Source organism: Hemicordylus capensis, chromosome 12, assembly GCF_027244095.1.
Source record: "Hemicordylus capensis ecotype Gifberg chromosome 12, rHemCap1.1.pri, whole genome shotgun sequence".
Taxonomy (NCBI): domain Eukaryota; kingdom Metazoa; phylum Chordata; class Lepidosauria; order Squamata; family Cordylidae; genus Hemicordylus; species Hemicordylus capensis.
The window spans coordinates 1,074,461-1,196,314 of NC_069668.1; the positions used below are offsets into that span (position 1 = coordinate 1,074,461).

At 51.9% G+C, this 121,854-nt stretch overlaps 3 protein-coding genes, 1 long non-coding RNA gene, 1 other non-coding gene and 1 pseudogene across 16 annotated transcripts; 2 read left to right on the plus strand and 4 right to left on the minus strand.

Moving 5' to 3' along the window:
- Positions 1-3,106: 3,106 nt before the first annotated feature.
- Positions 3,107-32,201, minus strand: LOC128336222 (ras-like protein family member 10B). Of its 9 annotated transcripts, none has more exons than XR_008311856.1 (9): positions 31,670-32,201; positions 30,313-30,480; positions 24,766-25,140; positions 20,688-20,812; positions 19,045-19,311; positions 16,283-16,400; positions 14,951-15,073; positions 13,853-13,967; positions 3,107-4,107 (listed from the first exon to the last, which is right to left on the minus strand). XR_008311856.1 is itself a non-coding variant. In XM_053275562.1 (5 exons), the coding sequence occupies exons 3-5, from the start codon at positions 24,979-24,981 to the stop codon at positions 19,041-19,043; spliced, it is 612 nt and encodes a 203-aa protein (XP_053131537.1). In that variant the 5' UTR covers positions 24,982-25,140; positions 30,313-30,480; positions 31,670-32,198; the 3' UTR covers positions 16,259-19,040. The 9 variants fall into 9 exon arrangements, 1 of the variants encoding a protein (XP_053131537.1); XR_008311854.1 differs by having other exon boundaries at positions 13,853-14,013; XR_008311851.1 differs by having other exon boundaries at positions 13,853-14,041.
- On the plus strand, positions 4,508-13,101 carry LOC128336100 (GAS2-like protein 2B). Its single transcript, XM_053275270.1, is given in 6 exon segments — positions 4,508-4,865; positions 6,704-6,942; positions 8,021-8,128; positions 9,224-9,320; positions 10,567-10,873; positions 11,316-13,101. Coding segments are annotated over 6 exon segments (2,895 nt in total).
- Positions 32,202-35,445: 3,244 nt separating the features above from the next.
- On the minus strand, positions 35,446-85,933 carry LOC128336024 (AP-1 complex subunit beta-1-like). Of its 3 annotated transcripts, XM_053275112.1 has the most exons (24): positions 85,878-85,933; positions 81,478-81,626; positions 78,184-78,361; positions 71,072-71,129; positions 69,220-69,325; positions 68,643-68,778; positions 67,185-67,430; positions 61,005-61,195; positions 60,697-60,918; positions 59,728-59,848; positions 58,683-58,778; positions 58,424-58,539; positions 57,338-57,503; positions 56,712-56,810; positions 54,029-54,288; positions 53,266-53,458; positions 46,228-46,269; positions 45,381-45,527; positions 44,423-44,568; positions 43,656-43,785; positions 42,005-42,089; positions 41,376-41,462; positions 38,558-38,712; positions 35,446-37,231 (listed from the first exon to the last, which is right to left on the minus strand). In XM_053275112.1, the coding sequence occupies exons 4-24, from the start codon at positions 71,106-71,108 to the stop codon at positions 37,157-37,159; spliced, it is 2,856 nt and encodes a 951-aa protein (XP_053131087.1). In that variant the 5' UTR covers positions 71,109-71,129; positions 78,184-78,361; positions 81,478-81,626; positions 85,878-85,933; the 3' UTR covers positions 35,446-37,156. The 3 variants fall into 3 exon arrangements, with proteins under 3 accessions (XP_053131087.1, XP_053131086.1, XP_053131085.1); XM_053275111.1 differs by lacking the exons at positions 78,184-78,361; positions 85,878-85,933; XM_053275110.1 differs by lacking the exons at positions 78,184-78,361; positions 81,478-81,626; positions 85,878-85,933 and adding an exon at positions 74,175-74,324.
- Positions 74,246-79,250, plus strand: LOC128336025 (peroxisome assembly protein 12-like; annotated as a pseudogene).
- LOC128336268 (Z30 small nucleolar RNA) lies at positions 82,661-82,757 on the minus strand. Its single transcript, XR_008311880.1, has one exon. It is a non-coding gene; the product is annotated as a Z30 small nucleolar RNA (small nucleolar RNA).
- A 6,297-nt stretch (positions 85,934-92,230) lies between the features above and the next one.
- On the minus strand, positions 92,231-109,062 carry LOC128336026 (uncharacterized). 2 transcript variants are annotated; one of them, XR_008311815.1, is made up of 7 exons: positions 108,766-109,062; positions 107,093-107,297; positions 106,851-106,962; positions 105,029-105,211; positions 104,451-104,588; positions 103,742-104,005; positions 92,231-101,276 (listed from the first exon to the last, which is right to left on the minus strand). It is a non-coding gene; the product is annotated as an uncharacterized LOC128336026 (long non-coding RNA). The 2 variants fall into 2 exon arrangements; XR_008311814.1 differs by having other exon boundaries at positions 92,231-104,005.
- Positions 109,063-121,854: the final 12,792 nt, after the last annotated feature.

The window sequence follows — 121,854 nt, forward strand, 5'->3', positions numbered from 1 at the left end:
GAAGAGATTCCCCTTAGGGGATGGAGCCCCTCTGGAAAGGGCATCTAGGTTCCTGCTTTCCAACCCTGGCAGCATCTCCAACGAGATAGGGCTGAGAGAGACTCCTGCCTGCGACCTTGGAGAAGCCTCTGCCAATCTGGGTAGACAGTCCTGAGCTGGATGGACCCATCGTCTGACTCAGTATATGGCAGCTTCCTATGTTCCTATCAGGAGAGCTGGTCTTGTGGTAGCAAGCATGACTTTTCCTCTTTGCTAAGCAGGGCGGGCCCTGGTATGTATTTGAATGGGAGATTACCTGAGTGAGCACGGGAAGAGATAAACCATAGGGGATGGAGCCCCTCTGGAAAGAGCATCTAGGTTCCTGCTTTCCCTCCCTGGCAGCATCTCCAACGAGATAGGGCTGAGAGAGACTCCTGCCTGCGACCTTGGAGAAGCCTCTGCCAATCTGGGTAGACAGTCCTGAGCTGGATGGACCCATCGTCTGACTCAGTATATGGCAGCTTCCTATGTTCCTATCAGGAGAGCTGGTCTTGTGGTAGCAAGCATGACTTGTCCTCTTTGCTAAGCAGGGTGGGCCCTGGTATGTATTTGAATGAGAGACGACCTGTGTGAGCACGGGAAGAGATTCCCCTTAGGGGATGGAGCCCCTCTGGAAAGAGCATCTAGGTTCCTGCTTTCCCTCCCTGGCAGCATCTCCAACGAGATAGGGCTGAGAGAGACTCCTGCCTGCAACCTTGGAGAAGCCGCTGCCAGTCTGGGTAGACAGCCCTGAGCTGGATGGACCCAGGGTCTGACTCAGTATATGGCAGCTTCCTGTGTTGCTATCAGGAGAGCTTGTGGTAGCAAGCATGACTTGTCCTCTTTGCTAAGCAGGGTCTGCCCTGGTATGTATTTGAATGGGAGATTACCTGAGTGAGCATGGGAAGAGATTCCCCTTAGGGGATAGAGCCCCTCTGGAAAGAGCATCTAGGTTCCTGCTTTCCCTGCCTGGCAGCATCTCCAATGAGATAGGGCTGAGAGAGACTCCTGCCTGCAACCTTGGAGAAGCTTCTGCTGCCAGTCTGGGTAGACAGCCCTGAGTTGGATGTACCCAGGGTCTGACTCAGTATTCATTGATTCAATTTTTGTATAGGCAGCTTCGTATGTACTTTGTGAAGATGTGGTGTCTGCGCTTTGGACTGAGGCTTTGCACCTGGGTTTTCTGAGAGCTTACTGCTCATCTAATACTAGGGTGTTTGTGTGTGTAAGAGGTCATTCATCCAAAGGCACCCAGAGTTTGAACTGCCTGAACAGGGGTTGGAAAGTGGCTGTATGCTGGGGCCACAACTCCTAATAGCTAAAGGAGGCAGCAAAATGTCCCAAGCGAGTGGCTGTCCCAGGGGTTTCGTGTGTGTGCTGTCTTCCTAGCCGGCCTGTGTGGCAATTTCAGCAGAAATATAATTGAATCATCAGAACAGCCCTGCCCTGGATTAGGCCCAAGATGGCCCTTCCAGTCCAGCCTCCTGTTTTGCACAGTGGCCCACCAGATGCCTCTGGGGAGCCCACAGGCAGGAGGTGAGGGCAGGCCCTCTCTCCTGCTGTGGCTCCCCTGCAACTGGGATTCAGAGGCATAGTGCCTCCGAAGCTTTTTATCCCTGGACTCGGGTGGTGATCCGGAACCATTTCACCTTTCCAACAGCCCTGTGAGGCAGGCTATGCTCAGATGGACAGGACCCGGGTCAAGAAGTGAACAGAAAGAAAGCTTTGAGGGTGGGGGAGAGAATGCAGGAGAGAGAAAATAACTGGCTCTCCTGTGTCTGCTGAGGGAGCTCTTCATCAGATGACTGAAAAAATATATGCACAATGCATATACTGAGGGGTATGGTCACGTGAGAATGGAGTGCCTCTGAAAAGCATAACCCGAGAACTGTAAACTTTATCGGATCTCCAATATTCTAATATAAAACTGCTGTATTGTAAACATTTCAGAATGGCTAACGTCACTTGTTCTGAACCCGCCATGTGAAAGGGCCGGCAAGGAGGCAGCGGCAGAGAAGCCTCGGTCCATCTCCAGCGGATCTTCTAGTGGCAACACAGGGGTGCACCTTCTCGGTTGCTACCCCCAGACGGTGGAATGTGGCCTCCCCATCTCTGACCGCCTTTCCAAAGCACATGGCACCTTCTCTCTTCACTCAAGCCTTGCAATCTGATGGTGGGTCTAAATTGGTCGAAGGCTTTTGTTTTCCGTGTGGATTTGTTTTATGCTGTTCACTGCTCAGAGACAAAAGCTTGGGGCAGTTTACAAATTGGATCCATTGATTTTTAAAAAAATAAATGCTTTTTTTTTAACCCAAGCCTTCTCAGGTTTTTAATTTAAAAATACTGTTTGTTCATTATATTATATGGTTTTTAAATTATTGTATTGTATTTAGACTTTTATATGTGTAAAATGTTTAACTGTTTTAACTTTTTATGTGTTTTAATTGTTGTTAGCTGCTCAGAGCCATAAGTTTGGGCAGGGTATAAATTTAACAAATATATGAATAAACAAACAAATAAACAAATAAACATTGGATTACTAATATGCTTGAGGTTTTTAGTCGACTGTTTATTTGTTCGAGTATACACTGTTGACGTAGACACTAAGTATGCAGACACAATGCTAGCATTCAGACAGAGTCTAATAGTGTGTTTGTGTATATAGACACATTTTATTCTTAGTGTCTACATATGTATGTGAGTATCTATATCTGAACACTAAGAATAAGGTACCTCTATACATGTAAACACTACAACAAAGTGGAGGTAGACTAGAGTTGTCTAGTGTCTAATCTCACCCAATGTGTTTGACTGGTCATGCTTTTACCTTGACTGGTCACGCCGGAGAACCCAGTGGGTTTGACAGGTCAGGTTTTTGCCTTGACCGGTGGAGCTGGAGAACCCAGTGTGTTTGACCAGTCAGGCTCCTGCTGTGACTGGTCAGAAATGGGCCCTGACCGAAAGGTACAAGAAAGATCGAGGGGTCAATGGGTCAAAGGAACAATGGGTCAATGGGTCAAAGGAACAATGTAGTCCAAAAACTGCCCTGAGCCATTTTAGGCAGGAATGGAAATAAAATAAACAAACAAGTAAATAAATATTTACTTCGCCTATTTTTACACCACTCCAAAAAACTCACATCTCTGGTAGTTTTACAATAAAAACAACACAGATTAAAAGAAAGATTAAAACCATTTTAAAAATAAATGATGTCTAATTAAAAGCCTAGATGAATAAATGCATCTTAATAGTCCTTTCCAAACAAACCAACAACAACACACACAAAAACCCACCACCACAAACTTTCAGAGATGGAGAGGCTCTTATTTTGGCTGGGAGTGCATTCCCACAGAGAAGGCCCGTCCCTCCCCTATCTCCAGGTAAGCCTGGGGGAAATTCCTGCCTAAAGCCCTGAAGAGTTGCTGCCAGTCAGAGTAGACGAACCAAGGGTCTGACTCAGCAGACAGCAGCTTTTTATGTTCCTTCACTGTTGACAAAATAATATATGCCAGTCATCGTTCTCCCGTGTTTCCAAAGAACAGGGCAGTTCTGCATAGGCGGGATCTCATTCTGATCAATGCTGATCAACATTGCGGAAAGAAGTGAAGCGACATCCGATCCAGCAGGGTGAAAAGGGAGTGTTTTGTAGTGTGCGCCTGTCTCCAAGGAGAAGGGAGCCAAAGTTAGAAGAGGAAACACAACAAAACATTTGCCAGATCTTGTTTGGAGATCCCCTGTTTTTCTAGATCTTTTATCAGAAGCCTTGAGACTTCCTTGAGGTGTGCGTAAAATGGGAAGAGGTCTGAAGCTCATCTCATGGTCCAAGGGCTTCTGATGAAGCATCCAGAAGTTCATGGATGAGAGCAAGGGTGGATTCTCGGCAGTCGTCCCAGAAGCAACGGAGTTGGAGGGACCCATTCTTGCAAAGCGGTCCAGAACAAAAGAGGTTCTTGAGAAGATCTCTTGGGCTCAGCTCCTGTCTCCCTATTAGATTCTCCGATTGCACCTTTTGAGAGTTCAAACACACAAGTTGTGCAGGAGCCGATGGCGAATAAGACGACGAAGGAAGACCAATGCACCCGCATTTACCTGAAAAGAAGACAACCCCGAGTTTAGGACGACCCCCTTTAAAAGATGGGTTAAATATAGGTTATACTATCTACCCAAAAGGAAGAGGGACATGAATTTCAGAACACCTCCCAAATTCTAGCACCAAATAACCTGGGAAAAGACAGAAGTAAGTAATATGTTTATTGTTGTAACCAACATTTAAAAAAGAAAAAGGGAAACCCTTCTCTGATGTGATTAGGGGGGAAACATTGAGACAGATCACAGACAAATCCCAGGGCTCAGATGTGGAGTTTCTGGTTTAGCTTCTTGCAGATGCGACCTGGTAGCTACCACGATGCCCCGTTAGCCTTGCTTCCTTTGAAACCTAGAGATAAATATACATCTGTTATGTTTTGTTCCAAACTTCCCTTCCAGGGCCATGTCTGGGATTCCGGAGGCTCCCATGAAGAGCATCCGCCCCTACAAGTCGAGCGAGCAGTACCTCTACGCCATGAAGGAAGATCTGGCTGAGTGGCTCAAAGACCACTACGCGTGGGACGTGGACGTGGGCTCCTTCTTGGAGGCCCTGCAGACGGGCGTCTCGCTTTGCCACCATGCCAACCACATCACCCAGGTGGCCAGAGATTTCGGACAGGCGTACCCCAGTCGGGCCCACAGGGTCCAGCTCCCCGCGCGGGCCGAGGCCTGCAACGAGCTGGCCCAGGCGGGGACGTTCCAAGCCAGGGACAACGTCTCCAACTTCATCCAGTGGTGCCGGAAGGAAATGGACATTAAAGGTATGTCAAAGGGCGGGGCGCTGGTCTCGCGGCAGTGAGCCTGAAGTGTCCCCTTGGCTAAGAAGGGCCTGTCCTGGCTCGCATTTGGGTGGTGGGGAGGCTTACATGTGAGTAAGATATTGCCTTCCTTAAAGCATCTGCTTGGCATGCAGAAGGTCCCAGACTCACTCCTTGGGGGGAAGGAGCCCGGGCAAAGAATCCTGCCTGACACCTCGGGGAGCTGCTGCCAGTCAGTGTTGGCCATGCTGAGCTAGAGGGACCAAGGGCCTGACTCAGTATGAGGCAGCTCCCTGTGTCCCCGCGCTCTTGGGAGTGGGGCCAGGAGGTCCCAGGTTCAATCTTGGGCAGCATCTCCTCAGCTTCAACCCTCTGCAGATGTTGGCCTACAATTCCCATAACCCCTGGCTATTGGCCACTGTGGCTGGGGATGATGGGAGTTGTAGTCCAAAAACAGCTGGGGGGAGGGCTAGGTTAAGCAGGCCTGCTTACACACACACAAATACACACATACACATATATCACGACACTGGTCTTGTGGTCACAAGCATGACGTGTCCCCTTAGTTAAGCAGGGTCTGCCATGGTTTGCATTTGAAGGGGAGACAACAGGTGTGAGCCCTGTAAGAGATTCCCCTCAGGGGATAATGGGGCCTCTCTGGGAAGAGCATCTAGGTCCCAAGTTCCCTCCCTGGCAGCATCTCCAAGAAAGGGGTGAGAGAGAGACTCCTGCCTGCATCCTTGGAGAAGCTGCTGCCAGTCTGGGTAGACAATACTGAGCAAGATGGACCAAGGGTCTGACTCAGTATATGGCAGCATCCCATGTTCCTATGACACACACCGCATTTTTAACCCCTGGGCTCTGGAGGGCACAAACAGCAACTGAACCCACATGAAGGTAAGAATATAAAACAGGTCGATTTATGCAGACAGGCATTTGCAGAAACAGGTCAACACGCACCTGAACCTATTCCCACCTCACACACACCCCTCTCTCTAAAGCACCCGGCACAGGTCACAGTCCCACCCGGCCGCCTGGCGGAGTTGCGGGCCGCCAGCGACCACACCACCCAGGGCAGACTAAAGAGGATTTGGGGGGCCCAGGGGGTGTGGAGGCCCTGGGCTTGGGCCCCCCGGGGGTAAGTGCGCCACTGGCCTAGAGTCGCCATGTCCACCGAAATTCCGGATTCCACCTGGATCTTAAGCATCTTGCCCCAATTTCTTAATTTTGCCCCAGTTTCAGCTTATATTAAAAAAAAGAAGAAAGCTAAGCTCCAGCCCTCGTAGAAGGGGAGTGACGGAGCAAACCGTGCCGTCACTCTTCGGCCCAGAAATGATTTCCCAGCCCATGGACATCATCTGCAAATTCGGCAGCTGGATTTGGAAAGCCAAGAGATGGCAACCCTACTGTCCCTGGAGATGGCGGGAAGGCCATGTTGGGGTCCGGGGGGCCTGTGGACACACCCCTGGTCTTGACTGGGCCTGGAGGACTGGAGGAGGGGAACCTGGAGAGCAAAGGGTTTCTTCAGAGGGGCTGGTTGGTACTGGGAGGTCACTTGGGGGGGTCTCCTGGAAGAGGGTCTTCTTCTGGGGGTTGCTCTGAGGGGGGTTCCGGGGCCTTTGCAGGTGCTAGTGTCCCTCCAATCCTCCCCCCGCCCCGTGACTCTTGGGCACCCTCCTCGTCGGGCTCGGAGGAACCCCAAAGGTGGGCTCTGACGGTAGGGCTGGGAGAGACCCCGGCCTGTAACCTTGGAGGGCTGCTGCCAGTCAGGGTTGACAATCCTGAGCTGGGCGGACCAAGGTCAGACTCGGGAGGTGGCAGCTGCCTGTGTTCCTCTCAAGAAGTCCTGATGTTCGAGACGGAAGACCTGGTCCTGCGGAAGAACGAGAAGAACTTTGTCCTGTGCCTCCTGGAGGTGGCTCGCCGGGCCTCCCGCTTCGGCATGAGCGCCCCCACCCTAATCCAGATGGAGGAGGAGATTGAGGAGGAGATCCGGGCGGAGCTGGACTTGCCGCGGAAGGAGACGCCTCTCCCCAAGCACCAGAGGAAAGCCGGCGGATTCAAGAACCTGGACCAGATAGTAAGGCGGGCCGGGGGTGGGTGGGTGGGCAGTGAGGCTGCATCTTTCAGGGTGGGGCTACAGCTTACACCACAGAGCCAGGATGCCCAAAGGATCCTTGCTGTCAGTGTTGGTCCACTAAACAGTTAGGGGGAGCTGGTCTTGTGGTAGCCAGCATGACTTGTCCCCTCTGCTAAGCAGGGTCTGCCCTGGTTTACATTTGAATGGCAGGCTACATGCGTGAGCACTGTCAGATATTCCCCTGAGGGGATGGGGAATCTGCTCCGGGAAAAGCACCTGACTGCTTGCACGCAGAAGGTCCCAAGTTCCCTCCCTGGCAGCATCTCCAGGTAGCGCTGAGAGAGACTCCTGCCTGCAGCCTTGAAGAAGCCGCTGCCTGTCTGGGTAGACAATACTGAGCTAGATGGACCAAAGGTCTGACTCGGTGGAAGGCAGCTTCCTATGCTACTATGATGTAGTCCTAAAAAAGAAGAAGTTTGTTTCATTTTCAGATGATATGCCCTTGTGTGGTAGCAAGATCTTAGAAAAGAGGCATTCCATTTTCTTTCCCACACAAGTGGGAATGCCTCTCCTAAGAAGTGTGCCCATCTTAAAAGATCCATGTACCTTCTCTTTCATCCAGGGGAATACCTCTCCCCCGTATGAAAGACAATACCATTGTCATACACTCGTGCATCCTTGCTCTTAAAAGAGGCATTCTCTTTTCATACAGAGGGGATGCCTCTCCCAAGGCAGTGCCTGCCTTGTCTCCTTCCACTTATAAGTGCATCCTTCCACTTATAAGAGGCATTCCCCTTCCATACATTGGAATGCCTCTTTGGGGAATGCCCAAAGTGTCAATAATCTGGGATTATGGGAATTGTCGTCCAACAGCAGCTGCAGCTGTGCTATGGAGGGCATGCCTCTCCTGCAGCAATGACTCCTACCATACAAAGGAAGGGCATGGTTTGTATTCCAACTGCATCTTGATTAATATGCAAATGCAATCAATTGAATTAACTAAGATGAGCAAGTCAGCAAACATCTCTCTGAGTGACAGCTCCCACTTTTTCATTTCTTTTTCTCTTCCGGGATCTAGGTCCAGCATTTGGTAAGCTGCTGCACCTGCCCGGTCCAGTTCTCCATGATGAAAGTTTCGGAGGGGAAGTACCGCGTGGGCGATTCCAACACCCTTATATTTGTCAGGGTGAGTCTATAAATTGGGAGCCTTTTCTTGACCCCCCCTATTAGGAGCTGCCTGCTCTGTTCCATCTCATCTTGAGGGTCAAGCCAGGCCCACATCACAGGGCCCCACCCTGATGTGGGTCTCTCTTGGTCACACAACTTGCGACCAAGAGATTGACATCAGGAAGTAGGGAAAGAATATTCTCCAAAGCATTTATAATGCAATGCTGAAAATCTGTAGAGCAGCGACATCAACATCCAAGATACCCTAGAAGATATCCCCAACTTGCAAGAACCTCTAGTACGGGAAGATGGAGTTAGATCAGCATTCCGGTTGTTACCGAGTCGGAAGGCTACAGGAATGGATGGAATCGCTGCAGAAATATGGCAGGCAACAGAAGAAGAATCAGTCAAAGCTCTAACCAAACTATGCCAGCAAATTTGGAGAACGAGACAGTGGCCAACAGATTGGAAGAGTTCAGTCTACATACCCATACCAAAGAGAAGAGACTTAACAGATTGCGCAAACCAGCACACAATATCTTTAATTTCATTTGCTAGCAAAATACTGCTCAGGATCATCCAACGGAGATTAGAGCCCTACGTGGAAAGGGAAATGCCGGATGTTCAAGCTGGTTTCAGAAAAGGCCAGGGAACAACCTCGAGAAGTCCATAATGCTGGGGAAAGTGGAAAGAAAGAGAAGAAGAGGACGACCATGAATGCACCACTGAGAGACCTTCAAGGCCAAGCGGAAGACCGATCAGCCTGGAGAGAACCGATCGATGGGGTCACTAAGGGTCGACACTGACTTGATGGCACTTAATTTAATGGAATGGGCGGAATCATTCCCCCAATGATTCTCTCCTTCCCTAAGTAACGCAGGAGAATGTCATTTGTCTTCTCAGGGTGCTTTTCACTGCAGAGTTTTTGAGCAGGAGGTCAAGTCCTCAGAGGGAAAGCTTGAGGCCTAGGTCAAACCAGGTCAGGGTCTCCGTCCAGCCAGAGTGAGTTCCACAGAGACGGCAGCTTCCCCCCCCCTCCGTTTTCTCCGAGGCCCGTGGTTTGGAGAAGGGGGACTTCCGCTCACACATGTGCTTTCTCCCCCCCTCACTCCAGATCCTGCGAACCCACGTGATGGTGCGTGTTGGCGGCAGCTGGGACACGCTGGAGCACTACCTCAACAAGCACGACCCCTGCCGCTGCACCTCACTGTGTAGGTCATCTTCTCCCTCCCGCTGTCGTGGAAGGCTGCGTCTCCATCCGCCCCCTTACCTGTCCCCCAAAGGACGGACACGGATTCTCGTCCCATTTTTGCAGCCATCTCCTCCCACAAAACCCTTTCATCCTTCCGGGCGGCGATCCCGAAATCCTGGAGTTGCTCTCACAGCCTGAGAGATCTCCAGCTCCCTTCCAGTGACTGATCCCCTCTCCCTTGCTGCCCCTCCAGCCTGGGAGGGCCTTCTAGCACCTTTTAGGTTGCCTAGCTCCTCTAAAATTTCTCCACCCTTGCTGCCCCCAAGGCCTGGGACTGCTTCCTAGACTCAACAGACCTCCTCTGGACCGGAAGAACTTCACCCTTTCTCCCTTTGGAACATAAGCAGCTGCCATATACTGAGTCAGACCATTGGTCCATCTAGCTCAGGATTGTCTTCACAGACTGGCAGCAGCTTCTCCAAGGTTGCAGGCAGGAATCTCTCTCAGCCCTATCTTGGAGATCCCAGGGAGGGAACTTGGGACCTTTTGCTCTTCCCAGAATGACCCCATTATCCCCTGAGGGGAATCTCTTGCAGTGCTCACACTTATAGTCTCCCTTTCATAAGCAAACAGAGTGGACCCTGCTTAGCTAAGGGGATCAGTCATGCTTGCGAAGAGGGAGAAGAGGTGATCAAAATATATGGTAGAAACGCAGTTGCAAGATAAAAGGATGCCGATCTGCGGTAGTGCCCCTGATGTCCACAAGAGGGCAGGCCTGGTCCACATATGAGAAATATACAACGGAAATTCAGGGAAATGAATTGTGCAAATGCAGCATCTGCTTGGCACGCAGAAGGCCCCAGGTTCGAATCCCTGGCAGCATCTCCGGGCACGGCTGGGAAAGACCCCTGCCTGAAACCTGGGAGAGCTGCTGCCAGTCAGTGTAGACAACCCTGAGCTAGATGGGCCAAGGTCGGACTCAGTAGAAGGCAGCTGAACGGAAGAACATCTGTTCTGCATATAGAAAGCCCCACGTTCTATCTCTGGCAGCACCCTGGGGGGAAGACCTCTGCCTGAAATCCTGGAAGGCTGCTGCCAGCCAGAGCAGACACTCCAAACCAAGGGTCTGACTCAGGATAAGGCCGCTTCCCATGTCCCTGGCCATTTCCCCTCCGGACCCTTGGCCTCCCTTGCAGCTGTCCCTGTCCCCCCCCATTGTGCAAACTGCTGACCCCCTCGGCCAAGAACCTCCCTCTTTCCTGCAGCTCACAAGCAAGCCCTGACGTCAGCCAGTCCGCAGAGGACTCAAGCCGCGCCCGTCCAGCACAAGATCACCGCCCGCTTGACCCCCAGGACGGACAACCCCAACCAGCCGCAGCCAGCCTTAATCGTCAGCAGGTCCCAAAGTCCTCTGCCCCCGGTGGAGTGAAGGACCTACACGCCCCACCGTCTGGGCACCTGTCAGAAGGCTCTGGCCTCCTGCCCGGCGGAAAGCAGCGGAGGTGGCCATGGCCGCAAGAGCCTGGAAGGTCCCCAGGAACATCCCGGGCTCAGGAGGGACCCTTCAGGCAGGTAACGGAAGATAATCCGGGTAGCGGATTGGTCCTAGCGTAACAGGGATCCCCAGATGAAGCTGACAACAACTCCCAGCATCCCCAGCTGCAGGGCCTTGGACTGGAGATGATGGGAGTTGTAGTCCACAACGTCTGGGGATTCCAGGTTCAATATCTGGCAGCATCTCCAGGTAGGGCAGGGGGAAACTCTGGAGCTGCTGCCAGTCAGTGCAGGCAATCCTGAGCTAGATGGGCCAAGGGTTTGACTCAGTAGACAGCCGCTTCCTATGTTCCTAAGAAACACAAGGAAGATGCTAGCAATAGATACTGGGTGGTAGGAGGCTCGGCTGGGCTGAACAGGGACAGCTTCCAAGGTGCCTAATTTTGAGTCTCTTCGCTTTCTACGTACATCACGTGCCGTCCCGCTGGGATGCTTGTTTGGGCTCCTTTTCCTCTTGCAGGGTAAGAGCGCGGTCAGTCACGCCTTCCCGGAGGTTGCTGGCCATGGAAGACGGGCCTGAATCCCAGCCAACCATCCCCGTACGAAGTGGGAGGCCATGGACGCCATGTGTCCTGCTCAACGCCCAGCAGAACGCCCACATAGATCATGGCGTGCATTTGAAAGTCCTCCCCGAGCTGCCGCGTGGAAGGACGCCCGCTCGGACCCCAACAACGGCTTTCCCGAGAGAGAGAACAGAGAGGCCTGGGACGCCGGGGATACCCGCCCGCAGGGAGGCAGTCCATCAAGAAAGGAAGGGGGCGCTGCCCAGCCATTCTCCCAGTCCCACCAAATATTTCCGGCCCTCCATTTCCCAAGAGGCTCCTAGGACTCCAACAGACAGCTCAGAAATGCCGCCAGAAAGGGTGACCCCGCACAGCTGCGTGCAAAACCCCGCCATCAAGCGAGCGCCTTCCCCAGTAACAAACACACGCCAGGTTTACAAAGACGACACTGACACCAAGACCTCAGACAAAGCTGCGACAACTTCCTACAGGCCCCCCACCCCGAGCAAAAGCTCCCGAGGAGAGCTCTGTTTCAGAAACGGGGGTCTGACTTTGGCCAAAGGCCCAGCAGTACTCCGATACGACACTGCCTCTCATAGAAACAGGACGGTCAGTTTGGAAGCAGCGAGTGGCAGGTGTGCCGAGACCTCAGGTCTGAAGAGAGGCTGTTTGGATTTGGTACATAAAAGGAAGGACACCCCAGGACGATACGACCTCCCAGGAAGCAAAGTGACTCCCGGAGAACTTGGTGCAGAGAAGGAGCGTGTCTATACGCCTTTACCAATTAATGCAGCAGAGGAGCAGGCTCTGTACAGAAGGCTGGAGGACGAGATTTTGTCCAACATTAAAGAACTGGAGGCCGATTCGGAGGACGGCAGCTTTTCCAGGGAGAAGCTGTGGGGAGGTTTTAGGACACACTGTAGTCTAGAGAAGGACCCCAGTTGTAATGGCCCACAGCTGTTGACATCCAGTCTGACCTCTCTTCAGGGTGCCCAAAAGGGCTTGGTTTATGGCAAAGGGGTTCCCCGGAGTGGCGTCTATGTGCCCGCCAGAGAAGCAAGATGGCACCCCGCAGGGCTGGGTTATGACAGTGTCATCCAAGAACTTTCTAGAACCCTCCATCAGGAACGTTGGGAGGCCGAGACGCATTCGCCTCAGTTGGATTCGAATCTGGCTAACGGAGACCCGGTGGAAAAGAAGGTTCCAGAAAAAGAAGAGGCACCTGAGCAGGAATTCACAGCTACTGAAGATAACAAAGCCCCTAATGTGACCAACAAAAGGCCCACGGAACCCGACAAAAATGGCGAGGCCTCTCAGGAAACACCGAGTGAAACGACAAATTCTCTCGAAAGTACCCGCACGCTAGAAGAGACACAGATGCCTCTGAGGAAGCCGAGGAGGTCTCTGAAGAAACCCGAGCGCGTGCCGTCCATTTACAAGCTCAAGCTGCGTCCCAAGATCCGGCCGCGCAGAGATAACCGGCCGGAGAAGAGGCCTTCAAAGATCCCCACGCCGGTGGCGTACAGACACACCCAGTGGGCCAAAGGTCAGGCGAAGGCCCACGGCTCCAAACGCCTGGCTCAGACCCACGTGGTGAGTCCGGAACCCATCAGCACAGGGAATGTTGGGTCGGAAGAAGAGGTTACGCTTCCGGAGTATAGTCCTTCCTCCACGCAAGAAGGGGATTCTGGGAAGAAAACGGCCACGTCCGAGCGTTCCGACAATGAGGAATCTTGGCTGTGAGGGGTGCGGATACTGTTCGTTTAACCACTCAACAAACGAAGACACAATAATATTTAGAGCCCGGTCGTAGGTTGGATATATTGTGCCCTGACTGACCCTTTCCTCTGTGCAAAAATGACGGCAATTCCCCCCGAATTGTTTGGGGGCAGGGATAAAGATGGGGTGAGAGCACAGAGAAGGCGGAAAGTGTAACTGTGCAATCACCTCTTTTCAAGCTCTTTGGGGGCGGCTGTGTGTGAAGATGCTGCTAGAAATCTGAGCATCTATCTCAAGATGACACCGATAGCCAAAATTTGTGGGGCTCAATCTCGGACTTAACGCCATCCCCAGAGGGGCTGATGCTTGTTTGATCCTTCTCTTTGCTGGTGAAAGCAAACTTCCTAGGAAGAAATCCCGCCATAGGTAAATTACAGGTAAAAGGGGACGTGGGGTTTAGTGGTGTGGGTCTGTAGCCGTGGGTCGGTGTGAGTTCACCAAATCAATAAGGTGCCATTCAGGGGCATCAAAATCAAAGCTGGAAATTAATCTGAACCCCCAAACAGAGGGGGTGTCTCCCCCCCGGCCCCCCCAATGAACTGGAACTGAAACCCTAAGCACCCCAAAGGGTTAAATCCGCTCCAGAAAAGGGGTTCTGCAGTCGGGCCCCTGGCATACAATTGTACGACGCGTGTTTTGTTTCCCTTTGCTTTTAATACTGTCATATGTATTTTGTCTGTTTTTAAAAGAGAAGGCAAAATTAAAAACCACACACCTGTATGGAGAGCCATGTGGCGTGCAGTTCTGCCCACTGTGGGTCCTGGCATCTGCTCGCTTCTGACTCCGCCGGTGTCCTCCTTCTTCCGTCACCATCCAGAGCGGCTTCTTCCCTTTGCACCAGGGAACAATCGCTGAATTGTCTCTTGAAAGCATGCCCTGCCAAGCGGGGACTGTTTGACTCTTTCTGGGGGAGGAGGGGAGAGGCTTTGCACAGAAGGAAAACAGCAGATGACTCAGGGGAGAGAATTGCTCCTTTCAAACGGGCCCCGCTTTCGAGACACATCCCAGCAGAGATGTGAGACAAGCACCGTGAAATCACAGCCGCTCTTTGAAACGGTGGGTGCCCGGAGGGGTTTGCCCCGAGCTAACATGTTTAGGCCCACATCTGGAGAAGGGGAAGCCCTTGAATTTGAAACGTCAGGGTAGCCTTTGCTAGAAACGGAGGGACCCCAAGGCTGCCAATAAGGCCTGGGGTTTCTGTCCCTTTCAACCCTCAAATTCTATAACGTGAGAGTTGGAGGTCTTCTAGTAGGGGTGTGCACAAAATTCGCACGAACCAATCTGAATTTGAATCGAATTTGAATCGAATTCGTATCGATTCAATTTGGAACCAGTGGACAGAGTGGATATCCATCTGAATTGATTTGAATTTGCCCAACTTTAATCAAAAAGCCAGAAAGATTTCAGTAGGACTGCCAGTAGACAAAGAGTGCATTACACAGTCAGGCTTCATTTCGGATCCACCAATCTGATCCACCATTCCAGTTCAGACACTAACTTTAAAGTGTGATGTGGTGATATTTGGGATCCTTGGTGCAAAATACCTTAGCTCTTTGGCTTGCTATGCAACTCTATAAGAGGAGTGCAATAACCATATATACTTTAGACCGATAAAATAAAATGGCGATTAAAACTGTCTTTCTGGAACTGGACATGAATACTAGCCGGAAAGGATACGATTCATAACGGCATAGGAAGGGCGACTCCAGAGCAACTAGTTTGGGTGGCAAAGAACGTTATTAGGGGAGTGAGGATCTTGCTCTGCATGAAATACTTAGACAGGGAAAGGGATTAAAGTTGTTAGCTTAGTTACCTTCCTCATGAAACTTCCTTGGCGTTTCCAAACTTATTCAGACAATGGGCTGGATTTCTCTTGGAAAACGACTATCTTTTTGGATTCAGCCAAACCTCTCTGTTTGCTTTGCTTTTTCTCCTCCTGTCCACGATGATATGTCAGGAAAAAGTGGGGTGGTTGGGAGAGGGGTCAAGACCAGGCCAGCTGAAGTCTGCAGGGGAGATGACCCTGCGTCTCCTCCACTCCACAAACATGTTCTCACTCAGCCAAGCACCTGGCCAAGAAGGAAGCGAAGAAGTTGGCTTGGCTCCCAGGGGGCTGGAGGGGGTCTCCTCACTACCTGGCTCCCAGGGGGCTGGAGGGGGTCTCCTCACTACCTGGCTCCCAGGGGGGGGCTGGAGGGGTCTCCTCGCTACCTGGCTCCCAGGGGGCTGGAGGGGGTCTCCCTGCTATCTGGCTCCCAGGGGGCTGGAGGGGGTCTCCTCGCTACCTGGCTCCTGGGGGTGTGTGCTAGAGGGGGTCTCCTTGCTACCTGGCTCCCAGAGGGGGCTGGAGGGGGTCTCCTCGCTACCTGGCTCCCGGGGTGGGGCTGGAGGGGGTCTCCCTGCTATCTGGCTCCCAGGGGGCTGGAGGGGGTCTCCTCGCTACCTGGCTCCCGGGGTGGGGCTGGAGGGGGTCTCCCTGCTATCTGGCTCCCAGGGGGCTGGAGGGGGTCTCCTCACTACCTGGCTTCCGGAGGGGGCCTGGAGGGGGTCTCCTCGCTACCTGGCTCCCATGGGGGGCTGGAGGGGGTCTCCTCACTACCTGGCTCCTGGGGGGCTGGAGGGGGTCTCCTCGCTACCTGGCTCCCGGGGGGCTGGAGGGGGTCTCCTCGCTACCTGGCTCCCATGGGGCTGGAGGGGGTCTCCCCACTACCTGGCTCCCGGGGGGCTGGAGGGGGTCTCCCCGCTACCTGGCTCCCAGGGGGCTGGAGGGGGTCTCCCCGCTACCTGGCTCCTGGGGGGCTGGAGGGGGTCTCCTCCCTCCCAGCTTCTGCTGCTTTTCCTGGGGGAGAGGAGGGAATGAATTAAGCTTCTTTAAACAACGGAGCCCTTTTCAAACAATTAATTCAAGCTATAGGTCTACAATATACTAGGACCATATTGTCTGAAACTTTGCTGTCAAGTTCCAGTCGGGTGGAGGTTGGGGTGGGAAATGCTTTGCAGGGGGCACATGTCCCCCTGCCTCAGAATCTCCCCTGCCATCTGGACATAGGCTTCCCCGCACCTGGACTGCTCACCTGACGGCGCTTCCAAGATAGGAGAAACAAAGACAACGGAGACCGGGTTACAGAACAAGGGGGAAACAGACCTGATATTTCCTTTTAATTGACTCTTCATTCCATAACACCTTGTGCATTTTTTCAAGTGGTTTGATAGCAGCCTTAGAATGCCTCCCCCGAGAAATCCAGGAGGAAACAGCAAAAAATCTAGAAAAGCAAAACTCTTTCCCAGTTAGCAGGTTCTTTGGGAACAGGAAGAACTCCCCAACTTCTGAATCTTCTACCGAGACATCAGCCCCCCCCCCCGCTGAAATGCGAATAGCCAGTTCTGAGCCACATTTCCCATCCATCTATCCTCTCCAAAGGACAGGTACAGCACAGAGGTGTGGACTTGGCTTGGAATGAGGAATGAGAACCAGGTTGTATTGACGGCAGAAAAGAAAGCTTCGTTCACGCTCTGGGGTCTGACTTCTCTGGCGTGGAAATGCAGAATTTGGAGAGAGGAATTTCGTGTGCCCACTTTCCTATCTCCCCTTCTGACGAAATGCCAGATGGGTGGGATGAAATACCAGATGGCCCGTAACTCAGTGGAAGAGCCTCTGCTTTGCACGCAGAAGCTCCTGGATTCAATCCCTGGCAGCCTCCCCAGGTAGGGCTGGGAAAGACTCCTGCCTGAAACTTTGGAGAGATGCTGCCAGTCAGAGCTGACAAGCCTGAGCTAGATGGACCAAGGGTCTGACTCAGTGTAAGGCAGCTTCCTGTGATCATCACTAGGGAAGGACTGGCAGAGCATCCGCCTTGTAGGCAGAAGGTCTGAGGTCTGATTCCGGGCAGCCTCTCCAGGTAGGGGTGGGAAAGACCCCTGCCTGGATCTTTGGATCAATGACCCTGGGAAAGGAGTTCCCAGAAGTTGTTAACTACACCCGCCCCCTTCATCCCCAGCCAATGGCTGTTGCAGCTAGGGATGATAGGAGTCGTAGTCAACAACATCTGGGAAACCCTGTCCCAGAGATCGCTGTCAATGAGCCCAGACCCAGAGGGAAAGTTCAGTTCTCCCACTGTGAATCCCCAGGATACGATAAGCCAAGAATTGGCAAACTTTCCTAAAAAATTTTTTTAATTGCTGCAAATGGTTTTAATGTTGTAACTGGGGTTTTTTAAGGGTTTTTTGTTTTCTTTTTAAACTGTTCTGATTGTTTAATTGTTGTTGTTTTATGGGTGTCTTATAATCTCTGTTTTAACTGTTAATTGATTTTGATTGTTTTGTTTTAATTGTAAACTGCCCTGAGCCATTTTGAAAGGGCGGTATAGAAACTGAATAAACAAACAAACTTTGGTGGTCCAGCCCTGCTGACTGAGCAGAGGGGCCCCTTTTCAAAGTGGTGATTCTCTTCATTGAGCAGGGGGAGAGCAACTGGCCCTATCCAGCCCCAGCACAGCATTCCTCCAGTGGCTGCGGCCGGTGTCTCTCTTAGGTTTCTTTCCTTTCTTTTTTTTAAGATTGTGAGCCCTTTGGGGACAGGCAGCCATTTCATTCATTTATATAAATGTAAATGGCTTTGAGAACTTTGGCTGGAAAACGGGATACAAATATCCATTGAACTACAACTCCCAGGAGTTGTAGTTCAACAACAGCTGGACAGCCAAAATTGCTTAGCTCTGCTATACACGAATAAGGAATATGGGGAGAGATTTTCAAAAGAGAGAGACCACCACCGAAGAACGTGGACTGACCATCTATATAGCCAGCTTAGATTCCTTGGATTCCCAAGCACCAAGGTCGCTTTACAGAGGACAATTCTGAGCAACACGGCATAGATATTTTGCATGAACTTGAAAGAATCATCAGGGTATGCTACCTAAACGCCTCGTACACACATCCTGAAGGGGCCAGGACCGGCCCTGCTTCCTGGCTCCATTCTTGGACCAGGGACAGGGCCTAGTCAGGAGTGCCCCCCCCCCAATCTTCGGAATGCCCTCTGGCCAACCTGGATTTGTTGTACGTCCTGTGTGAATGGGGTTGGGATCTCTGTCCCTGCATATTGGAAAGTACAGGAAATGGACGAACGGTTGCCATCCAGACCTCTGCGCACACGTAACCTGCACAACTCTGGTCCTCCAGCTGGACTACAACTCCCACCATCCCCAGCCACAGTGGCCAATAGTCAGGGAGTACGGGAGCCGTAGTCCAACAACAGTAGAGGGTTGAGGTTTTGCAGCCCTGATTCAGATCGTACTGGTCCCGCCCAGCAACATCCGACCTCTCCCAAGGTCACCTCCACATCTCCGAGGATCCCCACCCTTGAAAAATCCACCCACTTCCTTATCCTCAACCCCTCTTCAGATGACACTGAACCAGGAAGCAAGCCGCTGTGAACCACAGAGAGAGTCCCGTCAGGCAGGATTTTCCTCCTAAATGTTGAGACATCCCTTCCCCACCCTTGACTGCATCCCACCCCTTCGCAATCCCACGATCGGCAAATGCACAACCCCGCCATGGGCGAGGCAGCTCCCATCCCAGACAACTCCCAGAAGCCTTTCCTCTACCAGCCAAACCAGCATGGCGTCCAGTTCCCAAATGTATGTTGGAAAATGACTAGAGTCTACGGTTCCAAGGATGTAGCCAGGAACTCTAAAAGACCAAACCTTGGGTGGGGTGGGCTGGGGGGTGGGAGAAACCCAAACAAAGAGAGAATCTCCACGGGATTGCAGGCAGCCATATTGGAAAAGAAAGTTGCTGGCCAGCTCGGTCTCCCGCCCACCCCCTCTGCATCGAAAGAAGGTTCCAGGACACGTCGGGAGCAGTGGCCAAGGGAGTCCCCAGAGCCGCTGCCGGAAGGGGGTTTCTTACATAATGGTGCATCGGTTCCTGCTCAAGGCCCCCTGGAAGCAGATCGTGGTGTGGATGTGCTTGCAGCGGGCGCAGCCCACGCTCTTGAGGAGTTCGCTGAAGAGCAGGAGGATGTGCCAGTTGTACTTGGCCGAGCACTCGATGTAGCCACACTTCCAGGTCTTCTTCACCAGGTTGGAGACGTTCCAGCGGGGGATGACCCGGCCTTTCTGGAGGTCCCGCTTGTTCCCCACAATGATGATGGGTGTGTCGGAGGTGCCGATGACCCTGCCGGGAGAAAGGAGTGGGGTGAACCATTGGCAGATATGGGCGGGGCTTGGGTTTCTATTATCCTTATCTAGTAATAAATATTACTAATAAATAATATTTATTATTCCTGGATACGGATGCAGGGATACGGATACGGATGCAGGCAGGGATACGGATACCGATGCAGGGCAGGGATACGGATGCAGGGCAGGGAAACGGATGCAGGGCAGATACGGATATGGATGCAGGCAGGGATACGGATACGGATGCAGGCAGGAGTGCCGCATTCGAAGTATCAAAGCTCCAGGCTTAGAATGCAAGCACAGCATTCATCAGATCACCAGCCATCAATAATAGCATTAATATTATTAACAGCAGCAATGATGTCCTCTAAGAGCATATGGGCAGGATATGGACAGTTTGGGGAGGGGATCTGGTCTTTTGGTAGCAGGCATGAATTGTCGCCTTTGCTAAGCAGGGTCTGCCCTGGTTTGTAGTTGGATGGGAGGCTACATGTGGGCACTGTAAGGGATTCTCCTTAGGGGATGGGGGAAGAGCATCTGCTTTGCATGCAGAAAGTCCCAGGTTCCCACCCTGGCAGCAGGTCCAGGTAGGGCTGAGAAAGACTCCTGCTTGGAACCTTGGAGAAGCCGCTGCCAGTCTGGGTAGACAAGACTGAGCGAGATGAACCAAAGGCCTGACTCAGTAGAAGGCAGCTTCCTATCTTCCTGTGACAGTGTGTTCTACATCTAGTGGGTTCCCGTGCTGTTCGCACACCACCCAACATGACTATCTGGCTATGGGGAACTTCCATGTCCAAGCAGCAGTATACCTCGGAATCCCAGTTCTTGGGTAGAGCAACAGCAGGGAGAACAAACAATAAGCAATAAAACAATAAATAAATAAATAAGAGGAGTTTTCTATAATCCCCGTCCTCATTCTGCCAGATATGACTATCTGGCTATGGGAAACCTCCGTGATCAGCAGCAGTATTCCTTAATACCTGGGAAGAGCAGCAGCAGGGAGAACAGATAATAAGCAATAAAATAATAATAATAAATAATAAATGAAGGAGGAGCAGGAAGGAGGGGGGAGCATTCTATCGTTTCCTGCTCTCAAACCACCCAACTTGACTACCTGGCTACGGGGAACCTCGATCTGAATTCGATGCGAATTCAGGCAAATCTGAATCGATTCAAATGGATCTCATTCTGTGCAAGCAGTGTTCAATCAACAACATAAGAATAAATAATAGGAGGAGGAGATTGTAAAGTGCATATGGGCAGTGTATTCTGTATCCCCCGGGCTATCCCACCTGAAAGGGATAGCAGGGTCCCCATTCCTTTTCTCGTTTCGGGTCCAGGGTGGGATGCAGGGCAGAGGCACAAGCTCACCTGGTCTCCAGGATCTGCTGCCGGATCGTCTTGACATACTCAAAGCTGTCGAAACAACAGATGTCATAGACCAAGATGTAGGCGTGAACGCTCCGGAGGCCACGACAACACACGTCCGCCCACTCCTGCAAGACAGAGAGAGAGAGAGAGAGAGAGAGAGAAAGGGACGGATCAGGGAACGGCGCCCCGGGCAACAGAGCGGAACCACCCACGGCTCAGTCCAGAGGGAGCCGTTCACTCCCGTGTGGTGGGACTGCTCACTTGTGCCAGCCAGCATCTGGATGCCCACGGCCGCAGAAAGGTTGCTTTTCTTCTGGCTGGAGTTGCTAACGGGACACAAACGATGGGTCAGGATAGGTTCTGGGGCTGCAGAAATTGCAGAAGGAGAATCTCGGATGCTGAAGACCAGGCAACCAAACGGTACATAGGACAGGAGAGGAGAGCTGGTCTTGTGGTAAAGGTACAGTGTGCCATCGAGTCGGTGTCGATTCGTGGTGCCCACAGAGCCCTGGGCTTGTCTTGGGTAGAATACAGGGGGAGTTGACCATTGCCTTCTCCTGTGCAGTCTGAGATGATGCCTTTCAGCATCTTCCCATATTGCTGCTGCCCAGTATCATTGTTTCCCATAATCTGGGAAACAGACCAGCGGGGATTCGAACCGGCAATCTCTGGCTTGCTAGTTATTTCCCCACTGCGTACTGTCTGCAAAATGGCATTGGGGTTTAAAAGCACTAGCCGAATCCACACAGAGCGCCTGTGTTGCTCTCCTTGCACACCCCGCCACAGCCCCTGCTTTATTGCTTAGTGTCAGCCACCCACTCCCCACCAGTCCCTCGCCCGCCCCCTCCCCGCCGCGGCTTCGGTCCCCCCCTCCCCGCTCCTCTTCCCTGTCTGCATACGGAATCCCCACTGCCCAATCACCATGGTGCTTCTGTTCTGTTACCTCCTATTGTTAAAGCACTGGGTGGGTGGGGCTTGCCACATACAACCTTAGCGTATTTTCTCTCTCTCTCTCTGGCCTACTGGTTGCTAATCCCATGTGTGGCAGCTCTCGTGAGAGTTTGCGGAGCGAGCTGCCGGCAGGGCAAGAGGAAAGCGGCAGTGGGCGGGCAGGCGGAGAAAGAGGCGGCAGTTGGGGGGATGCGCGGGTGGGAAGAACGAGAGGCGCAGATGTTCTGCACCCAGCCCAGCGAGTATATATATAGATTTCTTACATTCACAGTCTGATGCCAAGAGCAAAACCAATTTCTGCGTGGCTCAGACCAATGTGACGTCTGTTTACATTTTTTTAATCTGTCCATCTTGGACTTCCGCCTCCAAAGCAAACATTCTCCCGGTGAGCTATGGATCTTCCCTAAGGAATTGTCTGTTCCTTAGTCTGACCTTGGTCAATCAAACTCAGTCGTGCCTACACTGACCGGCAGTAGTTCCCCAAAATTTCATATGGGTTTTTCCCAGCTCTCCCTGATGACGCCGGAGCTTAAACCTAGGGCCTTGTACATACAAAGGAGTTCCTCTTCTCTATTGCCCTACAGCTCTTCCACTCCAGATTTTGCTTTAGGGATATGCAAAACAACAACAACAACAAATCGAGCCAATCCATTCAAATTCGACTTGAAACTGCACGGAATGAGAGTCATTTCAATGGATTCGAATTCGCCTGAACTCCCATCAAACGCAGATCAAATTCAAGTGGATTCTATTCGAGTTCAGGCAAATTGGAACCGATTCAAACGGATCCCATTCTGCGCCAGCAGTTTCGAGTCGAATCCATTCAAATTCGAATCGATTCGGCCGGACGTTGCGCACATCCCTCTTTTACTGTGGCATCTTCATTGTGATGCCACTGGAAAGGAGGATTTTGCTACGAATTGTGCTTCAAGCAGTCTCACACAAGACAGCCTTGCCTCCAGACTAGTCTGGAAGTCAGCATTTGCGGCTTCGACTCTCTTCGGGAGGCCCCTTCTTTCGGGTCTCCAGGGAAAGCATTTCCCTTCTCTAGATGCCTCCATCTGCTCCTCCTGACAACCCACTCACCCCTGGTGCATTTCAAGGCAGGGACCCAGCTGAGGATGTCACCGCCGTATGTCCCCGCCGAACATTTATCCTCTGCTATTTCCTGCCTGCCTCTTGCACTGACGTTTCTTCCCCACACACAGATCTCGGCTTCTCCTCCTCCTCCATTCTGAAGGAGGATGCATCCTCCTCTCCTTCTCAGGGGTTTAGGAGAGGAGAGAAAGAGAACCTTTGATTCTTTACCCTACAGTCCCAAGAGCAACCCTGAAAGCCGCATTGCAACCTTTGGAATCATAGAATATTAGTGTTCTCAAGGTCCCAGGTTCAATCCCTGGCAGCACCTCCAGATTTGAGGCGAGGGGGACCTCCTGCCCGAAACCGCAGAGAGCTGCTGCCAGTCAGTGCAGACAATCCTGAGCAAGATGGACCAAGGGTCTGACTCAGTCGGCAGCAGCTTCCTATATCCCTACACTGTGGAAATGCGCATTCTGCTTCCTTATTTGACCTTCTGAAGACTATTTGTGGCCACAGCGTCACCGACATTGTGAACTTCTTTATTATTAAGAGTCAGAATTTCCAGGGCAATCCTACGCACGGTTACCCAGAAACTCTGCTGTGTTTGATGGGGCCTTCTCCCAAATGAGTGGCCTCAAACTCAGCCATTTATTAGATTAATTAATGTTTTTAAAAACCTTTTTTTAAAAAAAATAAACAAGAGGTGCTCCCCTTTAGCTAACCAGCAGAGATTTAAAGGGTTTCAATTGTTCCGAATGCAAAAGCCGCAAGTCTTGAACGAGGCATCCTCTATGCAAAAAGAGAGAGAATGCATACATAAAATGCACGCATACATCGTGGCAAGGGCCAGCTTAGAAGATGGGGGGCCCCTTGCAAGTGAGAGGAAGGAGAATGCATCTTTCAAGGTGGTAGGTGCCCGTTCAAAGGGGGTGTTCTCTCTCACATCTGAGGGGAGGGGGAATGGGTCTTCTCCAGTGTTCAAAGAAGCACTCCAGTTTCAGGTGACAGAGACACGTCCACTAGGCAGACATGTGATCACATGGGGGCACCCAATCCAGCAGGGTGATATGAGTAAACAGTGCCAGATGGGAAGATTCGCCCTGCTCCCTGCTCCCCAAAGAGCCTGCACATTCTGTACCCCCAAAACACAGTGCTCCTTGCTCCTTGGCCCTCAGCCCCCCCCATAAACAGCTAGTCATTTCAGCCGCACTCCCTTCCTTGAAGATGAATTGCTTACCCCAGCATGCATTGCAAAAAGAAAATGGTCTCCGAGTGGATTTCCAAATTAACAGCAGCACCTTTTCATCTCTGAAGTGTTATGAGTTTTCACCCCATAATAGACTTTGGAACTCTCTCCCACTGGATCCTCAACCCAGTGCAGGCAAGTCATTCGCTGGTCATCTGCACAAGCTGATGTGACCTCGGGAATGAGCAGCCTGCACAACTCACGTTAGAACCTCCATTGCTATAGGGTATGAAATAGCAGCTGGCTTTGCGGTCATGCCCATGAACGGTTGTCGCATATGCACACTAGAGACAAGATGATCCCATTCCACTCAGATTTAACTTCCGGAACACAGGTTCTCAGTGTTGGACTACAACTCCCATCATCTCCCTGTCTCAATGGTAGGGGATGGTGGCAGTTGTAGTCCAAGACCATCTGGCACGTCCTGCTCTAGAGACTTTCCAGAGAGAGAAGGAGCCAAACTTTAAGAACAACAAGGTTATCAACATGTCGAAAGCCTCCCGCATGATCAGATATCGTGTTGCCGTATCGGATACCGCATTCTTTCGGTGTGCTTTCCAAATTCTTTTGTGAGCTTCCTTGGAGGCAATTACATGGAAGACTGATGGGAAAAACTGAACGCAGTATTTCCAAAAGGTATAAATAAGGACCACAATAGACCAACTGCCAGAAAACGGGGACTGTGGACACGTACGGAGGAACGAATCGGGAGGACCTCCCATGATCCATCCTTCAGGTCAGCCCCCTGGTGCAGCGATGACTGCGGGAAATGAAAAGTGATGAAAGCGGGGAGACACTTACCTGCAGGGTGTTGACTGGGAAAGAGGTGATGGGCGGGAAGTCCATGATCTGAAGGTCGTGGACGTGGCCATTCATGACCACGGCGGGCAAGTAGATCCGGCGGGCCGTGGTGGGCACGCAGACCTCGCTGAACTCGTTGTAGAGGAACTGGCGGACAATGGCACTCTTGCCGACTCCCTGAGCACCCAACACAGCAATCTTGAACGTTGTCACCATGCCTCCCGGCCGCAGCCCCCCTGCGCAACGTGGCGATCGGCTCCTTGGCACAGTCCGCGGCCTTTGCGACGCTACCAAGAAGGCCCCCGGGCTGCATATTCCGGCAGCTGCAGGTTCAGCCACAGTCAGGAACCATTTCCTCGCTGGCTCAGCCTGTCACTGGGAGACCAAACAAAAAGGGCTTCGTCAGACTCGAGAATGTGTGTGTGGGGGGGTGTCTTCCCGGGGCAAGGGTTCAAGATGGACAAAAGGAAGCAAGTCATTGCAAAGCACTGACCCAACTTGCAGCAAATGGCCACTGCTTTAGACCACCTTCCTTCCTTCCTTCCTTCCTTCCTTCCTTCCTTCTGCCTAAGATTAGTTAACGAGCACAACAGAACCTCCAGGTTCAGGGGCAGCCTACCCCTGAATATCAGTTGCTGAATACTACCCTTCTTCCTCCCCTTCTGCAGCAGATGCATCGAAGAGGATGTGTTGGCTTCAAGCCGACGGTCATCAGATGGGTAACAAATAGTGCAGCTGCAGTGTGGAGAGTTATCTGTAGACCCCCTGGGAGCCCTTCAAGGATCCCTAGGGGTAACTGAAGTACCCCCTCTTGGGAACCTGTAGTCTAGTAACCAAAAAAACCCACCTCCCCCAGTTTCACTTCCAGTTTGTTTGTTTGTTTATTTAACATATTTTTATACTGCCCAAAACTTACGTCTCCGGGTGGTTTACAACAAAATAAAAACAGAAAGTAAAACATTAGTTAAATCAAAAACAAACAATTTTAAAAATTACAATTCAATTTTTTTTAAAAAAAAAATTAACACCCCACCCCCTTCTTTCCTGTTAAATCTGAGGATGGGTTGTCTAAATTCAGAGTCGTCCTTTGGGATAAATAGAGGCATAACCTGTATTTAACTTCTGTCTTTTAAGGCATTGTCTTAAATTCAGAGTCATCTCTGATTCGGGTAAATATGGAATGTTGCATCGGATGACCATGCACTGGGTAGGTTCAGACGTGACACGGAACCACGGTTTGTTGTATCTAGGGCTTTTCAAAGAAACCTGGATTGGCACCACAAAGGACTGCCATGTTTGTTTTGCCATATCTTGGTTTCTTTGGGTTGCGCCCATGGTCTCCTTGCTTCCCATGGTCAAGGCTGGCCTCTCTTTATACAACAGCCCTGCGAGGGTGGAGCTACTGAAACAGAGGTTAAATATAACAAATCTATAAGAACCATATACAAAGCTATGGCGCGGCCACACCTGGAGTACTGCGTATAATTCTGGTCACCACATCTAAAAAAGGACATTGTAGGATTGGGAAAGGTGCAGAAGAGGGCAGCCCAGATGATCAGGGGCCTAGAGCACCTTCCTTATGAGGCAAAGCTACAACCCCCGGGGCTTTTTAGTTTAGAAAAAAGACAAATGCGGGGAGACATGATAGAGGTCTATAAAATCATGCATGGTGTGGAGAAAGTGGATAGAGAGAAATTCTTCTCCCTCTCCCATCACACTAGAACCAGGGGCCATCCCATGAAACTGATTGCCAAGAAAATTAGGATCAATAAAAGGACTTCCTCACATCGCACATAATTAGACAGTGGAATTCTCTGCCACGAGGTGCAGTGATGGCCACCAACCTGGATGACTTTAAGCAGGGCTTGGACAGATTTGGGGGGAGGACAGGTCTATCAGTGGCTACTAGTTTTTATGGCTAGAGGTGGCCTCCAGTACGATGCCGCTGAACACCAATTACAGGGCAGCAACAGCAGAAAAGAGGGCTTGCCCTCCCCTCTTGCCTTTGGGCTTCCCAGAGGCATCTGGTGGGCCACTGTGGCAAAGAGGGTGCTGGCCTAGAGAGGCAGCCGTGGGCCTGATCCAGCTGGGCTGTTCCTCATGTTAAAGTCCAACAATAGATCCAGGCTACAAGAAACCAAACTTTGGGTTCAGACTGTGGTCCGAGTGCCTGGAACCAACCGGTCTGCTGATGGGTGTGGGTTCAGAAATACACACTATCCATACATAGTTCCGCGAAACGGCCATCGCTCAGTGCGACATCAGACTCTCCCCCAGTGAGAGAGAAACGGCGGCAGGGGGGAAGGGGGCCGACTGAAGGTCACCTTAACTGGGGAATTGGCCAGGTCTGCAAGGATATGGAGAACGACAGCCAGATTGAAAAGCCAGAGAAGCCTGGCGGAAGTTAATTAAACTCCCCGCTGTATCACTCCGATGCGGGTCTGATTTAATCTGCTCGAACCAATCTTTCCAATGTCATCAAGGCGACAACGTGTTAATTTAGGAGGCCGGCCAGGGAAATGATCTTCTCAACCTCCCTCTTGTTCTACCGGAAAACCATGTCAGTCCAGGAATTGCACTCTCCACAGCTGCCTCCAAAAAAAGAGGACAAGTCCCAGATCGCAGGATATGGATTAACTCCTCCTCTTTCAACAACTGTGCCGTACAGGTAAAGCCATCCGGCGTCAGTGTTGCAAACGGATATATTCCCTGCCCTGAAAACAGATGCTTGTGACGGAAGCAAAGAGCTTTAAAACGGGTTTGCAGACACCCCTACCCTGCTGGGTGCTGCTGGACTGCAACTCCCGTCATCCCCTGCTGCTGCAACTGGGGAGTGATGGGCATTGTAGTCCAACACCAAAGAGCCCAAGTTTGAGGACTCTGGGGTTAGAAGACTGCTCAGTCTTGCGTTCCAGTCCCACCACACTTTCTCATGCTTTCCCTCCCCTGCAAACTATTTTATCTGCATCTGTTTTGGGATGCATGTGACTTTTTTTTACTTCTATAATGTATGTTTTTCTTACTGGTTCTTGGTGACTACTACTACGCTGTTTAATGGTTGCATGCTTTTAAATGGGTTCTCTGATTATTGCTCGGGCTGGAGGCATGGTATGATTTTATTATTTCAGCGCTGTATATTTTATCTGTTTTTGTTTCGCTATGGCCTCATGACTAATGCAAATAAAGCCCATCATCAGTCTAGATCCAGGTCACTAAAAACAGTAACATAGGAAGCTTGCCATATACTGAGTCAGACCCTTGGTCCATCTAGCTCAGTATTGTCTTCACAGACTGGCAGCGGCTTCTCCAAGGTTGCAGGCAGCAGGAATCTCTCTCAGCCCTATCTTGGAGATGCTGCCAGGCAGAGAACTTGGAACCTTTATGCTCTTCCCAGAGCGGCTCTATCCAGAGCGGATATTCCAGAGGGGAATATCATATCCATAAAGTTATGGCTGGGGATGATGGGAACTGTAGTCCAGCCACATCTGCTGAACCCTGTTTCTCAGCACCGCAGGCTGAGAGCCCCGTTTTATTCCACTGTTGTTTTCCTTTTGCCCGGAGAACAATTGCGATGTGGCCAACCAATAAAATTATTATTTTCATTATTCTATTCTTTCCCTGGTCTATTCAACACCGGCCCCCTCTGTGTTGAATTCTAGATTGTAAGCTCCTCGGAGCAAGGACCTGTCCTCCTATACACTGCAGAGGGACTTCACTGTCACATACAGAACATTCTCATTTTCTCCAAACAGAATCCCAGCCTTTTCGATCCTGCAACCATAAATGGAGCTTCCTCCCTGCAAGGAACCCTGGGAAACACACACAGTTTTGCAGGAAAGCATCCTGAATCCGGAAGAGATCCTAGCATCGAGCCGACCTTTCACAGAACCACCCTCCCGAAATCTGCGCCAGTGTCCTTTCTCCTCTCCAGAAACAGACACAGAAATTACCACCCGGTTTTAAGAAATCTGCAAGGCACAGCTTCTGCATTTGGCGCATATGTTGATGGATCTTTGCTAGCAGAAGCCATTTCCACAAGGTGAACGCAGAGAGAGACGCAGCTCTCTAGAAGACAAGGCCCCCAACTGGGATTTGCGACAGATCTAACAAAAATCTCAGGGAGAGGGGCTTCCGGGGGCTGCATTTGAGTCCTTCCCGAGTCAGCGGCGCTGACCCAGGCTCTCCGAAGGCTCCCTTTAATCCTTAATCCTGTTTTTGAAAGCTGAGGGAAAGTGAAGAAAGCAGCGGAAAGCGATCCGGTTCGCCAGCCAGAGACCGGTGCGAGCAAAGAATCTCTGCAGGCCGAAGTGCAAAGATGTCTTGCAGATATCCTCCGATTCGGGTCCCCGGATCTTGTTGGCTTGCAACTCCCATCACTCTCATTGCGGTGGCAGTGGATGATGGTAGTTGTTGTCCGATGGCTGGGGACCCCAGGTTGAGAAACCCTGTAGTACCGGGATAAAGCAGCCCAGGAGAATCCAAGATTCCACCAGGATCTTTCAGACCCTGCCACATTCCACACAAGATATGACCAAGGCCCGGAGTGGGCATTGGGGTCAGATCCACCCCAGCTCCACCTGAGACGTCAGATGAAACTAGTTTGGAATTCAGAAGTTAGCAGTCCTCAATATTAGGGACTTAGGATCATGCATCGAGCCAGGGTGAGGATGGCAGACATTAGAAACAGACCAAGGCTCTGTTAGGAACACCCTGCGGGACAAAACCCAAGGACATCCATCCAGCCCAGTGCCCTGTTTCCAAAAGGGGGCAGCCAGATACAGAGGCCCTGAAGTCAACAGCCCTGCCTTGCTGTTACCACCCTGGCAAACTGGGGCGCTTCTCCTCTCCCTTGACTCCAAATAAATGGCCCTTGATGGCAACGGCCAGCCTCCTACCTGGTTTAAGGGCCGTTACACAGTTCCATCCCTGGCTGCATCTCCAGTTAGGCCTGGGACAGACCCCTGCCCGAAAGCTGGGAGAGCTGCTACCAGTCAGTGTCGACAGTACTGAGCTAGATGGACCACGGGTCTGATTCGGAAGAAGGCAGCGCCCGCTTCCTAAGCACAGGATTAAATAAATAAAATAAATACAAATAATAAAACAAAGATGCCTTCACTGGGAGAAATCGGGTGCCCAGGAGACATTGCCTGATTCGCGAGAAAACATTCTGACTGGCTGATCCCCCAGATTAGCCTGCCATGGGGCCGAAAGAAACCGCACCTCACCAACACATCCACAGAGCCCCGACAGCTCTGGGAGGAGGCTCGGGTCAGCGAGCCCAGCTGCATCGACAAGAGGGACGTCGGGTCCCCGGCCGATCTCCGCCAGCCTCTACCTATGAGCAAACACACTCACTCCGTGTCCAGACCTCGGCGTACAGGCGGCGAACCGGAATGTCCACTTTCCACTCTCACGCAGCGCACCGGATGCCCAGATCAGACTCTCAGCCCCCCCCCACACGCTTTCCCATGCATGCACACAAATCTGCAAACGAACATCCACAGGGCACACGGAGAGCATGCATGCAGAGGTGGGACTACAACGTACTTCATCCCTGGCGGGACGCTGGGGGCAGAGGCCCGATGGCACCGGACATCAGCTGCTCCATCCGCCGGGGACGGTGTCCCAGTGGCCTTTGGCTGGGGATGATGGGAGTTGTAGTCAAGCTCTGGGAATCCCCGTTCCAGGGAACTCTGCTCAGAGAGACCCACAGGCCTAGGGAGAGAAACGGCAAGGCCACAATCAAGGCTTACTGCCCCTCGAAGGGAATTCTAGCCTCGTGTGGTGGAGGGGTTTCCTTCTCTGATACGAGGTGGCAGCCGCCTCGGTACGAAATGGCCTCTCCGAGACCCCTATTGTCAGCCACCACCACCCCGGCCCACCAGTTGGCGGCTATCTAGACCAGTTCCAGGGAAACAAACCCAACATGTATTTACCGCTTTTCAACAAAAGTTTCCAAAGTGGCTTATATACAGAAATACTAAATAACTAAAATGGAAAAGCAACCTCTCTCTCTCTCTCACACACACACATGACCCACAGAAACCCTCTGGCCACCTGCAGGCCCTATGGAAAGGGAGGACGGGCACAGACCGCCGCACACACCCCCACCGGGGACCCAAAGATCTGGGGTTCGGACCCACGGCGTCCCATTTCAGACGGGTTTTTGCAGCCATTAATCCGGGATCTTGCCCCCAGTGACGGGCACTGTGCAGGGAGCCCCAGACATACACTTCAACGACTGGTTTTGGGGGAAAGGGGAGAAGTTGGCAGGGATAGTCCACGGCTCTTGCTCTCTGGCTACCGAGGGCCCGTCTTCTGTCCCGGGACCTTTGACTCCTCACCACTCGCCACCACAGCTGCAGCTGAACCTCACCTCCGCCTTCTCTCCATGGGGGCGCCAAACCAGCTCCTGCCCCACAGATCGGTTTGCAGTGGGGCCCCGGGACAGCGCCCGGGGGGTCCTGTAGTATCCAAACCTCTCAGCCCCACGGCCCAAATCTCGCTCTGGCCTGCACGCTCCGCCTCTCAGCGGCCAGCCACCCACCGGGCCCCTCAAAGGGAATTCTAGCCCCGCTTTCCAACTTTGTGTCCCACAGACCCCTCTGCTCAACGTTATCTTCCCCCCACCATTTTAAAAAAAAACAAAACCCAAACATTTTAAAACACACCACCATGTTAGCACTTAGGATCGACCAGAGCCGGATCAACTCCCTACCCCCCACCCCACATTTTTGGGCAGCCCCAAACTTTTAGGCTGGCTACACAGGCCTGTTGTCCAAAGGACAGGTACACCTTGGAGAGCTCACCTGTGTGGCATCCTTGCCTGCTGTGCTCTAAGGTGAAAAGGCCCCCCCGCTCCCATTCCCCCCTCTCCTCCCCCCACAAGCCCCCCCCCACTTACCTTGCAATGCCTCCAGGCGTACTGCCTCCTCCCCACGGCGGTAAAGCGTCTCCTACGCTGGACCCCTAAACCTTGGCTGAGCTGGGGGGCCAGGCTGGCTGCAGGGGAGGGAGGATCTTCCATCCAGCAATCCCACCCAGATCTCGGGAAGCCAAAGGGTGGGTGTCTGCAGAAATAAACACCGGGCTTGGGGGTTGTGGGTTTTTTTTGCGGGTTTGTTTTTTTTTTTTTTTTTTTTGCAGCTAATTGCAGGCAAGCAATTCCCTTGGCCGGGAGAAGTCCTGGGGGGCGGCTTGGTATGGCTGCCAGCAGCAATCCGCGGCCGTCTGGGTTATCCTCTGGAATGCTGGAGCCATGACACGGCCCATTCCTTCCACCTCGGTGTGTTGCCTCCTTGCCTTCCTTGGGCGATGCAGGGCTGGCAGCTCATTTGGAAAGATGATAGGTGTGTGTGTGTGTGTGCGTGTGAGGGGGGCGAGTTAGGAAATCTCCTGCCACCGATTACAGATCCTCAGGGTCACAAAGCCTGCCGTGTTCCTCGTTTAATGGGGTGGGGGATGAGGGCAGGCTAGCCCAGCCTCATCCCTAGCTCCTCTGCGTCGCCCCGGCAACATCTCCATCAGAACGGCCCTGCTGGATCAGGCCCGAGGAGGCCCATCGAGTCCAGCATCCTGTTTCCCACAGTGGCCCACCAGATGCCTCTGGGGAGCCCACAGGCCAGAGGAGAGGGCCGGCCCTCTCCCCCGCTGCTGGGGCTCCCCTGCAACTGTAGACTGCCCCTGAAGCTGGAGGTGCCATAGAGCCATCAGGACCAGCCGCCATTGACAGCCCCGTCCTCCACGGTGGTGGCCATGACATCTTGTGGCAATGGATCCTTTAGGTTATTTGCCTTGCTCCATGTGGAATTTGTTACCCAAGGCCTTCCTTTTTGTCAGTCCTGAATGTCCTGGCTATCGGTTACAGAGGGTGGCCCCTGGTTCTGGGAGGAAGGGCTCCTGCCTGAAATCTTGGAGAGATGCTGCCGGCCAGTGCGGACAACCCTGAGCCAAGTGGGCCAGTGGTCTGACTCAGTATAAAGCTGCTTCCTATGCCGGAGCTTAGGGGAGCAGTCAGACGGAAAGAAGCCAGTTGTGGGTTCTCTTGAGCAAGGGGATGAACGCTGAGCATGTTCTCCAACTCCTGTTGCCAAGAATTTAAATATATACATTAAGTTTGGAGCTGGAAGTGCAGATCAATCTAAGGCAGGGATTCCCAACCCAAGTTAGTGGTGGGACTACAAATCCCACCACCACCTGCCAGAAGCTGTCGCCCTCAGCCACAATGAGAACGGTGGGGATTGTCGTCGAATTTTAGAGCTGGGAGGGGCACCTAGCGGTCTTCTAGTCTAACCCCTTGCTCCGGGAGGAACTAGCTACAGAAGCCCTGGCCGGTGGCCGTGGATCCTGTTTGAAGACCTCCAGGGAAGAAGAGCCTACCGCTTCATGAGGCAGACTGTTCCACCGTTGAACGGCTCTGTCCAGAAATGCCCAATGTCTAGCCTAAACCTGCTCTTCCGTTCCAACCCATCCACTCTTCTGCGTCTCTCCTCGGGAGCAACAGAGAACAGGTTTGCTCCGTCCGCGCAACGGCCCTCCAGTGCTTTGAAGCCGCCACTCGTATCCCCTGCCCCTGACCTTCTCTTCTCCGAGCCACCCGTCTTCCTGCAGAGAATCCACAAAACTGCCCACCCGATGGGGAGGAGGTCCGATGCACCTCTGAGCAAGTCCTTGCTTGCTTTCCGCCCCTGGGCACGTGTGTATATGAAACTCTGCGCCTCTGCCATTGAAGGAGAAACGCGGCAGAACTACCTGCTCTGGGAGGAGTCTGTCCGTCGGCCTCTGCGTGAGTCCCTGGCCCGTCTTTTCCCTTCTTTCAGATCCGCTCAGAACAGGGACTCACGCATGAAAACATAACTGGGGCTCCTCCGCGCGGAGGTCACTCTCCCTTGTAGAGATGTACGGCCAAATGATACAAATGCATCATTAGCACTAATGGGTTATTGCCACCCCTTTAATTAAGAGAAGCAACAGGGAACGCTGTCTCCTTCAAACGTAGGTATTTAGCGAAGTTGTAAATGGATGCAAAAAAGTCGTTCTAGTCGAAAGGGAGATTATCTCAATGATTGTTACGAGAATGGTTTAATAAGCGCGTGCGTAGGATGTGGCTGATTTGGGTACAGTATAGCCTCTTATTCAGAGATGGAAGTTTCCCCCTCCCTCTGTTTATAATTTGAATGAACAGCTACTGTAAACAGAGTTTGGTTTAGGGGAAGGTTGCGTTGAGAAGTAACTGGATAATATACACAAGAGCTTGGAACAGCACTTAGTGGAACCAACAATGAAGTCGGTTGTTTTTGTTATTTTGGTGAGGTTTCCGGTGTGTGCTTTTAAGCGCTTTTTGTGGGTTATTTTTACCTAATGGTGCAGCGGGGAAATGACTTGACTAGCAAGCCAGAGGTTGCTGGTTCAGATCCCCGCTGGTATGTTCCCCAGACTATGGGAAACACCTTTATCGGGCAGCAGCGATATAGGAAGGTGCTGAAAGGCATCATCTCATACTGCACGGGAGGAGGCAATGGTCAACCCCTCCTGGATTCTACCAAAGACAACCACTGTGGGCACCACGACTCAACGGCACACTTGACTTTTACATGTGGGCTTAACTGTCAAATAAAATTGTGCAATAGCTGTGCCTTACCGTGTATGTTTCAGAGCCCTTGGAAAGGGATATTTTATGCCACCGATATTAAACACCTCTAGCTTGTCTCACTTTATTGCTTGAACTCACCATTGTGGTGAAGCCTCCTAAGCAACTCATCGTCCCACAGATTTTCTCGCGTCGACTACTCGGTGGTGCTGGGTGGTGTTTTTGAAATTTAAAAACAAGGACAAAAAACGTTTGTCGTTAAGTCTCTGCAGTCGGGGGCGGCTTCAACCGAGGACTCGTGCAGAGGCGCACAGACCCCCTCCTGCCAGGGCAGAAGTTCCCAGGGCACTTCTTTTTCATCTCTCTAACGCAGAGACACAAGAGTGCCTGGAGTGCTGAAAATGTCCATGGCGGTCCGCTGCTTCCAACAGCCATCTTTTAAATTTATCCATTTATTTTATATATATATATATATATATATATATATATATATATATATATATATATATATATATATTGCTCGGGACGGCTCTTAAAATTAATCAGATAAAACAACATACAGTGCAAAATTAATTAAGAGTAAAAGCAGGACCGAGTTAAAACCAAAGAGGAACGTTAAGTCAAAAGCCCGCCAGATAGAACATTAAAAAGCCTCTCTACAAAAATGGGTCTTTAAATGTCTGTTTAAAAACCTGAGGAGCACAGTGAAGCTCTTACGGGAGGGCATGCCAAAGCCAAGGGGTCACCACCAAGAAGGCCCCGTCTCTAGTCCCCGAGGCAGGAAGTGACCTTCAGTCATTTCCCATCTCCTTCAGGGTGGAAAACAAGATGGCGGCAACCACAACGCTGTGGAATCAGATGCTGCTCACAGAGACGCAAGAAGAAAAATGACACTGCTCCACTGCTCTTAGCCTGGATGTCAACTTTTGCTCGCCAATGGCGAAGAACTCAAGACTGCTTGGAGAGAGATCAGGCATGGTTTGTCAAGACCCCGGAGGAAATAAGGACCTTACGAAACCTGGGACACCTCCCGCCGCACTCCCTGATGTTTCTGATCTGTTCCTGCCCTGGAAGAAAGATGCCACGAGTGGTTAATTTGTGTAAAGGACATTTATTGATGATACAAGGCAAAGCTTCGCCTTCCCCACTCCCCGGGTTCAATGTGTCTGAGTGATGAACGGCAGCGATGGAAGCAAAAACAATGAAACTATCAACCCCCGCCCTCCTTCCCCAACTCGACACCACACTGCACAGCATGCAGACGACAAGACACGATACAGGACAGCAGAGAGAACACGGACACAGGGAGGGCATTTCCAGTATGCCAAAGGCTGTGGCTGCCATTTTGTTGGTATTGTGGCCACAGACGCTTCCAGAAGGTGATCCTCGCCACCTCCTGGAGTCTCCTGGTCCAGCTACTATGACCGCCATCCCCCCAAAAATCCAACACTTTCAGGGCATTCTAAGTTCACCGCCGCCCCAATACTCGAGGCGGAGATCCGCCTGGAGTGTGTGGATGACCCCTTTGCCTAAGAGGAGACCTACCTGCCAACCCCACCCCGTCAAACGTGGCTCGAAACCGGTAAGATCCAGAGATTCAGTGGTGACGGAGCACGAGCCGGTCGGATCTGCCTGACCGACTCGAGGATGGAATCGCACCATCGTTTTCTGTGGCTGAAGTCGTATGGTCCTTTTTCTCTTCCGTGTCTCCCAAACGCTGACCTTGGCTTTTCTGCATCCCGGGAAAGAGAGGGAAAGTGCGCCCTCCCTCAGAAGAGGGAGGGACAAAGTGGAGTCAAAGTGGAGTCACTTGGAGGGCATGCAGGACTTCAACGGACCAAGGATATGCCCTTTCGGGCAAGAAGGAAGGCAATGAGGTGGCAGTCAGAAAGGCAGGCTGCCGAGAGAGAGAAACAAGCCAGCAAGAAAACGGCCAATTAATAACGCTAGTGGTTGGATCTGGCCGCCCCAACCAGGGTCCTGAAGGAAGAGCGTGTCCAACATCGAGGACCAGAGAGGAGGGGCAGGAATAGGGGGCCAGGAAAAAGCTGATGCTTAGGAGCACAGAGTGGGGCTGGAAGGTGCAGTGATCATGCCGGAGCCATTAGCAGCCACCTCTGAGCTTCCAGTGAAGAACTAGGGGTTGGTTCCTGCGAGACACGCCCGGGTTGGTTCCTGCGAGACTCGCAGAGCTGGTCGGCGCCAGGTGCTTCTGCCTCAAGCTCAACCGGCTCAAAACCCCAAAATGACAATCCGTCGGACGTGCGCCGATATGAACGGATAAAGTGCGGAGTGTGGCTCTCTCTGGGGCCGCTGCCTACGCAGCAAAGGGGCATGCGCTGAAATGAGGGTGCGCATTAGAAAACATCAACTAGAGGCCTAGAGTGGTGTCTTTTCCTTTTTTTTTTAAATAGAAAACATGAAGCCTTGGCACGAGATGAAGAAAGCTCATGGGAGGAAGAAACAAAACGAACAAGGACAGATGCACAGGACCGCTGGACGTGGGCATGTCGTGAACGTGGCTACAAACTTCTCACAATGCTAAAAGTATCAAACAGGACATTCCCCAACGGTTACCAGCACGTGAAGACACTACTGGCTACCTCGGATCCGAAATGCGGCGCATCGGTCCGAGACCTTAGACACAACACAGAGCTTGGTTTCCTTCCCCCTCCCCCCCCCGCATCGAGAAAGAGAGAGAGAGAGAGAGAGAATGCACCAGCGGAAAGTGGCCGGTGTGTAGAGGGTCAACCCTGCCCCGGATCCCTGCGTGGCGAGGTGGCGGCGGAGGCAGCCTGTGGGTCAGTTCTTCAAAATGGCGTCGTAGACTTGGTAGACGTACTGCGAGACTTCCGGGGCCCGGCATTTCAGCGAGAGCTGTGGAGGAAAAGAGCACACCGATTACAAAGGAAGCACTGCCTCACAGCGGGTCTGAACCTCGGTCCGTCCAGAGACTGGCAGGGACCCTGTCGGATTTCAGGCAGGAGTTTTTCCCAGCCCTCCCCGAAGAACCTGGGCCCCATCCCCATAAAAAGAGAGGCAGCTGCTTCCTACTGAGTCAGGCCCTTGGTCCAGCTAGCTCAGGCTTGTCTACAAGGACTGGCAGCGGCTCCTCCGAGGTTCCAGGCAGGAGTCTCCCCCAGGCCTACCTGTGGGTGCTGCTAGGGAGGGAACCTGGGACCTTCTGCATACAAGCACGATGCTTCACCACTGAGACACACTCCTGGTGTGTCTCCCCCCCCCCCCGCCCCCCGGTATTTACATTGGAAGTGCATTTTCTCAAAAAAGGCATTCCCTCTTGTGAGAGACGGGGGGCATCCCTCTAATACCTCAGCCTGCTGCAAAACACATAAACAAACACATTATCGAAAAAGAAAAAAAGCGTGCTTCCCTCCCCGCTATTAGGACACTTTCTATGAACTTCGTATCCCCTTCTAGCTGAGCAAAGAGGCCCCTTTTTAAAGTGCCGGTTCTCTTGTAGGTAGCAGGGGGAGAGCAACTGGCCCTCTCCACCCCCAGCACAGCATCCCTCCAGTGGCTGTTGCTGGTGTCTATCTCAGGTTTCTTTTTTTAGATTGTGAGCTCTTCGGGGACTGGGGGCCATTTTATTTATATCTCTGTAAACCGCTTTGGGAACTTTTGTTGAAAAGCAGTACATAAATATTCGTTGTATATAAACATTCATTGTAAATGTATATGTATATATATGTGTGTGTGTGTACACACACACATAGAGACAAAAAATGGCTAATAATCCTTCGGTGAAGTTTTCTCTGGGTGAGTCTTAATATTTGTACCTTCCCTCAAGAGTTTTTCCACGTGGGATAGACTTAAAAAGTTGAAAAATACTGTACTTACCCTAACAGAAGACCAATATTTAAGGCCTTTTAAAACAGGCTAAATACAAGTTATAACAGCATTTACCCCGCAAGAACAGGACGGAATTTAAGAAGACCCTCTGATATCTAACATCAAAGAACTTGGGGTGGGGACTAGTCTTGGATTCAGGGAAATACGGTAAATCCAGCCCAATTCCTCATGAGTACTAGGAACTTGTTTTGACCTGTGAGAGCTGAAGTGACTCTACTTTGCAGGGCTGTGTGTCTGGGGGAAGGCGAGGGAGAAGGGCAGTGCTCGTGGCAGAACCTGGGATGGATTGAAGAGTGTCTCATCCACATGGCGGGTGGGTGAGTAGGGTCTCACCGTGTAGTTGGGGTTGCCGGGCTGAATGCGCAGTTCGGCCAGGATCCAGATGCCGTTGGTGAGCTTCAGGGACTGGTACAACATGTCCTGGCCTTCCACGTTCCTCTTGGCAATGGTGTAAACGTTGTTGTTCTGGAGTTTGCTGGAGACGGTGTCTTTGGAGAAGGAAGGAAAGAGTATCACGTTACGGAGGCTGAACCCGCCGGACGCTTCCTCCGATCCAGCAGGGATCCGTTCCGGTTAGAAGTGAAACCAGACAAACGCGTGGGGGAGGATGAGCAGAACCTCCACTTTCAGGGGCATGGCGACAGCCTTCTGTTAGCAGTGGCTTCCTGCACGGAGCAGCGGGTCAGACTAGAAGACCTCCCGGGCAGCCTCCAACTCTACCGTTCTGATTCATCTCTCCCCCACCCACCCACCCCCGCCCAAGCAGTTCTTATTAGCCTTCACTGGGTTCAAAATGACAAGAAAGCAGATTTAGGCTCAACATTAGGAGGGATTTCCTGACTTTTAAGAGCTGTTGGCCAGAGGAACAGTCTGCCTCATGATGGTCTGGCCTCTCCTCCAGTGGAGGTTTTTCAAAGACGACAAGCTATCAGGAAAAGTGCCTGCTGTTTTCTGCTGAGATACAGGCTTCGAGGGGCCGGGTCTCTCCGCTTCCATTCGCAGGGACTGTATCGAGCCCCCTCCCCGCCTCGGGTCCCCTCGTGCCAAGGCTGATGCTGGGTTGCTAGGCAACGCCGCACCAGCAGTGCAGGGTGAGCGCACGCGCACACACACACACGGTGGAACGGCTCAGCCCACATGACTCGGTAGGCTTTATAAACAGACGCTCACTCCCAGCTGCAGCCGCAGCGCCGCTCAGAGCAGACGCAGGCCGGGTCAGGAGCCAGAGGGGGCCCCCCTGCTGCTGGCTTGCTGAGGAGCCTCAGACGCTGCCGTGTACTGAGTCAGGCCCTTGGTCCAGCCAGCTCAGGATTGCCAACACTGGCTGGCAGCGGCTCTCCACGGTTTCAGGCTCTCTCCCAGCCCCTACCTGGAGATGCTGCTGCCAGAGACTGAACCTGGGACCTGATGTATGCAAAACAGAGGCTGTGTGGCCCCATCCCCTAGAAAGGTGAACCAAGGATCCTCCGATCCAACTTTGTACCCGAGTTGCTGCTCAGCCTGGCAGCCTCCCACCCTCCGCTCTGCGCCCACAAATCCCTGGGAAGCGACAAAAGTGACGCAGATTTCCTAAAGACCCCCAATTTCAATCCCAAAGGGCACAGATTTCGTTTCTATGGCGCTGGGCTTTTGTTTCTCTCGTTCTCCGTGCCGGCTCCCGCCAGCTGGGCTTTCTGTACCCTTGACGCGGCTTTTACAATGTTCCCCAACGCAACAATTATCACCACGCACCCGGCACCGACGAGAGGCCCTGCCGCTTCGGACGTGGGAGGGTCACACAGTGGCAGCTCCGGGCTTCGGAGCCAGCCAACGCATGCTCCCGTTCCTTGCTTCGCTGCCGCTTTGTTCCGATCCGAACTGTCCTGATGGACTCAGCCGGTCAATCGCAGGTTGACAGGTCTCTCGTTCCTGGGACGTCCCCCCCCCCGCTGCCGCCGCCCCCTCTAGCAAGCGCAAGGCCGCCCTCCACCGACAGCGTGGCACTTGAAACATGCCAGAAAGCTGTGCATGGAACAATTAAGTCAACCACGCCTAGGCAGCGGCCTCTGTGCTTCTTGCAGCGGGAATGCCTTCTGTGAGATGTCAGAAGAGCTTCACCGAGAAGGGATCCGGGCGGGGACGGATGCTATTTAAAGCCCTGGGGCGGTGAGAGTGGAAAACAGGTGCAGGGAAAGAGTCTTCATCGTGATTCCTCGGGGGGGGGGGGCTGGGAAAGCCCCCTGGGGGTAGATGTGGTTGTTCTCTACCGCCTTGCGATTGTTTTTCATGGAAAGGAGGTACATACATTTAACAATAAATAAATAAATAAATAAAATGCCGGGAGCGGAATTCGGGACCTTCTGCTCAGAAAAATTCTGGCCTGAGTCCTGAGAAGCCGCTGCCAGTCAGGGTAGACAACACTGAGCTTGTTGGCTCAACAACCGGACTCAGCAGACAGCAGATTTCCATATCCGAACATAATCTCGTTTGGGGGGGGGACGGGGCCGTCGCTCAGTGGAAGAGGCTCTGCTTTGCATGCAGAAGGTCCCCGGCTCAATCCCTGACAGCATCTCCGCGTCGGGCTGGGAGAGACCTCTTCCTGAAACCTAGGAGAGCTGCTGCCAGTCAGTGCAGACAATCATGAGCGCAAAGGACTAATGGTCGGACTGGGTAGGCAGCAGCTTCTCATGACCTGAGGAAGGCACCTCTCCAAACTCCCGCGTCCCCATCAGCTCACTTATCTGTGTCTCCCAGTTTCAGAATGAGAGTTCTGGAACTTATCTATCTAGATCGCAAACTTATGTCCACATACACACACCCCCAATACAATTCTGGTCGTCTTCAACGCTGCTTAGGAATAATATATCTTTTCCATAATTCAGACCAACAAATGGCAGACCCTCCAAGCCAGGCGGCATCCAACCGGGGGTCCCTAGACGATGCTTGATTTAATTTTTAAATAACGGAATGCTGCTTGAGTGCGGGGACAGGTCATCTGCCCCCCCCCCCCGCCCTGGGCAACTTCTTTTGGCACCCACCCGAAACTTCCAGGCTGGCGGGAGCAGCGTTTCGGCTCAGCCCTGACTGAAATGCCGGCTCCTCCAAAAGGGCAGGGCTCCGAAAAGGCATGGGGGGTGGGGTTCCCAGAGACCGCCCCGGGCTCTCGACTCACCGGCATTCAGGTGACATTCTTTTATTTGGAACTGGAGCTCGTTCTCGTTCGGGATGTCCTTCCACGTCGCGAGGAAGACCTGGCGCTCTGCCGGGGGCCGGAGAAGAGAAACACACGGGGTGAGCTTTCTGTCCTCTGTGACGCTCTTCAGACCTGCCTTTCCCCCCCCTCAAGGCATGGGAGGTCCCTGGTGAGGGGGCTGGCTGCTTCCCAAGGTCTCCACCCAGACCAGGAGGTGGTCTTGGGCCTCAGATCCCAGCCATTCTGCAGACCTTGGACTACAACTCCCATCCTCCCTGGCCGCTGCGGCTGATGGGAGTTGTAGTCCACCGTGGGCAGCCCTGGCTTAAGAGATCTTGGGTGCACACGGAGGGAGGCGTAATTTGTGAAGTGGACGCTGAAGCCGTTCACCCGGCAGGGAGTTTGGCCCTGGAGGGATGGAGGTTACAAAAACAGAAGGGTCTCCTCCATCGTTTGGTGGCTTCCTCTTGCCTCCCTCTCTCTCACCTAGCCCTCGGGGCCCTTTCTGTGCCAGACGTTTGTGGATCTTCCAGCATCAGCACAAGTGGTGTCCCCGCTGGGACGCACCAATCTCCCAGGGTCAAAAGACGAACCGAGGCACGACTCACCCATTTTGCCGTCCTCAACGAAGAGGACGTTGAGGGGGATGAGGCAGCTGTAGTAGAAGACATCAATGTTGTTCTTCACCGCTACCTGTCCGGGGGCCCCCGAAATATATATATGTTATTTCTCAGCGTTTTATCCTGCTTTCCAACCAAGCTTAGATCCAGGGGCGATCCGGGAAATTACAGGCCGGTTAGCCTAACGTCCGTTCCAGGCAAATTGATGGAAAGCATCCTCAAGGATAAAATTGTAAAGCACCCAGAAGAACAGGCCCTGCTGGGAGTGAGCCAGCATGGCTTCAGCAAAGGTAAATCTTGCCTCACCAACCTTTTGGACTTTTTGGAGTGTGTGGATCAAGGTGATCCAGTTGACAGAGGATACCTGAACTTCCAAAAAGCTTTTGACAAAGTTCCTCATCAAAGACTCCTGAGGAAACTTAGCTGTCATGGGATAAAGGGACAAGTACATGTGTGGATTGCTAACTGGTTGAAAGACAGAAAACAGAGGGTAGGGATAAATGGAGAGTCTTCACAATGGAGGGAAGCAAGAAGTGGGGTCTCCCAGGGATCTGTACTGGGACCAGTGGTTTTTAATTTATTCATAAATGATCTAGAAGCAGGGGTAAGCAATGAGGTGGCCAAATTTGCAGATGATACCAAACTCTTCCGGGTAGTGAAATCCAAAATGGATTGTGAGGAGCTCCAGAAGGATCTCTCCAAACTGGGGGAGTGGGCGACAAAATGGCAAATGCGGTTCAGTGTTGGCAAGTGTAAAGTGATGCACATTGGGACGAAAAACCCCAACTTCAAGTATATGCTGATGGGATCTGAGCTGTCGGGGACTGACCAGGAAAGGGATCTTGGGGTCATGGTGGACAGCTCGTTGAAAGTGTCGACACAATGTGAAAAAGGCCAATTCCATGCTCGGGAGATCATTAGGAAAGGGACTGAAAATAAAACGGCCAATATTCTAATGCCCTTGTACAAAACTATGGTGCGGCCACACTTGGAGTACTGCGTACAATTCTGGGCACATCATCTAAAAAAGGACATGGTAGAACTGGAAAAGGTGCAGAAGAGGGTAACCAAGATGATCAGGGGCCTAGCGCACCTTTCTTATGAGGCAAGGCTGCAACACCTGGGGCTTTTTAGTTTAGAAAAAAGACGACTGTGGGGAGACATGATAGAGGTCTATAAAATCATGCATGGCGTGGAGAAAGTGGGGAGAGAGAGATTCTTCTCCCTCTCACAATCCGCTCCTGAGAGGGATAACCCAATGAGCTGCCCCTGGCTTCCAGCAACCGAGAATGGAGGTACTTTTTCACACAACGCATCATCCACTTGTGGAACTCTCTACCACAGGATGTGGTGACAGCCAACAACCTGGATGGCTTGAAGAGGGGTGTGGAGAACTTCATGGAGGAGAGGTCTATCAACGGCTACTAGCTGGAGGGCTATAGGCCACCTCCTCCAGCCTCAAAGGCAGGATGCCTCTGGATACCAGTTGCAGAGAAGGCCTGGCACAGACCTCTTGCCTGTGGGCTTCCCGGAGGCATCTGGTGGGCCACTGTGGGAAACAGGATGCTGGACTAGATGGGCTTCCTTGGGCCCGATCCAGCAGGGCTGTTCTTCCATCCGCCAATCACGGGGCTCATACCTGGAGGTTGTTGAGGGGCTCCATCTTCATGACCGGTCCCAGAGTGTTGAGGGGAAGGGAGACGTCAATGCTCTGGTTGGGCATCAGCGGAGTGTGGATCGCCAGCGGAGTGCTAGGAATGACCCCAAAGCTGGGGGGCAGAGGAGAGAGGCAATTAAAAGCCCAGCCAAAGTATTCTGAGACTGACCAGGTCGAAAAATCCACATGCCATGCTCGGCTCTGAGACAGGGAAGGCAGTCAAGTCCAATTACATACATTTAGGTGATCAAATAGACAAGCTTCCCCAAGAGGTCACGATTTCGGCCCTCCTGCAGATAGGAGACTACAACTCCCATCCTCACTGACTACTGGCTGCTGTGGCTGGGGATGATGGGAGTTGTAGTCCAAAAACATTGTGCTGTCCTTCTCTAGAATTATCTCAGTTGTTTGGGAAGAGTTGGGTCACCGAGGTAATGTGTATTTAGAATCACGGAAGAATAGAGTTGGGAGGAACCCCAGAGGGAGTCCAACCCAAATTCTGCAGAAGGAAGAGTATCGGGGAAAGGGCCTCAGCTCAGTGGCAGAGCATCTGCCGGGCCTGCAGGTGGCCCCAGGTTCAATCCCTGGCAGCATCTCCAAGTAGGGCTGGGAAAGTCTCCTGCCTGGAATCTTGGAGAACTGCTGCCAGTCAGTGCAGACAATCCTGAGATGGAAGGGCCAAGGGGTGTGACTCAGGAGGCAGCAGCCTTCTATTATGAGAGGGCGCAGCAGGAATGCATCTGGCTGACCTGTTCTTGTTGAACTGGATGGCGAAGTCCGTCATGTGCTGCAAGGCCTTGTTGGTGAAGGTCATGTCCATGTAGATGTGCCCCAGCTTGTGGCCGAAGGTTCCGGAGATCTCCAGGCCTTTGGCTTTCACTGCCGGCAGCCAGACCTGCAAGGCAGAGGGGAATAGCGGTCAGCATCTGGCACAACCTGGCTCTGCGGAGGCCGGAGCAGCCCTGAAAAGATCTGGTTTCATGGGACAAAATTCTAGTCTAATGAGAAAGCTAAGAGCAGCTCTTTCCCTGGCAAGTTAACACCGGACCTTAAAGTGCTTATAGCGGGGAGGGGGCCTCAAACTTGGGCAGTGGATGATGGGAGTTGTAGTCCAACAACTCTAGGGACTCCAGGTTCAGAACACCTTGGCTAAGAGAGTCCACCGTGTGTCAATTATGTAATCGCCTCATATTATTTATATATACACATATACATACACATAAACACGCTTCTAATGTCTAATTTAGATTTTAGGAACTTGTCAGGAAATTCCTCCCATTCCACTATTTTTCTAACGGTTATTTAATATTTGGGTAATATTTGGCCCAGGTATGTGTCCTTAAAACCATCACATATGATTCCCTAGTTTAGCCTTCGCTCCACCTCCCTTCTGCTGTCATTTCCCTTACGGCAATGTTGGGTTTGTAAGCCCTTTGGGGCAGGGACCGAATTCTCTGCAAGACACTGTGCACGCAAATGGCACGGCCAAAAGCAAACCAAATAATATTCCCTTCCAGAGACGTGGTTTGTAGAATCTATTGTGAATAACGACAAACCTTTTTTTAAAAAAAAATACGAAAGGGAAGCGAGTAGAGAATAAAAGTATCGTAATAAACCCGTATTGTAGTGCATAGAAGAGTATCGTAATCTGGAACGAGCCCGCTGGAAGGAGGGAGACGAGAGCGCGGCCACGCTGCCCTGGCTTACCACTTTGGGCGCCAGGTATCCGCCAGGGGCCATGCCGATGCTGGAGGAGAGTTCGAAAAGGTCGTTGAGTCCGCTGCTGACCACGGCCGGGGTTGGCGAAGGGGCGAAAGTGGCCGGCACCGAGGAGGGGATGAAGGTCTGTCCCACCTGCAAGGGGATTCGGAAGAAGGGAAGGCATTCAGATACATTTCAGAGGCCCATCAGATGCTGCCTTAAAATAGCCGGGATATTTCAAAGCACTCTCAGCGGGCTGGGGAGTGCCTGAGGACACCTTGGTGGGGCGATGCTACCCAACGCGGCTTCATCCCCGCTACTGGCCCCCATTGCCGTGTGACCGGTCTTGAGGCGGCCCCCCCAAAGCGCTTCCGTCACCTGGGGCTCAAAAGGCCTCTAGAGGAGGCAGACGGGCAGAGGGAGGGAGCCGGTCTGCAGGAGATGAGCTCATCCGCTTCGCCTCCATTCAAAATACACGCAGACCTCGAAAACAGTCTGGACGGACCCAGGACAGTGGAGGGACACACAACCCAGGGTTCCCTCATGCGGGGCCTCGATCTTGTGGGACTACACCCCCCATCACACACACCCCCGAGACTGTGGCAGGGGGTGATGGGGGTTGTAGCCCAGCAATGTCCCATTTGCGGACCCCTGGCTTAAGATATAAGCGGAGCCGTGCTGGATTAAGTCAAGCGTCCATGCACGTGGCAACAGCCTTCTCCTATTTTCTCTCCCACCCACCCCTCCCCGCATGACTGGTTTTCAGTGGTAGACTGTCCCTGAACAGGGAGGCTTGATTAAGGGTTAGGGTTAGGCCACTGCTACTGGCCATTGATGAAGGGAGGGCACTTACTGCTGGACTGCCTCCAATTCCCCCGCCAAGGTCGCTGCCAAGCTGCAAGAGAGGAAGGGCGGAGAGAGAGAAAGAGAGAAGGCAAGGATTCATTTCAGCGAGATTACCAGGGGTCAGAAAATTAAGAGCACACGCGGCTCGTGAGAAATGCTACACCACCAGCAGCCCCCCGCCAACCCACTTTGTTCGTCGTGAGCAAGGCGGACGCCCGGAAGGAGCGTAAATGAAGCGAGGACAGAGACAGCCACAAGTCTGAACCCCAAACAGTCCCCAGGAAGAAAAGCTAAATTTGGCCCCAAAGGAGAATCAGGCACTCTGCGTCTGCAAGTCAACCAGCAGGATCCTCCCGCAATAACGATCCAAGCAGGAAGCAAGGGCAACTTAATGGGCCAATCTATACAGTCTGTGTACAGCGGTCACTTCAAAAGCAAACAAACAAGTTGCTAGTCCTCATGAATGGCGGAATCTCCAAACCTAGCTGAGCGGGATTTCCAGTGAGGGAATGAACCCTTGAGCACTCTGTGGGGCTAACGGTTACTCCCCTGACCGTTCTATTTCCGCCCTGCCCACCCCAGATAGGGTCTGAAACCCGCACAACACATCAGCAATGGAATGAGCAACGATGTCCAAAAATTCTGATTCCGTTACTGTTGTATTTTACATTCCCCCAGACACTGTCTATAACATTTCAGGGTTTTGTAAAAATGTGGCCCTACAGTAGATGTTCTCTTGCCAGCTGTATAGTATCAGCTCGCAAATCTGCTAATGGCCACTGAAAAAGTGGCAATGTGCCTGATTCTGTTACCCTTGGAATTGGTCTGAAACCACAGACAGTCCCAGACACTATAATTTTAGGGTTGGTGGGTGGGGGGAATGTTGCCTAATAGGCAGAGACGTTCTCTCGCCAGTGGGGATCTATAATGCCAACTTGAAAATTGGCCAGTCATCCGAAAAGTGGGAACGGGGCCTGATTCTGTTACCCTCGGAGTTGCCCACAAGAGGCAGAGATGCTCGGGGGCTTTGAGGGACATTCTCCAGTGAAATCGGGAGGGACATCGGAGCAGGGAGCCATTCCCGTCAAGTGGCAAGCCAGCCCGCGGCTTACAGAAAGCACCCCCCCCAAGAAACCAGCTTGTGAATAATTCTACATAATGGGGCCAGATGTTTTTATCTGCTTCCATCGGGTTGCGTCACCGAGCCGATCGCGAAAAGAGCCGCGGGCTGAGAAGCGGAGCTTGAAAGACACAATTGAGTTGGGCGTCTTCTCGCTCTCGCATGCATACACCCTTCCCTGTGCTGGGCTCAGCAGATCCCAGAGAAACGGGAAGAGCTTTGAGGCAACCCAGTTCTCCACAGAGCAGGATGCCAGGACGGGGGCCCAGAGCGATGCCTATCCAGGACTACCCAGGATTGTGGGGTGTCCATGCCACAGAATCCTTCCTCCCTAGGCATGGAAGAAAACAGGGTATACAAGACCGGCAGGTGGTATCCAGTTCCTGGGTTCAAATACAACAAATGTGAACGGCAGAGCAACACCTGCCGCTGCCGTCTGCCGAGTCAGACCCTTGGTTCCCTCCAGCTCAGGACTGTCTGCTCGGGCGGGCAGCATTTCAGGCCGGAGTCTTTCCCAGCCCTACCCGGAGATGCTGCTTCGGACTGAACTGGGGGACTTCTGCATGCAAAACTCCCACTGAGCTCTCTGACCGCATCTCCGAAGGAGCATGTGGCATCATTTCTGAAACATCTTAGGAACACAGAAAGCTGCCTTATCCCGAGTCAAGCTCACTGACTGTCTTATATCTAGCCAGGGAAGAGTAATTGTCCCTTTTCAGCCCAGCATCACCCCCCTCCCCTGTCATGACTGTGGCTAGAGTCATCCTTGTGTTTCTCAGGAACACAGGAAGCTGCTGCCTACTGAGTCAGACCCTTGGTCCACCTAGCTCAGGATTGCCAACTCTGACTGGCAGCAGAGCTACAGCCTCGCTGAAACGGAAGGAAGTCTGTCCCCAGACGAGCTGGTGGCAACTGCAGGCAGACCTCTTGATAAAGATCAATATGACGAATATTGATATCCCATTTTCAACAAAAGTTCCCAAAGCAGTTTAGATGGATATGAGTGAATAAATAAGATGGCTCCCTGTCCCCAAAGGGCTCGCAATCTAAAAAAGAACCAGCAACTGCCACTGGAAGAATGTTTTGTTGGGGACGGATAGGGCCAGTTGCTCTCCCTCTGGCTCAAGAAAGAGTTGCGCCACTTTTAAAAGGGGCCTCTCTGCTCAGTTAGCAGAGATCTCCGACAGTGGGGCTCATGGCGAAGAAGACGTGCTCTTAAACACCCAGGCACCTGACTGAATGTCCTTCACAATGATCAGCCACATTTAAAAATTCTCGCCCCCACCCCCCGGCAAAAGCGGAATTCCACAACCCCTTCCAAGATGATTCCAACAGAACCAATCTGCATCCACTCTTTATTCTGTACTCGTTTCTTCTTGCTTGAGGTCGGCGGGATCGAGTCAATTCCTGCTCATTGCAGAGAACTCTCCAGGGTGCTGAACCCAAGCTCAGATGGCCTCTGGGCGTTAAAGGCGGGGAGAGAAATCTATTCTCCGCACCAGAGATTTTTTTTAATTTTGGGGCGCTAGGAGCCATCTAAAGGTCAATAAATAAAAATGCAATCTTCAGCAAAATGCCTCTGGGGAGAAGTGGGGTTCACGGGATCCAGGGCAACCACCCCATGGATAAAGAAAGGCATGCCACCAGAAAGCGAGAGTATCAAGGAAGTGGGTCCTACCCGAGAGTTCTCCCTGAAAAGCTAGCTTTCTACACGCAGGGGTGGTGTGGTGTTGGCGGTCACATGGGCTACCGTATTTACCCCAAAGCAAGGCAACTCCAAATTTAAGACAAGCCCCTTGAAAAACAGGGGTTAAATAGATCTATCTATCTATCTATATCTCCTTACCCCAAAGGAAGAGTCGGATTCAGGTAAAGACAGTATTCCATCAGCTCAGCACTCCCTGCTCAGATACCTGCCTGATCATGAAGCAGGGTGTGTGTGCGCGCACACACAGAGTTGCCTGGAACAGGGGTTTCCAAATACTGCTGACTACAACTCCCATCATCCCCAGTCAAGGGCCCCTGAAGCTGGGGATGATGGGAGTTGTCATTAACATCTGGGAATCCCAGTTATAGGGAACGCTGCCCACCCCGCCAGCCCTTGAAACCAGCCCGTGCCCCTTCTGAGCGGCATTTCTGGACTCCGTTCCCACGGCAGAGAACTGCAACTCCTACACACATTTCCACGCTGCTCTTCAACCCAGGTCCTCAAAGCGGTTTATTGAGGGAAACGATCAGTCAAGGAGAGGGCTGCCCATCCCCAAAGGGCCCGCAATCCGAAAAATGGCAACACAAGAGAAACACCAGCAAACCACCCCAGGACGGATGCCGTGCTGGGGGAGAACGGGGCCAGTTGCTCCCCCTCTGCTAAACAGAGAAGATAACTGGGCTGGTGGGGGAGCAGGTGTGCATCGCCCCCTTGCTAAACAGGGTCCTCCCCGGCTTGCATTTGGATGGGAGACGCCCTGTGTGTGCTAGAAGAGATTCCTCTTCAGGGATGGGGCCAGAGCTCAGCAGAAGAGCGTCTGCATCTTTGCACGCAGAAGGTCCCAAGTTCCCTCCCTGGCAGCATCTCCAAGACAGGGCTGGGAGAGAGACTCCTGCCTGGAACCCACCTCTTCACCCAAGCTTTTTCTGTTCTTTAAAATTTTTAAGGTTTTAGTTCGTGGCTGATTTTTAAATCGTTAAATTGTTTTAAGTTTTTGTAATCTATATTTTAACTTGTCTTATACTGCTGCAAACCGCCCAGAGACGAAAGTTTGGGCGGTGTACACATGTAATAAACAAATAAACCCGCTGCCAGTCAGCGTAGACAACACTGCGCTCGGTGGACTCGGCATACAGCAGCTTCCTAGGGGACGAGGCTGCCGCTCAGGGGCAGCTCTAGTGCCTGTGACCTTGGAAGAGCCGCTGCCAGTCGTGAATGCTGAGCTCGGCGGACCAAGGGCCTGACTCCGCAGCCAGCAGCTTCCTAGGGGACGGGGCCACCGCTCAGTTGAGTTTGGAAATGCACGTCGGTTGGAGCTCGGCCCCGGGCAGGATGCGGCCCTGCGGGCAGGCTGCCGCCTCCTGCACAACTCCAGGGTCTTCTTTTTTTTTAAAGTTTCTAGCCCTCGTTAGAACTGCTAAGCCAGGCACGAAGACACACAGGCGGCACCGACGCCCGAGAGGCGGCCGGGGGAAGGTTTCCCACGGATAATGGCAGCACTTCACAACTTGGGCCTGCCAGCTGCCGGGGGACGACAATTCTCACTGCCCCCTAAAGGAAGCCCGAGAACGCCTTGCCCCCCTTTGGCGGGGCAATTACCCCAGGCCCCACACAAGACATCATCCCAAAGTATGGCTCAGGAGTCAAAATTGTCAGATCAGCCCTCTTCATTCAAGGCAGTAACACTAATCAGTTACAGTCTTCGTTCCAATTGAAACCAAGGATTAAGAATTACACAGGGACACAGGAAGCTGCCATATACGGAGTCAGGTCCTTAATCCACCCAGCTGCGGATTGTCAACACTGGCTGGCAGCAGCTCTCCACCATTTCAGACGGGGGGCTTCCCCAGCCCAACCTGGAGACCACGGTTCCCTCTAAGGGGCGCGCCCTCTCTTGGAGATGATGCCAGGGAGCGAAAGAAGGATCCTAGATGCTCTTCCCAGAGCGGCTCCATCCCCTACTAAGGGAAATATTTTACAGTGCTCACTCATGTGGTCTCCCATTCAAATGCAACCAGGGTAGACCTGCTTAGCTAAGGGGACCAGTCATGCTTGCTACCACCAGACCAGTTCTCTCTCTCTTGCCATCAGGATCAGGTTGCAGGCAGGAATCTCTCTCAGCCCTCTCTTGGAGATGCTGCCAGGCAGGGTACTTAGAACCTTCTGTTCTTCCCAGAGTGGCCTCATTATCCCCTAAGGGGAAGATCTTCCAGTGCTCACACGTCTAGTCTCCCAAGGAGGAAACAGGGCAATTTGTGAGATTGGGACTCTGTTATTTTTTTCCTTTAAAGAACGTTCTTGGTCTGCTCTGGAATTTTTTTGCAAGTGGGCCGTTATTATAGTTACAACATGGTAAAAAGAAGAGTCCTGCCCTCCTAAAATGAGGGTCTCTCGGGGGGAGTGTCGCAGGGCTCATTGGGAGGGTACACAGAACAACCTACTCCTAAATGAGATGGTTGGGTGAGTGGATCTCTCTGCTCCCTATGAGGGTGCTTCTACCGTGGTCTAGCAGCAACGAGAGGGCCAAGGCTTGCTCCACAGATTGGCTCCACGAACCCCATTTGAGAGGAGAGCTGGTCTGGTGGCAGCAAGCAGGACTGGTCCCCTGAACAACAACAACAGCAAATATTTATATACTGCTTTTCAACAAAAGTTTCCAAAGTTGCACATGAATGGGAGACTAGAAGCGTGAGCACTGGAAGAGATTTCCCTCCTTAGGGGATAATGGAGCTGCTCTGGGAAGAGCAGAAGGTTCCAAGTTCCCTGCCTGGCAGCATCTCCAAGAGAGATACCTGCCTGCAACTTTGGAGAAGCCGCTGCTGCCAGTCTGGGTTGACAATACTGAGCTAGATGGACCAAGGGCCTGACTCAGTATATGGCCGCTGCCTATGTTCCTCTGCGACCCGAGTAGCTCATCTTTTTATTCTGCAAAACATAAAAACAGCTCCTACACAATCCACTTAAAGTTTGAGTCTGAAAATTATTTACAATCTCTTTCATCCTAGGGTATTTTGACAATGTTTTCCTTACTTTAACTAAAGTGGGGGAGGTAGTTGTTGTATCAATAAGTAGATTATGGTAATGCAGCATAAATCTTACCGGGAGAGGAGTCAAGAGATCTGCACATTATTACTCAGGAGTTCTTAACAAATTGATTAGTGCTTTATTTATTTATTTATTTAGATCTTCCAACAAAAGAAAATCTCCTTTATATTTGAGATTTGCTTTTTTAAAATTTGACTCATTTGCTGTTTGAAATGTGGCTATGGTGTTAAGACACTTCAGAAGGTAGTTCAAAGTAGGCAGCTCTGTCAATGTCAGCCTCACTTTGGAATTAAATTACTCTAAATTGGTAAAAAGCATGGACATGACTGCCATTTAGTTTGCTAGGTTCTTTCAGCTTCCCTGCTTCTGTTTGTCTTTTTAGGGTTGTTGTGTGTTTTTTTGGTCTTCATGGTTTTCACCCATTAACTGATTTTAAAGCTTTAAATGTGATTTTTTAAAATGGAGCTTTATTGTATTTTAACTTTTGCAAACCACCTTGGGATGATTTATGGAAGGCGGTATTAAAAAAGAAGAAGAAGAAATAATTAAATGCGCAGCGCATTAATCCCTAGTGGCAAATACAGTTGCTTGTAGAACAGAAGACAGATCAATAAAATTTTAAAGTACACTTCTTTCCTTTCACAGTTTGGGTGTGTGTGTGTGTTGTATATATAGTGGAACATAATAATGCACATGTGCAGAAATTAGAGAGACCACTGTTGGAGATGCTGCCAGGGACTGAACCCGAGAGCTTCTGCATGCAAAGCAGAGGCTGCTGTCTACTGAGTCAGACCATTTGTCCGTCTAGTTCAGAATTGCCTGCACTGACTGGCAGCAGCTCTCCAAGGTTTCAGAGATGGGTCTTTCCCAGGCCTGCCTGGAGATGCTACCAAGGACTGATAGCAAAGCAGATGCTCCACCAGTGAGTTACAGGCCCATCTCAAAATGCCATCCAATACTACAGCCCTATCTCTGTTCCACAGCAACTGCCTGGACTCCCCTCCTTGACTGCTCCTCAGTGCAGCAGAAATCAAGTCAGCCAGAGATCTGGATTGCTTCCAATTAATTTGCAGCAAGGTGACGATCTGAAGTTGGCACTTCAGGGTCACCGAAATCCACCTCGATGGTGCCGAGATGGCTCTCCTCACCAGTAAAAGGGAACATTTGCTCACCAGGCTATCCAGCCCTCCTCCGAGAAGGTCCACAGCACCCATCTGCATAGAAGACACTTGTGGCACGTTCACCGGTGGGCCGAGGTCAAGGTTCAAGAGGTCGCCCAGGAGGTCGCCCTGGGATGGGATCACCTGTGGCTGCTCCACGTTCGTGGCGGCTGTCGTTCCCACTGGGCTGTCGCCTGCGTCGATGCTGCAGCGAAGGAGGAAGGAAAGGGTTAGTGGGAAGTGTCCCCGGAAGAGAAAAGGCGATGTGGGAGAAGAGACCATGTAGCAGAGGGTCTCAGCCCGTAAAAAGTCCAAAAGGACAGTGCGGGAGGACAGTCAAAAAGACAACTGCGAGCGAAGGTCAAATAGACAACTGCGAGAGAAGGTCAAATAGACAACTGCGAAAGAAGGTCAAATAGACAACTGCGAGAGAAGGTCAAATAGACAACTGCGAGAGAAGGTCAAATAGACAACTGCGAGAGAAGGTCAAAAAGACAACTGCGAAAGAAGGTCAAATAGACAACTGCGAGAGAAGGTCAAATAGACAACTGCGAGAGAAGGTCAAATAGACAACTGCGAGAGAAGGTCAAATAGACAACTGCGAGAGAAGGTCAAATAGACAACTGCGAGAGAAGGTCAAATAGACAACTGCGAGAGAAGGTCAAATAGACAACTGCGAGAGAAGGTCAAATAGACAACTGCGAGAGGTCTAAGCCCATAAAGAGTCCGAAAAGATGATGCAGGAGGAAGGTCAAAAAGATGACAAGACAATTACCTTCCATGGTGGATGGGCAGGTGCTTGCGGTGGATGCCGTGGCTGCCCTCCACGAAGGCGTTGGGCGGCTTGTGGTAGACGGAGGCCAGTGAGCCAATGTGGCAGATGAGCTCATCCAGCAGGGTGGGCTCGATCAAGTCAGTCTCCTCGGAGATCAGGGGCTTCTCTGACAGGACCACCTCCTTGGCGGTCACGGGGTCCGTGGAGAGGAGGCGCCAGTAGATGTAGCCACGATCCCGCAGGTCCGGGTTGTCGGAATCCTAAGAGGGGACAACACAGAATGCCTGGTGATTCAGTCGGAGCACCCTACCAGAGTTTGTTTACACAAGCATTAACTAGGTCTCTGCCTCATGCAGCTGCAATCTAGACCAGGCAACGGGGAGCAAGAAGAGCACAGAGGCATGCTGCTATGAGCAGGGACTTGCTCCTACCTTCTCTGCCAAAACAAATTCGGAGACTGAATAGTTTGTGTGCCGGTTGTGGTTTCCTGGCTGCATATTGTCGCACAGTGGATTTTTGTTTCTGGGCAACGTGGTGTTTTTTCCCCTAACAACAGAAGAGCTCTGCCAGATCAGGCCGAAGGCCTATCCAAGCCAGCACCCTGTATCCCACAATGGCCCACAGGCAAGAGGTGAAAGCATGCCCTCTCTGCTGCCACTGCTCCCCTGCAACTGTGATCCAGAGGCAGTTTGGAGGTTCCTCAGAGTCATTCGAAGTAATAGCCAACAAGAGATTTGTCCTCCACAGTTTCAAATTTGGGATCTCCCCACCACACACCGGTAAGAAAGACCGTGACACACAAGAATGGAGGGCTTATACTGAAGAAGGGACATCTACATAAATAAGAAGCATATCCCACCATTCCTTCAAGGTGTTCAGGATGGCAAGCAGGATTCTCCCCCTACTTTCACCCACACAACAATCTTCAGAGGTAGCCTTGGCTGAGGAGAAGCAACTTCTCGGTTAGCAGAAGTCCCTTGCTAACTGAGCAAAGAACCCCCTTTTACACTCTTGTATTTAGCACAGGGAGAGCAGCTGGCCCTATCCATCCCCAGCCCATCATCCCTCCAGTGTTTACTTTGTGTCCCTTTTTAGATTGTGAGCCCTTTGGGTATAGGGAGCCATTTCTGTTTATTTGTTTTCTACGTAAACCACTAAACTCTGGCTAAAAAGCAATACAGGAGTAGTCGTCAGACAGACAGAAAAAGGAAGCTAGAAAGAAAGGAGGAAACAAAGATGGAAAGAAAGAAAGAAAAAGAAAAAAGAAAAGAAAGATGGAAGGAAAGAAAGAAGGGGGAAGAAAAAAAGATGGAAAGAAATAAAAAGAAGAAGGGAGAGAAAAAGGAAAGAAAGAAGGAAATAAAATGAATTAATATGGAAGGAAACAAAGATGGAAAGAAAAAGCAAAGAAAGATGGAAGGAAAGAAATAAGGAAAGAAAAAGAAAAAGAAAGGAAAGAAACAGAAGGAAAGAAAGAAGGGGGGAAAGAAAGGAAGATGGAAAGAAATGAAAAGAAGTAGAAAAAGGGAAAGGAAATAAAAAGAAAGATGGAAGGAAAGAAAAAGAAGGAAGGAAAGAGGGAAAGACAGGATTGGCCCATGTCAGCCAGTGAGATTCATGGCTCAGTGCACACTGGAACCCAGGTCTCCCTCCATCCCTAGTCTGATGCTCTAACCACCACACAGTCCATCCATCATAACCCCGCAGAGGCCTGAGGCTTCCTGCATCTAGCACAGTCAGCACACCTAAGGCACTGCGGCCGAGGCTCTGTGACCGCGAGGGAACCTATAAGCTCCGTTGCTCTCACTTGGGAATCAAAGAATAAAAGGAGAGACACCCCTCGCCCCTAGGCACGGGAGGTTTTGAAATCACAGAGCACACCCTAGCCAGCCATGTTTTGATCCGGCCTTGTTTCTCCACAGAAAGCTCAAGAACAAATGGAGGGTGTCCTCCAACAGAAATAAGCTGATGAGGATCAAGGAAATGATTCAGACATTTTGTGACTCAGCTGCGAGTGGGCTTAACACCGGCTACTTCGCCCAAAGCTCAGCAGCTCCAAACACTGTTCGGGGGGAAAATGTTTGGAGTCCACAAGGAGGAGGAGGAGGAGGAGAGAGGAAGGACGGACGACCAGATCAAATGCGTTGCAAGGCTCATAAGGGGATGGCTTGAGGAGGAGAGCTGGTCTTGGGGCAGCGAGCAGGAGTTGTCTCCTTTGCTAAGCAGGGCATGCCCTGGTTTGCATTTGGGTGGGAGACTCCATGTGTGATCATTGTAAGCTACTCCCCTTAGGATATGGGGCCACTCCAGGAAAAGCTCCTGCCTGCTGGTGTGCAGAAGGTTCCCAGTTCCCTTCTTTGGCAGCATCTCCAGGTAGGGCTGGGAGAGATTCCCACCTGCAACCCCGCAGAGCTCTCATTCAAAGAGGGGGTTGGACTAGATGACCTCCGAGGTACCTCCCAAGTCTAACATTCGGTGATGCTATGAAACATGACTGGCTACGGAACGGAGGAAGCCATGTCTCAGCAGCACCTATATCACCGGCAGGACTGGGCCTCTCATCAGGCCACATGGTCCCTTTTGTGGGGAGTTATTTGCTCCTGCCACTTCTCTTTTCGACTTGGGGGGTGCAGGCCGACCTGGGGGATATGTCCCCTCCCCCCTCCCACTGCAACCGGCTTACCTGAGTGGCCAGGCTCAAGACCTGCTGGACCAGCTCCTGCGTTTCGGAGGGCTTCTTCAGGAACAGCTTCACGATGGCTGTCAGGAGGGTGAGCTGCACCTGAAGGGAAGCGGGAAACAAGAGCGGTCAACGGGAGCCCTTTGCCCCAGCACAAGAGTGTTCGCAGGACTGCCCTGCTCCCCTTGGGCCTGCTAATTATTTAATAGTAATCAAAAGGTATGTTTCTAATCATTACAGGGATTCTTAATCTTGAGTGGTTTGGACTACAGCACCCATCATCCCCTGCCCCAATGGTAGGGGGTGATGGGTGCACAAATGGCATGCACGAAGAAAAAGAAATACAGCCCTTCTCGTGCCAACTCCATGATCCACCAGGACGAAAAAGGGGAAAAACCAGCCCTTCTAGTGCCAATTCTATGATCTACCAGGACGAGAAAGGGGCACACATGTCCACAGGTCAGCATAAGGGGCTACACTGCAGTTAGCTACAGAGCAAAGCAATGATCCACAAACAACCCAGAAGCAGTGACGAGTCTCTGAGTAGCACCCAGCAGCTCTGACTCCAGCCTGCTCCTCCAACGTGGGGTACAAAGAGCCCAACAGGGTGGGGGAGAGAGGAACATTACCTGGGTGCTCTCGTCATGGAAGCCCTCCAGGAAGCTCTCCAGGAGCTCATCCGCGTTGTCGATCCTCTCCGCATATTCGCCTACGATCCAGATCATGGCTGCTCGGGCGTCCGGCTCATCCAGGGAGTCCAGGTTTTCGCACAGGGTTGCGATTATGCTCTCGTACCTGAGATGCCACAGCAGAGTTTAAGACAGGGATACGGAGTTTGGAACAGCACTTGGGCCCTCCTTCCGATGGCGGACTACAACTCCCATCATCCCTGACTACTGGCCACTAGGGGTGATGGGAGTGGTAGTCCAAGAGCTGGAGGGCCAGAGTTGGTTTTAGGAGAACATGGGAACTCCTTCCCTCCGATCTCAAGCCTTATTACATCCTGCTACTCGGCTTGGGGACTATCCCCCATTCGGAAAGCAAGATCTTTTTATCGGTTTTCCAGTCATGAACAAGAAGTAGCCAAGTTGACAGTCGTTAGAATACATCCAGCTAACTGTACGATGTTTTACATCTTTTATGAGTGGTGGCAAAGGTAAGTTGAGGAAAAGGAAAGGGGGAAAGAAAATGGGAAAGGAGAATCCATCCCTGTCTTTTTTTTAAAAATGAATTTTGTTGTTGTAAGTTACAGATTGATTCAAACCTTTATAGGGTTTAAAAAAAAAAAGGTACACAAAAGAACCCCCGATAAAAAATCTCAACATCCAAATCTTAAATCGTGAAGCATCTCCTTGACTCAAACTTGCATAATAGATTCTAACCCTCCCTTGATTATAATTTATAATTTATTATGCCAGTTGGATTCAATGAGATACTGAGACTTTTACTGGGGGCTCTTTTGTGCGCCACGTTTTGCTGTAAGCCGCCATGAATTCACTTATGAAGAACAGCGGCATAGAAATATTTCAGATAAATCAGCTTCTGGCTGCTGCCCGTCACGGCAGGCAACGGGGAGCGGGATGAGCCAACGGTCTGACTCAGGATGAGACGGCTAGCTAGGTACCTAATGACCCTTCAAGCGCTTTCTAAATTCCTGCACTCCCCAGCTTTCCTACCCATTCCCCCCACCCCTCGACTCGGGCTTTGGGGCTTACTTGTTGGGGTACTTCCGGAAGATGTCCCGTATGACCACGATGGCTTCCTGGACCACGTAGTTGACCTTGGTCTGGATGAGATCCAGGAGGGTGCTGACGCAGCGTTCAGCGGATTGCTGGGGGGGAGGAGGGGGAGGAGAACCGGTGAGACAGAGGGTAGGCCCAGATCTGGTGCCACAATGTTCCCTGTAATCCCCAGATGATTAAAACGTGAAAGCCGATACAAGCCCGATACAAGCAGAAAGAGCCGGTGACTCGCCTCGACTTTGATGGCGCAGCGCCCGATGGCACGTACAGCTTTGCGGACAAAGTCTACGTCTACCTCCGTGGCATATTCCTTGAGCTCTGCCAGGACCTGTTGGGGAAGCAGAATTTAAGCACCAAGGTTTATTGGGGTCGTGCGCCACATCTCCCGTCACAGGGAGTCCCAGGTGCGGTTGACTACAACTCCTATCATCCCCAGCCAAGGGCCACTGCAGCTGGGGAAGACGGGAGCTGTAGTCAGCATCATCTGGGAATCCCTGTGACCGGGAATAAAGGTCATGGAAACGTTTATAGTTGTACACTCTTCTCCATATTGGCCCACTGGCTTTGATCAAAACATGAATCCAAATAACATCAACTGGATATCAATTTATATTACTTTCAATTTTGGTCGCTGCCTTGAAATCTGTGAGGAAATCAACATTTTAAAAATGTTTAAAACATTTTTAACATGTTCAAAACATTTTTTAAGTTAATAAAGAAATTAAAAGGACATTTGTCTGCTTGCTTTTTAAGGTTCTAGTCCTCAAGACTCTTCTTGTATTCAGCAGAGAAAGAGAGAGAGCCTGTCCCCATCCAATCCCTCCTGTGGTTGTTGCTGGGTCCGACCTTTTAGATTTCGAGCCTCTTGGGAACCCTCTTACTTACTTATTTTTCCAAGTAAACTGTGTCAAGGGCTTTTGTTGAAAAGCAGCATATACACATTCGTAAGAAGAAGAAACCACAGCCACCAGGGCAATTCATTCCCAGCCAGAGACACAAATCCATACCCTGTTTAAAAGGCATCTCTGCAAACTTAGCAGTAATGTGTAATACAGCAATTCTCAAACACGGTCCCCCAGTTGTTGCTGAACTACAACTCCCATCACCCCTTGTCACAGCAGCAGGGGGAGATGGGAGCGGCAGCCCAACCACTCTTGAGGACCCATGTCTGAGAACCCCTGGAATGAGTGCAGATTGTGTCTTTTGGCTTCCCATGCTGGCCGTTACCCGGAAGGCACAGGTGAGGCCTCTGAGCCTCACAGGTGAGGACGGCTGACCTGAGCGATGTTGGCTTGGGATGCCAAGCGGATCATGATGTCCAGCTTCTCCAGCTTGACGTAGATGGGGTCGTTGTATTTCACGAAGAAGACTTTGATCTCCTGCTTGAGGATCTCGGGCCTGGAGGGAGGAACGCACACAGAGCAAGATCAGCCGGACAGCTTTGTCTGGGTTGCGGCTGCATAGCATGGCGTTTTGAAGGAGGAGATGGATCAATCAGAACTGGTTCAGAGGAGGACAAGCTAGAGGTGGCGGGAGGGTCAGCTCTCGAGGAGGCCGAGGCAGACTGCACTTGGAAGGCCTCCAAGAAACACAGGGAGCTGCCATATACTGAGTCAGACCCTGGGTCCATCTAGCTCAGTATTGTCAACCCAGGCTGGCAGGAGTCTCTCTCTCAGCCTTATCTGGGAGATGGAACCTTCTGCATGCAAGCAGGCAGGTGCTCTTCCCAGAGTGGCCCCATCCCCTGAAGGGAACATCTCACAGTGCTCAGGCATGTTGTCTCCCATTCAAATGCAGACCCTGCTTAGCAAAGGGGACAAATCATGCTCGCTGCCACGAGACCAGCTCTCCTCCCTTCCTGCACTCTCACACACAAAATGTCTAGGAACTCTCCGGTTACAAAATGCATGGTTTCCGGAGGGTCTCCAGTATTAATCCAGTCTGATATTGCCCACAACTTCCCCATGCCGCCTATCTGTTTTTATGTCTAGTCTATTTTTATTTATGATCTTGTTGCAGGTGCATCCTTATAGTCACTTGGCCCGAGTAGCAATGTGGTTGGACAGGAGAAATAAAGCAGAAAGCAGGTGGGAAGTATCTGATCTCTACGGAAAGAAAGTGAAAGTGAAAGTGAAAGAAAGAGAAAGAAATGTCTGATTGAGAGAAAGAGAGCGAGCGAGCGGAGTATCTGATCTTGACAGAAATCTCCAGCCAGTCTCCGGAGCAGGGGCCAGCGTCTCCCTCACCTTTTCTGCACAATCAGGTTGATGTTGCGGAGGGCCACGTACTGGACCTCGGGCTCGCCGGACAGGAGGGTGACCAGGGGCGGGGCCAGCTTCTTGAGCAGCATGCTGTAGTAGTCGGCGTCCTTGGGCAGGAGCTCCAGGAACTTCATCAGCACCTTGACAGCCGAGAGCACCACGGCGGAGTTGGCGTGGGAGAGCCGGGGGGTCACGCGCTCACAGATGCTGCCGGGGGAGAGGGAGACCCTGAGCGCTGGGCTGCCGAGGGCGTCGCCAGGCCCGGGACTCCGCCCACCCGCAGACCGACCTACCTCTGGGCCTCGCGGTCGTCCTTGGGGTTGTAGTTGGAGAGGCAGTCCAGGATGAAGATCTGGCCCCACTCCGTGCACTCGTTCAGGGCCGTGAGCAGCTTGTTGATGTTCTGGGGGTTGAGGTCCAGCAGGTTGCTGTTGGGGTGGGACTCGCTGATCTCAGAAAGGGCGGCCACGGCGTTGGCCACCACCTGGTGGTAGGAGAGAGAGGCAGCTCAGTGGCAGCACCTTCCTGTGGCTCAGCCAGGGTGCCCACCTCCAGTGCTGGTGGGATGTGAGCAGCGTTCCTGGGGGGCGTGTGACTACAACTCCCATCATCCCCTGCCGTGGCGGCCTTTGGGGGGTGGGTGGGAGTTGTGGTCAGCAACATCTAGGAGTCCCTGTCCACAGGGGACAGTGGACTTCTTGTCTTCCCTCCAGACACCAGTCTCAGACCTGCTCAGCTCAGGGCTGCCGAATTTGCCCCGCCTTCCCTCCTGCAGCCCCGCCCCCTTCCACAAGACTGGCCACGCCCCTTTCTGGCCGCTCCCATTCACTGGGTTCATGTAGGGCTAGATCACGTACATTGCAACAGCAATCAGGGAGCCATTTTAATTAATGAATGTATTTCATGTATAGCTAAGTAAACTGCTTTGGGGGCTTTCGGCTGAAAAGTGGATTATCAACATCTGTCGTCGTATATGACAGCAATTTGTAATTAATATATTCTTCTTCTTCTATCAGAGATATGATCACCGTGCCCCATTCATGCTAGCCTTGCCCCTAGTCTTGTTTCAGACGCCCCAAAGGGTTGCTTAGGCCTCTGTATTGAGCAGGCACCATTCAAATTAGAGCCACTGATGAGCAGAAAGAGCCAGGAGTAAGCCAGGCCCTCCTGGACGTCATGGCTTCATTTCAAACACCGCTCATGGCTACCGCTCAGATACCTTTTCCTTCTTTCCCCTGACAGGGCTGCAGCACTTTGGCCCTTCAGCCGTCGTGGGCCTACAACCCCTAGAGTCAAGAGTCAGGGATCATGGGCCCACGGCTCACAGCTCTATGCTAGAACAGCAGGTGGAAACTGTGGCCAGGAAAGCCTTTTACTCAGCTCCGTCTGGTGCACCAATTGCAGCCTAACCTCGACCAGCAGGCCCTGGCCACCGTGACTCCTGCCCTGGCCACCTCTCAGCTGGACTACTGCAATGCGCTCTGCCTGGGGCTGCCTTTGAAGATGACTCGGAAGCATCAGCTGGCCCCAAATGCCCGGCTGCTGATGAGTGGCAGAAAATATGATCATGCTTCACCTTTGCAGAGGTCACTGCATTGGTTGCCAGTTCGCTTCCGGGTCCAATTCAAGGTGCTGCTGATCACCTGGAAAAGCCTTCAGGGCTTGGCACCTGTGTACCTTCGGGCCTGCCTCTCCCCTCCAACTTCAACCTGCCTAGCTTTGACCTGTCTAGCAAAGGGAACAATTCATGCTGGCTACCACAGGACCACCTAATGGCGCAGTGGGAAATGACTTGACTAACAAGCAGAAGGTTGCCAGTTTGAATTCCCGCTGGTATGTTTCCCCGACATATTGGGTAGCAGCGATATAAGAAGATGCTGAAAGGCATCATCTCAGACTGCGCGGGAGGAGGCAAGGGTCAACCCCTCCTGTATTCTACCCAAGACAACCACAGGGCTCTGCGGGTGCCAGGAGTTGACACCGACCCGACGGCACACTTCACCACAAGACCAGCTCTCCTCCAGTAGATGAGGCTTTTCTGAGAAGAGCAACTACCTGCTTGCATGCAGAAGCTTTCAATTTCCCACCCTGGCAGCATCTCCAAGATGGGGCTGAGAGAGACTCCTGCCTGTAACCTTGGAGAAGCCGCTGCCAGTCTGTGCAGACAATACTGAGCTAGATGGACCAAGGGTCTGACTCCGTATATGGCAGCTCCCTAGGTTCCTAAAAGACTAGTATTTTCAGTATGACTACCCAGGAGAGCTTTCGTCTGGATGCCTGCCAATGAGACACACACACACTCAAGATGGAAATAAATTCCTTTTCTGGGAAAATGAAATATATCTTATCTCCTGGAACAGGAAAGATGTTCAATAGGACTACTCAGGAGTAATTTATTCTGGCTGCCAGCCAGTGAGATACCAACATTCAAGACAGAAAAAGAGAGAAGACCAAATAGAATAAATCCCCTGCCTGGGAAACAGGAAGAACCTCTTTTCATCTTTGGGAACAGGAGAGAGGTTCAAAATCCATGCAGGGACATTTTGTGCTTTGTGCCAGTTTTCTCAGCGGTGCTTTAAATAATCAGAATGCGAGTTCACAGTAATGACCACTGTGGAATATTCTCTTCTTTTCTTCCCCCTCCTATTGTTTTAGCTGAAAACTCACCCATTTTTTAAAAAAGCACTTCCAGCCCCCTCGCTTTTAGAACAGGCCGGGCTTTGCCGTTCCTGCCCAAAGGAAGCAAAATGGGGCCCCTGCTGTATCAAGAGAGCCGTCGGCAAAGGTGGATGGTATTGTCTCCACGCTTCTGGGGAAGGAATACCCCAGCTGGTCGCCGCGGGGGAAAGAGGCCCGGAACAATGAAGCCTTTCAAAGACCCGCCTTTGTTCCCCACGAAAAAGTAAAGGGCTGGAAGAGGCCCGCTGGGAGAGGGGAAAGATGAAGGGGGCGACTTTGACAGGGCAAGGGGAGGGCCACGCCATTACTGAGCCGATCCGTCAGTGGGGAATGATACGGGGTGGAGGCGTCCGGCTGCTGGTGCCATTGTGGTTACCTGAATGGTCACCGCGTGGGATGACTGTGTGGCAAGGGATGAGAGCCTCTGCTTTGCAGGCAGAAGGTTTCCAGGTTCAATCCCTGGCAGCATCTCTGGGCAGGGCTGGGAGAGACCCCTGAGCCTGATACCTTGGGTTAGCTGCTGCCAGCCAGTGTTGGCAGTCCTGAGCTGGCTGGACCAAGGGCCTGACTCTGTATAAGGCCCCATCCGATGTTCCTGTCTGTACCCAAACTAGACCCCCACCCCAAGCCCGCCATGCAGACTGTGGTCATGTGCTGCCCTCTTGTGGTCTGCCAGGGAAATCTGCCCGAGAAGCAGCCCGAAAAGTCAGGCTCGCTTTAAGCGCTGCGATTTTGCCGTGGGAAATGGGGGTCAGATTCTGGTCCGGATCCATAGCGGTGTCAGCTGAATAAGGCTCAGATCTGGTGGGTTTTCCTAGCAACAACGGAAGCTGCCTCCTACCGAGTCAGACCCTTGGTCCATCTAGCTCAGTATAGCCTACCCAGACTGGCAGCGGCTTCTCCAAAGTTGCAGGCAGGAATATCTCTCAGTCCTGCTATCTTGGAGATGCTGCCAGGGAGGGAATGTGGAACCTTCTGCATGCAAACAGGCAGGTGCTCTTCCCAGAGTGGCCCCATCCCTGGAGGGGAATCTCTTCCCATGCTCAAACAGGTAGTCTCCCATTCAAATGCAAACCAGGACAGACCCAGCTTAGCAAAGGGGATCATTCATGCTTGCTAGCACAAGACCAGCTCTGCTCTCACAGGAAGGAGCTTCAAAAATAAGCTTTCAGTGGCAAGGTAGATTCCTTCACTGAGCATGGGATTCACCGGATGACCTCTAGGGTGCCTTCCAATGCCCAAATCCTAGGATTCCAAGCTCTAGGCTCGCATCTCCCCTGTACCACAAGCCTCTAAGCCACCTTTGGCAAGTCCTTCTTTCTCAGTCCCTGTCTTCTAACATGGGGGCGATAACTCCGACCTACCCTACAGAGCTGCTCTAAGGATGCTGATGATGTAGACAGACTCTCTAAGATCGCGGCAAGAACATTAAGCCTACGCGTCACGAACAGCAAAACATCTGGGTTAAATGCTAAAAATCCTAACGCATTAAGCAGATTAAGGCAGGGTGGGAGGGAAAGGAAAAAAAGATAACTCAAAACAAACAAAAAAGAGCATGCCCAATCCTCAAACTTGGGTCCCCCGAGGCTGCTGGACTACAACTGCCATCGTCCCCTGTTGCCGGACCACAGCTCCCATCATCCCCAGCCACAACTGGCGAAGGCTGCTCTCTCAGTCCACGAGACCCCAAAGTCCTCCTTCATATATCTGGCCTGACGCGATGCAGAGCCTACGGAAAGGGCTTCTATCCCCGCTTGGCCAACCCTTCCCTCTCACCCTGTACCCCCCAAATGGTGCCGTGGCAGCCTCCGATGCCTCACAGGCAGCCCGGATCGTGGTTCGACTCAAAAAAAGAACACGAGCCGGGGCTCTCCTCCTGCTGGCTCACGACAAGAGACAGCTGCTGGGGCGAGAACACGCCGTCTCCAGGAAAGCATCAATATTCATGCGAGGCTGTCTGAGTGCAGCCGCCTTGGAGAGGTGCCCGGCTGGAGCCAGAAGGGCGTCTGCTTGCCGAGGGAGTAGGGAAGGGGAGAGGGCGGGGGAGACGCAGGGCCGGCGAGCACTTCCCCCCCCCGGAAAGCCACGCTGAACCAAGATGAACCTTTTGTTCTGCCGCTGGCGCCCAGGGCAGGGGGGTCCCGGCGTGCCAGGGGAAAAGCTCCTGCCTGGGACCTGGGAGAGTTGCTGCCAGTCAGTGTTGACAAGGCTGAGAGAGATGGATCACGGGTCTGACTCAGCAGAAGGCAGCTTCCTGTCAGCAGATGGGGCTGCAGGGGAAGCACATCTGTTTTGCCTCTAGAAGGGCACCCGCTTGCATCTCCCAGGGCTGGGAGAGACCCCTGCCTGAAACCTGGGAGAAGCCGCTGCCAGCCGGGGCGGACAACCCTGAGCTAGATGGACCAAGGGTCTGACTCGGTAGGCAGCAGCTGCCGAGGTCTCTATTCTGAGGCTCTACCTTCCGCCTCAAAGTTGGCTTCCGTGACCCCGGGGAAACAATTCTGGCCGCTAACCATCCGTTGCCCCCGAGGGCTGGATTGGAATCCATGGATTAAAATGGCAAGGAAACAGATTTAGGCTCGATATTAGGGAGACTTTCCTTAGGAACTGCTGGACAGTGGAACAGCCTGCCTCATGGCGGGGTGGGCTGCTCTTAGCTGGAAGTTTCCAAGCAGAGGCTGGATGGCCTAGAATTCAATGATTCTAGACATTTCCTGACAGCAACAGCCTGTCCTACGGTGGAGCTGTCTCCCTCGTGCCGTGGACAGTCCTCTTTGGCAGGAGGTTTCCAAACAAGAGGCCGGACGGGCATCTGACTCAGGGATGCTGCAGCAGTCTGCCGGACTGAGTGGGGGGTGGACTAGAGGATCTCGAGGGTCCCTTTCAATCTTCCTCCTCGCCAGCCAAGCCAGGGAGCAGCTGTTCTCGTCTGGCGATGGACGAATCTGCTCCCGAGTGGGGTCCCCGGGGCCAGAGAGGAGAGCGACACGCTCCCCAAATTCCCATTTTTCCTCCCTCCGATGCGGCCCTGAGCCATGTTGAAAGAGGAGAGCCGCTTCCGCCCACACATCCGATACGCCTGCAGGCGGCTGGAGCAATCGATCTGCCTGGTCCAGAAATAGCAGGAAGCCCGCACGAGGCGCCGGAGAAGGGGGGCGGTGGGTGGGGGGGGAAGGTGGCGGACACCACAGCCCATGACAGATGCTGCCCGGCATGGAATCCCCACCAGTCCCTGTGGACCCAGGTAGCGGCCAGATGCCAAGTCAGACCCTCTGGCCACCTAGCTCAGGACTGTCTACACTGACTGGCAGCAGCTCCCCAGCATTTCAGGGCGGGGTCTTTCCCAGCTGGAGACGCTGTCGCCAGGGATGGAACCTGGGACCTTTGGCACTCCAAGGAAACGCTCTTCCACTGATCCCTCCCTGGATGATTTCTGCCCTTCATTTACAGGAAGCCGCCTCCTCTTGAGTCCAACCCTTGGGTCCATCACTATCAGGACTGTCTACACTGACTGGTAGCGGCTCTTTCCGGTTGCAGGCAGGCGTCTCCCCCAGCCCTACTTGGCGATGCTGCTGGGGATTGAACCGGGCACCTTCTGCGTGCACAGCAGATGGTTTTCCACTGAGCTCCTGATGAACATGAGGTGCTGCTGCCTACTGAGTCAGACCCCTGCTCCATCAAGCTCACACACTGACTGGCAGCAGCTCTCCGATTCCAGGCAATCCTAGGGATCACACAGTTGGACAGTGCAGTGTCCCAGCTTTCAGCTGGGTGTGTGTGTGTGTGTCCCTTACCATGGGGTTGGAGTCGGCGATGAGGTCCCGCAGGGAGTCCAGGAAGCCCTGGTCCTCCACCATCTGGGCGTTGATGTCGTGCAGCTTGGCCACGCAGACGGCCGCCGTCTTGCGCACGTAGGGGTCCTCGTCCTTCAGGCACTTGCGGAGTGGCTCGCACAGGTACTCGGTGATTTTGTCCACCCGGATGCACCCCATGGTACGCACTGCCAGGGCGCGGATGAGAGGGTTGGGGTCCTCGCAGTCCTGTGGGAAGGGGGAGAGAAAGGACAGCGTATAGGGGCTCTGAAAACGACCACAGCCATAAACTGGCCGGAGGGCAACGCACTCCGTTCTCCATCTCCAGGTAGGGCTGGGAAGGTCTCCTGCCTGAAAACCCCGGAGATCCGCTGCCAGTCAGTGTAGGCACCACTGAGCTAGATGGCCCGAGGGTCTGACTCAGCAGGTAGCAGCTGAGCTTGCGATGTGAAATTTGCGGGTGGGCCTGTAGCTCACTGGAAGAACATCTGCTCTGAACCCAGAAGAATCCCAGATTCACTCCCTGGCAGCAACTCAAGGTAAGGCTGGGAGAGACTCCTGTCTGAAACCTTGGGAGAGCCGCTGCCAGTCAGTGCTGGCAACACTGAACTAGACACACCAAGGGCCTGACTCAACGTAGAGCAGCTTCCAATGTTCATACTCCTGTTCTATCTGCCTGCAATCCTGCCCTGCTCACAGCATCTCCTGCCCTCTAAAGAGAATGCTGCCTCCTTAGCAAGCCTTGACTGCTGAAATGCCAAGAAAGCGAGACAGGCGACACTGCAAAGGCCCTTTTTGAAGTTAAAAATAAATTCGGAGCGGCAGCTTCATCCTGGGATGACGCGAGACACCGATCTGCTGAGACTGGATCGGATGCCGGTTCTCAGACTTGCCCCCACTGCCCCGATGTTGTGGGACTACAAATCCCATCATCCCTCTCCAGCAGCTGCTGCTCTGTGTTTTCTTTTTAGGCCGTGACCCCTCTTGAGACAGGGAACAACCTTCAGCTGCTGCTGTGTGGACAGCTTCGAGAATTTTGTCATCGTTCCAAAAGAAACATGAAGAACAATTGCCGGCACTCCCATCCTTGGGTGCACATAGGACACGTGACTACAACTCCCATCACCCAGTCACAACAGCCTTCCACTATGGATGATGGGGTTTGTAGGCCAACAGCTGGGAACCCAAGTTTGCAAAACAACTGTCTCTACTGGGGTCCCAACAGAGAACAGGGGGTCCCACCCTTGGGAGTGCAGATGACGCAGGACTACAACTCTCATCGTCCACAGCCACAACAGCCTTCCACCATGGATGATGGGATTTGTAGTCCAACAACAGCTGAGGCCCCAAGGTTGAGGACCTCTGGACTAGAAGACATCCAGGGTCCCGTCCCACTCGAACACCCCACGATTCCATAGAGGACAGACTTGTACAAGTTACCTTCACAAAGCTGTTGACGGCCATGATGGCCATATCCGGCTGGCTTTTGGCGTAGTTCATCAGGTACAGGTAGACCAGCTTCTTCAGCTCCAAGTTATCTGTCTGCATGCAGTTCACCACATCCGGGAAAAGGGAGCTGGGCCAGAGAGGAGAGAGTGCAGAATGGAAGGACCATTCTGCAAAGCGCAATTCCGCCCCAGGACTGTCTGCTCTGACTGGCAGCAGCCTCCGAGAAGCCCTTCTCTCCTCTAGGCTGCATATGTGGGCCTTCCAACGCTCCTCCCACAGATCCCACCCTTACAACAGCTCTGCGAGGTAGTTTAGGATGACAGAGAGTGACTGATCCAAGGTGGCCCACTGAGTTGCATGACCAAACTGGGATCTGAACCCGGGCCTCCCTGGTCCTAGGCTGACACTCTAGCCAAATCGGAAACTGGATCTCCCTGGTCCTAGGCTGACACTCTAGCCACTGCACCTCGCTGGCTCCCAAAGAGCCTTTACTTGGCTTAGCAAAGGGGACAATTCATGCTTGCTACAAGAGCAGAGCGGGTTGCAGAGCCGGAGGGCGAGGCCTCACCTGACATCCTTCCCAACCGTCATGGCAGCAATGACTTTCTTCACCGCTTCCTTCCTCTTCTCTTTCTTCTCATTGTTGAGCTCGGCTTTGAGTTCAAAGATCTCCCCTGGAAAGAGACAGCAGGCCATCAGAGCAACATAGGAAGTGGCCCCACACTGAGTCAGACCATCGGTCCCTCTAGCTGAGGGTTGTCTACCCAGACTGGCAGCAGCTTCTCCGAGGTTGCAGGCAGGAGTCCCTCACAGCCCTTTCTCGGAGATGCTGCCAGGGAGGGAATTTAGGACCTTCTGCATTCAAGCAGGCAGGGGCTCTTCCACTGAGCTATGGCCCCTCTCCCTAAGGGGAGTATCTTACAGTGCTCATGTGTAGTCTCCCACTGAAATGCAAACCAGGGTAGACCCTGCTTAGCAAAAGGGACAATTCATGCTTGCTACCACAAGATCACAGGGTGCCCCCCTTCAATGTTTCAGGGAGCCTCCACAAACCAGGTCAGGATGTCCTAGTTTTGCATCCACCCCAACTTCCCCTACTGTCAACATTCAGTTTGCAAGCTCTTTGGGGCAGAGGCCTCCCCCCCGCAAGTCATGCAACTTTGCAAAGTGCCACCACATATGTGGCTGGGACTATCAGGGGAAACGCAGCCGAAAAACTTGTGTAAATCGAGCCCTGCTAACTGGGCAAAGAGACGCTCTTTAAAGCGGTGACTGTTCTCCGGTGATCAGGGGGAGAATGACAGTCCCCATTCCAACAGACGTTAGCCTACGACTCCCATCATCCCTGGCCGCGGTGGCTGAGGATGATGGGAATTGTAGGCCGAACACAGCTGGAGGGCCACGGTTGTGCAGCCCTGATCTCGAGGGAGCACAAGGCCACGAGATGAGACGAGACGAGACGAGATTCAGATCTGGCAGAAAAAAAGAGGCAGGCTGGGGAAAGGCCAGAGAAGAGATCAAGAAGCCACACCCTACATTCTATTGTGCTAAACAGAATATACCACACTGGGCTCCTTGGAGGGAGTGTGGGATAAAAATGTCATCATCATCATCTTCATCATAATATTGATAATAAAATCCAGCCATCCCAGGTCCTTGGGAAGGACTCGACGTCTGGATGAAACAAACCAGTCAATAGCACCTGCCGGATTGTGTAAACAATCACAATCAGAATCATAATATTAATAAACGGCAGGCAGATATGGTTCTCTCCAGGCCCAGGCAGAAAAGACGGCAGTGGAGCCGAGAACAAAAGGGACACCCAAAGTGAGAGCCTGGCAAGGTCGATTTGCTTCGAACAGCCTTCCAGATGTGTCGCTGCGAGAGCAGGTCGGCGAGAAAGCAGCCCGCCTGCTGAACCGACTCAGCGCTTCAGAGCCAGGCCACTGAGGACCGAGACTGGGTGCATGCTTGTGTGCCAACTGGCAGAGCCAGCAGGGGGCGGAGGGGCGGGCAGGAGCTTTGCTCAGATTGGATTGCTCATTCATCACAACCCAGCCGGCTGCCAGGAATCTGAATTACCCCCGAGCAGGAAGGGCAGGGCGGGGAACCAACAAAATGCAAATGCACCAATCCAGACCCACAACCCTCTGGGGGGAAAGGGACCCCCAGGGCTTGCACCAAGAGGCCATCGGGACCGCGAGGGGATGAGGAGCAATCGAGACCCCGGGAGCATGGCCAAAGGACAGGCCTCGCCCAGGCCCAGACTCGAGGCAAGGGCGCTGCCAGACAAGGGATGCTCTGAGTGGGAAGGGACCTCAGAGGTCATCTAGGCCAGCCCGCTGCTCAGGGCAGGAAGCCCCCCCGCGCCGTTCCCAGTCCGAGTCCCCGCCGAGGCTTAAGGCACACAAGCAGCTCACCTTTCTTATTGGTGGTGAAGTACTTGGAGTCGGTCATGATTCCGGCTGCTTTTCACCCCTGCAAAGAAGCAAATGTTACTCGCACCGGGTTGATCGAATGAGACGCACAGAGCGACTCCTGCCAAGGGCTTTGACACGACCGGACCAGCAAGCTCACTTTCGCGCTGTCTCAAGGGAGGAAGAGCTGGTCTCGAGGCAGCAGCTGCGAATTCTCCCATGTGCTAAGCAGGGCCTGCCCTGGTCTTGCATTTGGATGGGCCACTACGTGTGAGCACCTCTGCTGTGAGCTTAAGGGACGGGGTCACAGCTCAGAGTAGAGTATGTGTGTGCCCGGGCATGATCCCAGCTTCTATCCCTGGCAGCCTCTCCAGGGAGGGACAAGCAAGTTTTCTGCCTGTAGCCTTGGAGAACTGCTGCCAGCCGGTGTGGAAAATACTGAGAGAGATGGATCAGTAGAAGGAGCGTGGAGCTTAGGAACGCAGACTCCGATGTTTTCTAAAGATGAATTCCTGGCTGCACAGCAGTGCCCATGGTGGGACGGGCCCAAAAGATGATTCTGCATCTTCCACTTTGCCCTGGGCATGTGGCGACACGGGCGTGATATATTTCCACAGAGAAGAAGGATCGAAAGATTTGCACTAGATCTCCCCGTCCCCACGTCTGCCCCCAACAATTTCAGCACCATTTTCAGGAACCGGCATGGACCGCAGACGTTCAGCCCCTTCCTCCATTCTCAAAATGCTGGTCTGTTTGACAAAGGCCACACAGGAAGCTTCCGTCTAGCTCAGTGTTGTCAACTCTGACTGGCAGCAGCTCCCCAAGGAGGGGTCTTTCCCAGCCTTGCCTGGAGATGCTGCCAGGGTTTGAACCTGGGACCTTCTGCATGCCAAGCAGATGTTCTTCCCCTGGGCCAAGATCCATAGGAATATAGGAAGCTGCCTTCCACCGAGTCAAGCCATTGGTCCATCGATTGTCTACACTGACTGGCAGCAGTTCTCCAGGGTTTCAAACAGGAGCCTTTCCCAGCCCCAACTGGAGATGCTGCCAGGAACTGAACCCAGGACCTCAGAGGGCTCTGCCATTGAGCTATGGCCCCATCCCCGAAGGGGAATATCTTACAGTGCTCTTACACCCATCCAAATGCAAACCAGAGTGGGCCCTGATTAGCAAAGGGAGCCATGCATGCTCGCTAGCACAAGGCCGGCTCTCCTCCCCTCTGCGGCAGCCCAGAAAATCTAATCAGAGTGACGCAGAATCCGACTCCTTGCACTGATTAGAGGATGTTTATGCCCTTCTCCCTCGCATGAAAAAATAATAATTTCATTACCTTGATTGCTCAGAGGCATGAGACGCTACAGACGCTGATAAAATTAGAGCGCCCTAATTTAACCAGTGTCTCATCCAAGGCCTTGGCAGAGGCCTCCTGGGCTGGAAAATGAGATTCCAATAAGCAGGCCAGCACCCGCAGCCAAAGCTCAGAGCGAGGACCCTGCCCCCCCCAACTGGACGAGATTCCAGGGCCCTAAATGCTTCCCCTGCAAGCCAACAGGCACCGCTGACACGCTCCAGAACAGGGGTCCTCGAAATGGCGACGGCTGGGTCATAAACCCCACTAGGTACGTAAGAACATAGTAAGCTGCTGCCGACTGAGTCAGGCCCTTCGTTCATCTGGCTCAGGACTGTCTACACTGACTGGCAGCAGCTCTCCAAGGATTCAGAGAGAGGGGTCTTTCCAGCCCTACCCGGATACGCTCAATGGTCAAGCCCCTGCTTGGCGAGCAAAAGGTCCTGGGCTCTGTCCCCGGCAGCATCTCCACAAAAGGCTGGGAAAGACCCCTCTCTGAATCCTTGGAGAGCTGCTGCCAGTCAGAGTTGACAACTGTGAACTAGATGAAGTCAAATGGAATTGGGTCGAATTGGACCGAATCAGATTCAACTTTGGGTGAATCTGAGTTGTTTCGAGCGAATCGCCACTCTATGCAATACTTTCGAATCCAAATTGATTCACTGGGCACATCCCTAATGCAGAGCTTTTGTGGGGTTGGTGGGGGGCGGGGAAGCTACGTCAACTCCAAAACATGAAAAAGGGGAAAGGAAAGGAAAAAGGGTGAAAAAGGAAATTTAGACTTTGATACTGGCACATGGGAATCTGGCCTATTTCTCCAGGTATGCACGGGGCTAGAGTCCAAAAAGGTGCTGTATGCACTCCAAGATTGATTTTAAGAGCTCTGCGTTATTCCCCCACAGGCTCAAAGTGGTTTATCTTTTTAGCAAAAAAGATGATGAAGAAAGCCTCGTCAACTTCTCCATGACAGCATGAAACGCTAGTAAACCGCCACAGAAAACCCACAGGGAAAGGTCTTTCTTGAGACACTGGGGTTCCCAACTTCGGGTTTCCAGGTGTTGCTGGACTACAACTCCCATCAGCCCCAGCCACCATGGATCAGGGCAGCTGTAGTCCAGCAGCACCTGGGGAGCCGTGGTTGGGAACCCCTGCTTTAACATTTGATTTTGATGGGGTGGTGATGGGAGTTGTAGTCCAGCAACATCGGGGGAGCCAAGGTTGGGAACTCATGAGACCATCATGCCATGGCCATGCCTAGGAATGTAAAGCTCTTAAACCCCTGTTCTCTGCCTGTCTTACCACTCCTTCCCTGGACCTCCAGCTCGAAGCTAATCCCCCAGGCCATCTCAAGCCCCCTCCCCCTAATGGCCTACCCACCCTCCCTTGGACCTCCAGCTTGAAGCTAATCCCCCAGGCCATCTCAAGCCCCCTCCCCTATTTGCCTCTCCACCCACCTCTGGACCCCCAGGTTGAAGCTAGACCCCCCAGTCCATCCCCAGCCCCCTTCCCCTAATGGCCTACCCACCCTCCCTTGGACCCCCAAGCTGCACCTACCTCTCAAGCCCCCTCCCCTATTTATCTTTCCACCCAGCCCTGGACCCCCAGGTTGAGGCTAGCCCCGCCCCAGTCCATCCCCCTCCCCCACCCCCTCCCCTGGACCCCCAGCTTGAGGCTCCTCCCCCAGACCCCTCCCCTCTTGGCCTCCCTATCCTCCCCCTCCAGGGAGTGGGGCCACCCCAAGCCCCTCCTCCCTCTCACCTGGCAGGAGTGGGGGGCGAGTCTCTCGGGGCCTTCGGTACGCGGCGCGGGGGGCGGAGGCGGGCGTCGAGGCGAACCTGCCTGGCTGGGGAGGCGACCGGAAGCCGGGCAGCTGCCTGGGAGGGCCGGAGGCCATAGACGCCCGCCACGCCTGCCTGCCTAGAGCGCCGGCGGGACATCGAGCGGGCCCGCCCGGAGCGGCCCAGACACTTCCGGCTCGAGTCCGGACTGAGCGGGCCAGAGCGGCTCAGCCACTTCCGACTCCAGCCCGGCTGGGACCAGAGCTACGGGGAGAGAAAGCCTAGAGAGACGCCCTGCGCGGAGCTCCTGGCAGCAGGTGGGTCCAGGAGGGGAGCGGGTGGGGGGCGCATTGGGGGTGGGGGAATTGGGGAGATCCCCTTGGAAAAAATGGATCCCCCTTTTCTCGCCACATGGGGCACAAGAGGAGGAGGAAGAAGAAGAAGATAGCCCTTCAACCCCCCCTCCCCCCCAGTCCCTGGAAAGGGGCAAAGGAATTGGGGTGTCGGATCTTGTTACAAATTGGGGGGGCAGACCCCACGATTATTTCTCACCCCATTTGCATGCCCCCATTTTCCACCCCACTTGCATGCCCCCATTCCTGCCACGGGCAGCCGTGGGAGGAACAAGCATTCCTGCTCTTGTACAACAGCCCTGCGGGGTAGGCTGGGCCAAGAGGCTGTGAGCGGCCCCAGGAGAGCTCTGTGGGCGAGCTGGGATTGGATCCCAGGCCCAACAGGCCGCCACCCACGCCAGGGGTGAGCCAGGGTGGCATGCCAGCAATCGCTGACCTGCAACTCCCATAATGTAGGGGGATGATGGGAGTTGTAGTGCAGCGAGTGCCAGGGCCAACCACTCCTACACTATGCCGTAGCTGATGGAGGGGCTGCAGCTCAGAGGGGGAAAGCTTGCTTTTCCTGCAAAAGGGCGCAGCAGGTTCAGTCTGGGTTTGCAAAGACCAGGGAGAGCTGCTGCCAGTCAGAGCAGAGCACACTGGGGCCAGTAGTCTGACTCAGCAGGAGGCAGCTTCTCCTGTTGGCTTGCTCACACCAACTCTACGAGTGGGCCCCGGAACCAAAAAGCAACCATTCTGGGGGTTCAGGAGGACACTGAGGAAAGGAGAGCAGGTGAGAAGAGTATTCCTAAATGCCATCCTGTGTGCTTTTGGAAATGCACCCCTCTGCCACCTTGAGGACTAGCTCCTTGCAGTGCTGAGTTGAATCTGAAACGTTGGGAACCCTTCACCCCACAAGGGCCATTGGGTTACTCATGGGAAGCTGGGGAGCTGTGCGCCCTTCTGGCTCGGAGGCACTTTTGGGGTTCCTTCTGACGGCCACTTCTGTTCCGCTTCACTCTGCAGAAATCTTCCATCGCTCCATTCTGAGAGAAGCCATGGTGGAGCACGGCGCTCACCTCACGGCGGCCTCCGCCTGCAAGGACAGGCTGTCCATCTTCGAGGTGGCGGCGCAAGACAGTTTGATGGCCGCCGTGCGGCCGGCTTTTCAGCACGTAGCCAAGGTAAGACACGGCCATCCGGCAGCTGGTCAGCACAGGCAGAACCAGAGAGGAGAGCTGGTCTGGTGGGAGCCAGCATGACCTGTCCCCTGTGCTAGGCAGGGTCTGCCCCGGTTTGCATTTGAATGGGAGACCACATGAGTGAGCACTGTAAAATATTTCCCTTAGTAGGGGATGGAGTCGCTCTGGGAAGAGCATCTAGGTTCCTGCTTTCCCTCCCTGGCAGCATCTCCAAGAGAGGGTTGAGAGAGACTCCTGCCTGCAACCTTGGAGAAGCTGCTGCCAGTCTGTGTAGACAATACTGAGCTAGATGGACCAATGGTCTGACGCAGTACATGGCAGCTTCCTCTGTTCCTAACCAGCGCTAGCTTCCGGCACTTGTCCTGGGAGCTAGAAAAAAGGTCAGAGAGATGGAGCCAGGCAAGAGAACTTGCAGCTCGGTTGGTAGAGCATGTTATGAGTGCAGAAGGTCCCGGGTTTAATCTCCAGCCAGGGGAGGGAAAGAGCTTTGCTCTAGACGTCATTAAAGGCTATCAGGCTAGGATTAAAAAAAATTCTTGGGATTGCTCCTGCCAGTCAGTGTAGACAGTACACTGGACCAAGGGTCTGACTCAGCAGCAGGCAACTTTTCGTCTCTGCGTGTGTTTAGGGACATTAGGATACAGGAAGCTGCCTTATACCAAGCCAGACCCTTGGTCTGTCTAGCTGTGTCTTGTCCACACTGACTGGCAGCAGCTTCTCCAAGGTGGCAGGCAGGAGTCTCTCTCAGCCCTACCTGGAGATGCCGGGACTGAACTTGGGACCTTACGCTTATGCTCACAACAGCCCTGTGCTGTAGGTTCGGTTGAGAGGTAGGTGTCTGGCCCAGAGTCACCCCAGGGAGTTCCGTGGCTGAACGGGGATTTGAACTCGGGTCTCCCCGGCCCTAGTCCAAATGAACTACCCCCCGATCCTGGTTCATTCCCAACCTCAGTCAGAAGCAGAATCCTTCCAACTTGTGTGCAGGTGAAGGAGGGAGGGGGGGCACCCTCTTGAGGCTAAGAGACGTCCGGCAGAAGCCGCGTTGACAAATCCCTCATCCCTCTCTTGCTCTAGGTGCTGGCCGAATCCAACCCCACCCGCCACGGCGTCCTCTGGCGCTGGGTTGACGAAATCTACGCCCTCCTGGACCTCCTCCTGCAGCAGCACTACCTGTCTGCGTGCAGCGCGTCCTTTGCCGAAAACTTCTACGGCCTGAAGCGGGTGGGGCTGAGAGGCAGGAGGCCGCGGCTGGCTGCTGCCGGCCTGCCCCGGAAGCCCCACTGGAAATCGCTCGGCCTCTTGGTGCTCCTCCCGTACCTGAGGACCAAGCTGGAGAAGCTCATCGCCCGCCTCCGGGAAGAGGATGACTATTCCATCCACCCGCCCTCCTCCTCCTCCTCCTGGAAGCGGTGCTACCGGGCCTTCTTGGCGGCCTACCCCTTTGCGAACCTGGCGTGGGAGGGCTGGTTCCTGGCCCAGCAGCTCCGCTACATCCTGGGGAAGGCGCAGCACCACTCGCCTCTGCTCCAGCTGGCCGGGGTGCATCTGGCCCGGCTGTCGGCAGAAGACCTGCAGGCTATGGAGAGGAAGCTCATGGACACGGGGGCCATCCGGCCACCCTCAAACAGGCGAGTTGGAACAGAATGGGCAGCTGCTGCCTACTGAGTCAGACCCTTCGTCCATCTGGCTCAGTATTGTCTACCCAGACTGGCAGCGGCATCTCCAAGGTCGCAGGCAGGAGTCTCTCTCAGCCCGATCTTGGAGATGCTGCTGCCAGGGAGGGAACTTGGAACCTGCAGATGCTCTTCCCAGAGCGGCTCCATCCTCTGACGGGAATATCTCACAGTGCTCACTCCACTCATGTAGTCTCCCATCCAAATGTAAACCAGGGTGGACCCTACTTAGCAAAGGGGCCCATTCATACTTGCTACTACCAGACCATCTCTGCTCCCTATAGTTTTGGCAGGGAGGTGCAAATCTGTTTTTAGAAATTCCAGGATGACAGGGTGCCTTGGATTAGACATGTGCCACGTTTTGTGTTATTTATTTAAAATATTTCTACCCCACCCCTTCATTGTAATACTTCCCCGGATCAGCTCACAAAATGAGTAAAGCAGAGAAAATGTGAGAGCCAGTGCGGACTAGTGGTTAGCAGTGTCCCCTCTAATGGGGATTCCCTGATGTTGTTGACTACAACTCCCAGAATCTATGGCTTTGGCTTGGGGATTATGGGAGTTGTAGTCGTCAACATCTGGGAACCCCTGTTATTTATTTATTGATTTTATTTATATTCTCCCTTTCCAAAAATGGCTCAGGGCAGTTTACATCAAAATTTTTAAAAAGTGTTAGAGGGGTATTGGACCAGGACCAGAGAGACCTGAGATCAAACCTCTGTTCAGCCAAGAAACTCACTCAGTGACTCTGAGCCAGTTGCTTCTCTCTCGGCCTAGCCTACCTCTCAGGGTCATTGTGAGCACAACCGTAACACTGGGCTCTGTCTCTCCCTCCCTTCTGCAGCATGACGGAACGGGCGTGGTCAGTGGCCAAGCGGGTCCTGGGCGGCCTGGCTTCCTCCCTCTCCACCGGCCTCTCCATGGGCGTCTTCTTCCTCCTGTTCCTGGAATGGTGGTACTCTGCGGAGAACCAGGAGAGCATCAAGGCCCTGACGGCCCTCCCCACACCCACCTGGACCACAGGGCCGACTCCCCGCTCCTGCCCCGGCTCAAGACCGCCTGCCCCCTCTGCCGCAAGATTCGCACCAACGATACTGCCCTCTCCACCTCCGGCTTCATTTTCTGCTACCCCTGCGCCTACAGCTACGTGAGGAGTCGCCAGCAGTGCCCCGTCACGGGCTACGCCACAGAACTCCAGCACCTGGTCAAACTGTACACGCCTGAAAACTAACTGGCGCCACACGGCTTGGGTCCCCACGTCTTGTGGGACTACGACTCCCATCACCCCCTGTCACCGCGGCTGCAGTGGGGGGGTGATGGGGCTTGTAGTCCAGCCCCAAACTTGAGAACTTCTGCTACACATAGACATAGTATTGTGCTTTGTGGCAGTCAGTTGCCAGAATACTTGACCTCTGAGACCCAGGATGGGCATCATACTCACTGCACAAAAGGAAGCCAAGCTCCGACTACTAAGAATTCTCCAGTTATCTCACTCGGTTGATTATTAGTTGGGAGCAGAAGAAGATCAGCCGAGTGAGAGACCCATAGGTTGGGGCTGCACAACTGGCATTGTAATCCAGCTGGTTTTGGACTCCCGTCATCCCCAGCAGCCAAAAGGGATGATGGGACTTGTAGTCCAACGTCTGGAGACTGGGAACGTCTGGCCTTGAGGGCCTGCCACAACCATCCCTGTTGGTTTCCCTACCACACACTCGCCAAATGACCCCCGACAAATCCCAGAGGGGTTGGAGTGAGTGTTTCAAAAGGCCAAAGCTCTCTTGGAGTGACACTACATCTCTGCAGCCTTCCGTGTTTTTTTTTTAATAAAGGGACGCGATGTACGAACGCCCCCCGTTGCCTGGCTGTTTTGGTTCTATTAACGCATTGTCACTTGAACAAGGGACTGCCAAGTATAGAATTTATTAAAAACGGCTTTATCAAGAGTGCGATCCTTGTACTCCAAATATTTCTAAATACTTTTGTTTGGTACCCAGTACTTAAGAACTTCATTCCTTAGCTGGAAAACCTCTCCTCCCTCTGTGCCCAAAGGGTGTCAATTTCAGGTCAATCTCAGGTCAATTTCAAGGAAGCCTCCTTTCCCATCTTTTAAATGTCCCAATTCATTCAAAAAAGTTGGGACTGTTTCTCCCCCTGGCCCCCCTGCACCTTGCAGGCAATAGGGAAAGAGAACTTGGTGACCTATTTCCCAAGCTCTCAAAATATCACTCAGCGATCTCCGTCGTTTTCCAACGAAAAATAATGGGGAAGCCATTTCCCACTGGTCCCAGCAGACTTGTGTGCTTTTTCTCCGTGCTGGGAGGGCTCTTTAAGAGAAGGAGCCCTCTCTTAACGGGGAAAGCACTGGCAAAGACGACGATGAATATTTATATACAACGACTAATATTTATATACCACTTTTCAACCCAAGTTCCCAAAGCAGATTACATAGATATAAATAAATAAAGACAGCCCCCTGTCTCCAAAGGGGTCACAATCTAAAAATGAAATATAAGACAGACCCCAGCAACAGCCACTGGAGGGATGCTGTGCTCGGGTCGGAGAGGGCCAGTTGCTCTCCCCCTGTAAAATAAAGAGAATCACCACTCTTAAAAGGTGCCTCTTGGCTCAGTTAGCAGGGGCCTTTCTCAGCACTCCCAAGAGGTTGCAGGGGCTTAAGAGGGCTCCGTTTCCCTTAAAGGAGCCCGGGCGCTGGGCAAAGCGTAATACTGCATGGGGTCAGGCAGTGTTCCCTCTAACTGAAAATCCCAGATGTTGTTGACCACAACTCCCAGCATCCTCAGCCAAAGCCCACTGCAGCTAGGGATTCTGGGAGCTGTATTCAGCATCATCTGGGATTACCTCTTACAGAAAACCAGGCAGATCCAGCTTTGACCAAAGCATCACAAAGGCCCAATAAGCAATTCGTCAGGGAGAGTGCTTGTAGGGCTGATGGGGACAGCCACTGGCCCCCAGACCTTCCAACGAAGAACTCTGACACAGCTGAATGAGCAATGTGTCTGCAGAGGGTTCAACTTAAGGTGCATGCTGTGATTTCGTGGAGGAATCTCCAAAGCCTGTCCTGGGCCCAGTGCAAGCACTTCCACGGAGATCTGCAAGCAGTTTACGGGCATAAGAACAGCCCTGCTGCTGGATCAGGCCCAAGGAGGCCCATCTAGTCCAGCATCCTGATTCACACAGTGGCCCACAAGATGCCTCTGGGAAGCCCACAGGGCATGCCCTCTCTCCTGCTGCTGTTGCTCCCCTGAAACTGGGATTCGGAGGCATCGTGCCTCTATTGATTGAATTTCGATACCACCTAATATAGAAATCTCTAGGCAGTGTACAAATGAAAACATGACACAAAATATATAACATTTAAAATTCATAAAACAGATAAAAATCACAATATATAAAAACACATTTTTATCTAACTATTTTATCTATAAAAACACATTATTTCTCTAAGAGAAGAGGACAACCAGCAGCAAGGTGGATGGACTCGATGACGACAGCCATGAATGCACCACCAAAAGACCTTAAAAGCCAAGTTGATCATCCTGGAGAGACTCTATCTATGTGGTTGCTGAGAGTCAACACCGACTTGACGGCACTTAATCCATCATCAATCAATCAAAAACACATTAAAATTTAAATTTCAGTTAAAAGCCTGGGAAAATAGGTACGTAAAGGAATTTCCTTTGCAAATATCCCTTTGCAAGTACATAAAGGAATTTCCTTTGCAGACCCCTGCTAACTTGGTAAAGAGGCACCTTTTAACGTGGTGATTCTTTTATTTAGCAGAGGGAGAGTAACTGGCCATATCTGCCCCCGGCACAGCATCCCTCCAGTGACCGTTGCTGGTGTCTGTCTTATGTTTCTTTTTAGATTGTGAGCCCTTTGAGGACAGGGAGCCCTCTTATTAATTTGTTATTTCTCTGTGCAAAGCGCCCTGAGCCATTTTTGGAAGGGCGGTCTAGAAATCGAATAAATAAATAAATAAATATGCCTTGTTACTCCCCCAGAGCAAAAGAGGACACTTCTGAGCTGCTTTTCTACACATAAGGCATAGCACACACCTTTTGGCGCCCACAGTTAGGCGAGGCTTTTTAAGCACTGGTGGTTTAGTGGTACTGGACGTTGAGGAATCATGCAAACCGCTAACACTGCTAAGCATTCTAGGTTACCGAGTCGTCCTATGGTTACAACTTTTGCAGAAAACCGTAACCTGTTAAAAGAAAGAAAGAAAAGAAAAGAGAGATCATGGTTACTAATTACAAAGGAATGTCAGCCTGGTTTTTATACAATACACGTCTCGGTGAGCTCAAAGCTCCTTTGCAGCTCTGGAATTAGGAGGCGGTCTCATACAGACCCTCGGTCCATTGCACTCAGGATTGTCTACCTTGGCTGGCAGCAGCTTCTCCAAGGTTGCAATCAGGGGTCTTTCGCAGGGATTGCACCTGGGACCTTCTGCATGCAAAACAAATGCTGCATCCCGAAAGGTGGCAGGCATTAGTAGCCCATCCAGGCCCTGACCACAGCGAGACCTTCTTAGCTTCAATAAGGTGGTGTTTTATAGCTACTTCCCTCACACAGACAAGGAAATCTGATGGAGATTTAACGACGGGGAGGAGAGCTGGTCTTGTGGGAGCCAGCACGAGTTGTCCCCTTTGCTAAGCAGGGTCTGCCTTGGTTTGCATTTGGATGGGAGACTACATGTGAGCACTGTAAGAGATTCCCCTTCGGGGATGGGGCCAGAACTCTGGGAAGAGCCCCTTCCTGCTTGCATGCAGGAAGGTGCCAAGTCCCCTCCCTGGCGGCATCTCCAAGATCAGGCTGGGAGAGACTCCTGCCTGCCACCTTGCAGAAGCCACTGCCGGTCTGTGCAGACAATCCTGAGCTAGATGGACCCAGGGTCTGACTCAGTATATGGCAGCTTCCTCTATTCATAAAAGTCTATTCAGCAACAACTCCATTTTCTCCTTCCCCTTTCCCTCCCTTTTCCTTTCTCACTCCCCTGCTCCACCACACAGGATCCCCACCCCTCCCCAGATAAATGTCCAAACAAACGGCAAAAGATTCCTGGACAGGATCCAACGGGTGCCTGTATGGTGTGCCCTTCGACCCTGGCAGTCATTTTACCCCAAACTAGCAGCAGTCAAGCCTCAACCCCCAAGGGATCAGCGGCAACCAGCCATCCACAGCCAGTGGGCAATCTAGGCGCTTTCCATTCCCGGAGCAGAGAGGCCCCCTTGCACGAACCGGCTCAGAGAGAAGATTACGTGATCACGTCCTGGTCAGAGCCCAAACTGCAGTCTGGGCAATACCAGGTCAGACTATACTTCGCTCATCATAGCAGATCCCACAGGTGGGTCTCACACACACACCTCAGCAGTTATTCGCCCCACTGCAATGCAGCCAAACCTTCTTTCCTTCTTTTCAGCTTGACTTGAAAATGGGGTGACTAGAGAGAGAATTAATGCTGGACATGGCCGTGGCCAATACCAGGACATTTTCCACACGGGGCTTGCTTTTTTCCTCACATCTCTGGAATGGAGGGTGTGTGTTCATATATTGGCCAGTTTTACCCTGCTGTCCCTGTGAGTGATCGGGGAGCTTTTCGCACACAATCCGGGTTTTCCACTGCATGCTAGAGTGTAACCTGATTTATACCTGGTGCGGGGGATTCACTTTTTGTGTCAGGTGTTGGAGGTAACTTTGAGTTTTCAGTAAGGCCTTGCAGAAAACTTGTGGTAAAGCCTGCTGTGTGGAGAACCTCTGGGGGTGGGAGGGAGGGAGAGAGAGCACTACACCAGTTTCCCCAATTTTTGCAGTGGGGGAAAAAAAAAGTTAAAAGATACAAAACAACACAGCATTCATAAAACCAGGGGTTCCCAGGGTTGATAAAATCCAATGGGTTTTTTGTTTTTTAAAAAAACCCTTCAAAACCAGGTTTTTAATCATTTAAATTGGATTTTAATTTTTTTAATCATTAAAAAAAGAACCTAAGTCAAAGAGATGATCATGAATATTAATCATAACTTCTCGTTATATTTGATGAACATGTTAACAGCAGTGTATGGGAATGAGAGATAAGAGACTGGATCAGTCCTATTCTGCAGGTGGTGTGCATGCAGCACACACAAACACGCACGCACACACACACAGTGTCAAGCCTTTGCTCCCCACCCGGGGGTGTCACAAGTGCTGGATCAATAAATACATAGAGAATTGGGGTGAATGGAGTAGATCTGGGAGAGGAGGAGGAGATATAAAAGCAGGAGGAAGGGGAAGGGGTAGAAAGTGAAACCGAAAGTGAACAGACCACACCCATGCCAAACAGGGGAAACTTTTTCTGAGTGTATCTTCCACTGTAGAAGGGAAACACCCATCATGGCAGGGGGGAATCACGAGACCCCATTTGGGAAAACAATATTGTAATGAAGTTTCTGAACCTGTAATACGAGAGTGCAAAATGCACACCGTGCAACAATGAAATGCAAGGCCTGGTTGCCTGAAAGAAACAGCATTCATTTTATTTAACATTTCTATTCTGCTCTTCCTCCAAGGAGCCCAGAGTACATAGTTCAGTTTCTCCTCCCAACAACCCTGTGAAGTAGGTTAGGCTGAGAGAGAAGTGACTGGCCCAGAGTCACCCAGCAAGTCTCGTGGCTGAATGGGGATTTGAACTCGGATCTCCCCGGTCCTAGTCTGGCACTCTCACCATTACACCATGCTGGTTCTCTGAACATCTCACACACAGGGGACATGAGAAGTGTGTACCTACCTTCTGAAAATGAAACCCCCTTGGCTGGAGACATGAACATAAGAACATAAAAACAGCCCTGCTGGATCAGGCCCAAGGAGGCCCATCTAGTCCAGCATCCTGTTTCACACAGTGGCCCACCAGATGCCTCAGAGAAGCCCACAGGCAGGAGTTGAGGGCGTGCCCTATCTCCTGCCGTTACTCCCCTCAACTGGTACTCAGAGGCACACCCTTGAGGCTGGAGGTGGCCCACAGCCCTCTGACTAGTAGCCACTGATAGACCTCTCCTCCATGAAGTCATCCAGACCCCTCTTAAAGCCATCCAGGTTGTTGGCCGTCACCACATCCTGTGGCAGAGAGTTCCACAAGTGGATCACGTGTTGTGTGAAAAAGTACTTCCATTTCTTGGTCCTAGACCTCCTGGCAATCAATTTCATGGAGTGACCCCTGGTTCTAGTGTGATGTGAGAGGGAAAAGAATCTCTCTCTCTCCACTTTCTCCACTCCATGCATGATTTTATAGACCTCTATCATGTCTCCCCGCAGTCGTCTTTTTTCTAAACTGAAAAGCCCCAGGTGTTGTAGTCTTGCCTCGTAAGAAAGGTGCTCTAGGCCCCTGATCATCTTGGTTGCCCTCTTCTGTACCTTCTCCAGTTCAACAATGTCCTTTTTAAGATGTGGTGACCAGAATTGTACGCAGTACTCCAAGTGTGGTCGCACCATAGTTTTGTATAAGGGCATTATAATGTTAGCCGTTTTATTTTCACTCCCCTTCCTAATGATCCCTAGCATGGAATTTGCCTTTTTCACAGCTGCTGCACATTGAATAGACACTTTCAACAAGCTGTCAACCACAACCCCAAGATCCCTCTCCTGGTCCGTCACCGACAGCTCAGATCCCATCAGCATATACTTGAAGTTGGGGTTTTTCGTCCCAATGTGCATCACTTTACACTTGCTAACATTGAACCGCATTTGCCATTTTGTCGCCCACTCCCCCAGTTTGGAGAGATCCTTTTGGAGCTGTTCACAATCTGTTTTGGATTTCACTACCCGGAAGAGTTTGGTATCACCTGCAAATCTGGCCACATCGCTGCTTACCCCTGCTTCTAGATCATTTATGAATAAATTAAAAAGCATATGGAAGGTGCCATATACCGAGTCAGACCCTTGGTCCATCTATCTCAGGATTGCCTACCCAGACTGGCAATGGCTTCTCCAAAACTGCAGGCAGGAACGTCTCTCAGCCTGTCTTGGAGATGGAACCTTCATGCATGCAAGCAAGCCAGCAGGCAGGCAGGTGCTCTTCCCAGAGCGGATTCCCCATCTCCTAAGGGGAATATCTGACAGTGCTCACACATGTGGTCTCCCATTCAAATACAAACCAGGGTGGACCCTGCTTAGCAAAGGGGCCCATTCATGGACCCTGGAGTTTGAGCTCACTTGGCATCCCCAGGCAGGGCTAAAAGCGACTGTAACCTTGGAGCAGCTGCTGCCAGTCTGTGTGGACAACGCTGAGCTAGATGGACCAAGGGTCTGACTCGGTAGAGAGCGAAGCTGTTATTTTGCTTTGCATTATTTTTAATGCATCTACATTTTTTAAAAAATAAAAATTACTTTACCCTTCCCATGCATCAACATTGGGTATCTCCTCTTTTTAAAATGCACGCTTGTTTCCCTCGCTTTCTCTCCACCCTTTTCCATACAAACTTACCTCTTGACTCAAAGAAACTCCGCGCGCCGCCATCTTGCCTTCCGCCCTCTCTCCGCTCTCAGCCAATCGCAGCTCCCGAGGCCTGGTCACGTGGCGAACGAGAACAGCCAATCGCCGCCTCCAGCGCCTCGGCCGCGTGTGGAACTCTCACTATCCTGTTTGCCTTGGATATAGAGGAATAAGGCAAGAGCGCGCTACCTCTAAAACACTTCCGGCTCCTTATCGAACACTGGCCACTGGTCAGATCGTGCAGAGTACGGAGCAAGTCCAGTTGGGGAAGCCCGTTTTACCCGCCTTGATCCATCCCTGCCTGTGCATGAGGGGCGTTGCCCGTGGCCACGATCCCGTGGGAGTCGGAAATGTCGCTACAAAGTCAGTGGCTCTTTTGCCAACTAATTCTTGGACTGTGCGCGCTGGACAGAGAGAGGTGGGCTCAGTCTGCGGCGGGAAATTCGAGTGGGCAAGCTCAGGCCGATCCCTGCTGGCCCAGGGTTGAGTGGCTGGGGGCTGCTTCCAGGCTGTGCTGCTTGCCACAAAAAAGGGGGTGGGGAAAGGAGCAAAAGCTTGTCATCCTATGGAGTTTTCTCATTGTAAAATGAAGGTTGAAGGAAAGAATGCAGTAGGTGAGAATACAGGTGTCTAATGCAGATAATGCAGTAGCTATTAATAATTATATTAAAGATAATAACTCTGCAGTGTGACAGCAGTTGCTAGAAACATCTGTCTTGGCTTTATTTCTTGTGGCTGGCGTGATTTAAATACCTGGGAAATCCAGCTTGTAATAACCTGGGGACTGTGGCGGGGGTGGGGAGAAACACCCCAATTTTGGAATTATTGGCAGGAGAATATGGCAGAGGAGGTTGGAAGAGGCAGATGGTGGGAAAGAAGAGCTCTATTGTGGAGGAAATGTGAAGTTCCTGGATTTTGTGGGGGGAAACGTGTTTTTACAAATGGGTCAATCTGATGGATGGGGGCCAGCATGAGTGAGAGGAGGTCCTCCATCAATGCCATGCCCCCCTTGCTGGCGCCACCGCTGCCTCCTCGGCACGCCTCTCTTTCTGGTCCCTACCAGCCTCATCCACTGCGAAACAGCATGGAGTGTGCCCAGCTGGCTGGGTTATCAACAGTGTTCCCTGTACCAGCGTGTAAGCCAGCGTGGTGTAGTGGTTAGAGTGCTGGACTAGGGGCGGGGGGACCAGAGTTCAAATCTCCATTCAGCCATCATACTAGCTGGGTGACTCTGGGCCAGTCACTTCTTTCTCAGCCTAGCCCACTTCACAGGGTTGTTGTGAAAGAGAAAGGGCTCCTTGGAGGAAGAGTGGGATATAAATGTAATAATAATAATAATAATAATAATACCAGGGATTTCCCAGAGGTTAACTACAACTCCCATGATCACCCAGGGTAAGGGTTCCTTTTGCAGCTGGGGATGCTGGGAGTTGTAGTCAGCCACCTCTGGGATTCCCTGTTACGAGGAACACTGGTTCCCAGAAGCCTTCCCAGACGGCAGGCTTCACCATGGGTTTACTGCGCGTTCGAAGCTGCCCAAAAAACCGGATGCAAAAAGTAGATTTTTTAAAATCCTGGATATAAATCGGGGTATGCTTTAAGGCGCAGTGAAAACCCCGAATCTTGTGTGATGTTCTCCCCAATCGCTCACAAATCTCAAATGCACCCACTCCTCCACTCCACGCCGGAGGAGACACAAGCTCAAAGCCGGGGGTGAAACACTTCCCACCTCTCCTCTTCCAGCTGTCGCTGAACTACAACTCCCATGGCCCCCAACCCAGGTGCCTTTTGCCTCCGTTGCCCAGACAGCCGCCTAAGCGGGACCGACCTCCCCCTCAGTCTGGAGCATGGCGGTTTCTCTGCACACGCATGCCCGGCCAGTCTGCAGTCAGCACTCCCCTTTCCCGCCGCTTGTGAACAGGTCGGCCGCCATGCTAAAATACTTTCTGCCTCCTTCTTCCCGGGCAGAATCGGCACAACCCTCAACATTGACTGCTCAGCCGCTGCCAGCAAATGTGCAGAGCCGGGTCAACAATGCCGGTACGTAACTGTGCCGACATCTGTCATGTGGGGCTCTGCCCGGTTGCATCACTCTGTGGGGCTATCCTCACGATCCTATTATTATTATTATTATTATTATTATTATTATTTTACATTTATATCCCGCTCTTCCTCCAAGGAGCCCAGAGCGGTGTACTACATACTTCGGTTTCTCCTCACAACAACCCTGTGAACTAGGTTAGGCTGAGAGAGAGAAAAGTGACTGGCCCAGAGTCAGCCAGCTAGTATTATGGCTGAATGGGGGATTTGAACTCGGGTCTCCCTGGTCCTAGTCCAGCACTCTAACTACTACACCATGCTGGCTCTTCAGGCTCGCTTCTGATTGGCAGTGCTGCTCTTAGGAGCGGCTATTTGGCCAGAAGCCCACTGATTAAGATTAAAGTTCTCCATGCATATGGAAGACAGGAGCCTTTTAAACCACACACAGGAATCATTTGCCTGCAAGCCATTCACCTGTACACCTTAGAGGGGCTCATTGTTTTCTTTGTCACTCATTTGCCCTCGGGTCCGCCTGGGGTCCCATACCAAGCGCCCCCCTCAATAACACCATTCGGTTCAGGCCTTGAAATTACCTGGTCTTGTGGGCAGCAAGCATGAACTGCCCCCTTGCTAAGCAGGGTCCACCCTGGTTTGCATTTGGATGGGAGATGACATGTGAACATTGTCAGATATTCCCCTTAAGGGATGGGGCCGCTCTGGGAAGAGCTTTAAAACACGCTTCCCCAATAAATTGTGGCTACAGATGCTGGGAGTTGTAGTTCAGCAACATCTGGAGGGCCACAGGTTGGGGAAGCGTGTTTTAAAAGGTTCCAAGTTCCTAAGACAGGGCTGAGAGAGACTCCTGTGTGCAACCTTGGAGAAGCTGCTGGCAGTCTGGGTAGTCAGTACTGAGCTAGAGGGACCAATGGTCTGACTCGGTATACGGCAGCTTCCTATGTCCCTATGAAAACAATCGTCTGTGAGCTGGGTACAGAGGTGGGAGGCAGCAGCAAGCCCAGAGCTCATACCCAGCTCTAGAGAGAGGTCACCCATCTCGATCCGACTTCCTTTTCCCTGCAAAAATGTTATGGTCACTACGAAATGCTTTGGGGTTTCTGCAGCATCTCTGTGCATCACTGGTCCTGATGCTAATTCTGTCGCACGGCCTTGTCCTCTTCCCTTCCAGCTCCCCAAACTACGATACCCCGTGCAGTGCTGCCTCTGGCCACCCGCCGTGCCCCAATACGGAGGACCAAGAAAAAGATCACGGGGAGGACGGACGAAACTCTCCAGGCCTCTGTGCGTCAGCTGGCCAGAACAGCTGCCAGAGCAAGTGAAGACATCAAAGAGGTCCTCGCCCTGACCCAGGAGAATGGGAGGAAGATGGCCACTGCCCTGGAAGGGTTGTCTGCTAGCATCAATGAACTGAAGGTGGCTTTTCAAAGGAGCGTGGGAGGACGTGGCCCCTCTCTGCACTTATATCCCCACTGATGAACCTCCCCATGTTATCAACCCCCACCAGTGTCCCCTCTCACAGGGATTCCCAGATGTTGACTACAACTCCCATAATACCCAGCCAAAGGCCATTCCAGCTGGGGATGCTGGGAGTTGTAGTGAACAGCTGGGGATCCCTGTTAGAGGGGATACTGTCCCCCACCCCAGTGATTGGTCAATGTTTATAGTGATAGCAATGGACCTGTTATCCTCTGAGGCTCTTCCAGTCACCCCCCACCCAAATCCCCATCCCTGCCGAGGGGTTCAACACCAAGGGGAAGAAGAAGGGAACTGTCCCTTGGAGAGAGCTGCATTATGATCTCTAGGAACCTATAAAGCCCGAAACAGCTTGGGCCCTGGGTATTTAAGAGAACATCTTCTTTGTCATGAACCCCACCGCCCACTGAAGTCATCTGGAGACATCCATCTGCAGTTGCCACTGGCTCATCTGGTGGTTACTCAGGGACGGGCCTTCTCCGTTGCTGCCCCGAGGCTTTGGAATGCGCTCCCTAGTGAAATCAAAGCCTCCCCATCTCTGATAACTTTTAAAGTCTTTGAAGACACATCTGTTCACCCAAGCTTTAAGCTGATATTGTTTTGATGGTGTTAATGTTTTCAGAATATTGTTTTAAAATTTTAAATTGTTTTTAACTATATGATTTACTTTTGTTTTTATCTTGTTGTAAACCGCCCAGAGATGTAAGTTTTGGGCAGTATAAAAATATGTTACATAAAATAAATAATAATTACTGGGACACCCACATGCTCTATTCTGGGTGAGCGAGGGCAAGGCTACTGTCGATTGCTCCTGACTGTTCCCAATATACTAACAAAATGCTAGGCAGTCCATCCTAGCGGTTCCATAATTTGCATTATCTTCTTATTTTGAACAGTACTCGACCGTTCTACACTATCCTGGTCTTGGACCGTAATAAAGATGCCTTGATTTTGATTGGAGAAGGCAGAGGCGAGCGGAAACCGGCAGGAGACCCACAGCCCTCTCTGTGGGGTGTGACTGTGCTCCCTGGGCTGGGTCTGGCAATACCAGGCAATGGCAGATATACAGAGTGTTTCTGGGGGTGAAGGGAAGGGGGGGGGGCACGCCGGTGGTGACCACAAGTGATGGGTTTGGCCAGTGGCCAAGCCAGCATTTGTGGCCCTCGGACGATGTGGCTAGCAGCAGATGTCGTTTCCCAGTGGTGAGCAGACCCCCAAGCCCAAGGTGGGACCAGTCTACTGGCACTCTCCCCCCCCCCCACCATCAAAGGAACATGCCTACATCTCTGCTTCGCCATCTACTCTGATCTCCTGGAAGTCTAGCAGCAGCAGCAGCATCCACCTTGGGGCAGATTTGTTCTCAAAAATGGCAGACTGAGATCACCGCATGGGCAGGGAGGGGGTATTGAGCCCTTTCCCTGTGTGCCAGTTTCCTAGGCAAACTCTCCAGGCCTCCAAAGGGTGCCACTGCAGCCAGGACGCGAGAACAGCCCCACTGCGCCAGGCACCAGGAGGCCTCTTGAGCCCCGGATCCTGTTCCCCACAGTGGCCCACCAGATGCATTGGGGAAGCCCACGGGCCAGAAAGGAGAGCAGGCCCTCTCTCCTGCTGTTGCTCCCTTGCAACTGGGATCGGAGGCATTCTGCCTCGGGAGGCTGGAGGTGGCCTCTAGCCCCCAGACTAGCAGCCATGGCGATAGCCCTGTCCTCCAACAGTGGGGTTGGTTCTCAGCAGCCAAACAGCACCAGAGCTCGGCAGTCGCTTCCTCTGCGGTTAGAGTTGCCCACATTTCATAGCCAGAATGAGGGACACACATGGGGGGGGGGTTATCATGGATGGATTGGTGATTGACTGATATGCTATTGAATAAATGAGGGACCAATGCTGTCCCTCTAGGGTCCAACATCTCATCCCTGAAATGGGGGACATCCTGTGTCATGGGGGGGACGGACAGTGGGCAACCCTATCTGCCTGGATCAGGCCCATCCGAGACCACTGTTGGGAAGCAGCCATCCGTCCCGAACCTGGCCATGGCTTGTTTGACCCCGATTGCCCTCGTGCTCGAGGGGTTTCTTCCTTTGCTCTTTGACACTCAGCGCCGGAGCCTCCATCTTCATGAGGCCCTCTGCGGTCTCTGCAGTCCGCCGCCCCGCCGCAGGCCAGGCACGACTGATTGAGCCAAGGAGCCCATCTCAGAGACAAGCCGGCCCCCAGGACTGCTGCATGGTTGCTGCATCTTCCCAGGCGGTCCCTCCCTCTTCCATTACGTGCAGTACTGAGGTGACCCTTCCAGACCTATGGCACTCCGGGACACAGTCAAGCATCCGCCCGCCCGTGTGCTCCTCCAGAGCTATGCAAGGAGGCCAAACCCAGGACTTGGGGACACAGAGGAAAGGAACCCTCTTCCCTGGCCTACCTGGAGATGATCCTATCTGGAGATGCTGCTGCCAGCGGTTGTACCTGGGCCCGTCTGCATGCAAAGACGCCGATCTTCCACTGAGCTACGGCCCCATCAGCCCACCTCCCATATAAACACAGGGATGCAGGAAACTTCCTTGAACTGAGCCAAGCAGTTCTCCCCCTGAGAGCCGTAGCCCCATCTCTAGTCTGGCCCTGCTGGGCCCCTGCAAAGTCCAAGAGCAGGATCCCAGCTAGCAGAGGAGCATCTGGCTTCAGCCTCTCCAGAACTGCCTGCAGACCATGAGGAGCTGTGTCTACGCATGCGAGCTGGGCGCTTTGTCGGCTGTGGTCTCTGAGACCTGGAGGGGTCACCCTGCTCACACATTTCTTTTTTTAAATGCACAAAGCCACAATTCTTTTTTTAAATGCACAAATTTTTATTACCTGTAGTAAAAACTGTTGTCAGTGGGCCTTGTAAACTGAAATTAAGAGAATTTAGATATTTACGACCCATGGTCAGTTTACAAATCAATTAGAAATAGTAGAATAAAAGGAATCCTACAAGAGGTTAACAGTTGCTAGAATATAATAAAACATCAATCACATACAGAACCGAATTAAAAATATCAGGTAAGTATGCAACTTTTACAATCCATTCTACGTTTCGCATGCATATGGTTAATTATTGCACTTCTTTGGTATCAAACACATTTTGATTTCTTCCCTTAATTCAAAGAACCTCAACAAAACATTTCCTTGAGACAGCCAGCATACTTCTGTGTGGAATAATAAACGAGGATGCTCAGACCCCATCTCATCACACAAAATTGTGAACCACCTCCAATTCAAAGCATTACACTTGATGACATGAATGATTTTAACCAACTGTGCCAATACTTCATGCAAATGGAGAGGAGAGCTGGTCTTTGGGGAGCAAGCATGACTTGTCCCCTTAGCTAAGCAGGGTCTGCCCTGGTTTGCATTTGCATGGGAGACTAGAAGTGTGAGCACTGCAAGAGATTCCCGAGAAGACAAATTGCCTGCCTCAGCATTCCTTTCCAGAAAGAAATGGCCTCAGGCTGGGTTTCCACATTCAGAGCTGCCTCTTTCCCTCTCAGAAGTGCTACGCTTTTACCCCCAGCATCAACTTGGGAACTCTCTGCCACTGGACCCCCAAAGCAGTTCCGGCTAGCCATTCACGGCCCCTCTGCACTGGCTGCCATGGCCTACCCATCTGCACTGGATGAGTACCCAGCAGGCCTCAAGTGAAATCCGGGGCTCTGCACGTCTCAGCTGGCGGGGGCCCAAAATCAAACTTGGCCTGGGGCACAAGCACATGCCTTAGTGGGCTGCACCAGGTGCGAGGAAGGTGTTGGGAGAGAGGTGCATCCCCTATGTGAAGTTACTCTTTAGTATTGATTTGATTTCTATACGGCTCCTCCAAAAAGAGCATCACCGAAGACATTCTATTGGGGGTGGGGTGTATGAGAGAAATTGAGAGACAGAGACCCCACACATCTCTTTCCCCATTCCCCCCTCTGGCTCCAGCACGGGTCACAATCACACTCGGCCTCCTGGCGCAGTGTGGGCCAGCGGTGACTACACCACCCTGGACAGACTAGAGACGACTTGGGGGCCCCAAGGGGTGTGGAGGCCCTGGACTTGGGCCCCAAAGTCCAGGGGGGAAAGCACCACTGTGCATGCCCCCTTGATTTGAGGGCTGCAGTTCAACCTCCATCTTTATGGGTCAGGGCTGCTCAACTTCAGCCCTCCTGCAGATGTGGACCTAGAAGTCCCATAACTCCTGGCTGTTGGCCAATGTGGCTGGGGATTATGGGAGTTGTAGTCCAAAAACAGCTGGTGAGGGGGGACTAAGTTGAGCAGGCCTGTTAGAGGTTTTCCCTCCGGATTCAGTCACTTCCCTTGACTCTTTTATTTGTTTGTTTAACACATTTTTATACCGCCCCAAACCTACATCTCTGGGTGGTTTACAACAGAATAAAAACAGAAAGTAAAACAGTTAAAAACTAAAAAATTTTTGAAACATTACAACAATTTAAACATTTTTAAACAATATTTTAGAAGAGCATTAAAACAATATTAATGAATTAATATTGCAACCAACTGGTCACTGCACATTCCCTAAGACGCACAAAACTGCTCCCCAGGCCCTCGGCTTGGCATGGGGTTCAAGCACATGCCATGGTGGGTTGGACCGGGTGCGAGGAAGGTGCCGGGAGAGAGGTGCTTAACTGCCATCCCCCCCGCCAACATATCTGGCCTGAAAGAACCAAGACCGCCCCCCAGCAAGCCATCACTCTGCTTTCCTTCCTCGGGAGGCCTCGTGCCTTCTTCCCACCAACAAGCTTCCTTCGATTTCCCATCAACCCATTCTTTCCACATGCTGCTGTCGTTAGCATTGTGGACTCTCTTTCCTGATTATCTGATCATCTACGCCTGTGGCCATTAATTACACCAGCCCGGTCCCAGAGACTCTCATGAACTCTGGGTCTCTGGGGCTTCTAAGGAAGGGAGGTGCACCGGTGGAATGGCCAACCTGCAGGCGGCCGCCAAAGCCAGCCAGCCTCTGGTGCCAGCCCTTCAACAGCAACAAATATTTCTATACCACTTTTCAGCAAAAGTTTCCAAAGCAGTTTACAAAGATCAATCAATCGATCAATCAACCAATCAATGAATCAGATGGTTCCCTGTCCCCAAAGGGATCTAAATCTAAAAAGAAACTTAAGACAGACCCCAGTAACATCCACTGGAGGGATGCTGTGCTGGGGGTGGAGAGGGCCAGTTGCTCTCCGCCTGCTAAATAAAGAGAATTACCACTTTAAAAAAGGTGTGTCTTTGCCCAGTTAGCAGGAAATAGCACTCAGTCTTCAGTGCGGGATTGAGGGCTAGGCAGAGTTTGGGGCGGAGCTGCCCCACATGAAACGGCTGGGGGAGATCATCAGGAGATCCGGTTAATGCAGCAGGTGTTATCAGTATGCTGATGACACCCAGATCAATTTCTCCATATTGACCTCATCAGGAAATGGCATAACTTCCCTAAATGACTGCTTGCAGGTGGAAATGGGCTGGATGAGGGATAATAAACTGAAGCTGAATCAAGACGAAGGAACTGCCTGTGGGGGCTAGGGACGCAAGAGATGGTTTAGATCTGCCTGTTTTGGCTGGGGAGACACTGCCTAAATGGGTGAGCTGTGGCAAGGTGAAACAGAGAGGAAGGGGAGCAAAGCTTCCAGTGCCAGGATGCCCCAGTTGGAGGCCTCTTGGAAAGATGTGGGCCAACCTGTGCCCCCCCTTCTTCCCAGAAATAGTGGTCATTCCCAGGCAATGCAGAGCTGAGCCTCCCGTCACTGACCTGGGGTGTTCCCAGGCGCTCATTTTACTTTGGAAGGGTAGGTGTGTGTTCACACGTCATCCAGAAAGAAGCCCCTGCAAGCTATCCGGGAACATTATGAACGATTCGGGTTTTTCATTGCACACTGGTGCTTAGACCAATTTATATCTGGGGTTTTAAAAAATCCGCTTTCCCCATCGGTTAGTTTGGGCAAACTTGAACAAGCAGTAAAGCCTCGCAGCAGACCTGCGGTGAACCTGCTGTCTGGGAAAGCTCCTGATGCTGAATCTTTCGTTGCAGATCCATCAGCAGGCACAGGGAATGGAGGCCACGGGAAGTAACCCAGCGGTTTCTCCGCATAAGTCTCAGACGATATGCATGCTGAGATGGCTCCGCCGCCAGATTCAGAAACAGAAGCCGCCTGCTCCCATGAGAAGTGTAAGGGTAGGAGAAAGATGTCGAGAGAGCAGGTGGTCACGAGGGGTGGGGCAATGGAGCAGGAGAAAGCGTGTGACGTGGCATCGTGCAGTTATGAAAAGCGAGCTAGTACAGCCACAGAGAGGTGCGGGGAGCTATCCAGAACTTCCGGAGACGCCTGCAGATCCACCACCGGGCCCAGGTGAGGAAGAACACAGTGCGCCAGCAGCAAAGCGTGAGTACTTCCAGCGGTGGGCGGGACTTGGGGCGGAAGCGGGTTGGGAGATTGACACAGAGGCCTGTATAAACGCCCCTGTCACCTCCAGATACAGAGCTTCTTACTCTGCATTCTTCCTACCATCAAGGGGAAGGGAGGCCCAGTTTACAAGGGGTGGGAAAGGTCCATCCCCAAAGTCTTGGGCGAGTGCTGTCCTTCTCCATGCTCTCTACTGTGAATGGTCCTGGCTCTCTGCCCATTGGCTGCCCTTCTCACCCTGGCCAATCAGGAGCGCAGGGGGCTCCTCCTTCAGGGGCGGAGGCTTCTCCTGCCCTCAGACCGAACCTGAGCCCAGCCCTCCTTTCTCAACACAGATCCAACCCTCCCGTGACTGGCTTGCTCTCGAACCTTTTTCTTGCAGGACTGTGAGGAGGATATCCCATTGCTGTGGTCCCTCTGCCACCAGAGTCTGAAGCCACCGGCAACAATGAGAAGTGTACGTCTGTTGGCGGGGGGTCGGTCAGTCCACCCAAGGAAGGTCTCTGGCCCAAGGAGGATGCATTCTTCCTGCCGTCACCCAGAATGAAGCCCCTGCAAGCTTTCTGGGAACACTCCATACACGATTCGGGTTTTTCATTGCGCACTGCTGCTTAGCCCAATGTATATCTGGGGTTTATTTAAAAAATCCACTCTTCCCATCGGTTAGTTTGGGCAAACTTGAACAAGCAGTAAAGCCTCGCAGCAAACCTGCGGTGAACCTGCTGTCTGGGAAAGCTCCTGATGCTGACTGTTTCGTTGCAGATCCATCTGTGGGCCCAGCGCCACAGGAACTGGAGGCCACAATAACTGACACACCAGTTTTCCTGTGTAAGTCTCCCTAAGATGTATCCCTGCCCCAAGGAGCTTACATTCTCCACTTGAACAAAGGTGGAGGAACAAAGGGTCTCCACAGTCTGCCCCGGGGGACAGCCAGTCCCGGAATTCCCTGGCAGGGCGTTGGCCAATATTTCTTCCCCGAGTTCTTTCCATGAGATCCCAGGGACTGAGCCTCACTTTCCAAGGGGGGGAGCCTCCGTCCTTCTCTCTGCTCCCTCCAAGGGGGCAAAATGGAGGCTGGGCTTCCTGCCAGCCTTGTGCCTATATCTCCACCCCACCACTCCTCTGCGGAACCTCGGCACATGGGAAGCTGCCTTCTTCCGCTCAGGTTTGTCTTCCCAGACTGGCAGCAGCTCCTCCGAGGTCGCAGGCAGGCCTGTGACTGGCTTGTTCTTGAACCTTTTTCTTGCAGGGCTTTGAGCACAAGACCCGCCACCAGATTCTGAAGCCTCCTTCTCCAATGAGAAGTGTAAGTCTGTTGGGGGGGGCGGGGCGGTCAGTCTGCCCAAGGCAGGTCTCTGCCCCAAGGAGGTTGCGTTCTTCCTGCTGTCAAGGGGGAAGAGAGGCCCAGTTTACAAGGGGTGGGAAAGGTCCATCCCCAAAGTCTTGGGCGAGAGCTGTCCTTCTCTACGCTCTCTGCTGTGAATGGTCCTGGCTCTCTCGGGAGCACTGCCAAAGGGCCGATGGATCCCTTGTGGGCAGACGGGGTGTGGGCTTTATGCCACCGGGGCCCCTTGTTTTCTTTTCCCTGGTCCACGGCAGCCTCCAGACTGGGCACTAAAAGCACATTTCTCCTTTGCAGATTTATTACCAACAATGATAAGCGGCTCTGTGTTGATCCCAGGCTGAAATGGGTCCGGGAGAGAATCCATTCCTTCTTAGAAAACTAACCAGGTCCTGTTTCCGCCTCCTGTACCCCCAGAAGGGAAGAGAAATGATCAACCGGGAGCTACCAGCTTGTGGAGGAGAGGAGGAAGTTATACAAGGCTGAACGCTAGGCTATATCCATCGTCATGGACAGCTTCAAAGCGGATGGCTGCCTTGAATTATTATTATTTATTGTTTTTAATAACCACATGTACACTTTGATTGCTCATTTATTCTTCGCATCATAAAAAAATAATAAAACATAAGCATTTTGAAAACAGTTGCCTGACTTCTTTGGGGATTAGTGGTAGGGTGGTATCCTGGGGACATCAAGAGTGGTAACCAATTGGTGCGGCCCAGAGTGGATTTGGAGATGTCAGAGGTACTAGCCATTTGGTACTGTCCTCAACTTGCTTATTGGTGTAATTGGGCACTAGTCACTTGTTACTGCCTGGAGCTGGCTGGGTTCCATCCTGGGTGGGTACTCACCATTTGGTTCCTCGATAAGTAGTTTGGTGGCGGCATGGGTGCTAGCCAATTAGTGCTGCGCAAAGCTGGCTCAGATGAACATTTGGGCCAGTCATCTTCCAGCTTGGTGCAAATGTGGTGGGTGGAGAACTCAGACAGCAACCCTCGGCATGAATCCTGGGAACCGAGTGTGAAAAAAGATGTCCATCTTTTCGTTAGTGGAATCTTGGAGAGTGGTTTGAGATGGCAGAAAGAGACTGCAGGAGTTTCCATTTGTCCCAGCTCTCTGCTAGGTGGCTGGCTCATGGCTTACCCTTCGCCTTGGAACCCTAGAGTTGGGCTGGATCTTGGAGCTCTTCTAGTCTACCATCCCTTAGGAAATCCCTCTAGCGACTAGCCAGCATATTCCTAATCCCACATAGGCGTGTGCCGAGTAGAAGGCGTCCTATCTCTGGTTTCCATCATATCTGCAATATCTCGGCTTTGCATGTCTCCCCCCTACAGCAAAGACCAACGGTGGGGAACGGACCATGATGTTCCCTTTCAATCACGCCGTGTTCCTGGGGCATGGAGAAAGTGAGGAGGGTAGCGTTTTGCCTACAGTGTGCTTGAGCAATCGAGGGAGCAGACAGGAGAGTCCATCAGGCAGGGTTTTAAACCTGTAGCCAATTCAAAGAGCCCACCAGCCAGCTGAAAGGAAGAGGATGGACTCACAGCCACTCCCACTTAGGCAGAGATACGTACCTCCAGGCTCCTCTCTGGGAGGTCCAGAAGCCAACTCTAGAATCAGTTTTCTACTACCTCATCTGGTGCACTCCAAAAAGCCTTTGGTGTTGCGACTCCAGATTACGGGATGTTTTGGCTCGCAATCCTCAGAATCCAAATGCTGTCTTAACCCTTCTGAGAAATCTCTGCTCCAAACCCTAACTCTTCCTTCCCATCTTCTGCTGGACAGAGAAGGGAGGGGATCCCATTGTCCTCCCGGGCAAAGGTGGAAAGGACACCAGGGTCTGATTCTGGACCTCAGCTGACCACTTCGCACAAGGCATCCAGCGGGGAAGAGTAGCCAAGCTGATCTGTTCCCTCCTTTTCTCTCCCTCCCTCTGTCCCGTCACAAAAGGAAGATGGAGAAGCCGTGGTCTTACTGGAGGAGGAGGAGGAAACTCAGCCGGCAGCAGCCGTGGCACTAAGGAATTGGTTTGGGGCACGTGGCCCTTGGGCTCACTTTAAACGAGGCCTCTATGCTTCCCCCTCTCCACCACAGACGGCAAAGATGAAGACCTCGGTGGTTGCCATACAGGTTGTCCTGCTCATGGCCACCGTCCTCTTAACCTCAGCTGAGGTTGTTCTTGGTAAGCGGGGAGTCCTTTATTTTCTCTCTTTCTCTCCATGGATCTACACTGCTAGAGGAAACTCTTATTTTGATCTTAAGGTTTTAACGGATGCTCAAGGGAAAAGTCACATGACTATCTCTGACCCGAACAGGCTGGTCTTCAGGCAACTGGGGTGTGGGTTGGGTACTTGAAACACCCTGTACTTGAAACAAACTGGGATATCAAACCACAATTTGATGCTGGACTGATATTATGTATGAATATGCACAAATCAGATTTTCAGATTTGATTGAAATTTGAATTGAAGCTGGCCAATTTGATTCAAATTCAAATCGAATTGGCCCAAAACAGGTTGATTCGATTCAAATTTGATTCTGATTCAAATGTGAACCAATTCAAGCTATTTTGGCACTCTTTTTCTTTGACCAATCAGGGTCCCTGAATGGTTTTTTAAAGGTGCCAAAATGTCTCTAAACTGCCGTTGAATTGATTCAAATTAGATTCTGGTTGATTCCATTTAAATTCAAATCGAATCGCCCTTTTTAGGGGCGATCCAATTCAAGTTCGAATCATTCAAATCGGCCAGATAAGAATTTGAATCGATTCGCACATCTCTAATATTCTGGTTTGTTCAAATTAGTTGCTGAACAAACCGTATTTCCCTTCATTTGTATGTTGTGATGAGCTGTGGTTTGTTCTTGAGAAGAGAGCGGATGCTTTCGTTCTTCTCTTGCACTTGTTAAAGGACCTACCCAGACCTGACTTGGAGATGGCATGGAGACTAGCCACTTGGTGCTATCCTTAACTAGCTTATCAGTGCCATGGGATGGTGGCCATAATTCAGTGGAGGAGCCTCTGCTTTGCATGCAGAGGGTTCCAAGTTCCCTCCCTGGCAGCATCTCTAGATAGGGCTGAGAAAGACTCCTGCCTGAAACCTTAGAGAGTATTGGAACTGGCCTTATACTGAGTCAGACGCTTGGTCCATCTAGCTCAGTATTGTCGGCACTGGCTGGCAGCTGCTCTCCTGAATTTCAGGCATGAGTCTCTCCCAGCCCGACCTGAGATGCTGTCAGGATTTGAACCCGGTACCTTCTGCATATGAAAGACAACTGTCCTTAAAGAGAACCAGGCTCTAAAAAAGTCAGTTGGTATGGGCCTGACTGCTGTATCCATCCATTCGGCCAGTGTTAATTCACGGGGTTGCTGCCAGGTTATTTTCCTTTCAGGGGGAATGGGGAGCCCAAGTAGGCCCATCTAGTCCAGCATCCTGTTTCCCACAGTGTCCCACCAGATACCTCTGGGAAGTCCACACACTGCATGCCCTCTCTCCTGGGCCAATCAGGGGTCAGCTGGCTCTGTCACGAGGGTCCCCAATCTACTGGCAACACAATGCATGCTGGGATAGCTCTTTGGATTGTGCAGGACCCAGCTCCCGACTTCAGACATGAAGACGCCAGCCGTCTGCATCATCTGAGAGCAGAGTTCACAGTTACCACTGATCTGTGGGAGACAGAGCAGGAGATCCCCCACCAGCACCCACAAAAAAGCAACAAAGCCTTTCCAAAGAGCCACAACTATGTCCTGCCAGCCTCCAAATCCCCCCGCTGAAGCCACCTGCCAAGGAAAACCAAGGGGGATTCCCACCATGTCTCCAGGGAGGATCAGGTCCAGTAACAGCTTGGATTGGGTCCAGTAACAGCTTGGATCGGGTCCGGCTCGCCCGCACTCCCAGGAACCAGCTCCCCCCCCCCAGATAGTCCTGTTTCCGCCCTCTTCTCTGTTGCTCTCTCCGTCTCTCTGCTCCCTGGTTGCCCTGCTAGGGACAGTCTATGGTGGAGACGGAAGGGCGTCCCGCGGCTTGCATGGCGGCTGGCAACTTCCCCGTCCAACCATTCCCTCGGGCCGTCTTCCATCTTTAAAAAAAAACCCTTTAAAAAGCATTAAACTAGCATTGGGTCAGTTGAAGATGTAGGCATAGGAGAAAGAAAACACAAAAGCAAGAAACCACCCCATGGGGAGCTTTTCTGAAGGTAGTTTGGGGTGGGGGAGTCACCCCCACTCAGTTTAGAGTCAGGTCCACGGCGAGCTCCTCCTGCATCCCAGGCTCTTGCTGGTTTCTACCTAGCCTTTCTCTTTAAGGATGAGCCCTTTGGGGAGAGGGAACCAGCGGCCGCGATTCCTGTGAGGAATCCTGTGAGTGCTTCCGGAAGGAAATGAAAGGCAAGCCACAGTCTCCCTCTCAGCTCCCACCGTCACCTAGGGAAGGGGCAGCAGCCAAATTCTCCTTCCCAAATCAGTGCAGGAGGAAGCTCTGGTTGGCGAGAGCACAGCACTAGTGCGGGGGCGGACTCTGCAGATCCGCCTGAAGATCCGCCACCGGGCGAGGGAGAACACTGAGCACAGAGCATGAGTACTTCCGGCAGTGGGACTGCCTTCCCTTGCTTCTGTCCCACCCAGATCTCAAACCAAAAAAAGGAAGTGAAGATGGCGTCGGGTAAAAACTTTGCACAGCCAGCCCCAGTGGCTGGTTCTGAAGACAATCCCCTTGACTAATGGATTGTACCCCTCTGAGACAGAGTTGGGGAATGGGGGGTAGAGAGAGAGCGCGTGAGTGTGTTGTACGGAGAGAGTCCAGAACGGAATTGCAGAATCTCCCGCCACCACAGCCTCCCTGGCCCTCTCCCACCCTGAGTGCAGACACCATCAGTGGCTGGTTCTGAAGACAATCCCTTTGTCTCCCCTTGCCTAATGGATCATATCCAAGGCAGCATCCAATATCCAAGAGGAGACTCTCTGCTGGCAGCAGTATGAATCCCGCTACGCCTCCTCTGGACAGCAAGCAGGTGCAGCCTCAGATTTATTATTATTATATTATTATATTAGCCCCCTCCCTGGCTCCTTTTAAGCCCCTTCTGGAGGCCCACCTGTTTCACCAGGCGTTTGCCCTTTAAATATTATTATGTTCATTAATAGTTATTGGTGCCATGACGTCTCATCTTAAGCCTGTCTTCCCTTGCTTCTGTCCTACCCACATCTCACAACAACAGGTCATTTCGGGTATGATTTCTGCACGACCATCCGCTCCAATTCAGCCACCCACAGGAGATTTGGACGAGGTAAGACCACAGATCAGTCTTCTTAGCAGGGAACTGGCCCGATTCAGCCCCAGCACAGAATCCCACCAGTGGCTCTTGCTGGTTTCTACCGAGCATCTCTCTTAGATTGAGAGCCCTTTTGGGAGAGGGGACCATCTTATTTGTTTATTAGAGTGATTTGTTTATGTCAAACACTTTGAGGACTTTGCTGAGACGTGGCATAGAGATATGCGTGGTAGTAGCAGATCAGCTATCTGTTGATAATTGGGTATTCTGATCATCAGAATTATTATCCAAAAAACTGTAGGAAAAGTATTTTGATTTTCCCTGAGGACATCCCAGTGTCAAAAAAGAGAGAGCAGTACATCCAGCTCATTTCAGTGGCAGGATGGTCATGAAACATACAGTGTTTCATGAGAAAACTTCAAAAAAGTATCATTTAAAAAACCCCTTAACAATAAACCACGAAATTAGCATTGGGTCAGTTGAAGCTGACTGGAATTAGCATTGGCTCCACGATCAGTATCAACTCACAGCTGTTTTCCCTTTCTTCTGTCCCACCCAGATCCGCCACCAGCTGTGCAAGAGGAGGCTGTCTGCAGCCAGCAACATGAATCCTGCCATGCCTCCTCAGGGCAGCAAGCGGGCCAGCCTTTTGGAGAGGCTAAGACCTCAGATTATTATTTATTACTGGATTCCAAAGGCTCACTATCACCTCACGGCTGTTTTCCCTTGCTTCTGTCCCACCCAGATGAGCCACCAGCTCTCCCAGCTGAAAATATCAACTGCCAGCAGCATGATGGTGGCCATGCCTCGTCCAGCCAGCACGCCGGCCATACCCTTGGCAAGGGTAAGGCCACAGATTTTTTATTATTATAATTTAATAATAAATTATTTTAGTAATATAGCACTGGATTCTGAAGGTTTAGTATCAACTCACGGCTGTTTTCCCTTTCTTCTGTCCCACCCAGATCCGCCACCAGCTGTGCAAGAGGAGGCTGTCTGCAGCCAGCAACATGAATCCCGCCATGCCTCCTCAGGGCAGCAAGCGGGCCAGCCTTTTGGAGAGGCTAAGACTTCAGATTTTTTATTATTATTATATTATAATATTAGCTCCCTGCCTGGCTGCTTTTAAGGTCCTTCTGAAGGCCCACCTTTAATTATTATCATTTTCATTAATAGTTATTGGTACTGCTGTTGTTCACCGCCTAGAGTCCTTGGAGGAGGCAGTATATAAGCACATTTTCATAAATAAACGAAATAAATATGAAAAAGCCAGGTTCACACACCAAACAAACCTTGAGTCAGGTAAATATGTGGCTCACAGTGACCGGTCAGACACACCAGTCAGAAGCCTCTCCCAAGCTAACAGCCTCCGAGGCGTTGGGGTGGTGGCTGCAATTTGCACTTTGTGTGGAGCTGGGCCCCCGTCTCCTTCGAGAACTGATGCAGGAAAGCAGAGTGGCTCACGGAAGAGCAGGACAGCCCACGTTCTCACGAGTTTCCATGTGCCTCCGTTCCTTGGTTTTGTGGGAGAGGGTGATTCACAGCTGGCCTGTGTCCTGGGGAATGATGGGGGAAACTGTGAGCAGTGTCAACTCACGGCTGTCTTCTCTTGCTTCTGCCCCACCCTGATCTCCCGCCAGCTATCCAAGCGGAGGCTCTCCTCCACCAGCAGCCTGCAGCCCGCCGTCTCTCTCCCGGAGATCAAACGAGCCAGGCCAAACTCAAGGTAAGGCCACTGATCAGTGGAACTGGCCCAATTCACCCCCAGCACAGCATCCCACCAGTGCCGGGTTCTACCTAGCGTTTTTCCTTCGATTGTGAGAGGGTTGATCCGAGTGATTTGTTTATGTGCCCCACTTGGAGGACTTTGTTGAGACGTGGCCTAGAAATATGTGGAATAGCAGCAGATTTGGTGTCTGTAGGTAATTGGCTAGTCTGAGTACCAGAACTGCATCCAGAAAAACTGCAGGAAAATGATGTAAATTTGCCCTGAGGACATACCAGTGTCATAAGCAGAACGTTCCGCTCATTTCAGTGGCAGGATAGTGCATGCAGAACTTGGTCTCTGTAGGTCATCAGGAGGTATGCCTTTCTTGTGCACAATCACATCCTTCCAAGGAGTCAATAGATCATCATGTCCTTAATGTTAGGGGGAAATGTGTTATATGCTTGTCTATTATACCTTGACCTTCCTTAATCAAATGCAGTGAAATAAAATGGGGAGCAGTAATTAACACTCTCTTCTTTTCCCCTCTCTTCTAGCTGAGGATCTGGCCTTTCCAAAGAGCCACAACTGTGTCCAGCCAGCCTCCAAATCCCCCCGCTGAAGCCACCTGCCAAGGGGGATTCCCACCATGTCTCCAGGGAGGATCAGGTCCAGTGACAGCTTGGATCGGGTCCAGTAACAGCTTGGATCGGGTCCAGCTCGCCCGCCCTCCCAGGAACCAGCCCCCCCCCCCCCGTTAGTCCTGTTTTCGCCCACTTCTCTGTTGCTCTCTCCGTCTCTCTGCTCCCTGGAGTCAATAGATCATCATGTCCTTATTATCGCCAAGATAATGCTGAAAGAGACTCCTGCTTACAACTTCGGAGAAGCCGCTGCCAGTCTGTGTAGACAATACTGAGCTGGATGGACCAAGGGTCTGACTCTATATATAGCAGCTTCCTCTGTTCCTAAGACTCTCCACTTTCAGTGTGTTCTCATGCTTTGATTGTCCCGACCGTCAGGCCTGCAGCACCCAATGAGCAGTGCTCCTTTAAGAAATCTGAAACGTTTTAGAAACACAGAAACTATTCTAAAAGTTTGTCTATATCAGAGATGGCAATTGGCAGATGACTCCATGGCAGAGAGGACTACCATTTGCCCCTTGTGCTACCCTGACCCTTTTCTCTGTGCAAAAGGGGCTGCAATTTGACCCAAATCCTTTGGGAGGGGGGAGGGATAAAGGTGTGACCACCCACAGAAAGCTGTCTGTGCAGCAAGGCGATCACCTCTTTCCCATCTTTGGGGGGGGTAGATGCCAAAAGCAGCTATGAGCATTTGTCCCGAGAGACGGTACCAGTGGGGGAAGCAATGGTCAGAGTGCTTTAGGAAGACCCTGTAACTCTGTTGGTTTCTTTGATAACATGACTGGCAGACATGTTTGTTGCAGACATCTCTCCGTCAGATCCATTTTAAAACTAAAGACGACATTCTGTGTACACCTCAAGTTGCGGATCAAACACAACCCATTTTTCAGGTGCCCAAATGGGGGCCCTCCATGCTGCAGAAGAGAGGCAAGCAGACGGCCAGCAGGTTAATTCTAGTTAAATGGAAGTTTCTGGCCAACTGTGTCTGCCTTGAGGATATTTTGCAAATACGAAAGGGAAGCAAGACGAGAGCTCTAACGTGCTATCCACAGCGCTGGTTCAAGGGTGAGCTACGGCCTTTAAACGGAAGTGCATTTGCAGAGTCCAGCAAACGGAAGTAATGCAGGAAATGGAGACAGGAGCGCTCTCTCAATCACAGCACGCAACACGTGGGATTTTCAGTTTGGTGGTTTTGAAGAAACAACAGGACTAACGTTTTCAGAGGAGCTCTGGACAGAGCGAGTCCCAGTTCTTAAGTGTAAGCATGTGCCGTTAACTCAGGGGCAGGGCACCAGATTAATTCTACAAGGGCACACTCGCTCAGACATCAGGGGGAGGTTTAAATTTAGAGTTACTCACACACAACCGAAAATGCACCGAGTCATAAACGAGAATTTTAACACCGCACTCAACTATTTGTCCGTGCACCAGCTGAGGTGGTCGGTGCCAGCTGGGGACTGAATGCTCCCTGTGGTTTGGACAAGACCTACACACCAGGAGATGGGAAAGAGGCAAGAGCGTTGCAGGGGAACACAAGGACAGCTGGAAGGCTTGCTCCCAGCCAGAGAGAGCAGAGGTACACTCCTGACTGGCAGCCATGTAAGCCCCCAGAAAGGGAGGAGACAGGGAGAGTGATCACGTGAGAGGCGGGCCCAACGGGCATGCCCGACCCAGATTCATACATACTTAAAACATGCAGCTGATCGCCTGCTTTGCTGGCATGAAACGCAAGATACGCAGATACAGTTTTTAGAGGGCTTTTTAAAAATTTGTTTTTTTATCTCCCCCTGCCCCCACCTGCACCGCCACTTTTTCTGCAAAAGAAAGAGTCCTGGTGCAACACTGCTGATACAACTAATCCCTCAAATGTTTTAAGATCCGTTTTTTCAGCATGAACTACAAGTACAAATGATTAATGGAAAACAGCAAAGACTTAACGACCTTCAACCTGGAACTTCCAGTACACACAGCTTTTTAAGAGCATCCATGTGAGCCATTATGAGGAAGACACAGAAGCGTACCACGGTCTACAGAGACTTGGAGAGAGCCCCTTACCTTATGCCGGACATGAGACTTCTGTCGTCAGAATTGAACCTGCTCCCACCTCTGCGTGGCGCACCGTACCCTCGGTTATCTTCCCCGTATCGCCCCTTGTCACGGCGGTTGTCTGTCAAGATATAAGCCTGGTGTTTGACACAATACCAAAGCGTGTGTCCTTTGCCCAAGCTCAAATGCCACCAGCCTCCTTCCCCCAACAGCAAAAGCGATTTCCCAGCATTTCCGGATGCAGACCGCACCTAGCCCCTATCTTGCACGCTGTGCCTGTAATTCTCCTTCTGCTGGGCCGGGTAGGACGGCTGGTTCAGGCCCTAGGGCGCTTGCTGCTGCTGGTCAAAGTTTTACTTCTGGTTGTACATTTCTTGTTGCTGGCCATAGCCCTGCTGCCGGTTGTAGGAGGCTTGCTGTTGGCCGAAGCTGGACAGCTGGTCGTAGAAAGGCCTGCTGCTGAAACGCAGTGGAAAAGAAACAAGTGAGGGCACTAGGTTTTGTCTGCATTGGACACCAGGCCGTATCAAACACAACAAGAGGCAAGACAACCCCAAACACACCAATGAAGTTATGGGACACTCTTAAGCGTTACACACACAGTTAGTGTGCATGGTTTCACCAGGGCAATTCTAAGGGTAATGAATCAGGCATGTTACCACTTTTCCAACGGCTGCAGCCAAAAGCAGTTTTTCAAGTTGGTGTTACATCCACCCACTGGCAAGAGAACATCTCTTATTATAAGGCCTTATTTTTAAAAAAAAACATCCTTCAATATTATAGTGTCTGGATGTGCAAAATGCAGCAGTAACGGAATGAGGAACATAAGAAGCTGCCTGATAGAGTCACACCCTTGGTCTATCTAGCTCAGTATTGTCTACTTAGACTGGCAGTGGCTTCTCCAAGGTTGCAGGCAGGAGTCTCTCCCAGTCGTACCTGGAGATGCTGCCAGGGAGAAAACTTGGAGCCTTTTGCATGGAAGCAGGCAGGTGCAAGTGCTCTTCCCAAAGCGGCCCCATCCCCGAAGGGTAATCTCTTCCAGTGCTCACAAATGTAGTCCCCTATCCAAATGCAAACCAGGGTGGAGCCTGCTTAGCAAAGGGACCATTCATGCTTGCTACCACGAGACCAGTTCTCCTCTGGTGAGAGGCATTAGAAGACTGAGAAAGACCCTTGGTTTGTTTAGCTCAGTACCGTCTACACTGACCGGCAGCAGCTCCTCCAAGGTTGCAGCCAGGGGTCTTTCCCAGTTCTATCTGGAGATGCTGCCAGGGATTGAGTCTGGGGTCTTCTACCTGCAAAGCAGAGGCTCTAATGCTACACCACAGCCCCCTATCCAAAAACTAGGATCTCATTACTGACATATTCTGTCTGTTTCAGCCACTACCTGTAATATTCAATGGTTCTGTGAAACTATGGGCTTATAGTTGTACTTATTTCTTTATTTATCAAGTTGGTACACCACCCCAAACTTTCATCTCTGGGCAGTTAACAATAGCATAAAACAAGTCAAAACATTTAAAAATCAGCCACAGAATAAAACCTAGAAATTTAAAAAGCTAAAAAGCTTGGGTGAAGAGGTGGTGTTTTCAAATGCTTTTAAAAATTGTCAAGAGATGGGGCAACCGAGAAGGCTGTCCCCGTGTGGTCACCAGTCGAGTTGGCTGCGGCAACTGGCGACGGACCTCTCCAGACAACCTCAATGGGCGGTGGGGCTCATCATAAAGAAGGCCTTCGCTTATGGATGGATTTTTTATTCCCAGTGAGTACATCCATAACATCAACTTGAAATGTTGCTTCCAGTGGCTGACATTGAAAGAGTGCCCGATTCCCATTCCCTTGGAATTCCCTCTGTCGCCCAAGCACACCTGCCCACAGGAAGGCCCCATGAAAACATCAGGAGAAAAGAAAAACTCCCACCCACCAGAAGGGAAGCCAGCAGACAGTCAAGTCCTTGGGGGCGGAGCAGGGCGCAGGCGCAGTGGGCCTGTCCAAGATGGCGGCAGCCAGCGCGGACCGTTGAAGCTCTCCTTTGGGGGGGGGCGCGCGCGCCGCGCCCCCTCCCGCCTCCCCTCAGCCCCTCCAGCGGCGGGCCCCGCTTTCCGCTTGGCGGCCGCAGGGCGCTGGGAGGACCTACGCGATCCCATCCCGGCCACCGACCCGTAGGGAGGGAGGAAAGGCGGGCGGGCGGGCGGACAGACACACAAACCATCCGGTCGGCTGCCGCCTCCTCAACTGACTCTAATTAACCACGTGTCGGGACGCGCCGTTCCGCTTTGACTTCGGGGCGCCGCAGCCAATGGGAGCGCGCGGAGCCTACCACCAGCGCGGCGCGTGGGGGGGGGAGAGGGAAGGGAGCGCGGGACAGAATCTACCAATCGGAGCGAGGGATGGGGAGGAAAGCTCTCCCAAAGGGAGCCGGGAGGGACCGTTCAGGTGAGAGCACGGGTGTGTGAGGTGAATAGGATGTACCATCGTGACCACACGGATAAATTAAATGGTGTTTTAAAACTGTGCGGGGTGCTGTTGCTTTTTAAATGGACTGCATGGGCGTTCAAAAGAAGAGAACGGAAACAGTTGTAAAACTGAGCCCAAGAAAGCATTGCATTAGGAGCCCCTGGTGGCGCAGTGGTAAAACTGCCGCCCTGTAACCAGAAGGTTACAAGTTCGATCCTGACCAGGGGCTCAAGGTTGACTCAGCCTTCCATCCTTCCGAGGTCGGTCAAATGAGTACCCAGAATGTTGGGGGCAATATGCTAAATCATTGTAAACCGCTTAGAGAGCTTTGGCTATAGAGCGGTATATAAATGTAAGTGCTATTAGCACTAGTTCTGATGATAAGAAGATTCCACCAAAGCCTAGCCCATTCAATTCCCTTCTCACAAATACGCACATACACACTTTTTTTAAAGCAAGGCTTTTCTCTCACAATATATATTTTTCTGGGATATACATCCTTAGGTTGCAAGCCAATGCACACAACAGTTTCCTCGGAGTTAAGCCCCCCAGGGGTTCATTAAGGCTTCGACTTGGAAACGGTATAGAATGGTTGCAAGCAGGGCTGCTATGAAGAACAGAACTCAATTTTAATGATTTAAATCACAATTTAAATCACTAGTCCAGAAGATTCTATTTAATCACCATTTTCTAGTAAAAATTAAATTCTTGTTGTCTAATATAACCTTAGTATCTATTCAGAGATGTGATACATAACCAGAGATCATAATGCTGTTTCATTTGGGCAACCAGGCCTTGCATTTCTTTGTTGCACGGTTTGCATTTTTGCGCACATGCCTGGCTTACCCCCATGTACAGAAACTTCATTAAAATATTCCCAAGAGAGGTCGCTTTTAAGCGTGCAGCCACGATAGGTGTTTCCCTTCTAAAATGCAGGATACTCTTGGAAAAGGTTTCCTCCATGTTCCTGTTGCTTGCCCAGATCTATTCCAACCTCCCCAAATCCTCTAGTCATCCCTTGGCCTTCTTTATCCCGAATCAGACGCTATTCTGGGGAAGTGTACATATGTTGCCGTGAATTACTGTACCTGGGTTCATTTTAAAATTCAAATACAGGCGCTTCAAATGCACGGTACAGATAGGAAGTATAATGCTGTACCTGTGTAACAGATTTAGGAACACAGGAAGCTGCCATATACTGAGTCAGACCCTTGGTCCATCTAGCTCAGTATTGCCTTCACAGACTGTCAGCGGCTTCTCCCAGGTTGCAGGCAGGAGTCTCTCTCAGCCTGAACTTGGAGATGCTGCTGGGAAGGGAACTGGGAACCTTCCGCTCTTCCCAGTGGGGCTCCATCCACTCATTGTACATTGTACCTATGTGTACACTAATTGTACAATTGTTGAACATAACGTGTGAATGGACCCACAAGTTCACATAATATAATTAAGAGGTATGATTAACACTCATGATGATGATATCTTTGACCTATGTTCTTTACAAATAAAAAAATAAGTAAATAAAATAAAAAATAAAAAATAATTTAAATTTTAAAAATCTGGATTAAAAATATATATATCATTGGTTTCTATCAACCCCAGCTGCAATTATCTCTCCTTCCAATACTACTATCAGTCACCAAAGTTTTAAAAGAATATATTATAATAACCAGCCAACAGCAAACAAAACCAAACTTGGTATAATTAAGGACTAATTAAGGAGAGGTGCACTACTTGAATATTTTGGGCTTGCCTGGACAATCAATGGGAAATATAGATTGCAACTATAGTGAGTTTAGGTCAACGTTCCTCTCCAGTGGTGGGGTTTATTCAGGGCCGGATTATGACATGCTGAGACCCTAAACTATGCCAAGCCTCATGGGTCACCCTTAGCATTACAACACATATACACAATTAAAATGGAAAAAAATAATGCCTTATTTTTACTTGGCCAAATTGCAACGCAAAGCTACTCATCTAACGAAAACAGTGATCTTGCAATAAGCCTGTTTGCATTAGAAAATGCATGATGTAAAGCTTGAAACGTAATCTCTGGGTTTTTTTTTACTTCAGAGGTCTCTCATCCTGTGAGGCCCTGTCAGGGCTGAGAGTGCTTGCTTTGTAATAATTAATAAGCTAATTACTCAGTGAGTGATTAATAAGTTGACATAGCTTGTGCCTAAATCTGGCATGAGGCTTCTTGAACAGGCATCTTCAGCTCACTTGGGTCTGCTGTTACCTGAAGGGAAAGACCTTATTTTTAAAACTTGTAGTGCCAGGACATCTTACGGTGGTCGATTTATAATACATAATTTGATTGTGTGTGTGCATATATAAAATGATCAATGACAACACAATTTTCTCTCACATCAAATTATAATCAGCCTCAGCTGGATGGCACAGCAATTAAAGTCACACAGAATTATTTTTAAAAAAATTAACTTATTTGTTACATTTCTATACCGCCCCAAACTTGCGTCTCTGGACGTTTGGTGGTGGTGGGGCAACCCTGGGCAGATGTTGGCCTACAACTCCCATAATCCCTGGCTACTGGCTACACTGGCTGGGGATTCTGGGAGTTGCAGTCCAAAAATAGCTCGGAGGAAGCCTAAGTTGAGCAGGCCTGCCCTAGGCACTCCACATAGAGAATAATAGGCCGGTCCGAGTCCCCATTATCCCCTATGTAGAACATTCTGGAGCCCCTTGGAAGGTTCTAGAAGAGGTCCTGCCCTCCATTTTGTTTTGGCTTGATTTAATTCCTCAGCTGAGCTCATGCTCTCCTGATTGGCCTCCGTCCTTCTCTCTGCTCCCTCCCAGGGGGCCAAATGGAGTTTGTGGAGAGGAAGAGGAATTATCCAATTATTCTATTCATATTATTTATTTATTTATCCATTTATTTATTTCATATATAGAGAGAGAGAGAGAAAGAGAGAGCATATATATCCAATATTTGAACCTTCGGGGATAGGCAGCTCTCTGGGGCTTCACCCCCCCCGCAAGATCTGCGCCTCAGGAGAAGCCTCTGCTGCCAGTCTGGGTAGACAGCCCTGAGCTGGATGGACCCAGGGTCTGACTCAGTATATGGCAGCTTCCTCTGTTCCTATCAGGAGAGCTGGTCTTGTGGTAGCAAGCATGACTTGTCCTCTTTGCTAAGCAGGGTCTGCCCTGGTATGTATTTGAATGGGAGACTACCTGAGTGAGCACGGGAAGAGATTTCCCTTAGGGGATGGAGCCCCTCTGGAAAGAGCATCTAGGTTCCTGCTTTCCCTCCCTGGCAGCATCTCCAACGAGATAGGGCTGAGAGAGACTCCTGCCTGCAACCTTGGAGAAGCCTCTGCTGCCAGTCTGGGTAGACAGCCCTGAGCTGGATGGACCCAGGGTCTGACTCAGTATATGGGAGCTTCCTTTGTTCCTATCAGGAGAGCTGGTCTTGTGGTAGCAAGCATGACTTGTCCTCTTTGCTAAGCAGGGTCTGCCCTGGTATGTATTTGAATGGGAGATTACCTGAGTGAGCACGGGAAGAGATTCCCCTTAGGGGATGGAGCCCGTCTGGAAAGAGCATCTAGGTTCCTGCTTTCCCTCCCTGGCAGCATCTCCAACGAGATAGGGCTGAGAGAGACTCCTGCCTGCGACCTTGGAGAAGCCTCTGCTGCCAGTCTGGGTAGACAGCCCTGAGCTGGATGGACCCAGGGTCTGACTCAGTATATGGCAGCTTCCTCTGTTCCTATCAGGAGAGCTGGTCTTGTGGTAGCAAGCATGACTTGTCCTCTTTGCTAAGCAGGGTCTGCCCTGGTATGTATTTGAATGGGAGACTACCTGAGTGAGCACGGGAAGAGATTTCCCTTAGGGGATGGAGCCCCTCTGGAAAGAGCATCTAGGTTCCTGCTTTCCCTCCCTGGCAGCATCTCCAACGAGATAGGGCTGAGAGAGACTCCTGCCTGCAACCTCGGAGAAGCCTCTGCCAATCTGGGTAGACAGCCCTGAGCTGGATGGACCCAGGGTCTGACTCAGTATATGGCAGCTTCCTCTGTTCCTATCAGGAGAGCTGGTCTTGTGGCAGCAAGCATGACTTGTCCTCTTTGCTAAGCAGGGTGTGCCCTGGTATGTATTTGAATGGGAGACTACCTGTTTGAGCACTGGAAGAGATTCCCCTTAGGGGATGGAGCCCCTCTGGAAAGAGCATCTAGGTTCCTTCTTTCCCTCCCTGGCAGCATCTCCAACGAGATAGGGCTGATTGAGATTCCTGCCTGCAACCTCGGAGAAGCCTCTGCCGCCAGTCTGGGTAGACAGCCCTGAGCTGGATGGACCCAGGGTCTGACTCAGTATATGGCAGCTTCCTCTGTTCCTATCAGGAGAGCTGGTCTTGTGGTAGCAAGCATGACTTGTCCTCTTTGCTAAGCAGGGTCTGCCCTGGTATGTATTTGAATGGGAGACTACCTGAGTGAGCACGGGAAGAGATTTCCCTTAGGGGATGGAGCCCCTCTGGAAAGAGCATCTAGGTTCCTGCTTTCCCTCCCTGGCAGCATCTCCAACGAGATAGGGCTGAGAGAGACTCCTGCCTGCAACCTCGGAGAAGCCTCTGCCAATCTGGGTAGACAGCCCTGAGCTGGATGGACCCAGGGTCTGACTCAGTATATGGCAGCTTCCTCTGTTCCTATCAGGAGAGCTGGTCTTGTGGCAGCAAGCATGACTTGTCCTCTTTGCTAAGCAGGGTGTGCCCTGGTATGTATTTGAATGGGAGACTACCTGTTTGAGCACTGGAAGAGATTCCCCTTAGGGGATGGAGCCCCTCTGGAAAGAGCATCTAGGTTCCTTCTTTCCCTCCCTGGCAGCATCTCCAACGAGATAGGGCTGATTGAGATTCCTGCCTGCAACCTCGGAGAAGCCTCTGCCGCCAGTCTGGGTAGACAGCCCTGAGCTGGATGGACCCAGGGTCTGACTCAGTATATGGCAGCTTCCTCTGTTCCTATCAGGAGAGCTGGTCTTGTGGTAGCAAGCATGACTTGTCCTCTTTGCTAAGCAGGGTCTGCCCTGGTATGTATTTGAATGGGAGATTACCTGAGTGAGCACGGGAAGAGATTTCCCTTAGGGGATGGAGCCCCTCTGGAAAGAGCATCTAGGTTCCTGCTTTCCCTCCCTGGCAGCATCTCCAACGAGATAGGGCTGAGAGAGACTCCTGCCTGCAACCTCGGAGAAGCCTCTGCCAATCTGGGTAGACAGCCCTGAGCTGGATGGACCAAGGGTCTGACTCAGTATATGCCAGCTTCCTCTGTTCCTATCAGGAGAGCTGGTCTTGTGGTAGCAAGCATGACTTGTCCTCTTTGCTAAGCAGGGTCTGCCCTGGTATGTATTTGAATGGGAGATTACCTGAGTGAGCACGGGAAGAGATTTCCCTTAGGGGATGGAGCCCCTCTGGAAAGAGCATCTAGGTTCCTGCTTTCCCTCCCTGGCAGCATCTCCAACGAGATAGGGCTGAGAGAGACTCCTGCCTGCAACTTCGGAGAAGCCTCTGCTACCAGTCTGGGTAGACAGCCCTGAGCTGGATGGACCCAGGGTCTGACTCAGTATATGGCAGCTTCCTCTGTTCCTATCAGGAGAGCTGGTCTTGTGGTAGCAAGCATGACTTGTCCTCTTTGCTAAGCAGGGTCTGCCCTGGTATGTATTTGAATGGGAGACTACCTGAGTGAGCACGGGAAGAGATTTCCCTTAGGGGATGGAGCCCCTCTGGAAAGAGCATCTAGGTTCCTGCTTTCCCTCCCTGGCAGCATCTCCAACGAGATAGGGCTGAGAGAGACTCCTGCCTGCAACCTTGGAGAAGCCTCTGCTGCCAGTCTGGGTAGACAGCCCTGAGCTGGATGGACCCAGGGTCTGACTCAGTATATGGGAGCTTCCTTTGTTCCTATCAGGAGAGCTGGTCTTGTGGTAGCAAGCATGACTTGTCCTCTTTGCTAAGCAGGGTCTGCCCTGGTATGTATTTGAATGGGAGATTACCTGAGAGAGCACTGGAAGAGATTCCCCTTAGGGGATGGAGCCCGTCTGGAAAGAGCATCTAGGTTCCTGCTTTCCCTCCCTGGCAGCATCTCCAACGAGATAGGGCTGAGAGAGACTCCTGCCTGCGACCTTGGAGAAGCCTCTGCTGCCAGTCTGGGTAGACAGCCCTGAGCTGGATGGACCCAGGGTCTGACTCAGTATATGGCAGCTTCCTCTGTTCCTATCAGGAGAGCTGGTCTTGTGGTAGCAAGCATGACTTGTCCTCTTTGCTAAGCAGGGTCTGCCCTGGTATGTATTTGAATGGGAGACTACCTGAGTGAGCACGGGAAGAGATTTCCCTTAGGGGATGGAGCCCCTCTGGAAAGAGCATCTAGGTTCCTGCTTTCCCTCCCTGGCAGCATCTCCAACGAGATAGGGCTGAGAGAGACTCCTGCCTGCAACCTCGGAGAAGCCTCTGCCAATCTGGGTAGACAGCCCTGAGCTGGATGGACCCAGGGTCTGACTCAGTATATGGCAGCTTCCTCTGTTCCTATCAGGAGAGCTGGTCTTGTGGCAGCAAGCATGACTTGTCCTCTTTGCTAAGCAGGGTGTGCCCTGGTATGTATTTGAATGGGAGACTACCTGTTTGAGCACTGGAAGAGATTCCCCTTAGGGGATGGAGCCCCTCTGGAAAGAGCATCTAGGTTCCTTCTTTCCCTCCCTGGCAGCATCTCCAACGAGATAGGGCTGATTGAGATTCCTGCCTGCAACCTCGGAGAAGCCTCTGCCGCCAGTCTGGGTAGACAGCCCTGAGCTGGATGGACCCAGGGTCTGACTCAGTATATGGCAGCTTCCTCTGTTCCTATCAGGAGAGCTGGTCTTGTGGTAGCAAGCATGACTTGTCCTCTTTGCTAAGCAGGGTCTGCCCTGGTATGTATTTGAATGGGAGATTACCTGAGTGAGCACGGGAAGAGATTTCCCTTAGGGGATGGAGCCCCTCTGGAAAGAGCATCTAGGTTCCTGCTTTCCCTCCCTGGCAGCATCTCCAACGAGATAGGGCTGAGAGAGACTCCTGCCTGCAACCTCGGAGAAGCCTCTGCCAATCTGGGTAGACAGCCCTGAGCTGGATGGACCAAGGGTCTGACTCAGTATATGCCAGCTTCCTCTGTTCCTATCAGGAGAGCTGGTCTTGTGGTAGCAAGCATGACTTGTCCTCTTTGCTAAGCAGGGTCTGCCCTGGTATGTATTTGAATGGGAGATTACCTGAGTGAGCACGGGAAGAGATTTCCCTTAGGGGATGGAGCCCCTCTGGAAAGAGCATCTAGGTTCCTGCTTTCCCTCCCTGGCAGCATCTCCAACGAGATAGGGCTGAGAGAGACTCCTGCCTGCAACCTCGGAGAAGCCTCTGCCAATCTGGGTAGACAGCCCTGAGCTGGATGGACCCAGGGTCTGACTCAGTATATGGCAGCTTCCTCTGTTCCTATCAGGAGAGCTGGTCTTGTGGCAGCAAGCATGACTTGTCCTCTTTGCTAAGCAGGGTCTGCCCTGGTATGTATTTGAATGGGAGACTACCTGTTTGAGCACTGGAAGAGATTCCCCTTAGGGGATGGAGGCCCTCTGGAAGGAGCATCTAGGTTCCTTCTTTCCCTCCCTGGCAGCATCTCCAACGAGATAGGGCTGAGAGAGACTCCTGCCTGCAACCTCGGAGAAGCCTCTGCCGCCAGTCTGGGTAGACAGCCCTGAGCTGGATGGACCCAGGGTCTGACTCAGTATATGGCAGCTTCCTCTGTTCCTATCAGGAGAGCTGGTCTTGTGGTAGCAAGCATGACTTGTCCTCTTTGCTAAGCAGGGTCTGCCCTGGTATGTATTTGAATGGGAGACTACCTGTGTGAGCACCGGAACAGATTCCCCTTAGGGGATGGAGCCCCTCTGGAAAGAGCAACTAGGTTCCTGCTTTCCCTCCCTGGCAGCATCTCCAACGAGATAGTGCTGAGATAGACTCCTGCCTGCAACCTTGGAGAAGCCGCTGCCACTCTGGGTAGACCACGCTGAGCTGGATGTTTTACCTGGAGAACCCAGTTCCCATAAACCAGAGGACAAGGACGATTGAAAGAAGCAAAATCACCTTTAATTGTTTTACAGCCAGCGCTGGCAGCAGACTTCTCTGTGCCTCGTGGCTGTTCAGTGAGTTGCGCGCAGCTGCCTTTGTTTTAGGTAATTATACTTTGGCATAATTACATTCAATAGGTACAATCTTCATTGGTCAGCATTTATGTCCGTCATATTACAAATATTATAATCATTGCTAATTAGACAAACATTCCTCTAGTACAATTAAGCATTTTTCTACTGCCTATTGATAAGCGAAACGATCTCCCCTCTTTCTCTAGCCAGATGTGTCCTTGAGGTGTTATTTTTTTGCAGGCTTTTGCAGGCTTTTGCTATCAGGAGATACAAGGAAAGGGGGGGGGGGCCTCTTTTCACATTCTAGCCTGTCAGCAAATTTATGGTTTTACAACTGGCAATTAGCAACAAGACAACTTACAAACCCTATTAACCATTTCTTGACCAGTGCAAACCTGAGTTCTGTCTCACACTCTTTGTGGCTGAACCACCTCCCTAAAACTTCGAGCAGTTTCTATCTCAGAAAATGGAGAATGGAACGATTACAAAGGCTTTCCCATTCCATGAAAACAAGGTAACTAAAAAGCAGCTTTCAGAAAAGGCATTTCCCCCTCTTTCCACAGATGGACCCAGGGTCTGACTCAGTATATGGCAGCTTCCTCTGTTCCTATCAGGAGAGCTGGTCTTGTGGTAGCAAGCATGACTTGTCCTCTTTGCTAAGCAGGGTCTGCCCTGGTATGTATTTGAATGGGAGACTACCTGTGTGAGCATGGGAAGAGATTCCCCTTAGGGGATGGAGCCCCTCTGGAAAGAGCATCTAGGTTCCTGCTTTCCCTCCCTGGCAGCATCTCCAAGGTAGGGTTGAGAGAGATTCCTGCCTGCAACCTCGGAGAAGCCTCTGCTGCCAGTCTGGGTAGACAGCCCTGAGCTGGATGGACCAAGGGTGTGACTCAGTATATGGCAGCTTCCTGTGTTCCTATCAGGAGAGCTGGTCTTGTGGTAGCAAGCATGACTTGTCCGCTTTGCTAAGCAGGGTCTGCCCTGGTATGTATTTGAATGGGAGACTACCTGAGTGAGCACGGGAAGAGATTCCCCTTAGGGGATGGAGCCCCTCTGGAAAGAGCATCTAGGTTCCTGGTTTCCCTCCCTGGCAGCATCTCCAACGACATAGGACTGAGAGAGACTCCTGCCTGCGACCTTGGAGAAGCTGCTGCAAGTTGGGGTAGACAGCCCTGAGCTGGATGGACCAAAGGTCTACTCAGTATATGGCAGCTTCCTATATTCCTATCTGGAGAGCTGGTCTTGTGGTAGGAAGCATGACATGTCCTCTTTGCTAAGCAGGGTCTGCCCTGGTATGTATTTGAATGGGAGACTCCCTGTGTGAGCACGGGAAGAGATTCCCCTTAGGGGATGGAGCCCCTCTGGAAAGAGCATATAGGTTCCTGGTTTTCGCCCCTGGCAGCATCTCCCACTAGATAGGGCTGAGAGAGACTCCTGCCTGCAACCTTGGAGAAGCCGCTGCCAGTCTGGGTAGACAGCCCTGAGCTGGATGTACCAAAGGTCTATTCAGTATATGGCAGCTTCCTATATTGCTATCAGGAGAGCTGGTCTTGTGGTAGCAAACATTTGTTGTCCTTTTTGCTAAGCAGGGTCTGCCCTGGTATGTATTTGAATGGGAGACTACCTGTGTGAGCACGGGAATCCCCTCCATCCCCCTTAGGGGATGGAGCCTGTCTGCAAAGAGCATCTAGGTTCCTGCTTTCCCTCCCTGGCAGCATCTCCAAGGTAGGGCTGAGAGAGACTCCTGCCTGGAACCTTGGAGAAGCCGCTGCCAGTCTGGGTAGACAGCCCTGAGCTGGATGGACCAAGGGTGTGACTCAGTATATGGCAGCTTCCTCTGTTCCTATCAGGAGAGCTGGTCTTGTGGTAGCAAGCGTGACCTGTCCGCTTTGCTAAGCAGGATCTGCCCTGGTATGTATTTGAATGGGAGACTACCTGAGTGAGCACGGGAAGTGATTCCCCTAAGGGATGGAGCCCCTCTATAAAGAGCATCTAGATTCCTGGTTTCCCTCCCTGGCAGCATCTCCAACGACATAGGACTGAGAGAGACTCCTGCCTGCGACCTTGGAGAAGCCGCTGCTGCCAGTCAGGGTAGACAGCCCTGAGCTCGATGGACCAAGGGTCTGACTCAGTATATGGCAGCTTCCTATGTTCATATTAGGAGAGCTTATATGTGGTAGCAAGCATTACTTGTCCTCTTTGCTAAGCAGGGTCTGCCCTGGTATGTATTTGAATGGGAGATTACCTGTGTGAGCACGGGAAGTCATTCCCCTTAGTGGATGGAGCCCCTCTGGAAAGAGCATCTAGGTTCCTGCTTTCCCTCCCTGGCAGCATCTCCAACGAGATAGGGCTGAGAGAGATTCCAGTCTGCAACCTCGGAGAAGCCTCTGCTGCCAGTCTGGGTAGACAGCCCTGAGCTGGATGGACCAAGGGTCAGACTCAGTATATGGCAGCTTCCTATGTTCCTATCAGAAGAGCTGGTTTTGTGGTAGAAAGCATGACTTGTCCTATTTGCTAAGCAGGGTCTGACCTGGTATGTATTTGAATGGGAGACTACCTGTGTGAGCACGGGAACAGATTCCCCTTAGGGGATGGAGCCCCTCTGGAAAGAGCATCTAGGTTCCTTCTTTCCCCCCCTGGCAGGATCTCCAATGAGATAGGGCTGAGATAGACTCCTGCATGCAACCTTGGAGAAGCCGCTGCCAGTCTGGGTAGACAGCTCTGAGCTGGATGGACCAAGGGTTTGATTCAGTATATGGCAGCTTCCTATGTTCCTATCAGGAGAGCTGGTCTTGTGGTAGCAAGCATGACTTGCCCTCTTTGCTAAGCAGGGTGTGCCCTGGTATGTATTTGAATGGGAGACTACCTGTGTGAGCACGGGAACAGATTCCCCTTAGGGGATGGAGCCCCTCTGGAAAGAGCATCTAGGTTCCTGCTTTCCCTCCCTGGCAGCATCTCCAACGAGATAGGGCTGAGAGAGACTCCTCCCTGCAACCTTGGAGAAGCCGCTGCCAGTCTGGGTAGACAGCCCTGAGCTGGATGGACCAAGGGTCTATTCAGTATATGGCAGCTTCCTCTGTTCCTATCAGGAGAGCTGATCTTGTCGTAGCAAGCATGACTTGTCCTTTTTGTTAAGCAGGGTCTGCCCTGGTATGTATTTGAAAGGGAGACTACCTGTGTGAGCACGGGAAGTGATTCCCGTAAGGGATGGAGCCCCTCTGGAAAGAGCATCTAGGTTCCTGGTTTACCTCCCTGGCAGCATCTCCAAGGTAGGGCTGAGAGAGACTCCTGCCTGCAATCTCTGAGAAGCCGCTGCTGCCATTCTGGGTAGACAGCCCTGAGCTGGATGGACCAAGGGTCTGACTCAGTATATGGCAGCTTCCTATGTTCCTGTGTCCTCGTTGCCAGCACTGGAGCCTCCCCTGATCTTTCCTGTTCTCATGAACGCTCTTTCCTCCTCTTACAAGGCATCTTGCGGCGGATTCTTGCGTGGCTGCTGCAGCCTATCCATTGGTTCTTGCTTTGGCTGGTGGTTCCTGGCCCCCTGGCCCATGAAGATCAAAGAGTGGGCCACCAACCGTGTTTTGTAAGAAAAGAGTCTTGAGAGACCGTTTTCAGGCAAGAGAAGAAGAGCCCAAATGGAGAAGTGGATGCATGTTCCTGTATGGAATGTAGGGAGCTGCCTTATACCGAGTCGGACCACTGGTCAATCTAGCTCAGTATTGTCTGCACAGACTGGCAGCAGCTTCTCCAAGGTTTCAGGCGGGAGTCTCTCCCAGCCCTATCCTGGAGATGCTGCCAGGGAGGGAACTGGGCACCTTCTGCAGGCAAGCTTCTGCTCTTCCCAGAGCAGCTCTAAGGGGAATATTTACAGTGCTCACCTAGGAACATAGGAAGCTGCCATATACTGAGTCCATCTAGGTCAGTACTGTTGTCTACCCAGACGGGCAGCAGCTTCTCCAAAGTTGCAGGCTGGAGTCTCTCCCAACCGTTGTCCTGGAGATAAGAACATAAGAACAGCCCTGCTGGATTAGGCCCACGGGGGCCCATCTAGTCCAGCATCCTGTTCCGCAGAGTGTCCCACCAGATGCCTTTGGGGAGCCCACAGGCCAGAGGGGAGGGCATGCCTTTTCTCCTGCTGCTGCTCCCCTGCAACTGGGATTGAGAGGCAGTGTACCTCTGAGGCTAGAGGTGGCCTTTAGCCATCTATCTATCTATCTATCTATCTATCTATCTATCTATCTATCTATCTATCTATCTATCTGATTTTACACTGCCCCAAAACTTTCATCTCTGAGCGGTTAACAATAGCATAAAACCAGTTTTAAAATATACAAAAAACTTATAACAATTTAACATTTTAAAAATAAACCAGAGATTAAAACCCCCAAAATGTAGGAAGCTG

Excerpts from the sequence above, each read along its gene's own strand:
- LOC128336222 (XM_053275562.1), bottom strand. The coding sequence starts at position 24,981 with ATGGTGACAACGTTCAAGATTGCTGTGTTGGGTGCTCAGGGAGTCGGC. Across the intron at positions 20,813-24,765 it reads TCCCAGTCAACACCCTGCAG|GAGTGGGCGGACGTGTGTTG; the intron begins GTAAGTGTCTCC and ends TCTGTCTTGCAG. Across the intron at positions 19,312-20,687 it reads CAGCAGATCCTGGAGACCAG|GGTCATCGGCACCTCCGACA; the intron begins GTGAGCTTGTGC and ends TTCTCCCGGCAG.
- LOC128336024 (XM_053275112.1), bottom strand. The coding sequence starts at position 71,108 with ATGACCGACTCCAAGTACTTCACCACCAATAAGAAAG. Across the intron at positions 46,270-53,265 it reads GAGGAGGGCTGGATAGCCTG|CTTGGCAGCGACCTTGGCGG; the intron begins GTGAGCAAATGT and ends CCTCTCTTGCAG. Across the intron at positions 45,528-46,227 it reads GAATTGGAGGCAGTCCAGCA|GTGGGACAGACCTTCATCCC; the intron begins GTAAGTGCCCTC and ends ATCCCCTTGCAG.